Consider the following 139,292-nt stretch of genomic DNA (forward strand, 5'->3'; position numbering starts at 1 on the left):
CTTTGCTCTAGTCAAATAAATTTTGACCTTTAAGAGTATTTTCACACAATTGTACATAAAAACTTATGAAATTCATAATTTACAATTACACCCCTAGTCCTTTGTACAAAGCTTAATATACATACAACACACTAATTATCTAGTGTCCATATCCTAATTACAGGAATGTTACAGCCTTCCCCCCCTTAAAAAGAATCTCGTCCCGAGATTCCGAAGCTGAACAGCAAATGGATAATTAGATTTGGGGATTGGCTTGGAGAAAGTCTGGAAAATTCCGTTGAAGATAAGACTCAGTTTCCCAAGTCGCTTCTTCTTCGGTGTGATGATCCCATAAGATCTTGTACATCTTAACTGCCCTTCTTCTGGTGAACCTTTCCTTAGTATCCAGAATTCGAAGAGGTTGTTCAATGTACGACAAATCAGGTTTTATCTCAAGGGTACTTGTCTCAACGATTTCTGTGGGTATTTTGACACACTTCTTAAGTTGAGAGATGTGAAAGACATCGTGAATAGCTGCCCATTGAGATGGAAGACGAAGTTTGTAAGCCACTGGGCCACAAACATCAAGAATTTCAAAGGGTCCGACATACCGAGGTGCTAACTTTCCTTTTATGCCGAAACGTTGGACGCCTTTGGTAGGTGACACTCGGAGATAGACAAAATCTCCTATCTGGAATTGCAGAGGTTTTCTCCTCTTATCTGCATAACTCTTTTGTCTGGACTGAGCGGTTTTAAGATTAGATTGAATAACCTTAACCTTATCTTCGGCTTCAACAACTAGGTCTGGTCCGAAGATTTTGCGTTCACCGGTCTCTGACCAACTCAAAGGAGTTCGGCATCGGCGACCATATAATGCTTCGAAAGGAGCCATTTGAAGACTAGCTTGGTAACTGTTGTTGTAGGCAAATTCAGCTAGAGCAAGACACTTGTCCCAACTTGTACCATAGTGAATAATACAAGCTCGGAGCATGTCTTCAAGAATTTGATTAACTCGCTCAGTCTGCCCATCAGTCTGGGGGTGATATGCAGAGCTTCGAATCAATTTGGTTCCTAGAGCTGATTGTAGCTGCTCCCAGAACCGTGCGATAAATTGGGGCCCACGATCAGATATGATAGTTTCGGAACCCCATGCAATCGAACGATTTGTTCCAGATAGACTTCGGCATACTTCTTAGCAGAGTAAGTGGTATGCACCGGAAGGAAATGAGCTGTTTTTGTGAGTCTATCGATGATTACCCATATGGAATCATGTTTTGAGAGGTGTTGGGAAGACCGACAATGAAATCCATGCTAATGTCTTCCCATTTCCCATGATGTATGGAACGCTGAGTGTACCAGAGGCCTTGAGATGACTGGCTTTGACTCTCTGGCATGTATCGCACTCAGATACATATTTGGCAATTTCTCTCTTCATTCTGGTCCACCAAAAATGTTGGCCGAAGATCGTGATACATCTTGGTGCTACCAGGATGAATAGAAATTTGGACAAATGTGCTTCGTCGAGGATTTGCTTACGAAGTTGATGATCCTTAGGCACAACAAGTCGATCGTTTGAACCATAGGACTCCTTGACGATCAGTGTGAAAACACCGATATTTAGCTTCTCCCTGGGATAGCTTGGATTTAATAATTTTGACACCCTCATCATGTAGCTGCGACATGACGATCTTTTCTCGCAAAGTAGACTCAATGGAGATCAAGTTTAAACTACCTTGGGGAATAATCTCCAGATTGAGTCTCCGCATTTGATGGCAAAGAGTGTCATTAAAAGTGGATACGGTCAAACAGTGACAAGTGACTTGCGGCTAAGTGCATCCGCAACTACATTAGCTCTGCCCGGATGATAATGTACCTCAAGGTCATAATCCTTGATTAACTCCAACCAACGCCTTTGCCTCATATTTAAATCAGCCTGAGTGAAAATATATTTAAGGCTCTTATGGTCAGTGTAAATGTTACACTTAGCGCCCATAAGATGATGTCTCCATATCTTGAGAGCATGAATAACCGCTGCCAATTCAAGATCATGTGTTGGATAATTTTGCTCATGAGTCCGAAGTGCTCGGGAGGCATAAGCAATAACCCGGTTGTTTTGCATAAGAACACAACCAAGGCCAATTCCAGAAGCGTCACAGTAGACATCAAAAGGCTGGTTACTATCTGGCTGAGCTAGTACTGGAGCAGTCGTCAGAAGTTTTCTTAAAGTGTGAAATGCTTCCTCACACTTCTCGTCCCATCGGAACTTAACTTCTTTCTTGAGTAGCTCAGTCATGGGTTTAGCTATCTTGGAGAAGTCTGGAATGAATCGGCGATAGTATCCTGCCAATCCAAGGAAACTTCGTATTTGATGGACTGAAGTGGGAGGATTCCAGTCTATAACTTCTTGAACTTTGGCTGGATCAACCGATATGCCTTGACTGGAAATAGTATGTCCCAAAAATTTCACACTATCCAGCCAGAATTCACATTTTGAAAATTTGGCATAGAGGCGATGATCCCGTAATCGTTGAAGAACGACACGCAAATGGTTAGCATGGTCTTCTTTGGTTCTGGAGTAGATCAGAATATCATCGATGAAGACCACGACGAATTTATCGAGCTCCGGCATAAATACGGAATTCATGAGATACATGAAATATGCCGGTGCATTTGTAAGTCCAAATGACATGACCAGATATTCATAAAGCCCATATCTGGTTGAGAAGGCCGTTTTTGGAATGTCACTAGGCCTGATCTTGATTTGATGATAACCAGAGCGTAAATCAATCTTAGAAAAGACCTTTGCTCCAGCTAATTGATCGAATAAGATATCAATGCGGGGAAGAGGATACTTATTTTTAATAGTAACCGCATTGAGGGGACGGTAGTCGACACATAGTCTCAGACTATCGTCTTTCTTCTTGACAAAGAGAGCAGAACAACCCCAAGGTGAAGCACTTGGACGTATATATCCCTTATCAAGAAGATCTTGAAGTTGAATTTTCAGTTCTGCTAATTCATTTGGAGGCATGCGATATGGCCTCTTGGAAATTGGAGCAGTACCCGGTTGAAGTTCAATGATGAACTCGATGTCTCGATCCGGTGGCATTCCAGGCAGATCGTCGGGAAAGACATCGGGGTATTCACATACTATCGGAATATCCTTGACTTTGATATCTGTGATAGCATATGCGCAAGGGTGTAGACATTCTGGTGGAGGCAGAACAAGAGTAATGGCTCCACAATATGGTGAGTCAATTTCGATAACCCGGGAAGATATGTCTAACTGGACTCGATGTTCAGTCATCCAGTTTGTCCCAAGTATGACATCGATACCCTCTAAACTGAGTAAAACCAAATCAGTTTTAATCTCTTTACTACCTAACTGAATTGGCACATATCTACTTATTCGGTTGGAAGTAATATTTCCTCCAGGGGTAGTGATCATATATGACCCCTGGATAGGACAAGATTCAAGTCCTAGTCGGGTTCCACAGTTGTTACTAATAAAACTATGTGTTGCTCCAGAGTCAAATAAAGTAACAACTGGTTTGTGATGTATAGAAAATGTACCCGACATAATAGGAGCTCCATCTGGAAGTTCCGCAAGAGTGGTGAAGTTAATCCGTCCTTGACGAACTTGCATCACCGGCTTCTTTCCCTTATTCTGGTTTCCTTGGGTGGAGCTCGGCCCTTGATTAAGCTTCTTAGGCCGCGGGCAATCTCGGATGAAATGGTCCGCACTTCCGCAGTTGTAGCAGCGATAGTTGCTGCCTTTCTGTGGCACTTGCGGAATATTTAGCCGTTGGCCAGATTGTTGTGCTGGTTGCGGGGGCACAGGAGGTCTGAACTTTCCTTGCTGCTGAGGTGGCCTAAAAACCAATCTTCCCGTAGGGGCATTGCGTTGTGGTGCTCTGGGTGGCGTATTAGGAACAACCCGATACCTCGGTGGTTGAGCACTCGAGGGTCCAGCAGGGTTCTTCCGCTTCTTCTCGGCAGAATGCGCCACAATGCAGTCTTCTTGAGTTAAGGCCATATTGACCAACTCACTGAAAGTATTTGCCTTCACAAGGTTCAGGCGTTCCTTGAGTTTGGTGTTCAGGCCCCGACGGAAATGGTCTTGCTTCTTGGCATCATTATCTGCATGATACCCCGCATACTGGCACAGATGATTGAAATTCTGTGCGTATTGCAGAACTGTGTTGGCACCTTGTGTAAGAGCCAGAAACTCATTAAGCTTTCGCTCCAACAATCCTGCGGGAATATAGTGCGCTCTGAAAGCGACCCGGAATTCATCCCATGTGATGACATGCCCTGCAGGTTGCATGGCATAAAAATTGTCCCACCAGATTCTAGCAGCACCACGAAGTTGTTGAGCAGCAAAGGAAGCTTTGCTAGAATCCGCACATGGTATGGTCAGTAGAGCGAACTTTGACTCAATAATATGGAGCCAGGCATCGGCATCCAATGGTTCCTCGGCCTTACTGAAGAAAGGCGGTTGAGTACTGAGGAAATCCTGGTAGCTAGCCACAGGAGGATTACGATCATCCCGGCCTCCTCGGAATTGTTGCTGCTGATTCAGTTGGGCTTGAACCAACATATTAAGTAATTCCGTTTGCCGAGCCATGACTTCGGCAAGGTTGGGAGGAGGTGGTGGTGGTTGCTGAGAACCACTGGCTTGATCAGCCCTGAAACCCTCCGGGGTTCCTCGTGTGGCTCCAACCATCTGAAATAAAGGAGATGTCCATTATTAACCATATATCTTTACTCCCAATTTCAGAAGACATAATCAATGCATATATTCCGCAAATCATCTCATCTCAAAATTTAAAGATAACGAACAAGATGATGAAACCGGAAATTATATTACATTGCTAACTCAGATAGTTCTCATATCGCATGTCGAAAGTTTACTACATAGGCCATCTATGTTACATCAAATGGCGTGAAGTTTGACTACTTAAACTATTACATTCCCTTAGATTACATCTCGAAAGTTGACGATTTTACTAAAAATCGTCGAAATTTCCCACAGAAGACTGACTGCCAGAAAGAGAATGATGGGGACTAAGAACAGGATCCCCATGCTCAGAATCAATCTCTGAGATACCCTCAATCTCTTCTGGGTCTTCTTCTTCTTCTTCTTCAGGTACTATGGGTATAGCGGGAAGTATCGGTTGCTGCTGCATTTCCTCAATGTGAGCTTGGGCATCATCAGCCACAAGTATCAGATCATGAATTTGTGCCTGTAGGAACTCAATAACAGTGTCACGCTGAGTGATAATATGATCACTCTCATTGATCTGATCTTCACGATGGAGGATTGTCTCATCTCTTGCTGCAATAATTTTATCCTTCTGAGTCACCAAAGCTTGCAATTCTTCTATCTGGGTCACTTGGTGATCAGCATTCCGATAGTGGCTTTGAGCCACACCAGTTATCTGACTTACCCCATGACGCAGCAGCTTTTGGTAACGGTATTGCACATCCATAAACCTGGTAACAATACGGACGGTTTCTTCAGCTATATCTCCTAGCAAATGACCAAGATGATTTGTCCGAAAATCCCAGTCCGAATTACTCGGGTCTATGGTAGGGAATAACCCAATAGGATATGAAGCAACTTCAATCGGATGTTGATTGCAGAAGAGTTTGATTCCTTCTAAAGCAGCAGTTTCAAGGGTATCCACTAGACGATATCCAACCACTTCCACTTCTATGGGAGGCCATAAGGAGCGGAAAGGGTGTTGAGGAATCATCATCTTAACCCTGCAGCGGGAAATTCCTTCTTCAAGATATTCTACCCCATCATACAGAGGAGGCTCGGTATAATGAAACATACTCAAGGATTCCCACAAAAGACGAGGAAATCCTTCCCAATGTAAACCATTGGTGTGAAAGTGCCCCTCCTGATCCCAAAAGGTATTAGCAGGAGCAGCCATCTGCGACAACAATGCAAATGGTAAGATATTTTTACCCTGTTGAGAAACTTTACAAGGTAAAATTGGATTAAGATAGCTGATTCTGATAACAGCAAAGGCTGGAAATCAGATGGATGCCTAAGATACCCAACTAAGATTCTTACTTACCCAACTAAGATAAACCAACATGTTGCCCATTTTCTTTAGGAAGCATTAAACAAGCATTCAATTTAGTTGATTAATGGATTATGCATGCACGTACTAATCGATCTCACAACCAAAAGTAACTGCCAAGTACTCTTGGTCTTACGTGGTTAGTTTCGGTGGCACAATATAAATACGTCTCTCCCTATTAACTAGTCGATAAGCCCTATCCGTCCTAGTTTCGGAATCGTGGTTAGTGTACCTGCAGAAAACCACAATGCATATATATATCCAATGAACCTTTCATGCCAGCATGTCATGAAAGCGTCCCCATTCATTACTGTTCACTATAGAAACAGCATCTGTACAATTACCGCCGTACAGACAACGTTAACATACGTTATTGGATAACGTATTCACGGGGGTACCGCAAAATGCGGGGGTATGAACAGCGATCGCCATACCCTGCGCCGAACCATATACTCCCAATGTAGTCAACCGAGGTTGGTACATTGGCAGCATCTCAAGTAGGCCACTGCTTGAGAAACAGCATTCGGTTCGCATCACCGACAGGAAGGCCAAGCTCCCTCAGTTGGCTGAGGATTCTTACCTTCTTACCTCCCGATCGAAGATGTCGTTACAGAAAGTAAGGTTGGGTTGTGCATAAATTTAAGTTTCAACAGAAAAGTAATGCTGGAAGTTAGTCATATATATATATATCACAGCCACCTTTAATTCCCATAATAGTATTACCCTAGGGCTTACGTACTATACATAATCCTTAATGAACTAACGTAGTTCGCAAATACTTGAGCAATGAAATTTTATACTAAAAATTACTTTTTAAGGCTAATTATATCTCCAGGGTACACTTGTTAGCTCTGATACCAGCTGTGGCAGAACCAACCTGAATTATACCGACTCAAGTACGCGAGTCCTCACTGGAGGGCTGCCTCGTACTTCAAACGGTATAATACTATTGGTCTGTCGGGTAACGTCCCGATAAACCACCGAACTCAGGATCAAACAAGGTACCTCACACGAAGGTGAGTCCAGAGATACAATGCCAAAATAATTTACACCACAGGCAGTTGTATTACAAGAATGTACAAAATAACATTTGTTCTCACTGAGGAGAGTTTATTACAACACAAGTTCAAGTTTCTAGTTCAAGCAGCGGAGTTTGAAAAGCGTAAACATTATACACGTCTTTATTACAGATGTCATGCTAGCCCTGGCATGACATCACTCGGCGGAATCAGCGTTGGTCGGGGACGTATCCCATTCAACCGACCAACCATCAGGCAATGGGTAGGGCCAAGGTGTAATGAAAGCTGGTTCATCAGTGGAAGTACCTGAGATAAATTATCAAAAGCAAGGCTGAGTATACTAATACTCAGCAAGACTTACCCGGAGTTGGGTATATCTTAGCCCATAACTAGACTCATGCTGGCTTTTAGCTTTGGGTAGGGTTTTCAGCTGAAAAGCAACAAAGAGTAGATCCTTATTTTCAATTTTTAGCTTTCAGGTTCTAGTTGAATTAACCATTCTAAGTAAGCACCTATAGCTATTCAAACATGGTAGAATCTTTACTCAAACATCATCTTTAATAATCACATAATTACTCTTGTTACTCTATGTGATAAAGGGGATAAGCAGTCTCATTTCATCGTGAGAGGCGGACGATTCTGAATCGAGATTCAACCTTGCAAGGTAAACCTAACACACACGCTTGGAACACCACAGGGTTGTTCCGAAGCAACCGTTTGCCTTTCATTCCGACTCGTGGATCAGTGCCACCACAAGCGACTGCAGGTCATATGCACTACAAAAGTGCAGGACGTACGTCTGTAGCGCGACTACAAAACCCGTACTCCTGGTTGCCCAGCAACACATATGCCTACACGTCGAACTAAGTAACCAAAAGAAGCAAATACATGTGGTGGGTGGTATGTCCACTCCTCGGGCCGATCGGTTACTAGGCTTACCGCTTACCATATTTCACGGCATGTGGCTAGTACTTTCAAACGCTTAACCACCGCTACCACACACTGCGACCTTATCAAATTCATCAAAACAGACGGGGTATCATCTTGACCAGGATACCTCATAAAACTCCCGTCCGTCATCCTTATAGTGATAACAGGAATGTAAACATCACAATTCCTATATCGCGCGAGTGACAGGAAATCACTCGACTTCTACCGGTCCTATAAGCAGAGCAGCTATTCGGACTCAAGTTCTAGTGTTCAATACATCGGTACCTGGATAATGCAACTAAGTTTCCAATCAATTCCTAAGAACTTAATGCATAACAATATAAATATAAATAGTATAAGTTGTAGTGTAATGAAGTAGGGGTTATGTCCGGGGCTTGCCTTCGTTGGTGGAGTTGGGGTAAGTTAAGTTAATATCTCCCGAACTTTGGTTCGGGGCTTCAGAGAAATCCGCTACAATATTTCCGGGGTCTTCAGAATATCCTCCTTCTTGTTCCGGGAGCAGTTGATAATCCCCGTCAGCGAGCGTGGTCGAATCTATATGAGATGCAAAATTACAAGTTATAGGATGTTCTTACTTTTATTTTACTTCCCGATAAAGTTGCAATCCAACTTAAAGAAAATTACATTACGATGATAATCTAACTACCCTGTACTGGGCAGTCATTTATCGAGTACTAATTAAACTAACTAGTCCCGTTAGGCAACCGTGGTGGGTTACCCTAAACATCTAATTTAACTTTACTGGGTAGTGTATCTAATTACCTTAAGCAACACTACACACACTTAGCAATTTTTATTTATTTTATTAGCTAAACATTGTAATTAACCTTTGGTTATTACTTAATTATGGCTAACTTGAATTATTTAACCAAATCTTAAGTTAAGATAAATAATTAATATTTATGAAAATTATCATGGTTAGGTTTTATGATAATTTTACTCTAAAGGTTCTAAGTCACAAAACTAATTAAGATTAACATTGAAATATTAAGATATAATTGGAGTTTTATATTAAGATTAGGGTTTTTATACAACAATTAGGGTTCACAATTTAAGAATATCATAAACTACTTAAGTCTAGTATTCTAGAGAAGTTCCATAAATTTTCATGCATTCCAATTATTATTTATGACTCATCTTGCAATCTAAGTTTTAAAATTTATAACTTAAGTTATATTAGGTTTCTGCTTCTAAAATTTTTATGTTATATCACACTCATAAAGACCAGACTATAGTAAAAATTTCATCCCTAAATATGTATAAATACTTCTGAAATTAAATTGTCAAGCTTTTATTAACTTATAACAAAAGTAATCAAATACTCTAGCTAGAGGGTTGATCTAGACTTCAAAAATTTATACAAGCCTTCTCAATTTAGGTACAATATATGCTCCAAAAATTAACAGCAGTAAAGCTATGAATCATACGATTTGATTAAAACATCCTTTTACTTGTATTTAGAATACAGAACAAACTAAGCACTGTCATAGCATGGTTATGAAATAAAAGTTGTAGAGTTTATCACAAGGATTCTAACCCAACTGATTTCGTATTTTTCTGATTTTTCTACTGTTTTCTACGCATTTTCAAAGTTCACAGCAGAGATCACAAATAAGATTTACAAAACAGCCCCTAGCTTTAGCACAAAACCCCCTGAAACTTTACTGTCTTCTCCAATGGAGTCCCTGGCCGTGGTCCAAGAGGGGCGGCGCCAGTTGACCGGCCAAATCCGTGATGCTCGGGTCGCAATAGTGGGGGAGAAGAGGGGATTAGCGAGAGTAGATCGGGGGCTACCTCGGGAGGGGTTCGGTTGGGCTTCTAGGGCCGTGTACAGGTCTGCCCGCGGAGAGCAGATGGCTGGCGGCGGGGAGGTCCTGGACGGCGGTGTCCCGGCAAGTGGGGCGGCGCTGGCCTGATCCAACAGCTTCAGGGGACCGAGGGACAACTTTTGGTGGTGCTGGTTCGGGCGGAGGAGGGCGGCAGCAGCGGGTCCACGGCGACACCGAGCTCGCCGGAGTTACAGAAGAAGGGCGACGGCGTTCCGGTGTTTAGGGGCGAGGAGCTGGCGAGTGGAGGGCTAGAATAGGTCGAGGAGCTCCCAGGGGTGCTGATGCGCGCGCAACATAGGAGTTGGGCGCCCGGTGTGGAGCTGGCCACGGCAGCAGCTCGGTGGCGACCGCACGGCGGCGGCGTGGGCGTGTCCAGCGCGGAAGAGGCCAGGGAAAAAGAGGAGCCGAGGTGGGAGAGGTAGAGGGCGACGCGTGGGAGGGGAATGTAGCTGGATGTGGCACTCGGGAGGCTGCACCGGCGGTGGGCGGCGGCAGCAGGAGCAGAGCAGAGGGGGCAGCACGCGTGACAGAGGAGGAAGAAGGCATACAGGGTCAGAAGGACTGATTTGCAAATCTAGAGATTTCCAGGGACTCCTCTGTAAAGGAAAAATTCCCGTTGATACAAAAGTCTAGTGTGAAAAGTGTCTAAAGCAAAGTTGTAGAGAATTTCAAATTCTACAAGAACGTTTTAAGGTTCAAGTTCAAAATCCCAAAGAATATAGTTTTATTTTAAACTTTAGAGCACATTTCAAATTATAAACTTTGTCTTGTAATTCAAACAAAATGCTTTAATGTTTAGGGTCTTTTTGCAAGATTTCCTGCAGTAATCATTACTAACTCTTTTTACACATTAATCCCTAAACAACTTTGAATTTGACTTCCATAATTCAATCATTTCATATATAACCCTTGTATTTGTTTTAATTACACATAAGTCCTTGATTTCATACAAAGTTTATTCCTTTTTGGATTTTTAACTTAACATTTGTGCTTTACTTTGCTCTAGTCAAATAAATTTGACCTTTAAGAGTATTTTCACACAATTGTACATAAAAACTTATGAAATTCATAATTTACAATTACACCCCTAGTCCTTTGTACAAAGCTTAATATACATACAACACACTAATTATCTAGTGTCCATATCCTAATTACAGGAATGTTACAGGCTCATTCCTGAAGACATGAGATCTATATTACAAACTACCTTTAGCAGGCAAATACATTCAGTCTTTTGGGCCCTAGAACTTGTCAAGTTAGAGTAAACAAGCCACAGTTCGTTGGCCCCATTTTACTATGAGTCCATGATTTTTATTGGAGTACTAGCAGTACCATTTAACCAAAACCAAAACTAAACCCAGACCACATCCATCTATATATCACACTAATTTGTAACTACAACCCTATGCCAATTAATGTACACAAGGACAGAAACAGCATGAGTTTGATTGCTAGCTGTTCCTTTTATTCATTTTGGATAAAGGAAATACAGCAACCAGACTCATGCGCTGTTTCTTTGAGAAGCATGGGCATTTTTTAATATACATATGTATATGCTGGCAGTACCTGAATTATGACAGTACATACATCACACGGCTTCTTCTGATATCACATCAATCTGCCAGGCCATTATTATTACGTACCGAAGTGCGTGGTGGATGTCGACGACAGCGATCTCTTGCCGTTGGCTTGCCTGTCGAGCGGCACGGCGGCCTGGTGGCCTGCAAAGAGCGCGAGGTGGCCGATGAGCTTGTCCTTGCGGGAGAAGGAGGTGCCGCAGGAGCAGACCCAGCGGTGGTCGCCGCAGTGCTTCTCGTGCGTGCGGAGGTCGGAGAGCATGGAGAAGTGCTTGCGGTTGCAGCGGTTGCAGACGTACATCTTGGGGCAGTAGCTGCGCTTGTAGTGGTTCTTGGCGCAGATCACCGACTTGAGCGGCTGGAACTTGGCGTGCTTCCGGTTCCACCGGCACCCCTCCTGCGGGCACGAGTAGTAGGACCTTCTGGTTCTCGCCGTCGCCGCCGCCGCAGTGGCGTCTCCTCCCCCGCCGGCCTTGGCCGGGTTCGCCAGCGCCGCGCTGCTCTTGTACTCGTCGCCGTGCGCGCGCATGTGCATCCGCAGGTTGGCGTCGCGCTTGAACCCCTTGCCGCACACCTGGCAGTAGTGCGTGTACTTGGCCAGCAGCTCCGCCGCGTCCAGCTCTATGATCGTGCTCGTGCCGGCGGCCTCCTCCTCGGCCATGGCCGCACTCGTCGTGGGCTGCGACGACGATGATGGCACGGCCGCCGCAATGACGACGGCTGATGTCTTGGGTGTCGATACGGTTGTCGTAGCCGTAGCCGCCGCGGTGCTGCTGCCACTGCTGCTGCATGACATGATGGTCCATGGCGAAGGCGGCCTGGTGGTGGTCGCCGCAGGCAGTATCCGCTATGCCGTTCTTGGCATGGCCAACGGCGGCGGCGATACTGCTAACCCCCGTCGCCGCGTTAGCGGTGGTAGAGGATTGTGCACCGTGGCTGCAAAGCTGCTGGAAGGCGTACATCATCGAGGAGGCGGCGGTGATGATCTCCTGGATCACGGCGCCGGCGGGCGCTGGACACGGCGGCGACGGGTCCGCCGGGTCCATCGTGCTCCATCGCGAGGCCGACGAGCGGCTGCAGCTGCTGCACCTTGTCCCTGAGCAAGGACAGGTTGTAGAGCAGCGCGTGGCAGTGCGCGTCGGCCGAATCGGACGCCGGCGGCTCCATGAACCCGCCGCCACCGCCGTCCATGCCATCGAGAGCATGGTGGAACAGCTGGTGGTGGTGGTGGTGGTGGTGGTGGTTCTGAAGGAAGTAGGGGTTGCTGTTCCCCCCTCCTCCGATCCGATCATGCTGGCTAGCTTCCTACTACTTTCTCGATCTGAGGCTTATTAGCTCGCGATTTTGCGCATGCGATATGAAATCTACGGAGCTCTGAGAGAGGAGGAAGAGATCGAATTGGCGGTCAATGGAGATAGAGATGGGATGGGGGAGGGGATGGAGAACTGGAGATCACGGCCGGCCTGGCGGCGGAGGAGGTCAACTGCCCAAGCTAAGGGTAAGGTGTGGGCACTTGACAACATCCCTACTTTGAAGCCTCCCTCAAATGACACCCAGGCCGAAAGGTGACACTCACTGTTTAGGGTCTGTTTGGATCCTTTGGCAAAAGGTCAAATAGTAAAAGAAACAGCAAAAACAGATAGCAAAAAGGAAACAACAAAAACAGATAGCAAAAGAACTTTGGTTTGGACTGTATAAATTTTGGATTGTCAATTTTATGCACTCTGTATGAAATGGCGGGAAAGAGGTGGCGGGAAAGGGGATAGGAGAGGGAGAAAAGAGATTTAAACGAGCTTTTGCCAAAACTTTTGCCATTTGGATCCAAACACCCCTAATGGCAAAACTTTTGCCACTTTTGGCAAATGGCAAAATTTTGCCCTTTTGCCCTTTTGCACTTTGGATCCAAACACTACCTTATATATGCATGACTAGCTAACGTGTCAGAAATAGAATAAACTACTCTCTCTCTCTATATATATATATATGTTCATACTCAATACCTCTCTCTCTCTCTGAACTGTCCTATATATGGTGACCAGTGCAAGAACAGGCAGGAATATATTGCTGGTGTATTTTAGTTCAATCATGTGTTCTTGTCTCAGCTCAAATGTTTGTTTAACTAGGTTGGTACTTTGGAGGAAATACATACATACATACATATATATATATATATGGCTGCTTCTTTATTGGCCCTGTTGGGAGTTGATAAACTATTTGATTGTTTCTCCAAGGCAGCAGCTCAGCAAAGGAAAGCATCTACGATTTATGTATCTTATATTAAAACTGAATAATGCACAGTTTGTCAAAGCAGGGTCACTGACCTGTGGGGCCATCTCCTTCAAGATCTACCGATAGATTAGTGCACTTAGCTTAGCTTGGTGTGCTGGAATAAAGATGCATGGACCGGGAGTGGTTGTGTTCGAAAAATACTATTATTACAGACATGTTGTGCAGGACGATCGAGCCCTCTGCTCTTCTAATTAGTATATATAATTTGCCCTGGCAGTGTTACCAGCGAAATTAATAAGTAACTAAAAACAGTCACAGTGGTGCGCCACACGCCCATATATACAATCTGTGAACAATAACAAGCTAGTGACGCACACACTGCTGCTTATTGCTGGTTACTCTCAAAATAATCGTGCAAACGTAGTTTCCTTTTTTTTTTTGAAAAGTAGTAGTTTCCTTGCCATATCAACCTAATATATTCAGGACGTATCTATTTTTAAAAAATAGGATTCCAAACCCCAGCCATATGAGATGGTCTAAATCTGTGCCCCAACCATATGAGATGGTCTAAATCTGTGCACACGATGATTCGGGACGTGTCTATTTTCCATAGCAAGGATTATTCGGACACTTTGCAAAGCTATGTCTTCTTTTCTTTTCTTTTTCTTACTTTCTAGTTTAATTTTAGACCAGCCGCAAGCTTCATGATTCTCACACTAAACTTGATCGAGTGCTTAGTGGGGGAGTGGAAGTTTAGAGATCTCTAATTTACTTGACGGGAGTCGGAGTTTCATGGGACTGGAACTTGGAGAGTTCATGCATCGACAACTACTACAGAAGAAAACACACATGATATCGCCTAGACCTCCCCTCACCGCCGCCATGAACTTGTAAGCGGGAAGACAAAATCAACATCCTTGTGGTCATACTTTCTACTGGCGGTAAATAATGAATCCACATTAGTCAAAAAGAACACTCTTGGTAGGCTGCTAAGCACCGACGACATGCATGAAGCTGTTTTGTGCAATTGAACGTTTCAAAGCATTCATACATGCATGCATATATACTCCAATTTTTCGGCAAACTTATTGGTGGTGTGCACGCACATTGCATGATGCGCTAGTGATCGAGACTATGACAAAAAAAAAATATATGAACGAGCAGACATGTTCGTGAGGGCATCGTGCTCTACGTTTCAGAAAGAACCGAGGTTCAACAGATGTCAGTAAATGAAATAATTAGTCTGCCAGAAAAAAAAATGGGAAAATCATGTATAGTTCTCATACAGTATGACTGGATAAACTCCAAGGCACGCCTCTTCAACATTCATTCGCCTGAATATATTTCAGCAGACATTTGTGCACTAGCTAAAATTAGGAGTGAACACTGGCCAGGAACACATGGGCCACACAGCCAATCTCTACAAGAAACCTCAACTAAAACAAACACTGGATGTATTGCAGCTTTTTCACCTAGGATTGGTGCTGTGACTGTGAGACTTTTGTTTCGCCTTTGCCTTCTCTATCAGGGGCTTCAGCTGCTTCTTCTCCTCGAGAATCTTGAGGAAATTGAACAAGAATGGCACGTAGTTGTGCTTCCTCCTCATGTTCTCTGTCTTCCACTTCTTCAACTTCTCTTCCTCCATTATGATCTTCTCTGTCACAGCCTCGATCTGAGCAGCCACCTCTGCTAAAGACTGCTCGACAGATGGCACATGCCTGCTGGCAGAAGGATCGCTCATCTGCTGCAAGAGGCTCTCCCTCTTCCTCTGGAGGTCTTTGAGCTCTGCTGTGTACATCTCCTTCCGGTTCTTTAAGATTGCCATCACACTGAATCTTATCTCATTCTGAGAGAACCGGTCAATGTGCTCTTGAATCACAGGCTGCGCCACCCTAAGCCACCCCGCCTCATCAGCACCACCTGGGCATTTCCCCAGGCTTATCGGCCCTTCCTTGAGTCCATCAAGCTCATACAGGACACCATCCACTGGAACATAGCTTATGAAGTGGTAAACATCGTCATCCTTGCTAGATGGTTTCTGCTCCTCAGGGACCTCTGACCTTGCAAATGAGTTGTTTAACATTCGGATGCTTGCGCAATTGACTATGGCCAATCCCTTGAGCTCGGGTGGCAAGTCCTTTGCAAACTCCTTTAGCCTTTTAAGCTCATCACTAAGGGTGATGCCAGGTGAGTTCAAGAGAACAGAAAGGATAGCTTGAGTTGCACATGCATTATTAATTATCTGCAAGTGAAGAACAAGCTTGATTTTAAAAGATGCAGATGAATAAAGGTGGCAGAAGTAGCTTGGCAACTCAATGCTTCTGACCTGATTGGCAAAGAAAAGGTTTGGGATTGCATCCTTGATGACAGGACGCTCATCCTTTTCTGGAGGTCGCCATTTGTACAGCACTATGAGCCCATATATTGGCCTAGCAAATGCCAACAGAAATTAGGTGAATTTAGAAAAAAAAATATTCGCGGTAACGCTAGATGTAGGATAACATACTGAAGATCACTGAGCGCATCCAGGTCAAGTGAGTAGAGTTCATCAACCTGATAAGGAAAAAAATAACATAGCATATCATGCTCTGCTGGCTTTTCTGGATGTAAAACAAATACAAAGTTTCACAAAAGAACGAAGAAAAGGCAGAACCTCACTCTTGTTTCCCAAAACATTAAATTTCTGTTCTATATTGCTGCATAATATATGTAGGTTTAGTATTTACTATTTAGCAAAGGTTAAAAACTTGAAAAAAGTACGACAAAAAGGCTACAGGGATCAATAGGTGAAGGAGAAACAGTTATCACTATGTTACTATCTGTTTATGCTAAGGTGACAGCAATGCTTCAAAAAAGGTCATTGTGGGCTTGTAAAAGGCCGCTTACAAGGTTCAGTTATCCTGAGAGTTACGTTACACTAATGTGATGGCCATTTAAATGTTTTAGGGGACCCTAACATCTTGCAGGGGCTGTTTTATCATACGAATATCTGTTTTCATCACGAATTGTAGCATGCAACGTCTGTCATAAAGTATTAAACAAGCAAAACTTTGTCAGATATTCTCATTGTTAATGCCAGTGTGGATAATTGCTAGTGATTCCATTCTATGAACAGGTGCTCATCTTGGTATGGTGCATACACACCAGAATCACAATCCAACTGTATACATATGAAAAGGTTGGGTGACCGTTTACTAACCATCGATATTTATCACGAAGATAGACTCATAGAGTGAAAGTAGTTGATTACTTACTTGAAGACCCTTCAGTTGCATCTGCTGCAACAGGTCCGTAAGAACACCTGTAGTAAGATAAAAAGCTCATGAGTTTCCAGAAAGGTGGTCAACAAATACAAAGTGCAACAAGAAATGAAGAGTCTGCGGCTGAGGTGGTTGACATATATCATCAAGTGGAGGAAGAGAGTTCTAGGCTCTAGAAATTATTTTATCCCATTCCAACCACAAATGCATAAGATAGGAAATTCTAAATTGAGAATAACCATTCAGTTAGTCTGAGACAATTGAAAATGAAAAGGCAGAAATACTGCAAATTACAAATTGAGAATGGCAATCATGTTACTCCAGATACAATGTCCTAAAACAACTGGGCACTCTCCTATGGTAGCGGACAGATCTAGATAACTAGGCATGCACATCTCAATTTTCCAGCCTTACTAAAGTCAGTTGCAACTCACATGTACTGTTATGAGGTATGTATATTCTTCTAATGTATGTAAATATGAAACACTACTACAGATAGACTGGTCTGAACGTTATAGTATCAGCATCCAATGAAAATAACAGGACATTATGCTGTCACCAATTAGCACAACAATAAAGACCTTGCATACATAATACATTTAGTCTTAATCAGTAGAGTTGGCCAATAAGGCCAATCAGAGCTATGGTGGAACCTTATCGAGAAAAAAGAGAACAACTTTGCAATATATCACTGCTTGGCAACAGACAATAAATTTACCAGGATCATTCTCGATTGCAGACCAAGACATGTTGAGACGGTCGCTCCAATTCTACACATAGAAAACGACAGCAATAAAGATGCATTGCAGAAATTGGCTGTAGCAGATAGGCTATGAGGGTAAATAAAAGTTCATGGAACCCATTGCAAGTTTGGTCCAGCAGCTTCCGAACGCAGATGCAATTCCCGAATCGGATAAATAAATAAAAGGTAGCCGCTGAATTGGGGCTTGGAACCCTAAACCCAGCGTCTGACTGGCTTAGTGTGGTCAATCAGGGGCGGAACCAGTATAAGACATACATGTTTTGCAAAAAATCGAAGTTAGAAGCTAAAATATATGGTCAGATCCGAATATAGGTAGCATATGTTAGGGGTCTGGGTGTTCGATTTCGCAGCTGGAAGGGAAGGGAAGGGAGAGAAGGAAGGGAGAGAAGGAAGGGGATGGGCGGGCATACCCCTGTCGGATGCTCGCCGCCGGACGAAGGACTGGCCAAAGGCGGCGCGGCGCCACTCGCCCTGTCGTCGCCGGGAGGAAAGGAAGGCCGACAGCGAGGAGGACTGGAGTCTGGAGGAGGCGTCGTCGTCTTCGTGGGAGAGGAGGAGAAAGAGCAGCAGGAACGGGAGACTATGGTGTGTTTGTTTTGAGGTCGAACAGGCCCACGGCCCACAAGTCCGTCCTCAGCAGCAAGGAGCAAAAGGGTCCGTCCTGTTTGGCCCACCGCGCGATGCTTACTTTTTTCCCCCTACTTATTCTTTTCTTTAGAAACAATGTCTCCTTGTATAATGATTTAGATTTGAAAAGTGGTGTTTGGAGAGAAGTGAGTTTTATGAGGTGGTCAAGAAAGCCTGGGAGACTCCTTGTACTGCCTCCAAAAGCATTGCTGTGTGGCAATTTAGAATGAGAACCTTTTAGAAGGCTCAACAGGGGTTGGGCTTCAAATGAAGTAGCTGCTATGAAGAGTATAATGCCTTAGACTTAAAAAGCTGAATCTGTCCAGCTGTCTGATAGTGAGAGAGAGAGAGAGAGAGGATGAAGGAGCTGACTGGCAATCTAAATAATGTCTTGGCCTTAGAAGAAATCAAGGCTAGACAAAGATCTAGAGAGAGATTTTAGAAGGAGATAGGAACACAGCATATTTCCATGCTGTGGCTAACCAAAGAAATAGAAAGAAGAGGATAGGACTAGTGGAGGATGACAAAGGCATGCTGGATATTGCTGTCAACTTTTACAAAGACCTTTTTGCTGCTGAGGGTAGAGGGAATGTCTCACTAGGAGAGAATTTCTGGGGTAAGGATGACTTAGTGACTTCAGAAGAAAATACTATGTTAGCTGCCCCCTTCTCTGAAGAACAGATCAAGGAGGCTATAGATAGTCGTTATGCAGGAGGAGCTCCTGGGCCTGATGGGCTCCCTTTTCTTTTCTATCAAAAGTTTTGGGATTTAGTCAAGCAGGGTATAATTAATATGTTCAATGACTTCTTTAGAGGAGAACTGGACCTGGATAGACTAAATTTTGCTCTCTTGACCCTGATCCCAAAAGAGCAAGATGCTAGGAATATGAAAAAGTTTAGGCCTATCAGCCTTTGCAATTGTAGTTTCAAAATTTTCTCAAAAGTTATGACAATTAGATTAGGTAAGATAGCTAATAGGTTGGTTTCCATCCAACAAAGTGCTTTCATTAGGGGTAGATATATTTTAGAGAGTGGTAGTGGCACATGAAGTGGTGCATTCCATACATAGAAGTAGAGAGCCTGGGGTGGTTCTCAAACTTGATTATGAAAAAGCTTATGACAAGGTTAACATAGACTTCCTCTTTGAGGTTCTAAGAACTAGGGGTTTCAGCCCAATTTGGATTAGATGGCTGAATAAGATAGTCAAGGTGGATCTGTAGGTGTGACTCTAAATGGAAATGACAATAGCTTTTTTCAAAACAGGAAAGGGCCTTAGACAGGGTGACTTTGGTTGGAGATATGCTCACTAGAATGCTTACCAAAGCAGCTGCTAGAAATCTCATAAGTGGCCTGATGACTGATGTTAGGGAAGGTGGTGTCATTTCTCTGCAATATGCAGATGACACCATCCTTTTCTCTGATGCTGATGAGGAGCATTTGAGAAACCTTAAAGGGGCCTTAGTCTTGTTTGAGCAAATCTCAGGGATGAGGATCAACTTCCATAAAAGTAAGCTCATTCCCCTAAACTTAGATGTAGAAGAAACTCACAGAATTGTGCACATCTTTGGTTGCCCTATGGGAAACTTTCCTATCAAGTACCTAGGTGTTCCTTTGCATTATGAGAACCTAAGGAGAGAAGACATCCAACCTCTAGTAGACAAAATCCTAAAAAGAATTGCTGAGTGGAGAGGGAAGCTCCTCTCTTATGCAGCTAGGATTGTGCTGGTTAGATCCTGCCTCTCCTCAATTCCAATCTATCTCCTATCCTTTATTAAGTTCCCTAAGTGGGCTATCAAGTTAATCTCTACTCACATGGTTAATTGTCTTTGGAATGACAATGAGGAAAAATATAGGTGGCACCTAGCTAATTGGGAAAGCATTTCCATGTGTAAGGATTTTGGAGGGCTAGGCATCCCAAATCTCAGGGATCTCAACTTTTGTTTGTTAGGCTCATGGCTAAAAAGATATAGGGAGGATGATGGTAAGCTGTGGAAACAACTGATAGATGCGAAGTACCAGACTGAAAATCCTAATATTTTCTGTTGTAATGATTTAGGGACCTCCTAGTTTTTCAAAGGTTTCATATGGGCAGCAAAAGCTGCAAGAATGGGGTTTAGATGGAAAGTAGGTGATGGGAAGAAAATCAAACTCTGGGAGGACAATTGGCTAGGTTCCTCTAGTTTAGCTATACAGTTTTGGGAGCTGTATGTCTGAGAAGAGCAAAACCATTCATGACCTCTGGGATGGTACAGACTTGAAATGTACCTTTAGAAGAACTGCAAATAATGACCTTATGTTGCAGTGGGAGGAAGTTTGTCAACTAGTTACTACTATCACTCTGAGCAACGAGCCTGATGATTACATTTGGACCTTCTGTTCAAATGGCATCTACTCTTCTCAATCACTTTACAAGGTGGTTAACTTTAGAGGGATTTCCCCTGTTTACCTACCAGCTGTTTGGTCCTTAAAAATTCCCCCCAGGGTTCACTTCTTCCAATGGCTACTCTCTCAAAACAAAGTGCTGACTAGAGACAATGTCTTGAAGAGAGTTAGTGTACAAGACAAAACCAGATTGTTCTGCTCTGAAAACGAATCTGCAAATCACTTGTTCTTTGAGTGTGTAGTGGCTAGGCAAATGTGGGCCTTCATTTCTGAAGCCAACTCCACTGAGTGTGGTGCTTCCTATGAATTAATGGCTAATTTTTGGCTTAGTAATAAACGTTTTTGTGTTCTGAATATTTTTACCTCGGCTGCCCTGTGGGGGTTATGGAAACTAAGAAATCATCTATGTTTTCAGAATGGTCGATTGAAAGATGTTCAGAGCTTACTCCAAAGAATCTGTGTTATGGTGGGGGACTGGAAGATCCTCTGCCCTCCTGCACAGATGCAAGAGCTAGAGCACAGGCTAGAAAAGCTGAAGTGCTTAGCAAAACAACCTGGAAGATGGGAGTATTAGCTGGTGAGCTAAAGGATGAGCTTTTCGCCTTTCTGATGAAGACTGGTGGCAACTTCGAAATGAGCCAGGTGCCGAGTCACCTTACCCACCTGGTCGCGACCACAACTGAAGAAGTCTCCCCAATGCAGGCGTGACCTCCCTGGACACAAAAAGGGATGGAGCTGATCACAAAGTCGCCGCTGTGTGGAGAAGAGAACTCTTTCCGTTGAAGTTTTTAAGGCTACGCTAGCCTGCTTCCTGCTGTAATAGTCGTCGTGCTTTTCACCTAGTAGTTTTTGCTGAGAACTTGCTGTGTCCTTTTCCATCCTGTTAGCCTAGTGCTAACTGCGAGACAGTGCTGTAATAACTCTCTTGGTCTGCTTTTAAGTAAGACTGGGGCCGTGGCCCTAAAACTCTAAAAAAAATTACTACTTCTTCTTCTTCTCATTTTTTTATCTTTTACTCCATCTTTCTTTTAGTACTTCCAGTAATTCATCTATTGCATAAACGCATACATTTCGACAATATGAAATGCAACATTATGTGGAAGGAAGCTGTATCAACAATTTCTGCCTACTTCTTTGTGCGGCTACACTACACTCTCCAGTTTGAGGAATAATTTGTAGCCTCTATAATTTTCTTTTTCTATTGCTAATTTGCTTGCGTGCCTGCAGATCCGAATCCGAAATTTTTGTTTGCAGTATAGTGTGAAACTTGAATCTTCCAGCAGCAAATTAAAGGATGGCTTCAGGAACCCAAAATTATATTCGGGGGATACTTTGGCCGTAATCTCATGACTACTTTTTAGAAAGAGGAGACACTGTCTTCTGATAGATAGTACTACTTACCAAGGAAAACGTACTAGAGATGATGAGCAGCTGGCGAACAACAAATAAATAAAGGTGCATGAGAATTGTTTATTCTTGACGATTAATATTCCAGTGGCACGGTACATATAACAACAAGATACATGCAATGCAAGAGTACATTAGCTTGATGATTGGGAGCAGCCAGCAGACAGATCAGAGTCGTACATGCACGGAATGATCGATGACGAAGCAATGCAAGCAACAACGAATAATTAATATAATGATGAAGCAACTAACAGAGTCGTACTTGGCTTGCTTGTAAACCGACGATCTACGAATGCCGCAAATTAATTAAAATCAGGCAGCCGCCTGCTGCAGGAGGAGGAATTCTGCGTCCTTCTGGAGCCTCTGCATCGGCTCCGGCTGCAGCGCCAGCTCGACGTCGATGCCTCCCTCGCCGCCGCGCCCTGGGTAGAGGTACACCATGCCGTCGAACTTGTTGTTGCCGCCGCTGCGCACGCGCTCGGGCCTGCCGAACCCGAAGTCGACGTCGTACACCCTGAAGCGCGGGGAGCTCCCCACGGCGACGCAGTTGGGCCCGGCGTCGCTGTAGTGGAAGAGCTTGGGCGCGGCCTCGTACTCCTCCAGCCTCCGCGCCACGGCGGCGGCGTCGTGCTCGTCGATGGCCTTCTGCAGCAGCCCCGCCGCCAGCTCCGGGGGCCCGCCCAGGAGCATCCCCGCGGGCACGCCCGTGAAGACGGCCTGGATGAGGTTGCCGAAGTAGGCGGGCGGGAGCGGCGGGTCGAGGCGGGCGCGGCAGTCGGCGAAGACGGCGAAGGCGGTGATGTCGGCGGGGCCGAGGCCGCGGGCGCGGGAGACGGCGCGCCAGATGTGCGCGCCCAGGGACTGGAACGTCGACAAAGGCTTGGCGCCCGGCGGGAGCGCCGCGTTGACGCCCGCCTTGATGCGCCCCACGCTCGCCTCCGAGAAGGAGAAGACGCGGGCCACCAGGGCCTTCTTGGGCCCGTTCGGGTCCGTCTTCTCGTGGGCCTCGGCGGACTCGGGAAGGTCCAGGCGCACGCGGACGGAGCGGGCCAGGGAACGGTCGAGGATGGGCTGCAGCAGGGATGGGGGGCTGCGGGTGGTGGTGCTGCTGCGGCAGAGCTGGGCCCAGTAGGACATGAAGTGCCAGGTGGAGGTGCCGTCCAGCACGGCGTGGTTGAAGGCGCAACCAACGGCCAGGCCGTCCCTGAGCTGGGTCAGCTGCATGCACGGAGGGCAGTCAGAAAATTAATTACCATTTGCATTCAAGGCCCATTTACTCCCGGATTTAATGCGGGCCGGCCCACATTTAACTGTACCAGCCGCAAAAGGATGTACTTCTCCGACAATAGCAGTAGTAGGATATACGCTGTTCCCCTTGGAATTATATTATTGACCTTTACAGCAACAGACTTCCCTTTCTTTTTTTTTTCCTCACTTCTTTTCCTCTTACCCTTTCCCTTTCCCTTTCTTTTAAAGTCTTTTCTTTAAAGAAGTGGCATGCCTCATGTCTTTCTTTTTCTTTTTCTTTTCTTTAAAGAAGTGACATGCATCATGAAGCGGCGTGCATATGACCACTTATGCACGTAGCCACTCCATGTATATCATAAAATGTAGAGTGTGGACGTATATAACGTATCTGATCTAGCTAATAAAAAATAAAAAAATAAAAAGAAAGAAAAATACGTGCGTATATATATTATATATAATATAGTCATGCGCGCGCAGATCTGTCTGTCTGTCCATCCATCTTATCTATCTCATGATGCCTGTGATGCACGCGAATCGGCCCAATGCGTATATAGATATAGACAGCGAGATCTCGGCTGATCATCTACCCAATGCATGCATGCATCTCATTGCTGGTATATACTGACCTGGACGGCGAGCAGCGGTCGTCGGAGCCCCTCGAGGTTCATGACGCCGGTGTATGGCACCAGCTGCTGCATGACCCTCTCGGCCTCCTCGCCGCAGTCCCCTCCGGCGAGTTCGTCGACGGCGACGCCCACGGCCTCGGCCTCTAGGACCTCGGCGCCCTCGTCGCCCTCCACGGCGAGCGCGCCGTCGGCGTCCTGGCGGATGCGGCCGGCGAGCGGGTAGAAGACGCGGAGCGCGTCGGAGAGAGCGGCCGCGATGCGCGCCACGGCGTCGGGGAAGTCGAGGGCGGTGCGGTACAGGAGCAACTTCTGGTTGTAGTAGAAGGTGATGTAGGGGAGGTCGAAGGTGGCCAGGGCGCACCGGCTCTTGGCGGGCGACACCGTGCGGCTGCCCGTCACGGTGACGACTACCTGCTCCTTGGTGCTGATGCTGCTGCCGCTGCCATTCTCGGCGGCCATTGTCGCTAGCGGCTTGCTTGCCTGCTTGGTACTAGCTACGAGCTGAGCTAGCTGGTAGTAGTGTGAAGGCAGTGGGAGTGAAGCTAGCGCGCGGAGGTGGGTGAGTGATATAAGGATCCGGGATGGATGGAGCGGCCGGGGCCTCAGCCAGCCAGCAGGATCGGAGGTGGTGGGTCGGGCGGCATTAATGGTGGTGGGGGCGGAGGTGGAACACGAGGGAGATGATGAGATCGGGAGAGGAAAATGGCGGCCGGGGAAGAAGGAAGGAAGGATGACAATGATGATGGGTGGGTGCTCGATCAGTGCTCTGCTAGACTGCTGCTAGCTGCTGAAGAGTAGTGAAGACAGCAGGCAGCCGCTGGATGGAAGCATGCCGCAGTGAATTGAAGGAGGTGGAAGAAAGTGATGGCGATGGTAGATGGTTCGGTTGGGAGGAGGAGGTGCACATTTATGGCCGGCTGCCCGGAGCCGGACTTGATGGTTGGCAGCGGGACGGCCAGAGGCTCTTCTTTTCCTTTCCTTTGATTGCCCGGCCGCTCGCTGCTCATCCATGATCCACCGCCGTATGCCCGCAGCTAGCGCCTCTCGATCATTCTCCAATCAAGGAACCCATCGCAGCATATCTTGTACGTGTCCACGAGAGGAGAGTAGTACTCAACTTCTCGGGATGCGAGTGTCCGCGGTGCTGTTAAATTATATTAGTGCCTGCAACCTGACTGACGACCAAGCAAGTTGAAATCCGTATGGTGGACCAAGTAACCTTAAACGCCCTGCCGCCCATGCACCACAATTGCTTCCGGTCTGGGAGGCGTCATGCTGGGTGCTCTTCGCCCTGAAATGCAGCAGGTTCCTCCTCCGAGGCGGCTATCTCAAATGCTAGCCTAATTCCACGGCCACCGTGCCTCTGCAGAGATCTTCTCATCACCATGAGAGAAATCACCAGCAAAGCTGATTGAAAAGAATTGAGCAAGATCCGACGATACATAGAGGTTAGTGTTTGTCATTCGGAATTCCCTCTCACTCTGTTGGCATGCTGTTTCACGCAGCAATACTTTTCTCACGTACACATCTCTGCTAGCATAGAACGAATACCCCCCAAGACTTGTTGGTCCATCGCTGCCGTAGCCTTGAGCCAACAAAGCTTTCTCCACCTTTTCTTTCTTAGGCTATCTCCAACCATCGTTCTCTATATCTTTCTCTATATCCTTCATTTACAGAATTCTCTACAAGATTCTCTCCTCTATATCTCATTTCTCTCCAACAACGTTCTCTAAATCTCGTTCTCTATACATTAAATCCTATATTAGAAACGTATTTTGTTCTAAATTTTTGTACGTACGTATTTATCATACCTCAAACGCTATGGACATATTTTATTTTTATTTAATTCAGTGTTTGAAACGTAAAGAAAAAATAGAGAAGAGGAGAGAGAATCTCTATATATAGAGGAAACCTGTAGCGTTCTCTATTTTAGAGGATCATTTGAAGAACGCTGCTGGAACAACAGAGAACGGAATCTTCTCTATATATAGAGTACAGAACGTTTTACAGGCTACCGATGGAGACAGCCTTGGGACATTTCCAAGCAAACAGTTTTACAGGCTACCGATGGAGACAGCCTCTGTGACACCCCAGGTGTCAAATTGTACCATGATATATATAAGATGTAATGCATGTGTTAATTTGTAAAAGGTTGAATGTATTTGTAACAAAAAGACCCTATGTGTAATTTTATGAAAATGTGAGTCCTTTTGTGTAAAAAAAAAAAAAAAAGCATGAGTTACAAAAGTAATTTTCAAAAGTTACTAAGGGCCAAATTATAAGAATGCAAGTAATCATGACAGTTCTGAAAACTTGCATTAAGGCCCAAAGTTATGTGGGTAATTATGTAGCAAAGATAAAATCTTATAAAACTTAAAATTTGTCCAAAGTTTCAAAATAAAGATGCATACTTTGAGTTTTTGAAATCAAACCCTAAAGAAAAGTTGTAGAGCTTGAAAAGTTGTACAACTTTCATTTTGGTCATTTCTCCATTAGAGCCCTGTAACAGTGGGTAACTTTGGTTTTACTTTCAGACCCTTGAAGTTTTTGTAAATCACAAATAGGTCCTTGGCGCCCTCCTATTCATCTTCTACCTCTGGCTGTTTCCCCTGCTCCTCTGTTTTACTGTGCCGGCGCTGTAATTCTCGAATTCAAGGCGGCCAGTGCAGCCCCCCCTTTCCCCCCTCTCCAGGCACCGCCCTAGGTCTGCTCCTCTGCCCTAGCCCGCCCTCGTGGCACTCCCCGCACTCCCACGCGCTCACCACTGCCGGCCGAGCTGCCAGCGCCGCACCACTGTGTCGCCGTCGTTTCCCGGCCGTCCGCCCTTCTCCTCCCCTTCTTTCCCTATAAATAGCAGCCCTGAGGTCTCCTGATGCTAACCCCCCACTTCCCTTGCGCCAGTTCCCTCACCGGAGTGCTGCCCCAGTGCTGTTCCGCCGCCGCCCCTACTGCTCACGCCGGCGACCCCTTCCCGGCCTCCCCGAGCCCGGCTAAACCCTCAAATGAGTATGTCTCGGTGTCCTCTTACTCCCCACCCCCTTCCCTTGCCATCCAAGCTCTCCATCGCCGGGATTTGTGATGGAGCAGAGCTTGCTCCGGCCGGCCATGGCAGGAGGGCATATTTGCGAAAGTTCAGTTCTTTCCAAGGGTTCAAATGAAAGTTTCAGCCCTTTCTTCCCTTTCTAATGTGCTGAACTTGGAAAACTTCTAGAAAATCGTAGAAAATTCAAAAAAATGTGAAACCAGTTGCATATGAATCTTCATTTCAAATTCTATCATCTTTGTTTTATGACCATGCTGTGAAAATAGATAGTGTATTGTATTTAGAATAGAAGTGAATGGATGATTGTTATTTCATGTGAGTGCTATTTTTGACTTGTAAATTCAATAGAGAATTGTAGAAAATTCCAAAAATTACAAAACCAGTTTTGTTTGAAACATTAAATGAGTTTGACTTGAAACCAAATAGTTTTGAATCTATATTGAATCTAAGACATAAAAATGTAATGTCTTATCCGTAATTCCAATCTTTACCCTATAAGGTTAACTTTGTGATCATAATTTTTGATATACAAATTTCTATAGGACATATAAAGTGATATAAAATCTTCAAATCTAAACTCATAATATAATATAATTTCTTTTAAGATAACCATCTTGAATTATCTTAAGCAAAAATTTGCTAAGCATACCTTTTAAACTTTAATCAATTAGATCTCTTAATCATGAATTATGAAGTAATCTATTTTTTAAATATTCAAAATCTTATAACATTCTTTACTCAAAAAGTTTAAATTCAAATCTAAATTTGAATTTAATTCTAATTGATGTTTTAATATTTATCTTGGATTAATTCAATTTATTTATAATACAATCAACTAAATCTTTTCAGTAGAGCTTATCTAATTAAATCTTTTGGTCAAAATCTTTAAATATGTAATTGATCTATATTTAAGTTTTCAAAACTTTATAACCCTAATTATCTAGAGTTCACATTCAATTTGAATTAAATTTAAACTTGAATGCTTAATTTTTATCTTCAATTAAACTAATGTTTTAATCATGAGTCAATGCTTATGATTCAAAACTTAGGTTTCTTATACCATAAGTGCTTGAGTGTTAGCTTTTGGATTGCAACTTTACCATGAATTAAGATGAAAGTGTGTGCATCCATTGAACTTCATCTTGCATATCATGTAGACTCATCTCTCCCGCCGACGGAAATTATCAGCTAATCCCGGAACCAGAAGGAGGTTATTCTGAAGATCCTAAGGACTTCGTCAGGGAATTCTTTGAAGGCCCGAACCAAGGTTCGGACGTTATTAACCTGACTAACCCCAGCCCCGCCAGTAAAGGCAAGCCCCGGACATATCCCACTACTTTATTTACACTGCAATCTATGTCTATTCATACTATACCTTGCATTAAGTCTAGGAATTGATGTGAAACCCTAGATGCATGAATTCTAGGAATCCAATGTAATGCTCCTGAGTCCTTAACGGATAGATGCTCCGCTAATAGGGCCGGTAAAAGTCGGGTGATTTCCTGTCACTCGCGCGATATAGGAGTTGTAATGATTACATTCCTGTTATCACTATAAGGATGCCGGACGGGAGTTTTGTGAGGTATCATGGTTGAGGTGATACCCCGTCTGTGTTGTTGAATTGGATAAGGCCGCGGGGTGTGTTAGCGGTGGTTAAGCATTTGAAAGTACTAACCACATACCGCGAAATATGGTAAGCGGTAAGCCTAGTAGCCAATCGGCCCGAGGAGTGGACATACCTCCCACCACTCGATTTGCTTCTTTTGGTTACTTATGTTCGACTGAGGAAATACGTGTTGCAAGGGCAACCAGGAATACGGGTTTTGTAGTCGCGCTACAGACGTATGTCCTGCACACATTGGGTGTGCGTATGTTCCTGCAGTCGCTTGTGGTGGATCTGATCCACGAGTCGGAATGAAAGGCAAACGGTTGCTTCGGAACTATCGTTGGATATTCCAAGCGTGTGGGTTAGGTTTACCTTGCAAGGTTAAATTCGATTCGAATCGTCCGCTTCTCACGAAGACTGAGACTGCTTAATCCCTTTATCACACAGAGTAACAAGAGTAATATTATGGTTATCAAAAATGATGCTTGGCCAAAGATTACACTATGCTTGCTTAGTTATAGGTGCTTACTTAGAATGGATAATGAACTAGAATCTGAAAGCTAAAACTTGAAATTAAGGATCTACTCTTTGTTGCTTTTCAGCTAAAACTAAACCCAGAGCCATTATAAGCTTTCATAAGTCTAGTTATGGGCTAAGTATACCCAATCCCGGGTAAAGCCTTGCTGAGTATTAGTATACTCAGCCTTGCTAGTTATATGTTTTGCAGATGATGTCTTGAAGACCCTACTCTTCCCTTGCCTTGGCCCTGTGCTCTCCCAGAAGTTGTCCGTGGAATGGGACCCGTCCCCGGCCAGCACTGGTGATATCGAGCGATGTCGTGCTCGGGCTTAGCATGACATTCGTCTTAACGTCGTATGGTAATCATCGCGTATGTTTTCCGCTGCTAATAACCATAGTTTTTAACAATTGTAATCTTTCTCTGAATTTAAATTATCGTACCTCTTTTGGAAACCCTTGTATGTAATTCCTGTGATGTAAATGTGATGGTGAATGTATCTCTGGACTCACCTTCATGTGAGGTAGCCTTATTTGATCCTGTGTATCGGTGGTTATCGGGACGTTACCCGACAGGCCAAGGATTATACCGTTTGAAGCACGTGGAGCCCTCAGGATTGGACTCGCGTACTTGAGCCGGTATAATTCAGGTTGGTTCTACCACACTGGTATCAGAGCCAGGTTACCCTGGAGATACATTTTACCTTAAAAATGCTTTCAGTATAAAAATTTGATCAACAAAATTTTGAAAAGTTACGTTGGATTCGTTAAGGATCGGGCTTAGTACGTAAAGCCCTAGGTAATATTTATAAGGGAAATAGAGGTGGCTATATATGTATATAACCCTAACTACCAGCATTACTTTTCCGTCAAAACTAAATTCATGCACAACCAACTTACTTTCTGTAACGACATCTTCGATCGTGAGGTAAGGAGGTAAGGATCCTCAGCCAACTGAGGGAGCTTGGCCTTCCCGTCGGTGATGCGACCGAACGCTGTTTCTCAAGCAGTGGCCTACTTGAGATGCTGCCAATGTACCAACCTCGGTTGACTACATTGGGAGTATATGGTTCGGCGCAGGATATGGCGATCGCTGTTCATATCCCCGCATTTTGCCGGTACCCCCGTGAATACGTATCTTGATAACGTATGCTAACGTTGTCTGTACGGCGGTAATTGTACAGATGCTGTTTCTATAGTGAACAGTAATGATTGGGGACGCTTTCATGATATGCTGGCATGAAGGTTCATTGGTTATATATATTGTGGTTTTCTGCAGGTACGCTAACCACGAATACGAACTAGGACGGATAGGGTTTATCGACTAGTTATAGTGAGAGACGTATGTATTATGCCACCGAAACTAACCACGTAAGTCGAAGATATTCGGCAATTGTTTTTGGTTTGTGAGGACGAGTAGAACGTGCATGCATAATTCATCATCATATAATGTGTGTTTTAGTTCTTCTAAGGATGTGTGGTAGAATGTTGATCTTTTGTGTGGTTAGCGGGATTCTTGTGGTAGTGTTGGTTAAGTCTCTTAAGTATCTTCCTGCTTTCCAGCTCTTGCTATATCAAAATCAGTTATCTTGTCCTATTTACCTTGTAAGTCTTTAGCAGGGTAAATAATTCTATCATCTGAATTCTTGTTTCAGATGGTTGGAGCTACACGTGGAACCCCGGAGGTTTCCGGGCAGATCAATCCAGCAATTCCCAACCACCATCCCCATCACTTTCACATCTAGCTGAGGCTATGGCTCGGCAACTGAACTTCTCAATTGTTGGTTCAAGCACAGCAGAAGCAACAAAACCAGCAGTCACAAAGTCGTGACGAACCTCTGGCAGCAACCTATCAAGATTCCTCAGTACTCAGCCCCCGCTGTTCAGCAAAGCGGAGGAGCCCTTGGATGCCGATGCTTGGCTCCGTACTATTGAATCTAAGTTTGCTCTTCTTACGATTCCATGTGCGGATTCCAACAAGGCTTACTTTGCTGCCCAACAATTGCACGGAGCTGCCCATATTTGGTGGGATAATTATTGTGCTATGCAGACTGATGGCCATGTTATCTCCTGGGAAGAATTTCGGAATGCCTTCAGGGCACATCAATACCTGAAGGGCTGGTGGAGCGGAAACTGAATGAGTTCTTAGCACTTACTCAAGGCACCCGCACCGTACTGCAGTATGCACAGGCTTTTAATCACCTGTGCCAGTATGCGGGCTATCATGCTGATAGTGAGGCCAAGAAGCAAGATCGTTTTCGTCGAGGTTTGGATACTAAGCTCAAAGAGCATCTGAACCTTGTCAAGGCGAATACTTTCAGCGAGTTGGTCAACATGGCACTGACTCAGGAGGATTGCATTACGGCACACCGTGCTGAAAAGAAGCGAAGGATTTCCACTGGATCCACGAGTGTTCAGCCCTCGTGGTATCAAGTTGATCAGAATTATTGCTTGAAGCACCACAGCAAGATGTTCCGATTGGCAGACTGGTTCTTAGGCCGCCTCAACAGCAAGAAGAGTGTCAACCTCCTGTACTTCTACAACAACCACAACAATTTGGCCCGCGGCTGAATATTCAACAAGCTCGAAAAAAGCAACCCTCATTGTTGTTTAAAGTGCGGAAGTGCGGATCATCTCCTTAGAAATTGTCCGCAACTCAAGAGATCTAATCAAGGCAGAGTCCAGTCAGAATGATCAAGACAAGGGTAAGAGGCCGATGATGCAAGTCCGGCAAGGACAAATTAATTTCACTAACCCTTGCAGAACTTCCGGATGGAGCTCCTATTATGTCGGGTACATTTTTATACACCATAAACCAGTTGTTACATTATTCGATTCTGGAGCAACTCATAGTTTCATCAGTAACAACTGCGGTACCCGAATAGGACTTGATCTTTGCTCTACTAAGGGTCATATATGATTTCTACCCCTGGAGGAAAGATTACTTCTAACCAAATGGTTAAAAGTGTGCCAATTCAGTTCGGCAGTAAACTAATCAAGACTGATTTAGTACTGCTAAATCTAGAGGGTATTGATGTGATACTCGGGACAAATTGGATGACAGAACATGGAGTGCTATTAGACATCTCATCCCGAGTTATTGAGATTAACTCACCACATCAAGAAGCCATTATCCTCTATCTGCCTCAGCAAGAGTATTGCACTCTTGCACTTATGCCATCACAGACGTCAAAGTAAAAGATATCCCAATAGTCTGTGAGTATCCCGATGTCTTTCCAGACGACTTGCCGGAATGCCACCTGACAGAGATATTGAGTTTATATTGAACTCCAACCAGGCACAGCTCCTATCTCGAAGAGGCCATATCGCATGCCTCCAAATGAATTGGCCGAGCTAAAGATTCAACTTCAAGATCTTCTTGATAAAGGTTTCATACGCCCAAGTGCGTCACCTGGGGTTGCCCTGCTCTCTTCGTCAAAAAGAAGGACAATAGCCTAAGGCTATGTGTTGATTATCGTCCACTCAATGCGGTCACCATTAAAAATAAGTACCCTCTTCCCCGCATTGACATATTATTTGATCAGTTAGCTGGAGCTAAGGTCTTCTCAAAAATTGACTTACGCTCTGGTTATCATCAGATCAAGATTAGGCCTTGTGATATTCCAAAAACGGCCTTCTCAACCAGATATGGACTTTATGAATATCTGGTTATGTCATTTGGGCTCACCAATGCACCGGCATATTTCATGTATCTTATGAATTCAGTCTTTATGCCGGAACTTGACAAATTCGTCGTGGTCTTCATCGACGATATTCTGATATATTCCAAGACTAAAGAAGACCATGTTAATCATCTACGTGTCGTGCTTCAACGACTACGAGATCATCGCCTTTATGCCAAATTCTCGAAATGTGAATTTTGGCTAGATAGTGTGAAATTTTTGGGACACACTATCTCTAGTGAAGGCATATCGGTTGATCCTACTAAAGTCCAGGAAGTTATGGACTGGAAACCTCCAACTTCAGTCCATCAGATTCGGAGTTTCCTTGGATTGGCAGGATATTATCGCCGATTCATTCCAGATTTCTCCAAGATAGCTAAACCAATGACTGAGCTACTGAAGAAAGAAGTTAAGTTCTGCTGGATACTAAGTGTGAGGAAGCATTCCACACTTTGAGAAGACTTTTGACAACCGCCCCAGTACTAGCTCAGCCGGATAATACTCAGCCTTTTGATGTCTATTGCGATGCCTCTGGAATTGGCCTTGGTTGTGTTCTTATGCAAAACAACCGAGTCATCGCTTACGCATCCAGAGCACTTCGGAGTTATGAGCAAAATTATCCAACTCATGATCTGAATTGGCAGCTGTTATTCATGCTCTCAAGATCTGGAGACATCATCTTATGGGTGCTAAGTGTAACATCTACACTGACCATAAGAGCCTCAAGTATATCTTCACCCAAGCTGACTTGAATATGAGGCAAAGGCGTTGGTTAGAACTGATCAAAGACTACGACCTTGAGGTACATTACCATCCTGGCAAGGCCAATGTGGTTGCAGATGCCCTTAGCCGCAAAGCACGTTGTCACTGTTTGTCCATAGCAACCATCAGTGACACTCTCTGCAATCAGATGAGGAAACTCAATTTAGAAATCATTCCTCAAGGTAGTCTGAATCACTTATCAATTGAGAATACCCTTCGAGATAAAATTATCAAATCTCAACTACATAATGAGGGTATCAAAATTATCAAATCAAAGTTATCTCAGGGAGAAGTTAAATATAAGTGTTTTCACACTGATCACCAAGGAACCTTATGGTTCAACAATCGAATTGTTGTACCTAAAGATCATCAGCTTCGCAAGCAAATCCTTGATGAGGCACATCTATCCAAGTTCTCTATTCATCCTGGTAGTACCAAAATGTATCAAGATCTTCGACAAAATTTTTGGTGGACCAGAATGAAAAGAGAAATTGCCAAATATGTATCCGAATGCGATACGTGCCAGAGAGTTAAAGCCAGTCATCTCAAAGCATCTGGTACACTTCAGCCATTACCCATTCCGTCATGGAAATGGGAAGACATCAGTATGGATTTCATTGTGGGTCTTCCCAATACCCCTCAGAAGCATGACTCCATATGGGTAATTATAGATAGACTTACTAAAACTGCTCATTTTATTCCCGTGCGTACTATCTACACCACCAAGAAGTATGCCGAAGTCTATCTAGATCAAATTGTCCGGTTACATGGTATCCCTAAGACCATTATTTCTGATCGAGGGCCCCAATTCATTGCACGCTTCTGGGAACAGCTGCAGTCAGCGCTTGGAACTAAACTAATTCGAAGCTCTGCATATCATCCCCAAACTGATGGACAGACTGAGCGAGTCAACCAAATTCTTGAAGACATGCTCCGAGCTTGTGTTATACATTATGGTACAAGCTGGGACAAATGTCTTGCCTTGGCCGAGTTTTCTTATAACAATAGCTATCAATCTAGTCTTCAGATGGCTCCATTTGAGGCGTTATACGGTCGCAGGTGCCGAACCCCTTTAAATTGGTCTCAGACCGGTGAACGCCACATCTTCGGACCCGATCTGGTTGTAGAAGCTGAAGATAAGGTCAAGGTTATTCAAGCCAATCTCAAAATAGCTCAGTCCCGACAGAAAAGCTATGCAGATAAAAGAAGGAAACCTTTGCAGTTCCAAGTAGGAGATTTTGTTTATCTCCGAGTCTCTCCTACCAAAGGTGTCCAGCGTTTCGGCATAAAAGGAAAGTTAGCACCACGGTATGTTGGACCCTTTGAGATTCTTAAAGTTTGTGGCCCAGTGGCTTACAAGATTCGCCTTCCATCTCAATTGGCTGCCATTCACGATGTTTTCCATGTCTCTCAACTCAAGAAGTGTATTAAAGTACCTACGGAGATCATTGAAACCACCGCCATTGAGATTGAGCCTGATCTGTCTTACACCGAGCAACCTATTCAAATTTTGGACACCAAGGAAAGGGCCACCAGAAGAAAGACAGTTAGGATGTACAAGATCTTATGGGATCACCACACCGAAGAAGAAGCAACCTGGGAAACAGAATCCTATCTTCAACAAAATTTCCCAAACTTCCTTCAAGCCAATCCCCAAATCTAATCGTCTGATTCTTTCTACCTTCGAATCTCGGGACGAGATTCTTTTTAGGGGGGAGGGCTGTGACACCCCAGGTGTCAAATTGTACCATGATATATATAAGATGTAATGCATGTGTTAATTTGTAAAAGGTTGAATGTATTTGTAACAAAAAGACCCTATGTGTAATTTTATGAAAATGTGAGTCCTTTTGTGTAAAAAAAAAAAAAAAAGCATGAGTTACAAAAGTAATTTTCAAAAGTTACTAAGGGCCAAATTATAAGAATGCAAGTAATCATGACAGTTCTGAAAACTTGCATTAAGGCCCAAAGTTATGTGGGTAATTATGTAGCAAAGATAAAATCTTATAAAACTTAAAATTTGTCCAAAGTTTCAAAATAAAGATGCATACTTTGAGTTTTTGAAATCAAACCCTAAAGAAAAGTTGTAGAGCTTGAAAAGTTGTACAACTTTCATTTTGGTCATTTCTCCATTAGAGCCCTGTAACAGTGGGTAACTTTGGTTTTACTTTCAGACCCTTGAAGTTTTGTAAATCACAAATAGGTCCTTGGCGCCCTCCTATTCATCTTCTACCTCTGGCTGTTTCCCCTGCTCCTCTGTTTTACTGTGCCGGCGCTGTAATTCTCGAATTCAAGGCGGCCAGTGCAGCCCCCCCTTTCCCCCCCTCTCCCAGGCACCGCCCTAGGTCTGCTCCTCTGCCCTAGCCCGCCCTCGTGGCACCTCCCCGCACTCCCACGCGCTCACCACTGCCGGCCGAGCTGCCAGCGCCGCACCACTGTGTCGCCGTCGTTTCCCGGCCGTCCGCCCTTCTCCTCCCCTTCTTTCCCTATAAATAGCAGCCCTGAGGTCTCCTGATGCTAACCCCCCACTTCCCTTGCGCCAGTTCCCTCACCGGAGTGCTGCCCCAGTGCTGTTCCGCCGCCGCCCCTACTGCTCACGCCGGCGACCCCCTTCCCGGCCTCCCCGAGCCCGGCTAAACCCTCAAATGAGTATGTCTCGGTGTCCTCTTACTCCCCACCCCCTTCCCCTTGCCATCCAAGCTCTCCATCGCCGGGATTTGTGATGGAGCAGAGCTTGCTCCGGCCGGCCATGGCAGGAGGGCATATTTGCGAAAGTTCAGTTCTTTCCAAGGGTTCAAATGAAAGTTTCAGCCCTTTCTTCCCTTTCTAATGTGCTGAACTTGGAAAACTTCTAGAAAATCGTAGAAAATTCAAAAAAATGTGAAACCAGTTGCATATGAATCTTCATTTCAAATTCTATCATCTTTGTTTTATGACCATGCTGTGAAAATAGATAGTTTGTATTGTATTTAGAATAGAAGTGAATGGATGATTGTTATTTCATGTGAGTGCTATTTTTGACTTGTAAATTCAATAGAGAATTGTAGAAAATTCCAAAAATTACAAAACCAGTTTTGTTTGAAACTAGGTTTTGAACTCTATAACTTCCATTAAATGAGTTTGACTTGAAACCAAATAGTTTTGAATCTATATTGAATCTAAGACATAAAAATGTAATGTCTTATCCGTAATTCCAATCTTTACCCTATAAGGTTAACTTTGTGATCATAATTTTTGATATACAAATTTCTATAGGACATATAAAGTGATATAAAATCTTCAAATCTAAACTCATAATATAATATAATTTCTTTTAAGATAACCATCTTGAATTATCTTAAGCAAAAATTTGCTAAGCATACCTTTTAAACTTTAATCAATTAGATCTCTTAATCATGAATTATGAAGTAATCTATTTTTAAATATTCAAAATCTTATAACATTCTTTACTCAAAAGTTTAAATTCAAATCTAAATTTGAATTTAATTCTAATTGATGTTTTAATATTTATCTTGGATTAATTCAATTTATTTATAATACAATCAACTAAATCTTTTCAGTAGAGCTTATCTAATTAAATCTTTTGGTCAAAATCTTTAAATATGTAATTGATCTATATTTAAGTTTTCAAAACTTTATAACCCTAATTATCTAGAGTTCACATTCAATTTGAATTAAATTTAAACTTGAATGCTTAATTTTTATCTTCAATTAAACTAATGTTTTAATCATGAGTCAATGCTTATGATTCAAAACTTAGGTTTCTTATACCATAAGTGCTTGAGTGTTAGCTTTTGGATTGCAACTTTACCATGAATTAAGATGAAAGTGTGTGCATCCATTGAACTTCATCTTGCATATCATGTAGACTCATCTCTCCCGCCGACGGAAATTATCAGCTAATCCCGGAACCAGAAGGAGGTTATTCTGAAGATCCTAAGGACTTCGTCAGGGAATTCTTTGAAGGCCCGAACCAAGGTTCGGACGTTATTAACCTGACTAACCCCAGCCCCGCCAGTAAAGGCAAGCCCCGGACATATCCCACTACTTTATTTACACTGCAATCTATGTCTATTCATACTATACCTTGCATTAAGTCTAGGAATTGATGTGAAACCCTAGATGCATGAATTCTAGGAATCCAATGTAATGCTCCTGAGTCCTTAACGGATAGATGCTCCGCTAATAGGGCCGGTAAAAGTCGGGTGATTTCCTGTCACTCGCGCGATATAGGAGTTGTAATGATTACATTCCTGTTATCACTATAAGGATGCCGGACGGGAGTTTTGTGAGGTATCATGGTTGAGGTGATACCCCGTCTGTGTTGTTGAATTGGATAAGGCCGCGGGGTGTGTTAGCGGTGGTTAAGCATTTGAAAGTACTAACCACATACCGCGAAATATGGTAAGCGGTAAGCCTAGTAGCCAATCGGCCCGAGGAGTGGACATACCTCCCACCACTCGATTTGCTTCTTTTGGTTACTTATGTTCGACTGAGGAAATACGTGTTGCAAGGGCAACCAGGAATACGGGTTTTGTAGTCGCGCTACAGACGTATGTCCTGCACACATTGGGTGTGCGTATGTTCCTGCAGTCGCTTGTGGTGGATCTGATCCACGAGTCGGAATGAAAGGCAAACGGTTGCTTCGGAACTATCGTTGGATATTCCAAGCGTGTGGGTTAGGTTTACCTTGCAAGGTTAAATTCGATTCGAATCGTCCGCTTCTCACGAAGACTGAGACTGCTTAATCCCTTTATCACACAGAGTAACAAGAGTAATATTATGGTTATCAAAAATGATGCTTGGCCAAAGATTACACTATGCTTGCTTAGTTATAGGTGCTTACTTAGAATGGATAATGAACTAGAATCTGAAAGCTAAAACTTGGAAATTAAGGATCTACTCTTTGTTGCTTTTCAGCTAAAACTAAACCCAGAGCCATTATAAGCTTTCATAAGTCTAGTTATGGGCTAAGTATACCCAATCCCGGGTAAGCCTTGCTGAGTATTAGTATACTCAGCCTTGCTAGTTATATGTTTTGCAGATGATGTCTTGAAGACCCTACTCTTCCCTTGCCTTGGCCCTGTGCTCTCCCAGAAGGTTGGTCCGTGGAATGGGACCCGTCCCCGGCCAGCACTGGTGATATCGAGCGATGTCGTGCTCGGGCTTAGCATGACATTCGTCTTAACGTCGTATGGTAATCATCGCGTATGTTTTCCGCTGCTAATAACCATAGTTTTTAACAATTTGTAATCTTTTCTCTGAATTTAAATTATCGTACCTCTTTTGGAAACCCTTGTAATGTAATTCCCTGTGATGTAAAATGTGATGGTGAATGTATCTCTGGACTCACCTTCATGTGAGGTAGCCTTATTTGATCCTGTGTATCGGTGGTTTATCGGGACGTTACCCGACAGGCCAAGGGATTATACCGTTTGAAGCACGTTGGAGCCCTCAGGATTGGACTCGCGTACTTGAGCCGGTATAATTCAGGTTGGTTCTACCACAGCCTCGGGACATTTCCAAGCAAACAGTTATAACAGTGATATCGCGGCTGCCTTGTGCATGACCTCGACCTCGCGCCGAGTCCTCTCCTCTTGCCATGAGGAGCTAGGTGCTCTTAAGATTGGACCTCCCGTCCTCCGTGGCCATATTGCTGACGTCGCCGACATATTCTTTTCCCTTTTTGCTTTTGAGAAGCAGGGTTTATATTTTGTTGCGCTGCTGCATGACGTGAATGCTGCCTTCGGGAGAGTTGGAGGGTGTTCCAAAAATAATCCTTCCCGGTGACAATGACATGGACCAAGCAAGGAACGACGGTACGTTTCAGTGGTCGGTGGGTCATCGTACGCCACCACCGACTCGTGTCGTGTCGTGTCGTGTCAACCACCATAAATCAGCTTGAAAATGGAGCCATCGCCACCTTTGCTTGACCACTAGCCCGCTGGTCGATCGTGCCGTGTCTCCGATTACTACTATTTACTGCTAGTAATTCTTTCTTGGCCAGGGAAGGCAAAAGCTAGGTCAGATTGGATACTCCTCCGATCCCCAGTATAATCCAAAGCAAAGCAGCTTGGATTGATCATCTATCGAACCAGTACAACCAAACAACGTAACTGCGGGCCGGGCACTTGTTATTTCACTCTCTCGTCGCAGCTGGATCTTCTTGTAGCTAGCGCTAGTAGTCGTCGTCGTAGCCACCGTCGTCGTCGCCGCCGTACAGGTCCTCCTCCACCTTCTCCGCCACGTGGTCCTCGAACTTGTCCTCCAGGTAGCTTGCCCCCTCCGCCAGCGCAAGCCCGCCAAGCACCCCCGCCGCCGCGCCCACCGCCAGCCCCGCCCCCATCCCCATCTTGCTGCTCTTCGTCGCGGGAGCAGCAGAACCGTACGCCGCCGCAGAAGAATAAGCAGGATTACCACCACCTAGGCCTGCCCCGTACGCCACCGGTGGTGGTGGTGGAGCAGCAGCAGCTGCGGCGGCGGCTCCGTAACCGCAGCCGTAGGCCGCCGGGTGGCCCACCGGCGGCGCGGCGTACGGCTGCTGGCCGCTGCCGTAGGGAGGCTGTGCCGCCGCGTAGTACGGGTCGCGCGAGCCGACTCCGTAGGCCGGCGCCGGGTACGACTCATCGTAGTGTCGCGCGGCCTCGCGGACGGCGACGCGGACCTCGAGGCGGCCCTGCGGCCTGCCCGAGGGGCGCTTCAGCCCGAGGCTGCGCGAGACCTTGCCCCCGACGCCGGCGTCGTCGAGGACGTCGCGGAGCGGGAGGCGCGCGGAGCCGACGAGCGGCTTGACGCCCTCGGCGGCGTTGGCGTGGACGACGTCGATGCAGAGGACGGCGTCCTCGAGGCGGGTCACGGACGGAGGGACGGGGACGAGGAGCTTCTCGTCCCAGACGGGGTCCTCGCCGTTGTCGAGGTCGACGCGGGTGGAGCACTTGGGGCCGTCATCGACCCAGAGCACGGCGTAGGGTTTGAGGTCGCCGTGGCGCCAGTTGACGTTCTTGAGGGTGGTGGCGGAACCCACCGTCACCTCCACCTCGTATTCGTAGCGGGAACCCATGGATGCTATGCTTTGCTTTGCTCTGCTCCTCCGGCCTACTACTAGATGCTTGCTTGATGCTTCTGGATCGATCGATGCCAAGAAATGCAGGACCGGGTGCTGATCAATGGCGATGAGCCCCCGTGGGCTAAATAGTGGGTGGAGGATGGGGCGTGGGGCTCACCTGTCGGTGGCCCAGGTGGCGGTCTCGCCTTGGGATAGATGGACGAACCCGACGGTTGCTGCTGGCTGGCGGCTAGAATAACCAACAAAAAAAGAGCACGGCCTAGGCTGCTCAACATCTATCGGCCCTCCTCGGTTTCTTCTTCCATTCAATTCAATTCAATTGCTTGCGCCGCTGCGTTTGAATCATGGTTTTGAATCACCGGCTAAGGTATTTAGCGGTAGAGCTGCCATTACGCTATTTAGTAGCCTATAGTCAATTTTAACGGGCTAAATACCATAGCAGCTGCCCTTCGTAGCAGCTATAGCCGGCTATATAAAATCTTGGTTTGAATGGAAAAAAAAATGGACGTCAGTTCCTCACTAGTACGCCATCAAAAAAAATTATTTCCTATATAGTCACTAATAAGGTGATGAAGGACTTAATTTTTCAAGCTGAAGATTGCTTGGTGGTAGCATAGCATGCCAATTGCCACCGAAAGCAAGCATATCCCTCCCGTGCTGTCCTGCCCCTGTCTTGTCTCAAAAAGGATCGGATACGTACACTTTACCCCACACCACACACGGTTTGGACGCGCAGACGCAACGCAACGCAACGCCAAACAGTCGAGACCACCCAACCCGTCATACGCAAGCGTAACTAGCCATTTGCTTCTCATATTTCTGATTGATGTGCGTCTGTGCTGCACCTGCATGCACAGATGAATGGGCCCTGCCCTCATATTTATGCATGTCAAGGCTAATTGACTAACTGTTTCTTTTTTTTTTAGATTTCTTTTTTCCAAAATCCTGGTGGCACGCGGTTCACGCAAAACCATCCTGCTGGAGCAAGAGGAGTGAGTATACTAGAACAACGGAAAGGAACCTGGCAAGGCTGGAAATCTCCAAACCTTACCAGAACTCTCGGCAACTATCCAGGTTTCCGGGACCCCCAACCACAAGACGACCCAAGCATCAGCCCGCACAAGTTTTCTGACAGTAATTCCAAGAAGAGCAGTGCATCATACCCCATCAACCCAGGCATCACGATGCCATTTTCCGAGTTTCGTGAAACTTCATTCAAAAGCAGGCATGTTTGTTTATTATTACCAGTACTCCACTTGGAGTCATGCCAATTGACGAAGATATATTCATTTCAGGTTACGCACGCTTTGCAGTAGCTACCCACTGCCGTGTCCAATTCATTTCCTTGACCAAAGCCCCCAAACTAACCTGCCAAGCTCTTGGAAGCTATCTCGTACACATTCTCTGAGAGGCCATTGGCCGACACGATCATCTCCAGCTGGGCCTGCATTACAAAACAAATTAGAAACGCGGTACACCAACTATAATTACCCCACATGGCTATTATTGCCCTATTTCTTATCTATTGACAGAAGAGATGAGAGAGAGAAACAGTGATCATCACCTTGGCAAGAGCTTGTCTGGTCTCGTCGTACCGCCTCCATCGAGAGAATGCTGAAACCATGCGGGAAGCCACCTGATTGCAGATCCATCATTGCAGCACGTCAGCTATAATTCTTCAAACATCAAAAGCGTAACCGAGATAATATGAGAACAAGTGCTCCAAGTTAACCTGAGGGTTTATCTTGTCCAGCTGCAAAACAACTTCACCCAAGAACTTGTACCCGGAGCCATCTTTCGCATGGAAGTTCACGGGTGACCCACAGAATCCCCCGATTAGTGAGTACACCTGATTTTTTTTTTCACCAAGTCTTAGTCGGGTCCTAAAACTCATTCAAAATTTAAGCCAAAAACAGGTCAAATCTGATAGCACCGTGTACCTTGTTGGGATTCCTCAAGTCAAAAGCAGGGTGAGACAGCAGCTTCTGAACATTTACCACGTTTCCAGGAATGTCTGAAGTAGCTTGAAGAGCAAACCACTTGCTGACAACCTATCACAGCATAAAGGCAAATACAGTTACCCACTTAGAACAAGTGCACTAGATTAGTGCATAAAAAATATTGACATTTATTTGTAAGGCATGTATAAATCAGCATGTATGTATATGTATCTCACCAAATAGTCGTTCTGCCACTTGTTATAGAAATCCAAAAGGGCATCTTCGCGAACTTGGCCTGGATTTTGAGATAGTGCTGCTAAGGCAGCAAACTGCTCGGTCATGTTAGTCGCCGTCTTGTACTCATGCAGTGCAAGTTCGGTGACATCTGGCTCATTCAGAGATGCAAGGTATGCTACAAGGAACACCAGGAAATTTGTTCACATTGTCTGCCATGTAATTCTCACGTTTGAACATAAGTTTGGTAAAGAAAAACATACCAAGGCAAGTATTTTTCAATGCACGGCGAGCCATACTATCGTGGTTAAATGTGTAAGCCTCAGAACTTCTGTTGCTAGTCACCTAACAAGAACAAGGGAAAAGGCTGATACGTGGGGGAATAAGGATTACAATACAGACAAGCAGCAACTTGGCCGGTGCCACTTACAGCTGCACGAAGATCATCTTTAAGTTGCAAGGCAAGCTCCTTCTTAATGAAGTTACGGACAGCATGAACTGCATCAGGATCCGCGACTGGCATCATATCCATAATCTCCCCTTGACCAGGCAATGTTATTGCTTTCGCAATGAATTCCTGTAGCAGATTACAATAGCCATATTATAATTCAACTCTGTGCAATAAATCACAATAAGGCCGCAAAAGATTTTACCTTGTCCAAGCTCGTGTTACGCAGAATTGATCTAAGCCCGTCAACAAATTTCGGATTTAGGATCAGTGTTTTCTGTTGCTGGAAGTCAGCTACAAGACTGAGCATCAACTTACGTGCCAAAACTTGGCCAGCTTCCCATCTAGGGAATGGAAAAATCATTAGATTGAACTCTTTAATAGAAAATGCAAATATCATAGCAGTGCAATCCACAACATACCTGTTAAATTCATCCGAGTCATTGGCAAGCAGGAAAAATAGGTCGCTCTCACTCAGATCAGAATCAAGACGGACAGGAGCACTGTATCCCCTCAACAAGGAAGGAACTGGCTTCTCAGGAACATTTTTAAATATGAACTCTTCTTCCTTCTGAATAATAAAAGCATGTTCGCGTATCAGAAAAAAATGTCACACGAGACACTTAAATTTGGTACAAATAAAAAGACTACAACTAGGTGCCTAGGTGCCTGTGCATATAAGCTAATTACTAACTACAAATCTGTCCTCGCACTAAATTTGAGGTTTGGAGATCTATACCTTTTTAAATTGAAGCACAGTGGTGAAGACTGGCTTGCCATCACTAGAGAGTGTTTGGAGAGTTCCATCGCTGCAAACGGAAGTTAGGGGCATATCTTTTCCCGTAGAGTCAACAAGTCCAACAGCAACAGGTATGAACATAGGCTCCTTAACTGGTTGGCCAGGAGTGGGCGGCACTTCTTGGCTGAAATATTAGAGCAGTCGTTTAGTTAGAAAATGCACTATTTTCACCAATTACTACAGAAGGAAGAAAAGCAAGTATCAGGGTATGTAAAATCCACGTTGCACTAGCATGAATGAAAATGAAGGTAATAGAGAATGTGGAAGAATAATTCAACATATATCTAATGGTAAGTGCTAAAGGACAATCAGTAATTCAGAACAGGAGAATGTGGAAGCTTACCTAAGTTTCAAAGAGAAGGTCTGAGAACTAGGATCATATGAAGATGACACCTTGACTGTAGGTGTACCTGCTTGAGAGTACCTATTGGACGGTCCTTTCACAATTAGATTGCGCTCGCAACAAGTAACATGATTGAAAGATAGCTGTCTATTACCATTGTAAAAAGTTTGGCAGTTGTGCATTATTTGCATCACACATGGCTGCATAGAAGTCTTCACAAGTGACAGCTTGTCCATCATGCCTTTGGAAATAAAGATCCATGCCCTGCAGGAGAAGGCCAGGAGGTAAATAAATCAAATGCACATAACACATCACACATTCAAGAACCTAAGGAGACATCCCATGGCAAACATGACGTGCACAAGATTCACAACATAGGTAATGCCTTGGTCTTTTCATATATAAGAAACAAAACCTTATTCTAGAATCATGATTTGCAACAAAATACTTGCAGGCAAACCATACTTTGACCACTGATAAACCCAAAAGTAATTTAGCTTGTCACGAATAGACATGTATGCGTAGATTCTCCCTTTGTCCAAATGAGCAGAGGAAGTACTGCGGATCATCAACATGGTCTTAAACATATAAGGTCAAAGCTCAACTTTTACCTTTCGGAACCCTGATGCTCCAAACATGGTCTTGTACATTCTGACAACTTCAGCACCCTATAACAAGTACAGGTCCAGGTCACATCTCAATGTCATTTTCACTGAAGGCATGCAAATTGAAAAGAAAATTTGTCACATGGACGAACCTTCTCGTATACCTTTGATGAATCCCACAATGGTTGGATGAAGAAAAACAGGAAGCAACAAAATAGAATATCAGAGTTTTAATCATTAGTCATTACACTATCACAGTGTGTGCTTAACAGGAAACATCATGAAAATGCGTACCGTGACTGCCAGGTTGTTCATAATCAAAGTCAACAGGAAGATTCAACAGATGATGTTTCAGTGCAACAGGATGAATTATAATCAGCTGATGGCTTTGTGCATCTCACTGTTTTGCCGCAAACTTTATAGACAAGGAAACTCACCGGTATAGAAGTTGTCCATCTGCCGGTCAAATTAAATAAGTTATACACTATATCTTATGCTGGTTGCAAGCAACAGAGTAATAAATTCAAATGACTGAACAATGTGAGCATTAGTACCTTGATATAGGAATGGGGACGAATAGGATGTGCCATAGGCCCAGCATCCTGGATATCAGGGAAAAAGTCACAGGTGGTCAAAATACCATGCTGCTGCAGTTTATTTCATTTGGCAACAAATTGGAATGCAGTGACAGCGCAGATCAAGAGAACCTGAGGGAATTGGTAGATTCTGAGTTTGGAGACATCAGCGATGCGTTTTACTGTACGACAACCAAGATCTGACGAGAACTCCTGCACAAGTAATTTCATTAGAAGAGTAGCACTAAAAAACATAATTGCAGCAGATAACACATGGCCCACTGCCTGAGTACCTGATCCCTGAACACAGTCAGTCCTTCTTTCAGGGTTAGCTGGAACCAATCACGGCAAGTTACTCTGCAACAGCATAGAGGTAAGGATCCTTTTGCTAGGACAAAAAAGTGGAGATCATTACCATTCAGTTATGCAAAAATAATAACTAATCATGACTGTGATCTCATAAGGAAAAGCACCAATTGATGTTTAAGGGGGAAAACAAATAAAGAAGTAAAAAGGATGAGCACATATCAATCAGTCATGAAAGGATTACATACAAATTTTTATGATAAAATTATAAACAAAAGGAACATCCATTCTGGTGATATCGTGAAGACAGTTACCTATTCCCAGTCCAGTTGTGGAAATACTGCAGAAGTAACAGGTTGCAATGTCAACTCAGTTCACTGAAAAGAAAGATCAAGTAATTCTACAAATGCATGTACCTCATGTCCAACAACACCCAAAATTGCAGCATAATCACCATCAGTGGCAGTCTCAGGTGATGCAAGCACAAGTCTAGATTGAAATATCTGTTTATTCACAAACCAGAGTGTTAATAATGAATTGATGTGCAAATACTATCCAAGCAAAGGTAGAATCTTACGTTCAAGCTCTTATTCTCCATTGCTCCCCTGCAATTATAAAAGTCACCTTTATCAGCAGACTGTTCAAGTTATGCTAGATTACAATTAAGCAATTGGTTTGTTAATATTTAACCAAAGTAGCAAGTTCAACTACATAAGCCCACACTCTACAGAGGACACCAAAATATACTGCAACGTGCTGACGCAAACAAGAAAAAATGAACTTACATATTGAAATCAGGAACAACGACAATGTTGAATAAATCGAGATCATACTCAAGACCAAAAACCTGGCAGGTCGCAAAACCAAAAGGCAGAATTGAATCAGCTATCTGATCAACAACAAAACAAACTATAGACAAATTATAGAGAGAATGAATATGGAACAACCTCCTCATCCCACTGCATTGCTGCTTTAAGAGAATACATAGCATGTGCTGTTTTTGGCAAATCTTGGGCAGGAGTCCAAATTCTGAGTGTTACATTGTGGCCGGAGCATGTAACAAATGAATCCTCCCGGCATCCCAACTGACCAGCAACTAGAGCAAACAGGTAGCTTGGTTTTTTGAAGGGATCCTCCCACAATGCAAAGTGTTTTCCACCCTACAGTGCAAAAAAGAAAATGGCATACAGTGACTATCCCTTTCCTATATCTACTGAGTGGTGATTATGTTAGGAAGCTAGCTTACCTCGAGGTCTCCCTGCTCAATAAGATTCCCATTGGACAACAATACTGGATACAAAGTTTTATCAGCTTCAATGCGGCAAGTATATTTTGCCATAACATCTGGACGATCCTGTGACAGCATTCAACATTTCCAAATACAGATCATGTATTAATGAAACATCGAATCAACAACTAGTAAAAGATAATCTTTTTGAGCCAGCACAATATCGATGCAGATGGTATATATCAGACCACAAGCATACCTGAAAGTAGGTAATCTTCCGGAACCCTTCTGCTTCACATTGAGTGCAAAAGTTACCAGTTGACTTGTACAGCCCCTGTGAATTTACAAGAAATTAGAGTAGAGAACACAACTAGCTGCTAGCCTACATTATATCTGGTGGATTGCAGTCTATAGGGCTGTAGCACTCTAAAAGCAATCAGTACCTCCAAAGATGTGTTTAGCTGAGGATATATTTCTGTAACAATTTCCAAGTTGAATACACCAGCAGGCGGTGTTGAAACCGTCAGATGGCGCGAATCGACTGTATACTCTTCGCCCTACGAGAAGTAATACAGGCAGGTGAGAAACAAAATAGTGGAATAGAATGCAAGAATCAGAGAACTTTTGTAAGAAAAGGAATACATATCAACTGCAGCAGGGTCACTAATCACTGTGACGGGCATTAGGATTGACCCCCACCAGGGCAGTGATCCAGTAATCACTGCATCTATCACTACTGCGACAGGAAAACATAGGATGAAGCACTGATGTTACCCACACGAGACCACTTGGCTATTGCTGAATGGTACCATATAACAAACTATTTCTCTGGAAGTGCTTCTGAAATCGCATCACAGTCCCATCAAAATTCTTAAACATATGGGGGCCCTCTTGTCTTTTGGGTGCAATTCATGTGCAAGCCTTCATCTGATTTCTTTTGTCCGTTGGAAATAACAAAATCACGAGTATAAAACATACAATCGTTCTAAGTTCGAACAAAAAGAGTTTCTTCCCACTGTTTGTTGGACAATCATGTGACATTCCCATCAGCATATTTCCCAAATAGATGCTATAGGTACTGTTTACTGTTCTATAAAAAAGTGTGAGGAGAAGCTAAAGACTTAAAAAAAAGGAGGTGGCTATCAAGGTGCACAGCTGTGTGAACTAAGTATCACCTTTAGCTCGGTGCCATTGACTTTGATAGATAACAGCTTCAGGTCACAGCCATGAAGAACTAGTGGAGCTGAGATGCTTCCTACAACGTTACAATTGAAAATTAGTTATGAAGTCAAGAACCTCGTATAAGACATTCTAAAATTACTTCTCTGGTGTAAATGAGAAAAACACTGCAGAAGAAAAAAGATATGCAAGAGACATCTGGTATACAATAATATTTTTCCAAATGAAAAAAAATACAATACAATAGTCGCAAGGTCAGATTTTGACCTTCAGCACCAGGAGATACAACTATTTTAGATGTAACTATGGTCTTTTCTTCACCAAGTTGAAATTGCAAATCCACCTGCAATTGAATCAGGTGATAGTAAAAGGTTAGAATTTAGAAACATAATACAGGTAAAAGAAATAGCAAGGAGTCAACAGTCAATTTACAGGAAACATTGATCACTGGTGGTGGCCATGTCACACCCATCGAGATAAAAATAACTTATTACAGTCAGTGAGTGTAAGGAACACTATACAGGCTAGCATATCTATGCACTTGGTAGCCTCGTTTCAAAACATGTTTTATCTAGGATGTGCGGCTCTGAACACATGCACACACAAAGAATCTAAGCCAGTCATATCGGGGGAAATTGGTAGGTTTGTCATTAAAACTACATGCTTTCAATATATGACTAGGTGCAACTTGTGTTAATATATTTCTTAAAAGCTATTGTCAAAGGTGTATCTTGGAAACTATGTTGATGTCTAAAACAACAGCTATTCCAACCAAATATGGATTCCAAACTGCTATCCTCACAACATATAAGACATGTCAATTAGAGAATTTGCAACAATAAATGATCAGCTATTGAAAGCAGTGCAGGAAAGCAATTAGAAAAGGTAAACAGTTACCTTGTCAAACAAATAATCAGGTTTCCTGTAATCTTTCAAGAATATCTCCTTGGGAGCGTCCATCTCTGGTTTTTCGGTTGCAGCAGGAGGCGGCTCTGTTGCAACTGAACAGGATGTCCTCTTGCCGACAAACTTTGCACTCTGAGTTATGGGTAAGAGAAACAGTAACGAAAATCAAAACAGAAGAGCCATCAAGGTGCATTATTTGGCAAGAGGTAAAAATTTAAAGAAACACACTGTTGTTTAGTACATTCCCGTTTAGCAGTAATAAAAATACGAGTCCTGGTATTCTTTTTACTTAGAGCAGAGTAAGAGAAATATGTTTCCCAACCCAACAGACCAGTATGTACTCTCTATACACAAATGTATTACTAATGATAAATTGCTGGGCAGGAAAGAAGGAAGATACTGACGTTTACTGACAAGAAAGGCTCAGACCTTATCCAACGTGAACCCTGCAACAGGTAACGCCACAGAAGAATTCATAATTGAACACGGGTAACAGCATGCAACAAACTGTAATAAGAATCTGAAAACAAGAGGGAGCAAGGGATAGCACCTCTTTCCTTAAATCAGCACGGAAGCTAAAGCAATTCCGCACTGATGAACCCTGCTTGGACGAGCAAGCTGGCAAGCTTTGATACTGCCAAAAAAAGGAGAGAAATTACTAGGCAATCACACCATACGTCCTAATACTTAATCACGACACTAAACGACAAAAAACTTATCTGCTTATATCAGAGGCATATACATGGATACATAAATTGTTTAACTGAGACAAATAGAAATAGCATAATAGTACATGGAAGAGGAATCCCAAGTGAGCAAAGCAGGCAATCTAATAGTACGACTTGAAATATATATATATAATGCAAAAAAAAGGGCTGGTGTAGGAAGTATTACTAGATGCTAATAACTTGGTGTAACAAGCAGAATGGCTTCGTAACTAACTAGAATCCAAAAGTTTGGAGGGTTGCGAGGAGAAGATTGAAGAGGAAGAGGAGGGCAGGGACTAAAGGAGGGAGAGTGGAATCACATGGAAGGAGGAGACGGCGCCGAGAAAGCCGGCGTTAACGAAACCGCAGCCTCGGCACGCCGCCGCGGGGCTAATGAGGCGACGAGCCATCCCAACTCAATCAATCTCAAACGTCGAATCCAGTATAGGACATGGGCTAGTAATCCCAATAGTTTTTGCAAAAAGATGGAAGTTAGTATGTGGTCAGATCCGAACACAAAGAGCATACGTTATTAGGGTTTTGGCTGTTCGATTTCGCACAGCAGGAAAGGAAGGGACGGAGGTGGGCGCGCATACCCTTGTCGGCCGGCGAAGTGCCCTACGAGACGAAGAACTGGCAACGGCGGCGCCACTCGACTCGCCTCGCCTGTCGTCGCCGCTAGGAAAGAGGCCCAGAGATGTGCGGTGTGGGGGAGGAGGAAGAGAGCCGCCGGGGCCGGATTGTTTGTTTTGTTTCCACGTCCAACAGGGAGGGCCCACAACTAAACCGTGCAGCCAGGGAGATGAGGATAAGCCTCCATTTACATGTGCATATTAGAAGGGTTTGGTATTGAATTGGATCCAATATCAAATCAGCCTAGCTTTGAAAATGAATCATAACACCAAATTTATTATTTGGATGTAGATAAAATTGATAGAAAGAATTTAACAAAATAGCGATTACCAATTCGTGTTTGGATGTGCATACAATCGAATTGAGAATTGACCCATCTTCTCCACTGCACCCAGCCCATCGCCGCTGCTCCTCTCGTCCGCCGCTCCTCCTCCCCATCGCCAAAACCAAAGACACCAGAATGGCGCGCGGAGGCAGAGAGCTCTCCTTACCCCTCAGCCGTGGGGGTGGCCGCTTTCTCCTCCCACCTTCGGTTCCTTTCCCCTTCTCTCCATCGCGTCTGCCCACCGCTCCCGCCCCCTTCCCCACCTCTGGTCCAACAGACGGTGACTGTGGCCGCCATCCCGCACAGCATGAACTCCAGACCCGGCACGACGTAGAGGCACGTGGTGTTGGGTAGCGTGCTCGGCGCTAGCCCCCGCACGCCGTCGATGGTGGCGAGCTGGCACGAGCGCGACCCCGCCGTGAGCTTGCCCGGGTCGTGGGTGAGGTCGCAGGAGCCCCGAGGAGCGACCGCGAGATGAGGCCATCGGCAACGAGCGTGGAGGCGAAGGTGTCGAAGCACGCGGCCACCAGCAAGGAGCGTGGAGGCAAAGGCGTCGGAGCACGCTGCCTGTGGCGACTGGCGACTGGCGAGGGAGCTTAGGGAGCAAAGGGGAAGAGAGATGCAAAGAGAGGGGAACTGTGAGGAAGAGGGAGCGGGGAGGAAGAGCGATTTCGTGCAATACCGAGGTGGAGGCCTCGGCATCGTGGGAGGGGCTGCGATAGTACCCTAAATACCGCTTGGTATTGCATCAAGTTTCCAATTCTAATTCTAAAACCACCCAAATAGCTGATATTCAGTGCCTCCAATGCTAATTCCAAATTTCGGATTTTAATGTATACATTCAAACAGGGTGTAATGCAAATTCTATCATACTCTACTCCGCGACAGCTGCAAAAAAAAAGAAAGAAATACTCTATCTTACACCAAAGCGAAAGGAAAAATGAAGAAAAAAACCCAGTGGTTGATGGATCCCTCTTTGCCGACTGCAGCTTGTGTGGTTTTGAAATGATGCTTCTGCACCTCAACCTCTTGGATCTGACACGTCCAAGGTGTAATCGGTATGTTCAAACTTTTATTTTCTTAGTTCTATTTGATCTGGACTTGAATGATATCTGACTTTTTTTTGCATTATGGCAAATGCATACAAAGAATGCATCATTGTACTCTTGGCTGCATCAGCTCAACCGCTCCTCCAAGTCACACAATGACACGGAGGCAATTAATAGCTTGACAAGAACCCCTTGTTCCATACTCGCTCTAAGAGTACAATTCTGCTTTTGAAAAATATCCCATAAAAAGTGCAATTTTAAAAATAAGATCTCAACTAGCTGCCTAATTAAATGGTCAGATTTGATTTTCATGCCAAAAATAACTGCATACGTGGTCAACAAATAAGGATATTTTAGTCTTTTCATACCGCCACCGATCTATCTGAACAAGACTAGAATTGTGTTCTTCATAGGACGGAGAGATGGAAAGAGTACACATCTATTTCAGATTTTCAGTCATCATCAGACAGCGTGGTGTTTTAAGAATGTACTTGCTGCGTTCATTTACCCATAGGGAGAGAACTAACAGAGCTGTTCGAGTTCATTCCAAGCCATCAAAGAGAATCCAATTACCCGGAAAAAAGAACAATTTTTTTTTTGTCTTGAGAAGGTATAGCACACCATTTTGCTGATACATCTCTCTTTTCTCTTTACCAACAACACATAGCCTGCCTAGCCATGTCCATACACGCCGTGAACTAAGGAATCATAACCAGGTCCAATCAATTACATTACAGTTATTCAAATACAAGTGACAAAATTAAGAGGGCAAAGTGCCAATTTTTTTTGGCAAGAAAAGGGAAAGGGGAATTTGAGATATATATGGTACGTGCTACACTAATTCTCTTCATTCATTCAAGGAGAGGCTTGATGACTTCTTCATCAGTGCCTTTGCCGCCCCACTTTTGCACACGGCTTGAAGCTTGGGCGGCCTGCAGCAATAGAATTAATATTTCAATCAAGAATATGAGAGAGAGAGAGAGAGAAGAGAGCATGGTGTGGTGTGTATGTTGTTGCTACCTCTGCTTTCCAATCTGTTCTCCAGACGACGGCTAGCAAGATGAGCGTCTGGAGGGCAATACCACAGAGCATGCCGGACCAAATCCCCTGCCATTCATGAGAGAGAGTGATGATTTTTTTTTCTTTTTTGGTAGTCAATAAAACAAAATAAACAAACCCAAATAATTAAAACAAACTAGATGCATACCCCAACTCCATAGTTTAGTTGGTAGCCGAGCAGGTATCCCAGGGGCAGCCCGAAGATGTAGTAGCAGCCGAGGTTGATGTAGGCGACGAGCCCCTGCCATCCTCCCCCGACCGCCACCCCCGAGATCACCGGCTGCACGCTGTTGAGCACCATGGTGAGCCCCAGCAGGCCGGCGATCCTGGACACGGCGTGCCGCAGGTCGTCGTCGCTGGTGAAGATGATGGAGAAGCTGTCCCTGAAGACGAGCACGAGCACCATGCAGAGGACGCCGATGAGCAGCGCCTCCGCGACCACGACCATGACGGCGTTCCACGCGGCCCTGGGGCGGCCGGACCCGAGCTCGTTGGAGACCCGGACGCTGATGGCCGCGTTGAGGCCGATGAAGATCATCGCCTCCCACCCGTTGATGTTCATGCATATGCCCAGGGAGTCGACGGCGATCTGCGCGTCCTGGAGGTCGCCGGTGAGCACGGTGATGAGGCCCACGTACCATAACTCGAGGCAGAGCATGACGGCGGACTCGAGCGAGAGCCTGACGAAGGCCCAGATGTCGTGGAAGGCGGCGGCGGACCAGCCCCTCCACCCGTCCCTGCACCACCCGATGATGTAGGCGATCTGCCCCAGCGCGATGCCCCAGTGGGCGAGGTCGTAGGCGGCGGCGGCGCCGGGGAGGCCCCAGCCGAGGACCACGACGAAGAGGTAGTTGAGGAGGAGGTTGGCGAGCAGGGCGCCGAGGCCGATCCAGGCGGGCACCGTCACCTTGCTCTGCGCCTGGAGGAACTTGCTGGAGGCGAAGTTGACGGCCATGCCGAAGACGGAGGGGAGGATGTAGAGCGCGAACCTGCCGGCCTCGCGCGCGACGTCCGGCTCCTGGCCGATGAGCAGGAGCAGCGGCTCGGCGAAGACGAAGAACGGCGACATGAGCACCGAGGTTGCGAGGAGGATGATCCAGGAGCGCTGGAGATAGACGCCGAGCATGGCGACCTGCCCCGCGCCGAAGGCCTGCCCGCAGAGCGTCTCGAGCGCGCTGCCCATGCCGAGGAGGAAGCCGAGCGCGAAGGTGGCGAAGACGGAGAGGCCGATGGAGGCGGCGGCGAGGGGGAGGTTGCCAAGGTGGCCGATGAACATCTGGGTGATGGAGCTGATGGCGTACATGCTGACCATGCCCACGGCGATTGGGAGGCCGATGCCCCAGAGGCGCTTGGACTCGTCCCACACCATGCGCGCGGCGTCCGCGACGGACCGCAGCGCCGGCGTGTCGCCGTCCACCTCCGGCTGCATCGTCGTCCCGCGCGCGTCAGGCTGCTGGTGCCTCCTGCTGCTGCTGCTGCTGGTGGTGGTGGTGGTGGTGGTGCATTTATTGGGCAGCAAGCAAGTTGTCTGGCTGCTGGCTTTATCCCGGTCCCGGGTGGGTATGTGGCAACTACCGGAACCACCCGCCCGTCGGGGGTGGTGCAGCTGCCACGTGGCCGACGACGACGAGGACGATCGATATAAACGTAACCCCAGCCGCTAGCTGCTGCGGTAACAGTCATGCAATAATTAAGTGAAAGCTGCATCGTGGCTTGCTTGTATTCTACTCAGCTCCGTAAAACAAAAATTGCAACTCTCGCTTTCCGGAGTTCAAATAGTTTCAAATTTAACCAAAATTATATATTATAATATTAAAAATTATGTTACAAAATAATTATAATTATATTAATCATGTAATATAGTTTTATACTAAATCTAGTAATTTTTTTATAATTTTGATCAAAGTTAAAATTGTTTGACTTCTCGACAAGCCAAAGTTGCATTCTTTTTTGATAGAGGGAGTACTACGGTACTAACTACTGGATGATGATGGCGATGGTAAAGACCGACGGGCAGCTAACTAGGCTGCATTATTGGTCCTATTTATTTCTGCTTATGGCCGATTTTGAAGGCTTGATTTGAGGAATTATTTTTCAAAATCGAGCCTTTAGAATTGGGCAGAAGCTAAAATAAACGGGACCAGACGTGCATATTCATTCCACTCAATATATCATGCATGCTCGAGCTAGCTAGCAGAGATTAACTTGATCATTAATTTTGAGTCGTAACAAAATGAACACGTCGATCAGGCTGTACAATGGGAGCTCCCTATATACTACGTACGTACCAAGGCAACGTAACGGTCGGTCGAATCCCCCTGCCTACAAAGAAGAGACATGCACCTTCTCCTGTTGTACGTATTTGTCATCTAAAGGCTAAATAATTTTGTAGCTAAACATCTAACTCCAAAATTCTATGGAGCTGTAGTTCAAATAAATTTGGAGTTTTGAAGCACCTCTTTTGCAGCTCCAGAAAACTCGAACATAGATCTAGATGTGGAGTTGTGAGATAATACCCACCATTACAACTGGTTAAAAATTGATTCGCTTTCTTTTTTTCCCAAGTCCCCGCCGCCCCCCTCGGTGCGGCACCCTTCCCTCGCGACGGCCTTCCTCCCGCGCGCGCCGGGCAGCCGCGGCTCCCCCTCCTCCGCCCTGCTGATGTGAGCACCATCCCCTCCCCTGCCACCGCCACCCCAGCTCCTCTCCTGCTACCGCCGCCGCCGCCTTGCTCCTCCCCATCGGCTCGCCGCCCCTACTCCTCCCCTACCCGCCGCCGCCCCTACTCCGCCCCATCCGTTCGCCACCGCTGCCTGCTCCTCCCTAGCCCGCCACTGCTCCTCCCCTACCGCCACCGCCTCTGTTCCTCCCCGGCCCGCCGCCACTGCTCCTCCCCTACCGCCACCGCCTCTGCTCCTCCCCAGCCCGCCTTCTGCAGGCCGCCCTCATCGGAATCCGCCCCATCGGCCCGCGGCTGTCGCTTGCAGGCCACCTCTCCCCACTGGCGCCACCCCCGCGTATGTGAGCGGGAGCGTGATGGATTGCGCGTGGAGGTACACACGCAGCGGGTGGAGGAAGGACTGCACGACAAGGTCCAAGAGCGAGCATTGGATAAAGTCATACGTGGCGGCGGCAATGTCGGGTTCCTGGTCGGCGGCGACGAGCATGTGGCACATGGCAAGCCAGAGCAAGGGGATGGGCATGGACGCGGCCAAGAGCAGCGCCACGGTGTGGCGGAGCACGGCGGTGAGGACGGAGGTGCGACCGACGCCGAACGCCTAGCCGCACACGGGTCCATCCCGGTGGCGAGGCCCATGAGCAAGGGAGCCACCAACGAGGGGTAGGTGGTCGAGCCTGCCTAGGGATGGCAATTTAACCCGCGGGTTTGGGTTACCCGCGGGTACCCGACCCGACGGGCACGGGTCTAGGTACGTATTTTGACCCGTGGGTCTTACCCGAACCCGACCCACGAAAAAATCGGGTCGGGCGCGGGTCTTAATTCCCGCCCGCGGGTACCCGACGGGTTACCGAATTCAGCCCATATTTAGATTTGGCCCAGCCCAGTAAAAAACCTAACTCTCAAATCCACCAGACCACCACAGCACCACTCCACCTCCACCACCCACCCCGCTACCAGACCAGCCGCCACCCTCCCGGGCTCCCCGTGACCCCGTCCCAGGGCCCAGGCCGCCGCCCGCCGCCCCGGCCGCTAGGCGCCGGCGCCGCTCAGGCCGCCGCCCGCTGCGCCCTCCACCGGGCGATGGCGCCGCCCCGGCCGCCTCCCGCCGCGCCCGCCGCGCTCGCCGCCGGGCGCCGGCGCCGCCGCACCGCCTAGGCCGCCGCCCCCTACCCCGGCCGCTGAGCGCAGGCGCCGCCCCGGCTGCCCGGCGCTTAGGCCGCTGGGCGCGCCCGCCGCCCCGGCCACTCAGCCAGTTGCCCAGTTAGCCCCCTGCACCAGCGCCGTTCAGGTTCAGCCCCCTGCGCCCGTCGTCATGGATCCGGTTAAGTATCCTTGGTTTCTTTTGGCATCTCAAGGTGACTCTGCTCAACATCTTCGGTCATCCTCATCTATGGCATCAACAAGTGGATCTGGCTCGCGAGCTCCTCGTCCTCCTCGTGCTGCTGCTGCTGGTGGTAATCCATCCTCAAGCATTGGCGCCGGCAGCGCTGCAACCCCAACATCAAGTGCTATCCCTACTACTACTCCGAGTGGTACGCCATCGTCAAGTGCTGAAGCTCAACCTGCGGCAGCACAACCACAACAAGGTATAGATCGTGTGGTTATAGATGATGAAGATGATGTTCCTTTTGTGAAGAAAAGGAAGCTCAAATCTGATGTTTGGCTAGATTTTGAACAAGTAACTGTTAGTGGCAGAACTAGAGCTGAGTGCAAATGGTGTAAAAAAATATTAGCTGGGGATGGTAGAGCAGGCACGACTCACTTGCGTAATCACATTGCAAGTTGTCAATCGAGACAAGTTAGGAAAGGTTTAAAGCAATCAACCTTGAAGTTGGGTAAACATGAGAATGGGGCAGTATTACTGGACAAGTATGTCTTTGATAAGCAAGTTGCTAGGAAAGAACTCGCACTAATGATATGTCTTCATGAGTATCCACTTTCTATGGTTGATCATGCTGGTTTTAGGAGGTTTTGTGCAGCAATGCAACCTCTTTTTAAAGTAATGTCTAGGAACACTATTAAAAAAGACATATTGGATATGTACGAGGTGCAAAGGCGTTCTATGGTGAATTTCTTCCAACAATGTCAATCTCGAATTGCTGTAACAACTGATATGTGGACAGCAAATCATCAAAAAAAGGGATATATATCAGTTACAGTGCATTTTATTGATAATGATTGGAAGTTGAAATCTTTTCTTTTGAGGTAAATGATGTATTTTCTATTTTTATACTATCCTATTAGCTGAAAATCATACTATCCTATGTTGATGCATGCTGTTTGTAGGTTTATACATGTGCCCGCTCCACACACCGGTGAAGTCATAAGTGATGTACTTTATGAAGTCCTACAAGATTGGCTAATTCAAAAGAAGATCTCGACAGTTACTCTTGATAACTGCAGCAGCAACGATACTTTGATGAATACTATGCAAGATAAGCTACCTCTTTCCTCTCTCATGTTACATGGTAAACTGTTACATATGCGTTGTGCGGCACATATTATAAATCTTATTGTCAAAGATGGAATGGCTGTGATGGATGAGGGCATTGAAAGGGTGTGTGATAGTGTTGGATTTTGGTGTGCCACTCCTAAAAGACATGAGCGTTTTGAGCGCACAGCAGCCCAAATGAATGTTAGATATGATAGAAGGATAGCTCTAGATTGTAAAACTAGATGGAATTCTACTTATATTATGCTTAGCACTGCATTAGAGTATCAATCAGTTTTTGATCGCCTAGCAAGTAAAGAAAAACTCTGTGCTCCTTTTAAGCCAACGGAGGATGATTGGATATTTACTAGGGAGCTATGTGGTAGGCTGAAAATGTTCTTTGATGCAACAGAGTTAGAGTTATTGTTAGGTTCCAATTATGTGACAACAAATCTTTTTTTCCCCAAAATATGTGGTATCTATTTAGCTATTGAGAAATGGAAAACTAGTGGTATCCCAAAGATAGAAGAGATGTCAGCCTTGATGAAAGATAAATTTAGAAAGTATTGGACAGATGCGCATGGCCTTATGGAGATAGCCACTGTTTTAGATCCTAGGTATAAATTGATATTCATGAAAGCATTTTATAGAACTATTTATGGGGAAGAAGCTACAGATATTGAAGTGTCTAGAGTTAAAAGTTTATTGTATGAATTGGTATTGGAATACCAAGATTCCATGGAGGGTAGGGCAACAATTTGATGCTCTAGGTGCAGCTAATAGAAACGTTGCCCTAAATGAAGGAGATGATCTTATGTTTGGTATATTTGATAAGTTCTTGTCGGAAGAACCCGAAGAATCCTCAACTTATTTGCGCATTTGGAGGAGCCAACATTGCCTAGAACTCAAGAACTTGACATCATTAGCTGGTGGCAGTATGCAGGAATTAAGTATCCAATTCTTAGAAGAATTGCTCGAGATATAATGGCAATTCCTGTTACGACAGTGGCATCAGAATCTGTGTTTAGTACTGGTGGAAGGGTAATTAGCCCGCATCGAAGTAGACTTGCTCCTAAAACAGTTGAAGGGTTGATGTGCATGCAAGTTTGGTCTCGTGCTGGTATGTTAGGTGATCAATCTGGTTTCATGAATGCACTAATGACTTGTTTGGAGGATGAAGAGGAGGAAATGGTAATATTAAAGTTAAACCCATTAGCATTTATATTATTTTTGTTTGTTTATTGAACCAACTCTTAACATTATCATTGTTATTAGGATGATCCTGATTCTACCATCATTGATTGAAATATAGGAAGATTGCAACACAATCCATGCTGCTTTTTCATGTCAAGTGATTAGGTGAGGTGTTTCCTCATGCTGTCAAGTGATTCTACCATCATATTTTCATGTTGTTTTCTCATATGAGGTGTTTTCTCATATTGCTAGGCCTACTTGCTGCTTACTGCTGCCTGCTGGATTGTTGGTAGGCCTAACTGCTGGTGGTTCTTCATATGTGCTAGCTGCTGCTTGCTGCCATGCTGCTGATTGTATGAACTGTAATTTGTGGTTGGAATTGTACTCAATAATGCGTGTATGATTGTAATTTCCGGTTGTATCAACTGAAATTTGTGGTTTTACTTGATCAATTGACTTTCATATTCATATTTTCATGTTATTCAATGCGGTTCTCCTTAATATTGCTGTTGGAATGCTGTTGCATTAGAGATTTGTTAGCTGGTCAGTGGTTATGCTGTTGTATTTAACTGTATATCGCCGTTTTTGAAAACCCGACGGGTACCCGAAACCCGCCCGAAACTCGACGGGTTCGGGCATGGGTACGAGATTTTACCCGCGGGTACGCTCGCGGGCGGGTATTTGCTCTACCCGACCCGAACCCGACCCGTTGCCATCCCTAAGCCTACCGAGGAAGATCAACGGCAAGGACAAGACAAGGCAGAAAAAGAAAAATCAGAAAAAAGAGTATGATATGTGGGTCCCACGAATCAAGGGTAACGATAGTAATATATTTTGAAAATCATATTCTTTAAGTTGAGAACGTCCTCGTAGCCAAACACCGTACCCATACAGCACCAACTCCACTTAGACCTACCTCCACTGAAGTTTGGAAGTAGAGATACTCCAAACTCTGTTTGGAGTCATAGCAAACAGACTGTAAGAATCCAACCATCGATCCACGAATCTCTCCGCTGTTTTAACTTGGACAAAAGATGCAAGAACTATGAATAAGGCGATGCAATAAGGATTGGTGTGCTCGATCGATATGATATGATTACGTGTCGCTCTGTCATCCTCACAGGCTAGCTACCACAGCGGACCAACTATAGTAGTAAAGCCAAAGGCGACGACCGTACCGTACCTCGGATCGGAGATGATACATGTCACTGTCACGACGACCAGGCAACGCCCAATCCCATGCGCCGGTGGGGCCCACCTCCCGTCAGGTTTTTGGTTCCGTCCAACGACTAGCCGGCCGTGGGGTTTGGAGTAGCTTATAAGTCTGTTTAGTTCACAGCGCAAAAACGCAAAAAAGCTGTAAATCCAAAATTTTCGAAGAAATCTTACTAATTTGAAGTACTAAACAAAGTCTATTTACAAAACTTTTTGCATGGATGGGCTGTAAATCGCGATACGAATCTAATGAGCCTACTTAATCCATATTTGCAACAGTGATGCTACAGTAACCATCCGCTAATTATTGCTTAATCATGGATTAATTATCATCATTAGATTCGTCTCGCGATTTACAACCCATCTGTGCAAAAAGTTTTGTAAATAGACTTCATTTAGTACTTCAAATTAACAAGATTCTTTTGCAAAAAACTTTTTTGCGTTTATGCGCCCTGATCTAAACAGGCCCTAACGGTATAAAAGCTCCTCTATAGCCCTCTCATACGAAAGAATTTAGATAACGTCCGACACATTGCGCAGAATTTATTATAAATATAAAGTGATGTTTTGTTGCAGTGGCTTATAAAAAGTTTTTTTAGTGCGTAATGATTTTTCTACCCCTCATTAATGCTCTGTAGATGAGGGAAACAAAGGTAGTGGGAGAAAAAAGATAAGATATTTTGGTAGGGTTTACAGAAAATAAGCCTTATAAATATTTTTCGGAGGGGTTTATGAGCTTATGGGTTTAAATCTCACCTATAAAAGTCGATCGATCGGAGCCGTCCATGGAGGCTGTTCTGGTGCCGTGGTCGCCCCAGATTGATGAGACACCATTTATTTTGTGAGCTTGAAATCGATGTGAGTTGCTTGGACTTATGTCCTTGAGCATTACGGAACTTGCTTGGAATAATGAATGAATGAAGCACCAAACATCAAGTGCTCGCTTTATTAGTGCAAAACTCTAGTATATACCAAAAATATCATCTTTTTAGAAAGTTGGGCTGGGCTGGGCTTCACTTCCAGATAAACCTCAAAAGCTCCATCAAAACCTGTTGCACGCTGCTTAATCACTTGTTCGCTTGTTCCTGTACTGTCGTCCATGTACTGCTGATCATCATCATCAGGATACCATACCTACATACATACTTTTAATAAAGCGTTTTGGTAAGCAAAACCGGCGTTGTTTCGACTCCCTGATCATCCTTATCACCATCCGGTCCATTTGGAACGAGCGGCGGAACAGGAGGATTTTCGAGGAGCATCCAGTTGTCAGCCTAATTGTCGAGGACATCGGAGCACTTGTTTGTAAACTCTTTGTTTATACCCTTTTAATGAAAAGAAAAAGAATACTTTAATAAAGCTTCATTCTTTTTTTAACCCCATTAATAAATTTGAGCATTTCTCCGTATGGTAGGACTGTACAGTATGGATTATTGCTGCTAAATTTGAGCAGGTACGTGTTCAGAAACATATACATGAGGACTGATGTCGGGCTATATGGTATCTGATCCGCTATACATCTCCCTGTATGTGTTTAGGCATGCATACAGTACCTGTGCAATCGTTCAAGCATGGCTAATTAAAACTACTCTATGCATGTCTCATGCCTGTATATCTATATATTTCTGTTGGTAGCTAGTTTCTCCTCCGTTTGACTCAACCAAGAAAAGCCCGCACTTAGCCGTTTTGGTACATGCTAACATAGATGCATGTATTTATGCATGCAGTCTCAGTAACCCAATGGACACAAATTAAACTATAATATATACAACAACAGGCTTATATATGATGCATGCATGAATTTTTCATCAAACAAGAAGCTAAGGCCACATGATGAGGCATATATACATACATACATATATATATATATATACACTAATTCTAAGATACTTCAAAGGGATATGTACCAAAAATTTCAAAAACATCCCTACTTTTTAAATATATCATGATTATATATTAGTACTAGAATATAAAAATGAGCATGTTCATATACTCCATGTATGGTTACATAATTAAAGTATATACCATCACAGATGGTCTAGTATGATCATATACACCTCATACATATCTTTCGTTAGGTCAGATACCTCCTACATCATAAGCGTGTGTAGAATGAATTTTTTCTATATATATATATATATATCCGATCATATAGGAAATAGTTAATAAGCTAACATCACATATATAATAATGCACAAACCCCAACTCGATCGACTTCAAAAGGGAGAGAAATCAAAACATTTATATCAATACATGAAATCAAAACTTCCATAAGACAGAATATATACATGCATAAACAACAGCAAAGCACCACTAGATCAAAACTTACAGAAGAGAGAATACATAAACAACAGCAGAGCACCACACGATCAAAACAATATGCAGCCCCATATGCATCAAAAGAGAGCATTAGAAGCGCAAAACTTTGATTGCGCGTATATCTTTATCTCTATCTCTATCTCTACTTATTACTAAAGTAAGCAATGATTTCTTGGTCCGTCAATCGGAATCCTAATCGGATCCCGGATAAATCAATTATAATCCTAATCGGAACCCGAGCAAATTAATCGGAATCCCAATCGAAACCCGGTACCTCGTGCGGTCACGGCACAGCCTGTTCCGTGAAAGAGCATACATTTGGTGGTCTAATGCAAGTCCGGGTAAAATTTATATTACCGTAACAATGTATGGGCACCATGCCAGTATATCTGTAAGTATTAATAATCCCAATAGTCGAGAGTTACTGTAATTAGGGATGAAGCATATATATTGTGGTGAGCATACACAGATAACATATACATCTGGAACGAGTAAGCGAGCTATAGATTCATGAACTTCTTTCTTTCATCATCCTTAGAAATAGGCTTCACTTTGTACTTCCCCAATGTTAGTATTGCCATGACACCACAACTGGAGGTAGAGAAATGAACAACTAAACAAAATCCCACATGATGAGTGCATTTTTAGAGATGAGCCAGCTGATTCTAGCTAGTAGTGGCAGGGATATATGAACATATGAGAGATCAAATTAAGAGTCATATATAGTAGTAAGCATCCAGCTGCTGCTATTTATCATGCATGCATCTAATAATTGATCAAATCAAACATACATCACAATGGCAACAAGTTCGATCGATATATATGATGGTACCTTGAGCTAGCTGACATTTGGCACAGCCACGCAACTAACAGTCACATGCAGTGCCGTACTATATATAAATAGCAACAATATTTTACCTTCTTCTTCTAAGTAGAATCGATCGAAGAGCCTTAATTTTTTTAGCTCTGATCCAGACGTGATGCTTAATTCTTCACTTAGCTTTAATTTGTATGGGATAACGATATGATGATATATAATTAATCCTCACATTCTACTTACTCGATCGATCGATATGATTGACCATGGCCATGGATCATCCACTGACGACACTAGCAGCTAGCTAGCTAAGCTAGTAGGGCGGGGGCCGCGCATGAGCCCATGCAAGCCCCTCGTGCCCGAGCTGCAGGCCCGCGCCGGAGGCGCCGCCGCCGCCCCCTGGCATCAGGTTTGGCGGCACGCCGCCGAACATTGGCATCGCCGAGGGATCGGCGGCCATCCCGCCCATCAGAGGCGGCCCTGCGCCGGCCCCGGGCGGAGGCAGCTGCGCCTGCCCGCCGGACTCCTCCTCGGCCTCGTCCAGCGGCAGCCTCTCGTAGGTGGCGTTCGCGAACGTGGACGCGATCACCATCACCGGCCCCGCCGCCGTCAGCGTGCCGACCACGCTGCCGCCCACGACCTGCCCCTGCCCGCCCGCGAGGTACACGGTCAGCCCCGTGGAGCCGGGCGGCGCCGGCCCCGGCAGTAACGTGCCGGTCAGGGACAGGATCTCGAAGCGCCCGCGGAGCGCCACCACGGCGCCCGGCGCCGCAGGCTGCCGGAGGGCGACGTCGGTGACCGTGCCCGCGCCGCTCAGCACGCACACGCCGCGCTGCCTGCGGCGCGCGAAGTTGGCGATGGACTCCGCCACGTCGGCGCCGCCGGCCACCTCCATCACGTGGCTGCGCAGCGCGTTGGGGCTGTCCCGCGTCACGAAGATGGGCGGCTTCGGCTTGTTCTTGGACCCCGGTGGCCGCCCGCGGGGGCGCCGGTTGCCGGTCACCACGGCGCCTTCCTTGGGCTCACCGCTGCCGTTCTCGCGGTCGTCGCCACTACCGCCGCTCGTCGGCTGCTCAGTGGCGCCGCCGTCCTTGGAAGAAGGCGCCATGCTGTCTTCCTGATTCTTGCCAAGGGAGGATGGCTCCGGCAGGCCGAGCCGCCCCTCGTCCCACCACCTGCTCGCCAGCTTCTCGATCTCTTCTACCTAGCTAGCTAGGGTTTCTAGCTGCTAGCTTCTTGGCACTCCACGGATCGATTCCTTCCAGCTCCCTGGCTCGATTATATTCTGAAATTGATACAGCACGCAGCGGCTCAGTCACATGTACAACTGGCCTGTGCGTGCTCTTAATCGATCTCTTGCTCCCCGCGCTCTACGCCTTTTGCAGATGTAGACCAAAATAAGAGAAAATTTGTCAAGATCCAGCATGTTTTGCTCAAAGATAGAAGCATATATATGATCGAATTGAAGCAAGAAGGAACCGAGCTGAAGAGTGCTAGTGTTTTATTGGACTGAAGAATTATATTGGGGGAATTCAGCAACAAATTAAGAGCGAGAAGCTTTTACCATGTGCTTGTTGAATCCAAGAGCTGACCTTGAGAGGGGCAAGAAATCGAAGGAGAGTTTGTTGCTCCGTCCCTCCCCTCCTCCTCTTGTAGATTTGCTGCTACTTTTCCTTGTGGTTTGGTGTTTTCCCTGTGCTATATATGGGGGCGAAGACTTGCAGGGGGAGGGAGGGAGAGGGAGAGAGGCTGATGTAAGAGGAGGATTATATCTATTTCACTTGCTCTATTCCAAGTTGGTAGACATGATGGAATATGTATGCATGTGTACACAAGCATGAAGCATTTGGAAGAAAAGTAGCAGGACAAGATTGTGGAATTGGCTACGGCCACCCTTGCGGTCTACACATAAGCCTATTGGTACAGTAACATGATTGGTGAACCCATGGGAAAAATATATGGTTGCATACGCACAAGGACCACAATGTAAGCTCAACAGTTGTTCTCGATCTTAGCTCCACGTACACCACTTCATGGCGTGTGTTACACTAATAAGATAGATCCAGAAGTCTTTTTACCCGTCGACTCTCTGCTGTCGTCGTATGCAGATGGGTTGAATTTTATTTTGCTGTGTCATGATTTCGTATGTACAGTAACGTACCACCTAACCATATATGAGAGATATACTTTATTTTTATAACTTGTTGTCACCTATTAAGGATGCAATGCAATTCTCGAGTGACATACTTCCAAATTAAAGGAAGAAGATTCACTATTTTGTGACATTTCTTCAGACCACACAACCTAACTGTTAATGAATGACCAAAGAAAAATATTAATGCAGTCTTGTTGAAAATCTAAAACAAACCAAACTGTTCCCGTTTAACTTTGGTGCATCATGCATCTTTTGGCAGCATAAAAGAATTGCAGCATGATCAGTAGGTAGTTGTGTAGGAGTCATGGATCTCCGCTTCAGATTATTATCATAACATAAGATGCTTTGGTGTGTTGTTGGTGAGGCATACTTTTATCTGGCACAGCTGCTTTAGGTAGGACTTAGGACTTGGGAGGTTAGTATGTGGGAGACCAAGGCTCCTTTTGCTAGCTAGCGTAGTATGTGTTGCGTAGGGGCTGGTGGCGTGGGCAGGTGAGCATGTAATTCCTCTCCCAATAAAAATTCAATACGACAGGGTATCTCAATGTACATGGAAGAGTATAAAAATCGTATGAACACCTACCTGTACAAATATAATATGCATTGTACATGTATTTACTCCAACTTTCAATATCCAACCTCTGTCACCCCGGCCCATCTGAAGATCATTATTATTGGATTTTTTCCACCATGAAGTTTGAGGTACTTTCTATGCTGGAAGGAAAATTAGAGAGAGAGAGAGAGAGAGAGAGAGAGAGAGAGAGTAATTGTATGCATGTTTACAGGTGGATTAAAAAGTACAATACACATGCGACAATAAAAATGAGAAAAAAAACCAAAGAAATATGCACACATATAAGCGTTGAGGTTTGAAAAATGGTATCTATCTATCTATCTATCTATCTATCTATCTATCTATCTATCTATCTATCTTTGAAATCATGCTGCATATTCAACTTGCTTAACAGCAGAAGGAAGAGTTCATTCATCGTTTACTTCGGCCGGTACGGTTTCGTGTAGAACTGTGCATGTAATCAACACATTCAAATTGAGAAAGTGAGGAATTAATTTATTCTCGACACCTTGTCGATTGTCATGGAGCGTGAATGGCCTTTTCCTTGGGACGCTTAATTTGCGTTTGAAAAAACCAACCAATAAATTAATTAGTGCTCCAAGAAAAGTTAAGATCCAATCATCCGTACTACTTGATCAGATGTCAAACCCAACATAAAATGGGCGGAAACATTACATATTTTGCTTCAACTGGTGTGGTCGGATCATATTATGAAATATACTTGCATACATCCAAATTAAGCATCCGTTAGCATCCAATCACTTGCAAGAATCTTGATTTCTTTAGCTGAAAAGGTTTTCTAATCAACCTCTGACGGCTAATAAACTGGATTATTTTTCTATTCTGGACACAAGTTAAGGAAAAGGGCAAATTTTGAGTTGAAGATCCACCGTGTAAACTAAAAATTAAAGGGTTTATGCATGAATAATGAGGGTTTTTTACGGGTCTATGGGCACCAAAAATTCTACTTACCCAGTGATATATGGCACCTCTTACCTCGTTGGGAGGTACCAGAAAATTTCCTGATATACTTTCCGGTACAGTACACACCTGCAAGTTAAGCAGTGTACTTAATTAGGTAATAAGTTGGGGAGGACCCCACCGGCCGGGCAATGTACACGAGCTAGGTGAATGATTAGTTTAGTGGCAGAGGCCCATATAAAGCTCCTAAGTCCTAATGATGCGTGAAAGGAGATCAAAGATGTCTTAGTGATCTTTAGTGACAGACAGCTGCATGCTAATACTATAATCTAGAGATGGGCACAGATTCCTGTTGCTAGGCTAATGGTGGTCCATGCACAAGTTGCACAACAGTACAAGGCAGGGCACAACTGATTAAGGATGGAGCCTCTCCCTTTGTTTAATTTAATCGCCTCATACGAGATTAAGATAAGCACTAAGCACAGCTAGCACGACACGCGTACGTCAAAAGAAGCACAACCGAGAACCAAGTAATAGTAGCTGGCATTGGATAGTTATTAGGCGAGATATACAGTGGTACCTTTAACCACCGGGGATCAAACTGTCTATAGTATTTCTTCAGTCGTAGAAACGACGTGCCCATTGACAACAAGATGTCTACGGTACAAACTAATCGATCAATTTGAGCTAGCGAGCAAGCTAGCCATTTTGAACTTCGATGAGAAATTACTTTACATGTGTTTGAATATTTGAAAATGGTATGAGTAACATATCTTACTTTTGAATTTAGCTAGACTCATGCATGTTTTTTTTTTTGCAAGAATAATGAACATAGCATGTAAATCATTAATAAGGAGAAAGTAGCAAGTACAGGAGTAACAAGGCACTAGAGTCAGGAAAGAAGAGGGGGAGAGCCAGGGAATGGCTATTGCAGGGCAGCACATTACACATTCATAGTTACTCCATGATGCTACTGTTGAGTCAGTGGAGTTGCTATCTGGTTGTGCAGCATGACGCCATTTGCTGTCTTCTTTGGCGGCATCGCATTAAGGCTTTTGGATTGGGGTTGGAAAGAAGTACTAATTAAGAGACATATATAGGAATAACATCGGATAGACTTATCATCGATCCAAGCTAATTTAATTATTGTGACTTGTCAGAACCCTCTCCCAGCTTTTTGTTTGATACAGTCATCAACCATGTACATACGGGCCTAACACACAGCAAAACTTGGCCTTGGAGTCGTCAGGTTAGGCGCAAGTTACAGTAACATGAACGTCGAGTCGCCATCCCAGAAAACTCGATCAAAGCGACACGGCATCCATCACCCGAATGCTTGATGCGTCAGATGAAGCGATCGCCATCGCCAAAACCATGTTCAGGTTCGATTCAGGATTCACTCACCACAACAGACAAAAGTCACATTTGACATTTGCGCCCCTTCCACTTGCGCCATCTAGCAGACAGCACTAGCATCCCTGGCAGATGCCCCCATACATCCGAATTCCCAGAAAGCTAAGGGCACATATTATGAACAAAAATATCCAAACAATTTGGTACAAAAATGCAGCACCAACAGCATATCCTCCCTCCAGGGTCACCCATCCATGTAATAACAAACACTGTGAGATGAGATGGTGCAATGATTCTTTTCTTTTGAGAACCAATGCTCTGGTCATTAAGTGTGGAAAATGGGGGCATACAATCAGGCAATATACACCATCACATGCAGCGACACGCAGCTGCTTGCTGACAAGCCGATGCCAGAATGGCCGTGCTCCTACTTGGTAAGGTAGTATATGAGCAAGAAGACGGCAATGAAGGATGCCACCATGGTAGCCATCCTGCGGCTTGATTTCGTCTCGAAGACCTGCCAAAGTAAGGGTTAGTTGCTGTGGGAGTACAAAGATTACCAATGGGAAAGCATAGCTGATGTGCAAATATCAGAATCTTTACCATCTTGAACCTGTCCACCGTTCCAGAAAGAAATCCTCTTGAAGCATCCATGTCATTACCCTGAACAGAGAGTTATGTATCAGGGTTTTATTGACAACATCATAGCATGTTGCATGAAGGAAACTAGTACCATTCTGTCCAGCATTCGGTTATGATTCTCCACTTCTTCGTGTATATCACCAGTTAGCTGAAATTACAACAGATTCAGAGAAAGCAAAGTAAAGATCAAAAAAGCTGAACTATGTAGACAGCATCAATAAAATGTGTAAACCAGAATAGAACACACAATTTCAATCTGCTGATCTGTATGCATGATCCCAGATGGCATTTTACGGAGGAATTCGTGTACTCTGTAAACATGTAACACTAAACTTGGAAAGCAATTTTACTGATGCAAGTTCATATACTCGAGGCTGGCCTGGGCCAAATTGTTCGTGTGGCGGACTGCCGAGAAGGCCCCCGCGTCCCCCCCCCCCACCCCCCCACCCGCGCGCACGCGCGCTCGGGCGACTCGGGCAGCAACCAAACCCCGCCCTCCTCTTACTCTTGCCGTCGCCGGAGGGGCCCGCCGGAAGTCCGCGCGGCTCCCTAGGATGGCGGCGGCGGGGCCTTCGCTTAGTTGGCTGGCTGCATGCACCGGATCTGGGCGGGAGCGGTGCAGGGCAGCGACCCTATGGCGGCCTAGCGCCTGCGCGCGGGTGGTGGCGCCCCGGTAGCCCGACCAGCGGAGGAGGTGGCACCGCTCGGGGGCTGCCCAGTCAAGCCACTGCCGGACTCCATCCCTCCGGGCTCCTCCTCACCGCCGCCTAAGAGGGGTCCTGGATGTCCAGCACTTGCAGGGACGGCGGCGGGCCTCAGGGACCCCCGGATCTGGCCGTCGTTAACGCAGGCGGGGCGGCCGCGTCCCCATCATGCAGCCATCTTATGGCGGAGGTGGACGCCGGCGGTTTCGTCCACCGCCGGATCTGGTGGGCCCTGCAGCTCCGGGACGTCTCCGAGACGCTATCCTCGCCGAGCTGGTCAAACGCCGTCGAACCCTAGCTGGCTGTCGCCGCGCGCTGGTTGTTTTCGTGTTCGAAAAAGTGCTGGCTCTTATGGTCTCCTCTCCTGTCTGAAGCCGGGTTAGCGAGGGCAGGGGGCTCGTTCTCTTCAAGTTGATCCCCCCCACCTCAACTCTCACCTTTCTCCTCGGAGGGCGTCTGCGGGCATCGAGAAGAGTGGCAACCAGACGGCCAGGGCGGGTTCTTCCCCTGCCTTGGTTAGATGACGACCGGGGTAGAAACTCATAAATGGTCAGTACGGCTTCGGCAAGTAAGTCGCTTGGAAATTGGGCAATCCGGTGATCGGCAGTTACTCTCAGGGTGTTACTTGGAGGGTGCTCGACCTTTTTTCTTTCTTTGCTGTTTGTAATTCTCTCTCTTTCGGCCTTGCTGACCTCATGTTGTTCTCCTCGGTCTCCTGACATGATCTGTGTAAGTTCTTGTAACTGCCCCTGCTTAGGGTCTTTCGATCAATGAAAAAGTAGGTGGGGATCTCTCCCCACCGAATTGTTCGGAATTTTTTTTTCATATATTCTATAAACACTGTAACACCCAGATCAGAAGATGACATTTACTCATTAGGTTAACTGATCTGTATGCATGAACCCCAGATGGAAAGTAATTTCATTTCAATCTCCATGACAGAAACACTGCAAATGGTATCTGTAACCGAGTCATATACCAGCTGGTTGGTCTAGAATCCTAGTATTAGTCTAGTACTAGCATGTTTACACAAAAATTCCAATTATGAAATTAATGCTTCAGTAGTCATCTTTAATATTTTCGTACAGAATCGCAAATCTCTAAGCAATTGTTAATTCAGTTCAACATCTGTGTATCAACTTGACAAAAGAATTTCAGTTTTACTTGTGGATATAGCAAAACTATTTATTATCAACCTTAAAGAAAGCTGTTTCAAACAGTTCCAATTGTTATCATACTCAACAATGTGCCCCTTTGAAAACTTAGAAGGATATTAATGTTCTACCAGGTCTGCTGAACGCAACAAAGTGTAAAAGTGTTGAAATGTTCTGCAAATATATGAAGTAAAGGGTACATACTCTTTTGAGAATGCTGACCCTATCATGCAAACTGTCCATAGCTTGGTCATTCTCCTGCTCATGAATTTCACGAGAAGAGTAAGCTGGAGCTCTTATCCCACCATCTTCAATGCCATCAAATAAAGCAGCTCTGTGGCTGCGGAAGTCCCTGCTAAGAACAAAAATGGATAAATAGACATCATTACTGTACTGCTAACAACCAAAGTAGTAGAATTGTCTACTAGTTGGGTTGGATCAGAAATTACTTCCAACACTGCATAAGTAATACAGAACAAAGGAGTAGTTTTTCAGTGTATCTGTCTCTTCTTTTCCCACTTTGTACAGATAAGACATTTTATAGACGCCTAGTCTCATATTTTGTGGATCTTGTTAAATTTTATGCAGATGAAATGTAACCACACATGGCAAAAGGGAATTTTTGATAAATGAGATTAAGAGGAAGAGAAGTTATGGTAATTTCGGAGAAGATGGATGAGGAGCAGTGTGAGCCACTCTATGAGGAAGCTGGAATGCTGTATGTATGCACTTGCCAGCTGTTACTCTGCTGATTTTCTTGAATTAGGTTTGGACCCTAATTTACAATTAAACTGAAGGAGACCACAACAATTTCAGTAGGGAAGTTAAACTGCCAGTAGACTAAGATCAGGGACAGTGACAGTCTGAATGAGTATGCCTGTGCAATTAATTGGCATCAGTGTTGCCATGAAAAGTGAATAATATTGGGAAAATTGCGAGAGACTAATGAAAACATTTATAAACAATGACAAATCTCAGCCAGATTTCGGATTGAACCCATCTGTTTCTAAAGGTAAAAAAAGACACCAGGAGCAAAAAAAAGATAGTAAGGGGATGGAACCGATGACTATTCATACCCAATATACTACTGCCTACGCTCTTCCAGGAGTAGAAAACAAAAAACATAGCACTCAGTTTTCAGTTAGTTCAATGAAAACGAGTCATGCAGCCCAACTGACCGCCATGGATAAGGGGAATGGATGATGCAAAAAGAAGCCATGGATATGGCAATTTACTGATTTAAGTAACACGTCTACTAACGGATGTATTGGGGAATGAAAAGGCACAAATAATTCCGGCACAACAAACACTAGTATTCAGGATTTATTTGATGCCACACAAAAACAATGAGGAGATCTAACTGCCCCGGACACATAGAGAAAGGAGAAGCAGGAAAGACAGTAGAAGGGTCCGCACAGATTTGCGCGAAGAGAATTACTCGGCACCGATACTGGGAAAAACAGTCCTAAGCATGCAGGTCGACATAATTACATCAATCAAGCGCATCGCAACTGTACTGTAAAATGAAAATGCAGAATGGTTTGTACCAACTACGAACAGTCGATCGGGAAAACACACAAGCAGAGAGAGACTGAGAGAGATGGCCTGGGGATCGCTAGCTAGGGTTGTCGAGATCCTGACCTCCTCGAGTTCATGGGACGCGACCTTCGCGGTGCGTGTGGGCGGCGAGATCTGACGAAAGCTTTGCGCCTCCGTCCTTCCCTTGCGGCAAGACGAAGCAAGCTAAGGGGCCGAGCCAGTAACTGGGCCAACAAATGTTGTTGGGCGGGCCTGGCAAGTAACTGGGCCACTCGCCTGTCGGTTACATTCCGGCCCATTCCATCCAGTGCGGGAAGAACTCTCCGGCGTCCGCACTCCGGCCGGTGATCGACGGCGCCGGGGAGCCTTTGCCTCCATGTCCCGGGGCCACGAAATGGCAGCCTTTGCCTCGAAGCCCAAACGAGACCTGCTCTCCATCAGGTAACACCAACCTCACAAGTCACTCCCACGGCGACGCTGCTATCCTACGATGCTGCATTGGCTGTATCGGTTACCCATGCCTAACACCTGCTCGACGGTATGCTTCAGACCCATAGAATAGTGTGCCAGACCGACAGACACCCTATGATATGAACGTCGGTGCCTGGTTAGCGAGGACCAGTGTTTAATTCCCTGTCCAACATTTGACCTGTGAAATGAGACCCCCAAGTGTTCTGTGTACTGTTACCGTTATTAGAGGGCTTATTAGGGTTCCTTTTTTCCCCATCAACCTCTAAAGAGGAGAACCAGAAGACCTACCTCTGTTGTTTCTTTATTATTTTTTTCCTCAAATTTCAGTAATTGACTCTGGTGACTTTTCTGTAAACAAAAACAAACTACCCTGGGTAATTTACATGACTTTCATGCTGATAAAGGGTCTAAATATCCTGGCAAAAGACGCGACATTAATACAGAATTGTTACTGTAGGTAAAACCCTGAATGAGAACTGAGGTTAACATGTAAGCACGAATTTTCAGTGATCCTATCAAGCATTATGACTAGCGCACATGGTGTTATAGTAGCTTTCATGTGAAGCCTTTATTCAGAAAAAAACTGAGTCCACCTTCAGTTCCCCTTTCTTCCGGTAGAGGTAATGTTCTTGATTCTTCAGTCCATCTAACCATAATTTATTACAAGCACTGTTATCTTCGAAAAAAAGGATAAGAAATGGCTAAAAATACTTGCTTCCAGAGTCCAAGAAATATTCAGTTTAGCGGGTTTTACAAGAACCAAAATTGCATTTCTTCACTGAAGAACCATCTGATTTACACATAACAAACCAAAATGCAGCACCGTTATTGTCTTTTTTTTTCCTTCAATGCTGTATTTAGCTTGCAATAAATGATGATTTTTAATTAAAAAACCAACTTCAATTTAATTTGAACATCAGCATTGTGGAAACTATGAAGTCTAAACTACAATAGTGCTGCCTGACATTTTAGGTACTTTATGACTATATCATCACACAGTTTGCTTCAGTAACTCAATGCCATGCTAGAAAACTTGATCGACATCTGTAAAATGTTACCAAAACTGTTCGAACTTGTACAATAGCTACCAAATGCGTCGTATTGTCATGCTTCATTTAAATAGGTAGAGGCTACTGACTGTGACTGAAGGTCGTTCATGTCATGATACCGAATCCCTTTCATGTTGCAAGAAGGATTGCTGTGGTTGTAGTCGGGCATGCATAAATCTGGCTCATAACCTTCAGAATATTGAGCTGACTCTGAATTGAAACAGTCATTTGCAAAGTATAGCTGACTCTCACTCTTTACTGAAGAATTGCTTGCCATTGTTTGGTGGAAAAAGAGTTGCCCATCTTGCATACAAGGTGTTAATCTTTCGCAACTTTCTTTTTGAGGGTTTGATGTTAAAGATCCATCTTTATACCCTTGTGCTTGAGCTTTGAAAGACTCTAGTTCTGCTTGCAGACTGACCACCTATGAAAATTCACGAGGAATACGCTCTGTCAGTCTTGATTTCCTTGCAGTGTGAGTTGTTTTGATAGAGAGAGCTTTTTCAAGAACTGAGAAGACTATTGCAATCTAAGAAGTAATGAAAAAGTCGCATACGATAGCAAGATAGGTCTATCATAGTATCACAATTAATGGTTAGCTGCATTTATGTAATTATCACATTTTTTTTTAGGCTGCAGCTAGAGTGTCATTTCCACTTTCTGCAGTGAATGGGAACTGAACACCTCATTTACATATTTTTTTCTTGTGAAATGGGGACTCATGTAGAATCTGCTTACCTGTTGTTGCAGAGAAAAGATATGAGCAACACAGCCATATATTGGATCTTGAAGCCTGGCCTGCGCCTCATATGACATAGTAACTGCAGCCTCGCAGCGGTCACTTATCGGGAGATGCATTAGGAGCTTTGAGGCATTGCTAGCCCCAAAGACCTTATGGATTGCGGCAAAGTGTGCAGCACCTTGCTCATGACAGAAGTATGGGGCGAAGACACACCCCTTCACACACTTCCTGCGCAGGAACTTGCACGCGCCACATGGTGAGCCAAGGCCTGTCATCTTGGGTCTTCTTGTAGATGCTCTTATTATTCTTACTACTTGATGTGTATGCTATGAGCCATGGAGTCATCATTCTCTGCTATTTATAGAGACTAGTGAATGCTGTGATTAGCTTAGTATGTTGAATAATTAATTCATCTTGGCCTCCATATTGGACTACAGGTTTCATTATTTTAAGCATGGTTGTTCCACTCCTTTCATGTCCATTTCCAACTCTATATGCACCTTAAGATTCCTTCCAAAGTAGTTAAATGACAAACGAAGTAACAGTGAACCAAAATATTTATAATTTTATTGTTGATGTTTAGAAGCTTTGCATTTTGCTTCTGGGATGTAACACATTATTAGATTAGATAATTACTTTCCATCAACTTTCTGTGCCACCTATGTGACTAAACAGGTGTACGGGTCTGCTGACATTCATTCTACTCTACTAGGCTGCCTACTTCTTAAACCCTATCACACATGCTAGCTTTAAGACCTTGTCACTGTTATTGTTTTTGGAAATATCATAGTACTAACAGTAGTTACTGTATTTAATGTTCTTCTCGTGGAGGCTATACTGCTGATTATGTAAATTGAGGCTCTTCAACATCGATGCAGTTCTTCCAAACTTGTAGTACTTTAATATCGGAAAATTTAGAGAAATAACTATAAGCTTGCCCACACCAAGTTTGCCACTTTCCAGACTAATGAAAGTATGTAAAGGAAATGAAATGATCAGTGGTCACTACCTGCCACAACAGTGGCATGTATTTAGCCTTTACTATCATTCTCATCTTCCCAACTAAATTGTGCTGTAGACCCAACAAAACATAATTAATGATGCTTCTCCCCTAATACTAGTCTCTTCCTTAGCTGGTTCATATTAATTTAATTTTGATGAGAAAGCTGGTTCCTATTATCATGTTACTTTACTGGTTACTGTAGTTGCCTATGTATTTTCGCTTACATTGACTAGGTTAGTAATCGTTCATAAACAAAACTTTCTTTTCTTCTCCTATAAGGGAGCATAATAAATATGCTCAGTTTATTGGACTTTTTGGATCTGTAATCACGAGAAAGACTTTACTATTTTGCTCTTTTCTGCATACTTTGAAAGCTCAATGTACAGCTCATAGACCAGCATCTTTTGTTGATGGTTGATCTGACACCTACTTGTTTGTGGATTGGCCTGCAGTGTCCATAAGCATAACTTTCTTTTGGGTTGGTTTGATTAGAGTACACCTTCCTGCTTCCTATTTATTTATAGTTTTGAACTCATTATCCTGTACGTCAGTATGTGCCAGACCTGCAAGATCAAAAAATTAAGGACAACATGCAATCAAATAAATAATTACAACGTATCATTGAAAACAGTAATTTGTTACTCCAATTGATTGTCGTAGCAAGCTACAGTACGTATGGTAACATATTATCACAACCCTACTTGTCTATATATATACGGGCAAGCAAACCGCCTAGGGGGAATGATGCATGGAGAAACAGTCATGAGTTTGAGTTCTGTTTTTACTCTGCAAATTTTGCATTCGAACTCATGTTCTTTAGTGAAAGACCCACGTGCAGTTGTAAATTAGTAATGCAAGCATTATTATCTAATCTTTGGAGTCTAGAGAAGGGCCACCCTGTAATGGAACCAGTTGAAGTGGTTGGTGAGTTTGGGGGATTAAAGGATGGAACCATCGATCCTAAAGAATATTGTTCTCAGAGCTTTATGATTGCCTGCCATTAGTACCATTCGTGCATACTTTGCTAATGCATGACTAGTATTAATATGCTTTAGTACCATCATATATATATGCATTTTTTTTCTTCTCAGACTGTAAAGGGATTACAACTTCGATGGACTGTTCATTTGCCCGCCTGTTTCCTTTAGCTGTTAGTCAGCAGCGGAGGCGATTAGGCTGATATGATGCATTTAGTCTGAGATGAGCTGGCTGGTACGCACCTAGCTTGGTGGCAATCAGGCTGACCGGATAGCTTGTGTATGCTTGCAGCAGGTTAAATTGTTGAAATGAGAACATCACAATCAGATGCAGCTGATTGCATACATGGGGCTGTTGACTGGGCGGTCAAATTTGTCAGTATTAGGACGATGCTCTATCAGTATCACTAGCTAGGGATACAACGAATTCATATCTATCTAAGCTAGAGTTAGCTGCAAGCATACACCAAACTAACTAGCATCCAGTCAAGAGTCAGGATGGTGGACAGTAAGTAGATTAATTAGAGTTCCAACAATGGGTTTGCACGTGTGCCGCATGATTAGCGGGTGGACATCTGATAGCTAGCTAGTATCTCAGGGGCCGGGGAGGGCCGGCCTTCTCTTTGTCTTGATCGATCATCATTAATTAATTGTCCACTCGAGTGAGCGGAGCATACATACTAAGGCTGTTTACAATGGTGGTTTCATGGCGAGTTTCATGGCATTAATTATCATAACACATCAGCATTTTTGATGACGTGGCACTAATTTAATAAGGGAAGAAAAATAACCAGTTTCATCCCCACGATACTCTGCTAACTCGTTTCCAAGATGTTGGAAATGGCGTGAAACGACCACTGTAACCGCCGTTGTTTCATGGGGGATCCTATGCCACACTAGATCAACTAGCATTTAATTACACTGGTTAGTTTTGAAAACAGTGAAATGAAACTCTCCATTGAGGCATAGTGTTTCATTCATCCCCCCAAGCTGATGTGGCATTCTTGGAAACAGGAATACGAAATCCTCTACTGTGATTAGCCTAAGCATCATATCTATCTGGGTAGTACTACTGCTGAATATTGCTTGCTTGCTTGCTTAATAAATATATGCTGTATTTAGTAGTAGTCTATTAAAATCAATTAAGGCTTCATTATTGGTATGCATGCATGCAGGGAGAAGATGAGAGACTCCACTCCACTCCAGTACTCCACCGGCTCTTCCGCGGAAGCCGACTGAAATCCAGGAAGCAGTTGTGCAGCTATCTAGCTACTCCCCTTGGGAACATGTGAGGGCCCCAGCCCCCAGCAGTGGCATTATTGCCGGAGGTACGCAGGTCGCGGCGAGGTGATCGGGTCGTTTTCTTGCTTACTTCTTGTTGCCATTCCATTAGTAACTCTTGTTGCCTGGATGCATATATGTAACCCATCGCTGCACCGGAAGAGCAGGTGGCTGCTTATCTTTGACTGACTGTTGTGTTGGTTTGGTTTTGGTTAGCGAGATTCGATAACAACAGTCTGTCTTGCTTGGGTGTACTGTACGTATGGGCACAGCGGCTGGTTCTGACCTGACTCGCCTCCGTTGCGTTGCGTAGGCCGGCGGTGTGTCCCGTCAGGTCACCGTTGCTTGAGGAGTGAATATGGACGGTGTCCAAGTACTGCTGCGTCGTTGACTCAACAACACTGCACTGCTGGTATCTTTTCTTTTCTTTTTTAATTGCTGCTGCGCTGGGTCTGCGTGAATAATGCAATGCTGTCCGGCGGGCGCGGCACCAATCATGGGCTCAATAGGTTTGGGCCCATCTCATCTCAGTATGTCCGCTGGGCTCTGTTTGGACCTGGGCCCTACTACTGTAACTGGAGAATCAGCCCGCCGCTAGTTGGCTGTGTTTCCGCGTACCCACCGCACCGCACCGTGTTTTTCTCTCTTTTTTTTTGCAATGGCTTTTCCGCTACATATCATCTATATCGGAGTATTATTATTAGCTAATTGTTTTTGGCTTTTGTCTGTCTTACCGAGGAAAGACGTCTTCTTCTTTCTCTTTCACAAGACCTACAAGAAGACCAGAGGTGATGCATTGAGTTTTCCAATTGTACCTACGTAGCTAGCCTCAGATCAGATGTTTGCACAAACCTTCTTGAAGCAGCAGACCCAATGCAACGCCGGTGGACAGACAATAATAAGAACAGGCACCGACCAAATTTCTACATCCATATAGGAGCAGTAGCAGTAGGTAATAACTTAGGTTGATTTGGTCCCGGAGGGCTAGAGTTTAGCCCTGTCACGTCGAAGAGAATCTTAACATTTAAAATTATTAAATAAAATCTATTTACAAATTCCCTTTGCACACATGGATGCTAATTCAGCCTAATTAATCTATGCATGATTTGCTACAGTGGTGCTACAGTACCCATTCGCTAACCATGGATTAATGATTCGTCTCGCGAATTAGCGTAGGAATTCTACAATTAGTTTTGTAATTAGAATTTATTTAATTTAATGCTTCGAGATGATAAAATTCTCATTCTCTTTGGTGTGATAGAGTTGGCCCTCAAAAGCAAACATCGCTTAGGCATACTCGCTAGGAATCCAAGTTGCTGGATGGACATCATAGTTTACATACTACACTTCTGTTCAGTCCAACTTTGACCAAGCGACCAAGAAGGGGGAACAATGGTTTTTAATCAGTATGTATAGTATAGGACATTCATATACTATGTAGTAGTATCTAGCCACACGTGAAAGAAGAAGGAAAGAAAAAAAGCTCAAGAATCGCCCGGTGGAATGCCAATTGAGTCAGCGGTCGGTCGGTCAGAGTGGGAGGATGGCACTCCCACTCCGGGATCCCCTGCTCTGGCTGAAGGAGAAGAAGGAGCGCCGCAGCCTCCTCGACGATCGGCCATCAGTGTCAGCGCCGGCGCTGTCTCCTTTGCCGTCCTCTTCTTCTCTGGCGGCCGGCGGCGAGCCCGAATGCTGCTGCAGGATCCTCTGGAGAGCGAGGTAGAAGCGCTTGTCGGTGGAGTCCATGGACAGGGACCGCCGCATTGGCAAGAAGCGGCTGCTGCTGCGTGCTGGTTGCTGTGCCTCGGCGTCGGCTGGTGAGGAGAGAGAAGTAATGTCGTCGGTGGTGGCGCGCGGGATGTGGAGGAGATGGTAGTTGTGGGAGGTTGGGTGAAGCTGAAGGGCGGGTGCCCTGCATATGGGGCAGCTTGCTGCGTCCTGTAGCCATGCGTCGATGCAGTCGATGTGGAAGGCGTGCTGGCAGTGCGGCAGCAGGCGGAGGCGCTCGCCGTGGCGGAAGTCGGCCAGGCACACGGCGCACTCGCTGCTGCTGGCCGCCTCCACCTCCTCCGGCAGCACTACTAGTGGGTACCGGAAGGTGGGGATCCGGCGTATGGCCGCCTCCTCCAGGCCGCGGCGGCTCCGGCGGGGCGGTTCATGGTCTTGCACGTTGACCAGGGAGACGGAGATGCGGTGGTGGTCGTGCAGGTCGTCGGGTCTCCGGAAGAAGAGGAGGCCGCAACGGGTGAGGAAAAGGTAGTAGGCTAGGAGGAGGAGGGCGATGGAGAGCATGCCGGCGATGGAGACGGAGAGAATGACGAAGCTGCTGGTGCTGCCTGGGAAGGAAGAGGAGGCGTCCATGGCGGTCATGGGAGTGAAGACGACGGCAGCCGATCGAGCAGGAGGAATGGAATCGTGATTTGAAGCGTTTGCATGCATGTGTGGTTGGTTGAACTCGAACGCGGTAGGCATGGCAATGGCAAGGCGCGTGCGAGCGTGTGAACGGCTGCTGCCGCGCATTGACCGGCCAACATGTCGGAGGCCAGAGCCCAGAGGGGTTGTCGGTCAGAGCTCTCGACGGTCGGCGACGACCAGGAAAGGAAAAGGAAGCCCGGCCGGAGTATCGTAACAATAATGTGGGGCCCGGCCGGCCCAACCCACCAGCCGTGTCCGTCAGTCCGCGTGCTTTCCGGTCCATTTCAGACGGCCCGCCGGTGGCCCAGTCTCCAGCCAAGCTGCTGCTAACCCGCACAAGCACATGGGCTTTTAAATAACAAAGCTTATTATTAAAGCAAAGCAACAAATCCAAATTAATTGTTCAGTCTAGCAATCCAATCCATCACAAGGGATTCTCTTGTTAACTAGTATAAGGGAAGGCAGAAATCTTTATTGAGTCTATGAATTGAAGAAAGCACAGTTGAGATGGAGGACATGCTAAGAAATTAAATAAAGACCCTACTACGATGACCGTCCACATTTACTAATAAACAATCCAACTAATAAACATTCTCTAGCCATTTTATTGTTCTTATACTATATATAATTGCAGAGACAAAATACATAGGTGCTCCAACGAGAGGGCCCCGTCTTCCACAATGTCTCCTCTCCATCACCGCGAGAATCCGCATCTTCTTCCTTCCTTCCTTTGTCATCTATCACGTCCACTAGCTACCTAGCTAGGGCTTCTCACCACCAGCGACCTATAGAGCCGCTACTACTAACCTTAAATACGGCGCCACCATCGCCATCACCTCACCAACACAATTAAGCAAGCAGCAGCAGCAGCCGCCACACGAACTAACCGGTCTCATAAGTGTGCGTGCTATAGTAGCTGCTAGCTAGTTATACCTTGTTATCTCTTATTATTAGCTTGCTTCATCGGTCGATCACTTGTGTATTACTGTGGTTGCATCAGTAGCAGTTAGGGTTGTCAACAGATCCATCAAGAGCCAGCGAGCTGGTCGATCGACGATCATTAAGCGAGCAAGCAAGCAAGCAGCTAGGCGGCTCATCTGATCGATGGAGGGCGGCGGTGGATGGGATGATTTTCAGGGGAAGGACGACGGCGGCGAGCCCACCAAGTACCGCGGCGTGCGGCGCCGCCCGTCGGGCAAGTTCGCCGCCGAGATCCGCGACTCCAGCCGGCAGAGCACGCGCGTCTGGCTCGGCACCTTTGACACGGCGGAGGAGGCCGCGAGGGCGTACGACCGCAAGGCCTACGCCATGCGCGGCCACCTCGCCGTGCTCAACTTCCCCGCCGAGGCGCGCAACTGCGTGCGCGACGGGTTGTCGTCGTCTTCCCGCCACCAGCAGCAGCAGCAGCAGCAGCAGGGAGGAACAAGCGGCGGGCGGCAGGTGATCGAGCTGGAGTACCTGGACGACCAGGTGCTGCAGGAGATGCTCAAGGGCAGTGACGGGAAAAACAATTGACAGCATGCATGCCGCAGGTGCATCAAGGCCTGCCCAGCCAGCATCTGATCGACCTATCTATATATGCTTCTCGATCCATGGCCATGCATGCATGCATACCAAGCTTGGATCGATCTGTTGTACCAAGCTTGGATTGGATTGATATATACTCTAGCGGTGCTCAATTAATTAAGTAATAATAAAGCTAAATATATACATATATATATATGATCCGTTTGCTCAATAAAAAACAGTAGTGATCTGATGACCGGGGCCTGATGGTCCAATCAGTGACCCATATATATGTATCAATCTTAACTACTGCATGCATAATAGTAGCACGTGCTTGCTTTGCTTAAATATATAACCCATGCATATATAGCTACCCTTTAATTTGTTTGTACTGTAAAGCTAGCTAGCTAGATCACACTCTCAGCCGCTCCTATATATATGTTTCATCATCATCATCATCATCATCATCATCATCATCATCATCATCATCATCATCAACATCCAGACGGATAGAAGAACATAAAATGCTCAGGATAACATACATCCAATTAACTGTTACTGCTTGCATCCTAATCCTGTATGTCCGCAGATTGCGTATATGTGTTCTGGTGCCATTTATGGTGACGACCAGAGCGACCGTGCAAAATTTAGCACTTTCAAGTTGCAAGTCATTACAATTTTCTCCAACAATAAGTCGCTAAACTGCTATGTGGTTTGGAGATCTGGTGGCAATTCTAAGCATTCTATTGCTGCAATCATATGCATCCATATATGCTAGCATTTTTCTTCTTCCTTAATCACTAATTAAAATACATGGAGTATTTGTATTCAATTTGTTGCAGTAAAACAAAAAAAACATCCAAATAATAAAGAATTCACGTTGTATAAACAATAAACTTGTTGAACCTGAACATATATATGAAAGGAAAGAATGTGTTTAGGAGGGTTGTGGTGAAATGGGTGACACAACATGAATAGGAATAGATTAGATAAATATTGAATATACACAGCTAAGCCTGGAGCTGCATCAGTCAACACAAGCAAGGGGGTTATGAACATGGTAAGTTCATGCATTATATATTATTAGGGAAATATGAACTTCTAATTGTTCTACCCTTATATATATATATATATATATACTCCCTTCGTCCTGAAATGTAAGGCACTAGAGAGGGTTCAAAAATTTGTACCTAAAAGTAAGGCATCCTAAGGTGTTTTGGAAACTAATTATTGCCAATCAATCATGAAATCAGCAAAATGACAACCTAACAAGGCATTAAGTAGGAGTACATGCGTTATTTCTTCATCTCCTTAATCTGTCATAAAAATGCTAGGATGCCCTATATTATAGGACAGAGGGAGTATAGATAGGTGACTCACATTAACTCCCATAAAAAATATTTTTTTAAGATAATGGCAAATATCACATCATCTTCATTTTCTATAAGTTGATAGATAATTCTTGTTTTAGCCTGGGCACACTTTTGAAATAGTATCTAAATTTATTCCTAGTTCGTGTATCACTCTTTTCAAGTAATATACATAGCTAAGCCTAGAGCTGCATCAGTCACACAAGGGGATTATGAACAAGGTAAGTTCATTCATTATTTGGGAAACATGAACTTCTAATCGTTCTACCCTATATATAGACCATCATTGTGGGTGACTCGCCTTAATAATTTTTAAGATAATAGCAAATATCACATCATCTTCATTTTCTATAAGTTGATAGATAATTCTTGTTTTAGCCCGAGCACACTTGTGAAATAGTATCTAAATTTATTCCTACTTCGTGTATCACTCTTCTCAAGTAATTAACGATGTCGCTTTTGCAAACCTTCTTGTGCATTTTCACATCCATACACTATTTCTTTAGCCCGGCCCTGTAATTTGGGTTCCCTCTGCTTATGTTCTCTTCTCCCATTCACAATCTTATAATTGGGAGCTAGCTAGTACCCTCTGCACCAGCTTCGGCTTGTGCAGACAAACCAGGTTATAAGAGATGACGGAGGCACCGTTGGAGAAACCTGCTGCTTCACTGTCACAAGTGCCCATGGAGCTAAAACCCGACATAATCTTGTATTAGTATTGGAGTTTACCTTCATATTATTTTCACACCATGTGTATTTATGTAAGCACACCTTGATTTTTAGACGAACCAATCAGGTCGACCAGATGATTATTATAGACTTTTTCCGTCTATCAGGCCCAGTGCATGCATGCAGATAAGCTTCATCAGTCTGTCAATCATTTGGATAGCTTAGTTGTATTTTCCATTGTTTTAATTTATTTATTAATTTGGAAGTCGAGTACTAATGTATCTTTTACAAGATGAGACAAATGATACATCCGTCACATGCATAACTTATCATCACTTAAGTATTACATAATTACGTTGCACGGTTTGGAAGATTTAACTAGCTAGCTGTGAAAAATCGTATCATGAGCTTCACTCAACAAATTAGCACGCAGCTCACCTTTAATTTAAACCTGGAAGAAGACTGACCTTTCAAATGCTTGGTCGTCCTCAATTCTTCCCAAATAATGTTAAGGCTGTCCCATAACAGTTTCTTTATTTACATCTTGTGTAGCCGCGTAGGGACAGTAACGATCGAAAAGGTGCTGTTGTTTGAGTTCAATGGAGATGCATGCAGTGGTTCTAGCTAGCTGCTTTGCTATAGCTAGTATGGCCAAATTATACTAAACGGTTGCTGAAGATATAGTTAGTAATAGGTAATGAGCAAGTGGTGCATCTGCAGACTAGAGGTTGAAATCATGCTGCTTATTATTTGTTGGATGCTGATGCTGTAAAGGAGTGATATGCATACGTAACCGAAATTGCGTAAGATGAGGCCTAGGTGTTTAAATAAGGGTATAAACTGTAGGTAAAGGCTTGATTCAGAGATCATTAAGTTGGAAACAGTACTATAATGTCTATACATGACCTACCAAGAAGAACAAATAATTAAACCTTAATCACATATGGCTAGCTGCTAGCAGAGACTTTTCTTGCTCTGAATAGCTCAGCAGCAGCAATAGGAGGCATGGTTTCAGATTGATTTGTGTTGGGTGGCAGGCATAGATACAAAACTACACGCACACACATATATATAATGATCAGTAACCAGTACTCTAGAATCAGATGCATTTTCAGCGCTAGCTCAGCTGGTCCTTTATTTGCATGGTCTGAGTAAAGGTAAACTTTTTGTGCCTTTGTTAGATTTGCGGATCAATCTTTTTCTAATCAGCTGGGAGCGCGCTGAGAGTGAGCATGCTATGCCTGCTTCTAGAAGGAATATATATCTATAGAATGAGCTGCCCGGCTGGGAGATAGATAGATCCTCTCCTGACATCAAATTTTTTTGACGACACATAAGCACAAAAAGAAGCTAAGCTCGCTCGTCAGTGCAGGTGCATGCGGGCACAAATAATTACAAAGCCAGTTAAGTTATCTGAAAACAAACAAACAAACAAATGTATACATACTAATTAAGTAGCAGGAGTATTGCGTTCTCTACGATTATATATACTTGGCGAGAATTTGATGCTCTCGACCAGTCAAAGTTGAAGCATGCAGTCAATAGTGCATGCATAGTATCCTATATGGCTGCTTCGGATTGTGGAGCATCAATCTGACAAAAGAAGAATGGTTCTGCTGTCCTCTCCTCCTCTGAATTAGAACCAAAACAGACACAAGCCCACTACTGTACAGCAATTCCATCTCTCGGTTAACCTGCACGTTGATTCACACTTAGTGTTGCCACAATAATTTAAAGAATTATCATGAATAATAAAAACACGTACTATTGGTAATACGGTGCATAGACTTGCGTACGTACCATATATGTATGAAGACTTACAATATTTCTTTAATTTTGGGGTGTACTGCTCCTTATTCTTCTGTACAAGTAGAACAGCTAACAATATATATACACTACTGTATATGAATATGAATATAGGATCATAATTTGTTATTTCTGTTGTTTGGCGGGATAGTTGAGAGTAGGTCTGGCTTTGTTCCATTTTCTAGTCAAGTGGGCCATTCTTTTATTCAAGCGGACTCTAGCCTGGTTGGCTAGCTTGTTGTAGAGTAGAGCTAGCAACCACGGTTCCAATCTCCGTATGCCATCTCATATAGCTTGGGTTTGGAACCCTAGTTTATATATACTATACCTTTTTTCTCGATGGGCCAGTTAGCTTCAGTTGATTTTTTCTTTTCCTTTTCTCTTTCGACCTTGAGTCAGTCCATATACTGTTTGTACATAATCTTCTATAAATAGAACTCATGTATTTAGCCCTCAAATATTGTTCCAGAGCTGTTGGAGATATCCACGGCTATCTCTGCTCTAGAAAATTTTTGACCCATAGGGTAAGCTCATGTTTTTCTACCACCCGTGTATCGTCGTGGCAGGTCTGTTGGACGTGTGTGGATTTTTGTGTGCCGGTGTTTTTAGCCCAATGTAAGCCTTATTGCTCAGGTGTTTTAGTCTTCCTATATATTCGCTCTAGATTTACTGGAGTCAGAGCATTTTCAAAAGCTTGTGCATTTTCGAATCTCTTGGCAATTTGATGTTATAGATAACTGTGCATTTTCTATACACTCTATCAAAGTTAGGATGTTGGACTTAAGCCTCTTACATTGTGGAACGGCGGTGTCCTATACTGCTCTTTGATGTGACCACACACTACTGGGAGGTCATTCTGCCTTTTATTTTTCAGCTTCACACATTAAAACATAATAAGGTACCATAGTAGTAACAGAAAATAAATCAGATGTTATTGTTGGATCAGACGCCCATTGATCTAAAAATATCAGTCTCGTCGATGGTAGAATACCTTGATCTCGACAGAGAAAAACTGTAACTTCTGTATGGTTTTGTAAACTCCCTGCTCGCTCTATCAATGAAATAGATACGATATTGTATTTGTTCAGTTTTAACAGAAGAAAAGATCGAGAATAAATGTGGCAACAACACACATATATAATACTTGTTTCGTTTATTCATTGATGATACACAAACCTAGCATAGCATATATATGCCGATGCATGCTTATGATGGAAATATAGGGGAAAACGTTAGTACATACAATCCATAGAAACAGTGATGCTACACACTAATAGCTCACTCTTACACAAACGTTATTGCCTTGCTTGGTCATAGCCAAGAGCTAGATAGTGCACATTGGTCAGGTACATTCTCCTCTTAGTTCCCTTCCATGGTGCCCGTGCCAATGCGTGATGAGAAGGGTGGCGGCTCCGGCTTAATTTGATGGTTCTGGTTTAGGTGTTTGTTTGGGGCTTGGCTGGGGCTCTGGCTTGGACGGTTCAGGTTGGGGTTTTGGCTCTGGCATAGGTTTTGGGCTTGGCTCGGGCTCTGGTTTGGATGGTTCAGGTTCGGGTTTAGGCTCTGGCTCAGGTGTAGGTTTCGGGTTGGGTTCTGGCTTGGGCTTGGGCTCTAGGGTGGGTTTAGTGCTTGGATGGGGAACATGCACCGATGGCGCTGGCTTTGCTTTTTCCTCAAGCGAAGTACTGGGGCTTAGCTCAGGTTCAAGCCTTGCGGGTTCTGGTTGGGGTTCCGGTTTTAGGCCAGGTTGTGGAGCGGGGTTATTTGGATCAGGTTGTGGCTCGGGCTTTGGGTCAGGTTCCGGCTTTGGGTCAGGTTGTGGTGCGGGGTTTGGATCGGGCTGCGGTTCCGGCTTTGGGTTAGGTTGTGGTGCTGGTTTGGGTTCAGACTTTGGATCAGGTTGTGGTCCGGGGTTTGGATCGAGTTGCGGTTCCGGCTTTAGGCCAGGCTGTGGTGTTGGTTCGGGTTCCGGCTTTGGGTCAGGTAATGGTACCGGTTTTGGTTCGGGCTGCGGTTCCGGCTTTAGATCAGGCTGTGGTGTTGGTGTGGGTTCTGGCTTTGGGTCAGGTACCGGTTTTGGTTCGGGCTGCGGTTCCGGCTTTGGATCAGGCTGTGGTGTTGGTGTGGGTTCTGGCTTTGGGTCAGGTACCGGTTGTGGTTCGGGCTGCGGTTCCGGCTTTGGATCAGGCTGTGGTGTTGGTGTGGGTTCTGGCTTTGGGTCAGGTACCGGTTGTGGTTCGGGCTGCGGTTCCGGCTTTGGATCAGGCTGTGGTGTTGGTCTGGGTTCTGGCTTAGGATCAGGTTTTGGTCCGGGCTGTGGTGTTGGTTGGGGTCTTGGTTTCGGGTCGATCACCCTACCACAAGCAAAGCCAGGAACACTTGCAGTCAGTGTGACTGCTAGGGCCAAGTGAAAACATAGTGAGAGAAGAGCAGACCTCATCTCACTCGTTGCCACTACAAGCTGTGGATCGTATCTATCTTCTCCACTACAAGCTGTGGTTGCTTGTGCACAGATGGTAGGGAGAAGGCATGGCTGCTAATTTATAGGCATGGAAGTCCAACCGGCGGTGGACGCGTGTCCATCTATCTCCTTGTGCGTGACTTTGCCAAGGCACTAGCCACGGTTGCAGCTTTAAATTTGGATGTGCAACTTTAGCGAGCACCAGACAAATCACTGTGCGATCGGGAAAAGAGAGGAGCATCATTTTCATGCATGTTCCATCATTGGTACTTGTTTCTTCACTCGGCCTGTTTCTTAGTTGGCGATGACAACATATATATACAGTGTATGTATAGAAGCTTTCGCCAGTAGCTAGTACACGGTTTCTTGCTTTTAGGATTATTAATTTTTAACAGCTATCTAGTGTAGTGTATATCTTTACTGTCACCTACAGGTACTCTTGGCGATCGATCTTTCTACCGGCGGCGATCAGACCTAACTTTGACATATATATATGACCCACGATATATACACACACATAAATATATATACATATATATATACACACACACATGCATGCATGCATACATACATACATACATACATAGACGTGTTCGAGGTCATCAGCTATTATATTCTTCTCTAGGCCATTAATTGAATATTAAAATGGAGAGTTTCCTTTTTGCCTAAATGTCTCGAATCCACCTTCAATTCATTTATCTCAAAACATAGCAAATACCCATCCAATCCGTTTTCTAAATATTTGACATTTAGGATAGGCAAATTAATTAATTTTTGAATTAACTAGAACTTGTTATAAACATCATATATTTATAAGAATGCTATAAGGGGAGAACATGCCTATAATTAATCAGATCACGTCTTAATTAAGATGTGTTGGCTCGGTGTGTCATCATAGTCGATACAATGCATATATTGGCTTTAGTTTGATGATGGACGATAGAGGGTCGACACGATGACAGCCGCACTCACGGGCAAATTAAAGCAATATAAAGAAAGAATGAGTGAAACGAGACTAGAGTGATGTGAGAGTGAACGTGTAGTGGCGCATACGCGTTGGGAGCGCGTGCAGGGCTGCGCGTGCGTGCATGCTCTGTACTATTTACTACGAGTAAATTGTCCCCAGTCTCCAAACTTATCCTACAGTTTCCACCTGCGTCTCTCAACTCTCAAATCATCCATCTGAGTTTCTAAATCTGTTAAGTGTTCCATCCGAAATCCCAAATACGCCACGCGAGCATCCGACACCCACATGGCGCTACGGTGGCAAACATTTACAAAAAAGATCCCCTGGTTACTCTCTCCTTTTCTCCTACGTTGATGAACATATACAAATGACCCCCCAAATTCTATCATATTTTACTTTTTAGTCCACTCCTCCCCTCCCTCCCTCTCCCCTCGCTGCCTGGCCTCCGTCACCTTTACACCTGCTGCTCCAACCTCTCCGACGGCCTCCACTCCACCTAGCTCCCCCGGCCGCACATGTCGGCCACCTCGTCCATCTCGACGAGCTTGGGGACATCGTCTGCTCTCCCATCGCTCACGAGGCCACAGCCTAGGGCGGTGCGCCCTTGCCCGAGGCCATGGAGGGAGAGGGATTGAAAAGGGGGTAAGGAGCAGGCCGCAGGAAAAGGAGAGGAGCAAGGGCGGCGGGTGCTGGGTGCGGTGCTCGTGAGCAGTTGCTGTTGTTCTTGTGCGTGGAGGGACCGTCAACGGCCGCACAGAGCGGCGAGAGTGACCTCACGCGCCTGGGCATGGCGGCGTTGTACCTGTTGAAAGCATCTAGGCCCCTAATTCGAGTTTTGGTAATTAATGACAACCTTAGTGGACTAACAATTTTCTTGAGAAGAAATGAGTATAGGTTGGTCCAAGAGAGATGAGTATAAATTGATGTCATGAGATGTTGAATGGATATAAGGCAAATGTATATGATAGAGCTTTTCTATTTTTGCCAGTCATAAGGTGTTTAGCGGATGTGAAATGATCGGATTAATAGGATAGATAGCCGTACTATGAAGAGGGGTCAATAAGCATTTGCTTGGCGGTTCTATAGTACCATTTTGCTCAAACACTTTCATTGCATGCATGAGGGCTAACTTAGTTTGAGAATGGCAGCTTGATTCCAAAACATGCTGACTTGTTGTGGCGGACAGTCCACATGTCTCTTTGAAATCAAGGACAAAAAACTTGTGTTTCTGGGTGGATCAAAAAAACAAAGGCGGACGGTCTGCCTAGGGGAGCGGATAGTCCACCACCTAACAAAAGTTCATCCAGGACCACCGACTGGTTCGGTGGTGGTCCTCGTGGTCTGATCGAATGGTTCGGTTGGTCTTCGGTGCGCAAAAGTTTCGGCGGACGGTCCGGCCTCAGGAGGCGGACGATCCACCTGTTTAACTCAAAGTTGAGACAGAACAAGGTGTGTTCTAGTGGGAATTCTTTTTGAGTGACGGACGGTCCGACCTCAGGGGGCGGACGGTCCGCATGCTAACTTTTGAAACCGGACAGAACATGGGATGTTCTGTGTGCTCGGTTGATTTGTACTGCGGACGGTCCGCTCCTTGTGAGGCGGACGGTCCGCCAGGGCTATAACTATCGGTTTTGGAAATGGCCAGCACCTAAACCTACTCAAAGTGTGTATCGCGCGTCGTATCAGATATGGCCTAGCACACAATAACTCAAGATCTATACTAGTTCAGGCAATCGTGCCCTACGTCCAGTCGGTGGTCAGTTGAATGTATTACTTGAGCCCAGGTGCTCGTGAGAGTTGGAGAGTTACAAGCTTTCGAGTGGAAACTATGGTTTAGGTCTATCGAGAGATCGGATTTGATGAGTTGTCTCTCCTCTTTCCTAGGTAGAAGACCCTCCCTTTTATAGTCCAAGGGAGGCTCCATTACAGGGGAGCTAAGGGTGTGAAGATAGAAAGAAAAGACTCCCAACCCCGCCGGTTGGGGTCGTCAGCTTTGTCAGTCGGGCCTTCCCATCCATCAGTCGGAGTCTTCCAGTGACCGCCATCCAAGTCCTGTGTCGTAGGGCAAGCATTTTGTATTGTCCATGCGCGTCATGCTCCGTTAGTTAGTGGTTGTGGGGGCGTCGATAGGTACAGTACGGTTATCACACCCCATCCCTGGCACCTTACCCGCCCACTCCGTCGTGACTGGGGGCGTTCCGGCCGTATCATGATGATGTTTCGCCTCATCCTTTCGCGAGGACGGGCAGGTAGAATAGTGGCGCCCTGCTGCCACAGCAGAGGGGACTGTAACCCCCATGGAGGAAGTGGTTGGCCGTGTACGACAGGTTGATCCCGAGACTCATCCTTATCCTTCGTACCTACTCCTAAAGCCCGCTGGTAAGCCGGGCCTAGCCTCCCGACCAGCCTGTCAGTCAGGGAGGCAGGCACGTGTAAGGCAGAGCCCGATCGGACTCCCCGATCGGCGCCTTGTTACGGACCCAGCCTTCGTCCGTTCCCACGGTCGAGTTGTCAGTTGGGGTTGTGAGCCGAGACGGCCCAAATGAAGTTGTTGCCCTATACGGATGGGTGCTTGTTCCGGGCACGACTTTGGACTGGTCGACAGGTCCCTAGACCCGTCATTAACGGTCGACTCTGACACAATTGATTACGCTTCTAGCCGTTGGGTTTGAATGGCGGACATTCCGGTCTTTGTAAGGCGGACGGTCCGCGAAAACTCTACCTTCACGGGTTTTGAGTGTAACATTTGGATTTTGAGGGGCTGGCTATATATACCCCATCGCTCGGCCGTGGGGGGTTCTCTTGGCACATTTGAAAGCTTCCTTGACATTCTTGAGCCAGCCACCTCCTTTCTCTCACTCACTTTGCTTTGAAGTTGCATTCTTGAGAGTGTGAGAGCACCCTAGTGCATTGCATCAAGTGTTTAAGCTCTGTGGCACTAGGGAGTCTTTAAGCAAGCGTCATCGACTAGTTACTCTTGGAGGTTGCCCCCTCCTAGACTACTTGGAGAAGGTGAAACCTTTGAGTCCTTCGATTCTTATAAATAGATCCATATGTTCTAAATGGATAAGAGAGGTATGGGCTTTCCGCCCAGCTCAAATTGTATCCTTTTCCTTCTGTTTGGACAAGGAGAGATTTGACTAAGATTGGATTTCATTCCACTTTCCTATTTCTCAACAACAACTTCTCTCATCAGCTATTTCGCGTTTTCAAAGTCATTAATTGTCCCATACCCTATTTTCTATTTCGATTGTATGGCGTAGAAATCTTCCATTCTTTTTCTCTTTGGAGAAAAACCAAACTCCTTAATAAGATTGTGGAGGATCCCCGGTTTGATTTGTGAGAGGTTCTTGTGCTCACCTCGTCTAAAGCGTTCCCTCATCAGAGGTGACTAAATGTGATACAAATATCAGTCCCAGAAGGGTGATAACATATTTATTACATCAGATGGTTCATTACCGTACAAACCGTCGAGGTAGCGGGCACTGAAGCGCCACTATCAAGAGGGACAACATAAGGACTAAAAACTAAACTAAAGTACCAACAAAATCTAAGATAACATCAAAGTCTTGCGCCATGGTAAGCTTACTGTGGAGACCCTGAACCACAGGCAGGGTTGTGTGCAGGACGGCGACCTACTCGACGTCTTCAGGAACGAAGTTCGGATCCTCCTCTGTAAAAACTAGGCAAGAATGAGTACATACGTACTCAACAAGTCCAACCTCACCCACGGAGAGGGATAATAAAGATCATTCACAGGATATATCAAGGATAAGGCTAGGGTTCGTTTGCGATAAAGCAATATTTTACACATGCAAGGGTTCATTTAATAAAAGAGTTTTCTCAAAATATTTCTGCAGTAATCGAATAATAAGTGAGGTTGATCCTACACAAAGGATCCAAGTTTTGATGCTTCCGGACTCCACATCCATAGTAGCTCACGGCACAACTGCTGGACACTTTCAAAACAACTCACGCCACAAAACCAACCATCCCAAAATGTCTATTGAAGTGACGATGCCGTAACTCGTCCAATACCTTGGACATGGCTATCCGAATAGATTTTACACTTTGCAGAGGTTGTACACTTTACCCACATGTAGGGTACCGCACTACGAACACCTTAGTGTCGCTGCGGATCCTAACAAAGCCATTACCCACCTTAGCTGAATCTAACTAGCCAACACGGAAGCAACCATGGGGTTAATGACCTATCAACAAAGTCATAACCGGGACATAGCTCACACAGATCGTATTCCTTCTCCATGATCTCCCGTTGCTCACCAGCTCTCCTTTTGGCTAGCAGAACAACTAGTGGGGTTTATGCTAAGCCGTTGCCCACGCAACGGTCGAGTGGTTGTACGATAAGTGGGTTAGGCAAGATGACACCTCAGTTCATCCTTACATTGATAAGACGGACATCTCCCAACCATGCTCAACCACAAAGATACAAGCTCACCAGTAGCATTTCACACAGGAAACACCATCCATCTCATCAGGTTATATCTTTCTTTTATTTTCCTGAAATCCCATTTTATCTTTTAAAACACTCGCATCTTTATTTTCGATAAAGCGCGTTGTAGTCATGATTAAAATATAATAAAAGGAATAAAAGGTCCTAAGTATCTCTAGCAGTAGTTAACGTCCAACAGAGTAAATCCTATATAGACATTAATCTAGATCATCAAGAAATAGTCATAGCAATCAAGGGGTGGCTATCCAACCATGTATTGCAATAGAACAATGCATTTTATAAAACAGGCCAATAGGTTGTGTTTATAAAATTTGGATAAATATGCATCAAAAGATGGGATTGGACTTGCCGTCCTCAAAGCCTTCCGGAAGCTCCTTCTCGAGGTACGGATCTTCGGGCTCTGGCTCGCGGTACTGCCCCTCCTCGATCACACCGTCGGCTACGACACACAAACAATCATACAATAAAAATAAAGTTCGCCGACGAGCTTAAAAAAAGAGAGCAAAATAGAGAGCTTCGATTAAAAAAAATAGAGAAGACTATTATATTTGTCGGATGTGGATTCTGAGACTTGGAGAAAATATTTGGAGACGATGCGTGGTGGAGTTTGGAGTCGATTCGGAATAAAATGGCGCATGAACTGATGAGTTAAAATTCATTTAGGGAGTAGTTTGAAAGGACGAGGACCTATTTGTAATAAAATAAAGAGATAGAAGGAGCTCTGATTAAATATTTGAGAGAGGGAGGTGGAGGGCTGCGGACTGCATAAGAAGGAAAAGTGGAGGGGGTTATGCACAAGTTTGCCTTTCTTCTTCCTCGAGACAGAACAGGAGGGGGGCACGGTAGGATGGGGGGTGGCTAGGCCATGGGTGTCGGTGTTTAACCGGCTGCCCACCGAGGGATATGCCCAAGGTGGTAAGTTTTGGGTGAGGAGACGCCGAGATCAGGAACTCGAAGGTGCAAGGAACACGAAACTTAGACAGGTTCGGGCCGCACGGAGCATAACATCCTACGTCCTGTATGGTTTGTATTGCCTTTGATATAGAATGACCTAATGATCTTCTGTTTTTAGGGAGGGTTCCTGACCTCCCTTATATATCCGAGAGGTCAGAGTTACTGTAAGCATCTAGGCCCTCAAGGTATGTTTCGGTGATTAATGACAACCATTATTGTGACTAATGAGTTTGTGCAGCTTTACAGATCATTATCGCTCATTTGGTTATATGTCAAAAGAGGCCCCTAATTTTCATTATTCAAAAAGGCGATCTCGGCATTCAACTTAATAATATGTCAAGACTAAGGATCTTTCTAGTCCTAAGTGTCATAAGGCTGAGAAGGACACTTAGGTTAGCATAGGTTTTATAGTTTTGTAGTGATCGCACTATTAAGAGGGGTTTAGGCTTAGTAACTTGAGCATGGACATGGTCATTTGAAAATGGATGCACACAATGGTCACTCAGGTTTCTAGAAGCTCAAATAAGTGGTTCTCAACTTATATCTCAAGAATATTTGGATTTCATTCAAGACTCAAGTCAGAAAAGGCAAAATCAGAAAAATCCTTAACACCGGTTTAACCGACGCCTAAAGTTTTCTATACGTCGGTTAAACGAGGTCAGCAGGTCTGGACAAGTCCATACACCGGTTAAACCGACGTTATTTGAAATTGGACGTCGGTGCAGTTGTCCAGAGACTCGGTTTTCAGTTGATCAGTGGACAACTACACTCACCGGTTAAACCGATGCTATTTGAAATTTGACGTCGGTGCAGTTGTCCAGGGACTTGGTTTTCAGCTGTTCAATGGACGATTACATTCACCGGTTAAACCGATGCAACGACCGTTAATCTTTCCAAACAGTAACGGCTAGTTTTCAAAAAGGGGAGTTTACATTCACCGGTTAAACCGACGATGACTATTGGAGGGACGTCGGATTAACCGGCGCTACGCAGTTTTCTGGCTGCTTTTTCTCCAACGGCTCTATTCGTGTGAGCTGCCCATATATACCCCTCCAATGGGTCATTCTACTACTCTTGACACCAGGCAACATCCAAACACACATACTATAGTCAAGAGCCACCTTGAGCTTCAACATTTCATACACTTGTTCATTCAATCATTCAAGAAGCAAGATTAAGGATTTGAGTAGAGAGAAGCTTGTGTGCATCCATTCTTGGTGATTGGTTCTTGCTCAAGTGAAGGCCTTAGCTTGTTACTCTTGGTGATTGGCATCACCTAGGCGATCTTGGTGATCGAGGTGATTCTCGCGGAGCTTGCCAAGGATTGTGGAAGCCCGGAGAAGAGATTTGTACGTGGCTTGATCTCCACCACACCGGGATGGTGAACGGAGACTCTTAGTGAGCGCCCTCGTCTTGGTGACTTGGGAGGTGACAATACTCTTTGTGAGTGTCACAACGTGGATTAGGGGTGTGTGCCAACACATCGATACCACGGGAAAAAATCCGGTTGTCCCTTGTCCACTTTACTTTTTCAAGCATTATCTTTCATGCAATTCATTCATGTGCTTGATTTAGGAATCACTAGTTAGCTCTACCTTGCTAGGCTTTATCTCTTTTCATCTTAACTAGCTTGTGTAGGTTGTTTAGTTATCCGGTTGGTGAATTGGAGCCTTTCTAGTTCTTGCATAGGTTAAGGTTGTTTTATCTTGTTTTAGAAATTGAAAAAGGCCCAATTCACCCCCCCTCTTGGTCCATCGATCCTTTCAATTGGTATCAGAGCCACGTTGCTCATTTGGATCATTAGGCTTCACCGCTAGAGCTATGGCCAAGATGGGTGGTTCGCCGCCTCACTTCGAGGGCAAGAACTTTGCCTATTGGAAAGTTCGCATGGCCGCATACCTTGATGCGATTGCCCCTGAAGTTTGGTTGGCAACTAAAGTCGGGTTCACCGGAGATCCCACCCCCGACCAATTAAAATGGAATGCTAGAGCTAGAAATGCAATTTTCGAAGCTATTAGTGAGGAGGTCTTTGCTAGAGTTAATGGCATGGACCTAGCAAGTGATATTTGGAAGGAGCTCATTGAGATTCATGAAGGTTCCACCAAAGTTCGTGAACAAAAATATCACTTGTTTAGAGCTAAGTATGATTCCTTCAAAATGCTAGCTCATGAAAATTGCAATGATATGTATTCTCGCTTGAATGTCATTGTCAAGGACATTAATGCACTTGAAATATCCAAAATTGACAGTGCATCCATCAATCGCAAGATCCTCATGCTACTCCCGAAGCCCAAGTATAACATTATCAATGCTATGCTTCAAAAGGAGGATCTCGCCACAATGGAAGTTGGAGAACTTGTGGGCGAAATTCGCGCTCATGAAATGAGCATTCTTGGTATGACCGAAGAGCCAACATCAAGCAAGTCGATTGCTCTAAAGACCAAGACAAACAAATCCCGCAAGTTCAAGATGGTCAAACAAGACTCAAGCTCAAGCAATGAAGAAGATGATCATCATGAGAGCTCATCCGATGTTGAAGATGATGGAGAACTTGCTCTCAAGATGAGAAAGTTCACACGCTTGAATGAGAAGATCAATAAGAAGGGCTTCAACTTTGACTCCAAGAAGGGAATGTTCCGGCCAATGGATGTCAAGAACAAGATTTGCTACAACTGTGGCGAAAAAGGACACATCCGTCCAAATTGCCCCAAGCCGGACAAAAGAAGCAAGGACAACAAGAGTAAGCATCGCCATGATTCAAGCGATGATGAAGAAGAGGAGAGGAAGAACAAAAACAAGAGATTTGGGAAGAAGAAGACCCATGACAAGAAGACCAAGCTCTTCCCAAAGAAGAAAGGGCATACCAAGAAAAGTTTCTTGGTGGAGAAACAAGAGTGGGTGACCGATGTCTCATCAAGCGAAGACTCAAGTGATGAAGAAGACATTGTCACCATCGCCCTCACTAATGAAGAACCTTCTCTACCTCCGCCTCCTATGTGCCTCATGGCAAAAGGTAACACCAAGGTATGTGAGGTAGATAGTGAAGATGATAGTGATGAAGAGCTTGATCCTAATGAATTTACTAACCTCATCAATGAGTATACATCCGTCATCAAGAGGGAAAAGGGCAAAGTCAAAACTCTTGAGAGCACTCATGCCAAGTTAGAGCTTGCCCACTCCGACTTACTTAGTAAGTACAATGACTTGCTCAAACGGCACAATGAGTCACTTGTACTTGCTAAGCAAGTTGAAGAGAGCCACAAAAAGCTCAAACAAGAGCATAGGGAGTTGGCTCACAAGTATCAAGAACTTGAATTTGCTTATGAAGTAATTGACCCAAATCTTGAGAAAGATGTTCATGAAAGGGTCAATGCTTCTACTTCATGTGATGACCTACTCATTGATGCATATGCCACTAATGTTGTGCCCAAGCTTGACTCTTCTAGGGAAAAGGAATTGATGGATCAAGTGGCAAGCCTCAAGAGTAGTGTGGAGAAACTCTCAAGGGGAGAATACATCCACAAGGAGATTCTCTTTAACAATGCCCGTAACTATGGTAAGAGAGGTCTTGGTTCTTTTCCGGAGCCAAACATGGCCACAACTCCTTCTCCGGAGATCAAGACAAGCTTCATCAAGGAAGTTGGCTCATATTGCCAACATTGCCAAGTCACCGGGCACCACACTAGGGAGTGCACTTTACCATCACGTCCTCTTCCTAAATTACCCAAGAATTACTCATCAATGTTCCAAAATAATCATTTTCTCTTGAGTAAAGTGAAGGGCAAGGTGAAGGCCAAGTTCATTGGCAAAATTGCTAAGGAGTCGAAGAAGAAGCTCCCCAAGCAACTTTGGGTCCCAAAAGCTCTTGTCACACATGTGCAAGGCCCAAAGCTTGTTTGGGTTCCGAAAACTCAAAAATAAATTCTCATGTGTGTAGGTGAACTACAAAGCCGGTGGAAAACATTGGGTACTTGATAGCGGTTGCTCTCAACATATGACCGGCAATGATAGCATGTTCACCTCACTTGAAGACCCCGGCGATCATGAACATGTCACCTATGGTGATAACTCAAAAGGGAAAGTCTTAGGTTTGGGTAGAATTGCAATTTCAAAAGATTTATCCATTTCAAATGTTTTGTTTGTAGAAGCACTTAGTTTTAACCTCATTTCTATTGCACAATTGTGTGATCTTGGACTAACGTGTGCCTTTGATAAGAATGGTGTTGTAGTGACTCATGAAAAAGACAAGTCATTGGTATTCACGGGGTTTAGGCATGGCAATATCTATTTGGTGGACTTCTCTTCAAAGCAAACAAGCACCATGACTTGCCTCTTCACCAAATCGTCTCTTGGGTGGCTTTGGCATAGAAGAATTGCTCATATTGGCAGGAGCAACCTCAAGAAAGCCCACAAGAGAGGGATGATCACCGGCATAAAGGACGTCATTTTTGACAAGAACAAGCTATGCAAAGCATGTCAAGCCGGGAAGCAAGTTGCAACTCATCATCCTATCAAGACGATGTTGTCTACCTCCAAGCCGCTCGAGCTACTACACATGGATCTCTTTGGTCCAACTTCATACAAAAGCATTGGTGGTAACCTCTATTGCCTAGTAATCGTTGATGATTTTTCACGTTACACTTGGGTCATGTTTCTAGGCGATAAGGGTGAAACTCCGGAAATCTTCAAGTCATTTGCAAGAAAAGCTCAAAGGGAATACAATTCCCCAATCGTGAAGATCCGGAGTGACAACGGTACCGAGTTCAAAAATATGAAAATTGAAGAATGGTGCGATGAAGAAGGAGTCAAACATGAGTTTTCCGCCACCTACACGCCTCAACAAAATGGCGTGGTGGAAAGAAAGAACAAGACACTCATCACCCTAGCAAGAGCAATGTTGGATGATTATGGCACGTCCGAGAAGTTTTGGGCGGAAGCAATCAACACGGCGTGTCATGCATCCAACCGTGTGTATCCTCACCGACTCCTCAAGAAAACTCCATATGAGCTCATCACCGGGAAGAAACCAAATATATCATACTTTCGGGTCTTTGGTTGCAAATGCTTCATTTATAAGAAGAAAAGGCTCGGTAAGTTTGAAAGTAGATGTGATGAAGGTTTCTTTCTTGGTTATGCATCAAACTCCAAAGCATATAGAGTATTCAACCAAACCTCCGGGTTAGTTGAAGAAACATGTGATGTGGAGTTTGATGAATCTAATGGCTCCCAAGAGGAGGTTGTTGGCTATGAAAATGTAGGGGATGAAGAGATTGAAGAAGCCTTAAAGAAGATGTCCATTGGGGATATCAAGCCGGAAGAGGTGCATGAAGACAATGATCAAGGGGGAGGAACTTCCTCATCTTTGCCAAACACCTCCACGGCACCCCAAGTAAATGAAGATCAAGATAAAGTTGATCCACTACCCCAAGAAAATGTGTCAACGCCAACACCCCAAGTTCAAGAACAAGAAGAGCAAAATGTTCCACCACAAGCACAAGTCACTCATGATCCACCCCAACAAGCATCTACGCAAATACCGCTAGTGAAGCATGGTCGCATCTCCAAGCATCATCCAATTGGTCAAATCATTGGTAGTCCTTCCAAAGGAGTAAGAACTCGCTCTAAGTATGCTTCATTTTGCGAACATCACTCGTTTGTTTCTTGTATTGAACCCACTAGCATAGAGGAAGCACTTGAGGACTCGGATTGGGTGATGGCCATGCAAGAAGAGTTGAACAATTTCACCCGCAATGAAGTATGGGTCCTCGAAGCTCCTCCGAAAGATAAGAACATCATCGGCACAAAGTGGGTCTTTCGAAACAAGCAAGATGAACATGGGGTGGTGGTACGCAATAAAGCAAGACTTGTAGCAAAAGGGTTTTCTCAAGTCGAAGGTTTGGATTTTGGTAAAACTTTTGCTCCGGTCGCAAGACTTGAAGCTATCCGCATTCTTCTTGCTTACTCTTCACATCATAATATCAAGTTATATCAAATGGATGTGAAAAGTGCTTTCTTAAATGGCTTTATTAACGAACTTGTTTATGTTGAGCAACCTCCCGGGTTTGTAGACCCGAGGAATCCTAACCATGTTTATAGGTTGCACAAGGCACTCTATGGACTCAAACAAGCACCAAGGGCTTGGTATGAGAGGCTTCGTGACTTCCTAATCATGCAAGGTTTCAAGATCGGGAGGGTGGACACCACCTTTTTCACAAAAGACGTCAACGGGGATCTTTTCATTTGTCAAATTTATGTTGACGATATTATCTTTGGCTCAACTAATGATTTACTAAGCCATGAGTTTGCTACCATGATGTCTAGGGAATTCGAGATGTCCATGATTGGTGAATTGACTTTCTTCCTTGGTTTTCAAGTCAAACAAATGAAGGAAGGGACATTCATCTATCAAGAAAAATATACTAGAGATATCCTAAAGAAGTTCAAGATGGATGAATGTAAGCCAATTAAGACTCCTATGGCTACAAATGGGCATCTCGACTTGGATGTGGACGGTAAACCTGTTGATCAATCCCTCTATCGTTCAATGATAGGGTCTTTGCTTTACCTTACCGCATCTAGGCCCGATATAATGTTTAGCGTGTGCTTATGTGCCCGTTTTCAAGCTAACCCTAAGGAATCACATCTTTCGGCTGTGAATAGGATCCTTCGGTATCTCAAGCACACCCCTAGCATAGGCTTGTGGTACCCCAAAAGCGCTGGCTTAGATCTCTTGGGATACTCGGATTCGGATTTTGCCGGAAGCCGTGTCGATCGTAAGAGTACCTCCGGGGGTTGCCACTTGCTTGGGCGTTCTCTAGTTTCTTGGTCGAGTAAGAAGCAAAATTCCGTGGCTTTGTCCACCGCGGAAGCGGAATATATAGCTGCCGGTGCATGTTGTGCCCAAATTCTATATATGAAGCAAACCCTTTTGGACTTTGGTGTGAAACTAGGAAGAATACCACTCCTTTGTGACAATGAAAGTGCCGTAAAAATTGCCAAGAATCCAGTTCAACACTCTCGCACAAAGCACATTGATATTCGCCATCACTTCTTGCGTGATCACGAAGCCAAGGGGGACATTTCCCTTCAAGGTGTGAGATCCGAGTAGCAATTGGCGGATATTTTCACAAAACCTTTAGACGAGAGTACCTTTGTTAGGCTAAGAAATGAGCTAAATGTGTTAGATGCGGCAAACGTCATGTAAGTTGCCATGTCATATAGAAAAATGCACACATATAAAATACTTGTCTAACCATGGTAAGATAGTGATGAGCAAGGGTTTAGCTAGAGGTGGTGGTCCACTTGTTTTCCTCTAGGCTTGTAGAAAGGCTCATCATGATGAAGCTTTCCGTGGGATCAAACTTGACAAGTAGATCTTAAAATTCTCGCTATGCATTACTTGTCATATAGTTGTGCATCTCATGTTTACCTTTCTTTCGCATGTGTTTGTAATTTGCATTATCACTGCATGCGTAAAGGTCACAAAGGAGATCACTTGATGAAAATGAGACTTGTTTTACGTGCAAGATCTTAATTCATGAGAAGTGAAAAGAGTAAAGTGTTAGGTGCGTTATTGCCTAGTGAGCAATGTCATGGTGAGTTTGAAGCTTTCCTCCTTCAATATTCCTATGACATGGCTCATACATTTTAATTTGGCGTTTTGTGTCTCTTGCGACTTATCCTTGATTTTGAAAAGAAAAAAAAATATTTAAGTTATTAAGCTATCCTATTTTGAGGGGTAAGGTCGCCTATGCAAATCTATTAACTTGAGTTTAGTTGAATCTTATAAGTTCATTGGACTTAGCATAGAAAAGTGAGCTGAGAGAGGGTTTTTGGGTTCACCAGTTAAACCGACGTTCAATGGATCTATACCCATCGGTTTAACCGGCGTTACTAAGTGTCAGCCACAGCTCAGTCATTTCAGGCGTTCAACCGGCGTATACAAACTTTGCAGCATCGGATCAACCGATGAACAGAGCACAATTTTGACCTGAAAATCAACTGTTATTTGCATCGTTCAACCGACGAGTTCATTTTTCAGATCATCGGTTCAACCGGCGTACAGATACAGATTTGGCAGTGTTTCTGGTAAACTACACCGACGCAATCAACCGGTGCTCAAAACCTAAGCGTCGGATCAACCGGCGATAAGAAATTCTGCGGGGTCCACATGTCATATTTCTCTCTTGCCGGCTCACGACCCATTTGCTCTCGATTCGTTTCCAGCTCGACTCTTCGCCTCCGCTCTCACCACCGTCGCCTCCGCCGCCGACGTGCGCCGCCATTCGCCGCCGTCCGCCGCCCGCTCGCCGAGTCCTCGCCTTGCGCCGCCCGCATTGCGCCGCCGCCACACCGCTGCCCTCGCGCCGCCGCCGCTTGCACCCGCGCCGCTGTCTGCAGCCCGCGTGCGCCCACGCCGCCGCTGTCCGCCCGCGCGACGCAGCATCCGTGCCCGTGCCTTCACGCGTGCCCCCGCGCCGCCGCCATCACCGTTCCGCGTCATCGCCGCTCGCGCCATCCCAGCCACGCCCGTGTGCCGCCTGCATTGCAACCACACCGCCGTGCCCGCGCGTCATCGTGCCCGCACCTGCATTTCCTGATTCGCACGCCTCACACCTCCACCGTGCCGCAGCCCACGTGCCTTGCACCGCATCCACTCTTTCACGCCGCGCACGCCACGTGTTCTGCATTTTATCCGAGCTTGCAGCGCCGCTTTCTTGTTTCCTTCTGTTGTGGAGATGGGTCGTGACAAGAGAAAGGGAAAGGAGGTAGTGGTCGAGGAGCCCGCTCGCAAGCGGACTCGCGCAGCCAGAGAGGCCGAGAGGGCCGAGATGGTGGCTAAGGCCGCCGAGGAGCAGGCGTCAGGCCGCGCTCGTCCGTTCGCTATCAGGGACACGCCAGCCAGGGGCAGAGGCAGAGGCAGAGGGATGGGCAGAGTCAGAGGAGCCAGGGCCACTAGAGCCGCAGCAGCAGCAGCAGAGTCAGCGCAGTCACTCTCAGCGGCAGAGTCCGATTCAGTTTCAGAGTCAAAGCAGTCAGAGCAGTCTCAGGGGCAGGGCACACAGCAGTCACCAGCTCTACGACGTTCTGGTCGCACTCGGCAGACGTCCCCCGCAGAGGAGACTTCACCTGCGACCGAGCGTCGCACCGGACCTAGGACGCGAGGAGGACACCAGCCACAGGAGCCTCGCAGGTCCACCGCAGCAGCAGCAGCAGCTCGACGAGCCGAGGCCCTAGCGGCCGAGCGCGCAGTGTTCCGCATGGACACTGTCGTGCGTCTGGAGCCAGGTGTGCTGCTCCAGAACTTGACTAAGGCCAATGCGGCGAAGGTCAAGAGGCTCAGGTGGAGTGTGCAGGAGGAGGAGTGGTTCCCGGTGACACGAGACAGCAGGGTCGATCGCAGATTCTGGACGCTTCTTCAGGCCAGTTTCTACGAGACCTATCAGAGGCGGGGCCACAGGATCTTTCCTCACAGAGTTCTTGATTGGGTTTCTTTGAGGACAGCTGCAGGGGGAGCCGATGTCAGGGAACATTTTGATCACTTCAGGGGTCTGCCCAGGTTGCTCTCGATTGAGAGGAACAGGTATATTGAGGACTGGGTCAGAGTCTTTTACGCCACAGCATGGATTGCCCCAGAGCGCAGAGCTGTTCACTTCATGTTTGGGGGGCAGGTGTTTGGTTTGTCCAGAGCGACACTCGCAGGGATTCTAGGAGTTGACTTGGTTGACGTCTCCCTGCACGAGATGGTATATGGTGATGCAGATCCACCGCGCAGAGCCATGATTGGCGGAATAGCACCTTCTCACGAGGCTATCTCACAGTGCTTCCGCCAGCCCTTCCCGGCTTCCTACGCCAGAGTACCGAGCTTGCTGACCCCCGAGGCCTACGCTGTTCACATGGCACTCCGGAGGACGTTGCTCCCGAGGAGTGGCTACCCTGAGGGGTTCACAGGTCTGCAGCAGCTGCTACTGCTTCACATTCTCACTCACGAGCCGTTCGATATTGTTGATTTTATTCTGGCAGAGATTGAGGATGTCATCACTGATGGGATGGGAGTCGTGCGTCAGTTCCCATATGCTCACTGGATCAGTTTTATCTGCTCTATGATTGTGCCAGCTGAGTCACCAGTCAGTGCTGTATACCGGCAGGACGAGGTCCCCTGGTTTCCAGTCTACCGACCGACTGCACCCTCAGACAGGAGGAGAGGGAGACAGGCAGATCGTGCTGCCATGGCACGGCTGTCACCGGAGGTTCAGGCCCGTGTTGCCCAGGAGGACGAGGCACTACTAGCCGCAGAGGCACAGCTTCCTGGAGGAGATGATGAGATTCATTGGTCAGACCTAGAGTCAGACTCCTCCGAGGATGATGAGTACTTCCCTGCACCTGCTCCAGCGAGTCATGATCATGAGGCAGGAGGTTCCGGAGAGCCAGCTCCAGTGTCAGCTGCTGCAGCTACCACAGTTTCCGAGTCTCAGGTGTCTCAGCCGTCTGAGCTCACCGCTCTTTTGCAGCAGCTGGTCACACAGCAGAGGGAGGATCGCCGTGCTCAGGAGGAGGCCAGGAGAGCTCATGAGGCCCAGCTTGCTGAGATTCAGAGGGAGGCCGCCCGAGAGCGAGCCGCTACAGAGGAGCGTTTTGTCGGCCTCATTGACCGAGTATCTCAGAGGACAGACGCTTAGTTTCAGCAGATGCAGCAGGGCATGATGGCGATGTTCGGGATGATTTCACAGTTATATTCTCACACCGGACTCGCCCCTCAGCAGCCAGCACAGTCAGGCCTTCAGGGCGCCGGAGCACCACCACTTGCAGTTACACCTGCTCCGGCCTCCACTGCTCCAGCTTCTTCTGCGACCCCGGAGATCATGTTCTCACTGTCAGCATTACTTGGGTCTGCGAGTCGTCCCCTCTTCTCTCCGCTGCCTGCGACCTCACTCTTCCAGGAGTCACCCTCAGCAGTGCAGTCTGCCGGCCTCCCCGTCGTTCCACAGACACTACCTTCAGGGGGAGGAGGAGAGGTCTCTTTGGTTCAGCAGTCGTCACAGCCGGCAGCATCAGCACTCACTACTTCAGATGTTGACACATCCTCTGCTGAGCCGGCTACTACTTCGACGGACCTTCCTCCAGGCAGCGCCAGCACACGAGCCTCCACGACAGCTACTCCTCCGGTCAGCTCAGCACCTGCCGGCAGCTCAGATCAGCAGCTTCCTTCTGTCACCGAGGATCCTCCGTCTGACGACGACGATGATGATGACCCGGATCGCTTCCTCGCCGTCCCTCGTCACCCGGATCAGTAGCTTTCCTTTTTGTGCTTTGATGCCAAAGGGGGAGAGGGAGTGAGAGTCAGGGGGAGGGTAGCAGTAGAGAGAGCTCGATCAGGACTTTGTTGTTTCTTATTGTATTATATATTGTATCATATTTGGTTTTAGTTCATGGATATGTACATTTGTCATTTGAGCATGCTGAGCTTTTAAGACATATCTATGGATTTCGTTTGAGTCTTTGAGCTCTTTGGTTCTTTTCTTTCGAGTTTGCTTGTGTTTATTCGTGCCACATCTTTCTTGCTCTCTTGTTATCTATGTCTGTGTTGTCATCAATCACCAAAAAGGGGGAGATTGTAAGCATCTAGGCCCTCAAGGTATGTTTCGGTGATTAATGACAACCATTATTGTGACTAATGAGTTTGTGCAGCTTTACAGATCATTATCGCTCATTTGGTTATATGTCAAAAGAGGCCCCTAATTTTCATTATTCAAAAAGGCGATCTCGGCATTCAACTTAATAATATGTCAAGACTAAGGATCTTTCTAGTCCTAAGTGTCATAAGGCTGAGAAGGACACTTAGGTTAGCATAGGTTTTATAGTTTTGTAGTGATCGCACTATTAAGAGGGGTTTAGGCTTAGTAACTTGAGCATGGACATGGTCATTTGAAAATGGATGCACACAATGGTCACTCAGGTTTCTAGAAGCTCAAATAAGTGGTTCTCAACTTATATCTCAAGAATATTTGGATTTCATTCAAGACTCAAGTCAGAAAAGGCAAAATCAGAAAAATCCTTAACACCGGTTTAACCGACGCCTAAAGTTTTCTATACGTCGGTTAAACGAGGTCAGCAGGTCTGGACAAGTCCATACACCGGTTAAACCGACGTTATTTGAAATTGGACGTCGGTGCAGTTGTCCAGAGACTCGGTTTTCAGTTGATCAGTGGACAACTACACTCACCGGTTAAACCGATGCTATTTGAAATTTGACGTCGGTGCAGTTGTCCAGGGACTTGGTTTTCAGCTGTTCAATGGACGATTACATTCACCGGTTAAACCGATGCAACGACCGTTAATCTTTCCAAACAGTAACGGCTAGTTTTCAAAAAGGGGAGTTTACATTCACCGGTTAAACCGACGATGACTATTGGAGGGACGTCGGATTAACCGGCGCTACGCAGTTTTCTGGCTGCTTTTTCTCCAACGGCTCTATTCGTGTGAGCTGCCCATATATACCCCTCCAATGGGTCATTCTACTACTCTTGACACCAGGCAACATCCAAACACACATACTATAGTCAAGAGCCACCTTGAGCTTCAACATTTCATACACTTGTTCATTCAATCATTCAAGAAGCAAGATTAAGGATTTGAGTAGAGAGAAGCTTGTGTGCATCCATTCTTGGTGATTGGTTCTTGCTCAAGTGAAGGCCTTAGCTTGTTACTCTTGGTGATTGGCATCACCTAGGCGATCTTGGTGATCGAGGTGATTCTCGCGGAGCTTGCCAAGGATTGTGGAAGCCCGGAGAAGAGATTTGTACGTGGCTTGATCTCCACCACACCGGGATGGTGAACGGAGACTCTTAGTGAGCGCCCTCGTCTTGGTGACTTGGGAGGTGACAATACTCTTTGTGAGTGTCACAACGTGGATTAGGGGTGTGTGCCAACACATCGATACCACGGGAAAAAATCCGGTTGTCCCTTGTCCACTTTACTTTTTCAAGCATTATCTTTCATGCAATTCATTCATGTGCTTGATTTAGGAATCACTAGTTAGCTCTACCTTGCTAGGCTTTATCTCTTTTCATCTTAACTAGCTTGTGTAGGTTGTTTAGTTATTCGGTTGGTGAATTGGAGCCTTTCTAGTTCTTGCATAGGTTAAGGTTGTTTTATCTTGTTTTAGAAATTGAAAAAGGCCCAATTCACCCCCCCTCTTGGTCCATATGGAGTAGCCCCCGACCCTTAGGTTGAATCGGAGAATCAGGCTGAGGGTCCCATTTGTCTGTAATCCTCCTTACCTACTCTTCGAATAAATTCAAAAAATAAGTAGTCGATGCCACGTACCCCGCAGCCCCCGAGCCTTGAACCCAAATCTCCCAGGTTTGGGAAAAAGGATCCAAGAATCGTGGCATTGGTGTTACTCTGAAATCCCGAGAAGAACTCTTCGCTTTCTGCATAATGAAAGTAAGCCTCCCGCTGGTTTATTTAACCGCGCGGTGACTTAAAGTTTCTTCTGCACTCTCAGTCTTCATATGAGTCTTCTTCGAGTAGTTTTGCGGCGTCCAGCCCCCGAGCTTACGAGCTAGGAGAGCCGAAGGAGCCATGTCGAGTAGTGCGCATCGCCCAGCCCCCAAGCCTGGGAACTAGCAGAACTGTGATGGCACGCCGTGCTGCCTGGAGGGTTGTTGCCGAAGCTTGATCTGAAAAAAGACAATGCATACATTATGTAGCATAGTGCGAAGATACCGAGTAGTACTCAGTAATAATATGAAGGAACCAAAATTTATTCGGTGTAAAAATTTCGCGTCTTGCTCTTGCTAGGCCATGTAATTTCCCCGGCCAGTTAGCCTGTTACGTTTAAGCACCTGATCCCTGATGGCCATAGACCATAGCGTAGGGAGCTCAACCGCATGCACGCGTAGGAGCATAGGCTTACAGAAGAGTCGAGGTTTCACGGATTAAGGCGTGTGCTACCCGAGTACTTTAGCAACCATTAAGAGAAGGCAAAGAAGTCGTCATGCGACAAAGAGGATGCGCGGTGCGCATAAAGTAGTCGGCGATGTGTAGCTCTGGAGGGTTTTGTACCCATCGAGAGATATACACGCATAAGTAGTCGGCAAGGGCGTGTGTGGCAACACGCAAAGATCTATACTTCCATAGGGCGTAGTCCCATGAAGCCTCCAGCACTCAGAACACAACCTTGTGGCGTAGCCTCCGTAGTCAGTGTCATAAGGCCGTGGCAAAGCCGCCAGCACTCGGTGCATCAAGTCTGTGGCAGAGCCTCCAGTACTCAGTGCACCAAAGCTGTGGCTGTCGGTCTAGCATCCCAGGAGCAGTCGATCAGGGCGTAGCCCCCGAGGATTTCATGCCCAACGAGAGGCGTACCCGAAAAGGTAGCCGATCCTATGAAGAACAAGTCGGAAAAGGTATAAATCACTTAGCTTGATTCGTGGACGAATATTGACGAAGCCGTGGAGCTCGTTGATGGAGCTGCGATGGTTTGTTGACGAAGCTCGACTAGTCGGAGTCGATTCCGACTAGTTTTCAAGTCGAGACGAGTAGTTGAAGTAGTCGTCGGCGGGCTGCCGATCGTCCTCGCGAAGTCAAAGTAGTCGAACTCGTCGCTGCTGCGCGTGGATATTGCAGCACAAGCCGAAGTTGAACCGGGTCGTCGAGGTCGACTGCGGCGGTGCATCGACGTTGCAGCGCGAGGTGAAGTTGAGCTGAGTAGTCGAGATCGATGTAGCCGTTCGCTGAAGGATCCGATCTCGAACTCGATGAATCGACTCGTCGATGCACATGCATGAAGGTAGCAATCCGCCACCTGGTGAACTAGAAAGATGCCGCCGAGTTCGCCGGTGGATCTTCGATGCGCTCCCCTACCTGGCGCGCCAGCTGTCGGTGTTTAACCGGCTGCCCACCGAGGGATATGCCCAAGGTGGTAAGTTTTGGGTGAGGAGACGCCGAGATCAGGAACTCGAAGGTGCAAGGAACACGAAACTTAGACAGGTTCGGGCCGCACGGAGCGTAACACCCTACGTCCTGTATGGTTTGTATTGCCTTTGATGTAGAATGACCTAATGATCTTCTGTTTTTAGGGGGGGTCCCTGACCTCCCTTATATATCCGAGAGGTCAGAGTTACAAAGATGCTAACCAACCCCCGTCGAGGGATCATACCAGAGCATATCTCGAGTAGATCCTCTCCGTGTTGGTTAGCTCTATCTCCTATTTAAACGGGATAAACAAGAGATAAACAAAATGAATAAGAGATAAGACGGGCTTAATCTCTTAAACTTCGTAACGTGCCCAGCCCGGTGGCCCCGGGTCTGACAATGGGTGCTGGCCCCCTGGTGCATGGCGACGCCCAGGGAGGAGGGGAAAACGGAGAGGAGGTCGAGGGGGTCCGATTCCGGCCCTCACCTCATGCGGAGACGGTCTACGAAGGACTGTCCACGGAGATGGGTGGTGGCCGGCAATGGTGAGCGGCGGCGACGAGCTGCAGCGTGAGATAGAGGAGGGGAGGTGATGGGGCGTGTGGGCGGAGTGAGGGGCGGCTCGGGGGCTGATTTATAGGCCAAGAGGGAGAGGCCGGCATGGGAGGGTCACGGGTAGTATAGGAACCTCGCCACTAATGGCGGCCGGGATGCTCGGGGATAAGGCGCAAGCTACGAGGGCGAGGGGATGGAGACGGAGACGGACCGGCGCAGCAGCGGGTCACACGCCGGCTTGGCGTGCACGGGCAGCAAGCACGCAGTGGCACAGCGAGCAGCGGCGGCCGCGGCGGCCATGGCGTGACGCGGGCGGCGCGATGCGAGCGCGCGTGCACAGCCAGCAACGGGAGCAGCGGCGAGTCGTGCGCTGGCCCGCGCGCGCGCAATGAGCGGGCTACAGCTCGAGCAGGCAGCACGCATGTGCTCATTTAAATAATAAAAAAATTATTTTTATTTATTTTTTAAAATTTTCACACAGTAGCTCAACAATTTAAATAAGCAAAGATATAAAATTTAAATTGTTGCGTTACACAGTCTCTTCGATTTTCCGGGCGTTACACAAAAAAATTGTTGCGTTACTCAACAATTTAAATAAGCAGGCGGGAGAATTACAAGAGAGAAATAAAATGGATTTGAACAAAATATGAGAAAAGAAAAGAGGGGACACGCGCGCGGCATCGACGATCGCGGCCGGGCAGGCGCACGCGGCCGACCGCGACACAATGGTGATGCGACAGGATGGCGGGGCCGGTGGAAAAGGAAAAGGAACGGGCGGTTCCGCGGAAAAAGAGGAAGAGACTGCGCAATGTCGGGATGACGGAAAATCGGGAGGTGGGCTTCGGGAGCTCGAGCGGCGGAAAAGGTCTAAAAGAATTTTAAGCAAGTGATTAGTAATACAATTTAAATAAGATAAATACGCGGGCGTTACATCGTCGGAGTGGTGAAGAGCAACTCTAGTAGAATCGAGGTTTGGAGAGGCTTATTTATTCAAGCCGGCTCAAGATCAAGTGTGGTTCTTGATAAAGGAACGGTTGAAGCTTTGAGTCCACCTCAACATGGATTAAGGGTGGCAGGTAAGTCATCGAGTGCCCGGTTACTTCTTTGCTCAATTTATTCTTACATTTTACTTTGAGCACTTTACCTTACTAGAGATTGAATTCCTACTTGTCACCCTATGTTGCAAAACCCCAATAGTGATAGGTTTTAGTAGGAATAGAAGCTCACTTGTGTTACTATTTAAATTTACTTAGTGTATGTGATTTTAGTTAATACTGCCTATTCGCCCCCCTCCAGTCAGTATGCTTGATCCTACACCTATGCACCTTATTGAGCGCTGCGACGAAGGGGTCGAAGCCCTGGTACTTCCTGCTGACCCTAACACTGGCGTGTGCCACGGGCGACGACGATGAGGTGGGCGACGTCACGGCTGAGGCGCCCGCTGAGTAGGCCGGCCGGCACCACGCCGCCCCCGCTTCCCGCCTTCGCCCGCCGCCATCTACCACTGCCTCGCCATGGAGCTCAAGCAGCTCCAATAGCGGTCGGTGGTGGTGCGCCAATTTCCAGCCGGGGACCAAGCGAAACTAGTGGGAAGGGGGCTGGGACGGTGATGGAGTAAGTAGGAAGGATGCTTGCTAGACGAATCGGGCGGGGAAGGCCGGTGGACGCCGGATTTGGCTCGGCGTTGTTCGAGCGGAAGAGGAGGAAGGGAGGGGATCAGAGTGAGGGAGGTGCTTGGGGTGGAATGAACTCAAAAGTTAAAGATGAATAAAATTGCGGGGTTTTTTAAATTTTTGCCACCGTAGCGCCACATGGCATGCCACGTCGTCGTTGGATGCTTGCGTGGCGTGTTTGGGATCTCGGATGGAACACTTAACATGGTTTAGGGATCCGGATGGATGATTTTATAGTTTAGGGATCTAGGTGAAACTGCGGACGAGTTTGGGGACTTGGGGTGCAATTTACTCATTTACTACTACTATTTGTATGTGTTTGATTATGAGGCAAAGTGGGACAAGGAGAGATCCATCCTATTTTTTAGATGTTTGGATGAGAGTCATATGGGATAGCTAGAGTCATCCCCTAATAAGAATATTCCACCGATATACAAGATGAGCTCATCCCTCCGCATCGAGGGGCTGGGCTCGTCCCACTTCAACGCCGTCATTTGCCGTCTCGCGCGCGTGAAGGACGAGCAGGAGCCAGCTGGAATTAATTAAGGCGGCGGTGGCAGCCAAGCTCAGGAAAGGCCGGCGCTGTCAAGGCCTGTGCAAGTGCCACAGCTAGCAGGGGCGAGCTCAAGCTCTACCTTGACCGCGACTGCCAGCCGAGGCGGGAGCGAGGGTGAGCTTGAGCTCCACCTCGGTCACGATGGCTAGCGGGGGTGAGCTCGAGCTCTGCCTTGGCCACGCTTCATGGCTAGACATGGAGCGGGAAGGAAAGGGAGGAGAAGATGACGGGGCATGGTCATATGAAGGAGGAGGAGGAGGAGGAGGAGGAGGAGGATGGTTGTGTAGAGGATAAGGTGCTCCGGGGGAAAAAAAATAAAGAAACATGACACGCTATTTAGAGTGGGTAATAGTGTTACTACTATCGTCGTTCATCCTATCCTCTTAATCCCTCCAACCAAATAAAAAATAGAGTCATCCCTGATCTTAACGAAACACTAACCGTAACGATTTCATTTAAAGAAATAAGGATGGGATCATATCCCTCCCACTCCAACTCAGGACCAAACACACACTCACTTTCCTGTACTACTGCGTCTGCCAATCTATATCGGTGATATGATGAAGCAAGGCGGAGCTACACATATTTATTGATGTCAGCTGACATCGATGATTTCGTGCAAAATCAGTGAGGAATCACTATTTTGCACTGTTCATATGTGGAGCTGACAACTTTGTACAGAGCTGACATCGGTAGTTTGGTCTGCTAGCTCCGCCCCTGTGATGAAGGTAGGTCAGGGCGCTGCGCGCGTGCATAAAGCAAAGCAAAGCTGCTACCTCCCTCCGATCCCTTTGCAATTGCTTTCCTCCTTCCATTCCATCCCATCCATCCATCAGCATCTCGATCGCTATCTAGCAATCTAGACCTAACTAGCTCCTCCATCCATCACCATGCTGGTGCATGTCACAAATTAATTAAGTTGCCCGGCCCGGCCTGGCCTCCTCTTAAAGCAATTCCACAAATGAAGTAGCTAGGCTAGGCCCATAACAGAAATGAGCCCATCTGTACGTATATCCTTCCTAGCTTAATTATCTGAAAACACGCACGCACTACAGGCTGGGGTGATTCCTATATAATATAATCGATCGATCGATCGAAGCGAAATTTACACTGCTAGCTGCAGGACGCTGACAGCCCCCAGCACACAGCTATATTATTAGCTCGTCAATTATTATGCCTCAAAAAACTAAATAATCACGCATGCAGGTCGTCCACGATGATTTCATTTAGTGGTACTCCCTCTCGTGTGGGTCTGCTGGGCACCTATGCGTATGCGCATGCTGGTGGAGCTGGCAGGGATCGCGGGTCACCGTGCATTGGCACGCTCCTGACCGCCAGTAATAACGGTGCTACGGGCATCAATTTTCTTCTTGAAGATGTTACCGTGAGAACATCAATCTAGAGAACAGATCCAGGTGGAAACCAATGAACCGCGTCGTCTTGGAGTCCTTGATGGTGATCTAAACCTGATCTGTTTGCGTAACAGAGATCGACTCAATGCGGTTTCTAGATCGCAGGATGACCGGACATCATAGGACCATCGAGAATCCTTACATCAAGAATTTCTAAGAAGGCCGCTGATGTAAGCTATTTGTTACTGCATGAGAACCAAAGCAAGGTTGAAGGAAGGACGGAGAAGTACTCGTGTAAAGCTTCTGGCTTTGTGGCCAGATGCGTTCATTTGTGATCGTAGACATTTATTTTTGAATGTTCAAGATCAGATTTTTTTCCTTAATCTAAAAGTAGTACTCCATCTGTCTCAAATTATAATTTGTTTTGGTTTTTTAGATACATAATTTTTCTAAATATACTGTACATCTGGATGCATATAACAAAATATATATATTTAGTTAGAAAAATTAAAATGAATTGTAATTTGGAACAGATGGAGTAGAATCTTAGTTCACAAATGAAGCTTATATATATTCTAAACGTCATACATTTAAGGCATAGCATGGATATATATTTCTCGCGAATCGTCATACATTTAACATTGCACACGTACAATCAAATCAAACAGAACACGCTTTTCTATAGATATATCATTATAGATAATTGGGACACACAATACACCAAGTACACGGTCGAGGTAGTAGGCATACATGCATATGCACGCGGATCGAGGTGCCGCTGAATGCTTGCTTGCCTATTTATTTATTTATAATCCCCTGCAGCTTGCTTGCTTATAGATAATACTTCAGTTGCCGTCGTCAGGTGTGCCCGTCGAGTATGCCGGTGGCTTGGGCTTGGGCTTGGGGCCTCCTGGCTGAGGCTCCGGCTTCGGCTTCGGGTAGGGCTGCGGCATGGGCTTTGGTTTGGTGGGTTGTTCTGGAGTTGGTTTTGGATGCGGTGTGGGCTTTGTTGGGTGGTCTGGTTCTGGCTGTGGCTTGGGTTGGTAGGGCTGATGAGGCATGGGTTTCTTGGGCTGGTCGCCGGGTTGTGGCTTAGTATTAGGAGGCTTTGGAGCAACCACCACCGGCTTGTCATCAGCAGAAGCAGAGGCCACCGCGGCCTCATCGGCGGCGGCCACCACCGCCATCACGAGGAGGACGAAGCACAACAGCGTCGTCTTCATCACTAGCTCTCTGGCCTTGTGTGTGTACTGCTTGCTGCTGCTTGTTGTTGCACAGATAGAAATGCAGGACGATCGAGACTATTATTTATAGGCGGATTCAGCTAACCATTGTGGGACGCGTAGGTACGTGCACGCCAGCAGCAGGATCGGATCGGATCGGAACGGATCAAAAGGAAAGCAAGAAAAAGAGGCCGCCCAGCATGCTGGCCGGTAAATAAAGGATCGGACACCTGGCTGGCTCGCTCCATCCATGATCACATAATAAAAAGAATGAACGACTGACTAATTACTAGCTATGGTGTTACATCGCTGTCAATGCATTTACCAGAATGGCGTGGGCCAAGTTACTAAAAAATTATGATCAACCTATTAGAATCTTATATACTTGAGTTATGATAATGCCTCTTGAACTAGGACTTACATGACAGTTTACTATATAATACTATAATTGGGAAAGATGGTTTGAATATATCTCTGGTATCTTGGCAGAATATGTATGCATTTCCACAATGGATAATACATATGGTGGATTACCATAATACACTAATCTAGAAAGATGGATTAACTATATACATTAATCTTATTTTAGCGGCACATATACAATAACTTAGAAACATCACACACTAATGGACATTAGCTTTTTTTAGCCGAATAGAAACATTAACTATATACACTTACATCCGGAATTTGATAGAATCATTCAGAGCTTCTCTCATTCAGTTGCAGCTGGTTGGCTAGATATATATGGAACTCAGATCAATGCACAGTTCCCGTTGGCTGCTCTTAGGTGAGCTCATCTTGCGCAGAACTTGACACAAAGGCCTCATCACCCGAAAACTTCATAGTAACAAGGAGAATACTAAACAATACATTGATTTCAAATTTCTAATATTTACAGGAATCACATTACATGTGGCTATCTAAAATTGTTTAGAAGTTACTAAATGATGGGTAGATATGCATCACTGTGCATACTTTTGTCCGAACTATAGTAACATAGCATTGTGTCGTAATTTTCTAACTATGACTTACTATAAACATAATTCAGATAAGCAATTAGCATGAATTTGCTATAACATTGACCAAGTTCCGACACAATTCAAATTTTAGTTCCGTGATACATAAGGGCCAGATCTAGATATGGTGAAATCGGCTTACTTCAAAAGTAGTAGTAAATTATATGGTGAATTTGCTAGAAATTATGAAAAATTACTAGAATTATCTACTGCCAAATTACTAGAATTTGCTAGAAGGACAATGAAGGTCTACTGGTCTAGTAAAATTACTAGAATTATCTACTGTCAAGTTATGAAAATTTAGGAAAAGTTAGTAAACGGTAATCTCTATATACGATTCATGCACCAGCCAAAAGAGAGCCCCAGAATCAGATCGACCAACAAAGCATTCAGCAAGCAAGCCGGCAATGGCTGCCGGCGACCTGCAGGTGCTCACGGCGGTCGACGCCGCCAAGATGCAATCACTACCGGAAAAAAGATCTTTGCCGAGTGTCAAGTGTTTTGCCGAGTGTTTTTTTCGACACTCGGCAAAAAGCCTCTTTGCCGAGTGCTTTTTTTGACACTCAGCAAAGAAGCTTTTTGCCGAGTGACTTTTTTCGACACTCGGCAAAAAATCCCTTTGCCGAGTGTTTTTTTAGAACACTAGATAAAGATAATTTTCAAATCATATTTTGAAGTAGTAAATTAATTCAAATAAAAATATTTTCAACTATAAAGTTGTATAACTCATCAAGATGCACAATTTTTGTTTTGGACATTTCTTCATTTGATAAAATAAATATAAATTTATTCACAAAACATATATATCTCTCTCGTAATTTATGAAACTATAAGTGAGATATACAAGATTTGTGAACAATATTAGAATTATCATGTCAGATGAAGAAATGATAAAATAACTAAAATAAACTTTGTAGATCTTGAGAAGTTATAAGATTTTACAGTTGGCAACATTTTAATTTGAAGTCATCTTGTCAACAAAAACTACATCTGAATTTACAAAATTTAAAATTCGAATTTTGCAAATGACCTCGAATGGAAAAACCATCAAAATTAAAGTTGTAGATCTCAAAAAGTTATGAAAGTTTGTAGTTTACAACCTTTTGATTTGAAATCATTGTGTCATATTAAAATACGTTTGAAGTTTTCAAATTTGAAATTCAAATTTTGTAAACGATCTCGGATGAAGAAACTACCAAAATAAAAGTTGTAGATTTTGAAAAGTTATGCCACTTTATAGTTAACAACCTTTTCATTTGAATTTATTTACTATCTCAAACAAACAATTTACACTCGGTTAATTATAATATGTGGAGAATAAAAACGTAATGTTGACACATTTGGTCCAATGGTGCAGTGGTAGAAGGAGTTGTTTGTGTGCAGGAGGTCGTGAGTTCAAAACCTATTATTGATAACTTATGGGTTAATAGCTGGCTGTGCATGCCCCCCAATAATTTTTTTTCCTATTTCTTTTTTTGAATTTTTTCCGATTTATATTTTGCCGAGTGCTTCTCTTTGCTGAGACCGACGAAATCGCTGCCGAGTGCCCTTTGCCGAGTGTAATCGGGGCTTTGCCGAGTGTCCCACGGCAAAGGGGCTGAATCCGGTAGTGAATGGTAGCACTCCACGGCATGGTTTTAAATCGTCGGCTAAGGCGTTTAGCAGTAGGGCTGCTGTTACGACGTTTAGCATGTTATAGCCAGTTTTAACGGACTAAATATCGTAGCGGCTGCTCTTCCCGGCACTTATAGCCGTCTGAAGCGGCACCTATACCCAGCTATTTTTAAAACCTCTTCACGGCCGTCGTCGTCGCCGGCATGGGCTTCTTCACCGACGCCTACGACCTCTTCTGCATCTCCCTCGTCACCAAGCTCCTCGGACGCATCTACCACCGCGTCGACGGCTCCGCGGCACCCGGCACCCTCCCGCCCCACGTCTCCGCCGCCGTCAACGGCGTCGCTTTCGTGGGGTGGGCAGTGGGCACGCTCTCAGGGCAGCTCTTCTTCGGCTGGCTGGGCGACAAGCTCGGCCGTAAGAAGGTCTATGGCATGACGCTCATGCTCATGGTCCTCTGCTCCCTCGCCTCGGGCCTCTCCCTGGGCCACACCCCGGCCTCCGTCATGGCCACGCTCTGCTTCTTCCGCTTCTGGCTCGGCTTCGGCATCGGCGGCGACTACCCGCTCTCCGCCACCATCATGTCCGAGTACGCCAACAAGAGGACGCGAGGGGCCTTCATCGCCGCCGTCTTCGCCATGCAGGGCTTCGGCATCATGGCCGGCGGCCTCGTTGCCATCGTGGTGTCCGCCGCGTTCAAGGCCCGCTTCCCGGCCCCCGCGTACGACGCCGACCCCGCCGGCTCCACGCGGCCGCAGGCCGACTTGGTGTGGAGGATCATCGTCCTGATGCTGGGCGCGATGCCGGCGGCGCTGACCTACTACTGGCGCACCAGGATGCCCGAGACAGCGCGGTACGCGGCGCTGGTGGCCAAGAACACCAAGCAGGCCTGCTCCCGCGAAGAACCAACAGCAGCAGCAGCAAGAGTTCGGAACCTCAAACGAAGAAACAGCAGCAGCAGCAGCAGCAGCAAGAGTTCGGGCTCTTCTCCCGCGAGTTCCTCCGGCGCCATGGCGTCCACCTGCTGGGCACGTCGGCGACGTGGTTCCTGCTGGACATCGCCTTCTACTCGCATGCAGAACCTGTTCCAGAAGGACATGTTCAGCGCGGTGGGGTGGATCCCCAAGGCGGCGAGGATGAGCGCGCTGGAGGCGCTGATCGCGCTGTGTGGCACGGTGCCGGGCTATGTTAGGAATAAACCCGCCATGGTTTGTCCATGGTGGTGTGTGCACTATAACACGTATGCTATTAGGTGGCATTTTAAAATGCCTCAGAAGGCCTGAAAGACGCCCTGGAAAAGTAGGCGCTTGTAAAAACGCTAAGATTATTGATGAAGGGGAAGTCATTGGAGGCGTATTCCAAAAACGCCTCAAAAGATGCATGTAGAGGCATTCCCAAAACACCTCAAAGCATGATAGCAGGCGTTTTCAAAAAACGCCTCAAAGCTTCTTTCAAGGCTATCCAGAGACGCCTAAAAGAATTCTTAAGGCATTTTTTTAATACATGATGTTCGTAACGAAATTGTCATGAATCACAAAATTGCACAATTATCCAATCTTGTTGTTCTCAACATAAAAGGACAACAAAAGCAACACTGCTAGAGGATATCATCATAAATTTTGCACATAGCAACTGTGTGTACTTATAATAGCAAAATACATAATTACACCAATATTTCCGATGCCTCGTTGATGTCCATCACACAACAATATCCATATATGTCCTAACAGATAAAAACTCAATGTTTGATCATCGTCATCCATCTGCTCCAAGCAAACAGAGATAACAGGCCAATGCTTGATCAAATCGTCCTCCATCTGCTGCAAGCAAAAAAAAGATAACAGCTCAATGCTTGATCAACTCGTCATTCATCTGCAGCAAGCAAAAAAAAAGAAGAATGAATAGTACCATGTAGCTCAAAATAGTAAGTACAGTTATCAAGTGACTGACAACCCTAACAAGAGGGAAAACAGCTTGCTAATTTTGTTTCAGATCATAGAAGCTTTAAGTGCAGCTTTCAGTGACTAAATTTTAAGTGCATAATCATCTCAACACGAAAGGCACACAAGCTCAATTTTAGCTCGATCACTGACTGCAAACTTAGTTAAGATCAAATGGCAGGAAAATGCACTAATAAGTTGAAAGGAAGTAGGATGGTTAATTTAAGTCAAAATCAAGTACAGTAAAAACCTAGCATTGACAGAAACAAGTAGGGTGGTTAATTTAATGGCAACGGTGAAACAGTGAAAGTGAAAGTCTCAAACAGTGAATACCACAAACTTGTGTGCATCATTTGGTGCAGCAATGTTAATCCACCTGGTGATCAAATGGCTCGCACACCAAATTACTTTGGAGACAGATTGGCTCACAGCGTGCATGGCTTTCAATTCAAATGCTGAGAATTGGTCCTGCCTAGCCCTGCTGTTAAAAGATGTAAAAGTAAAAGTGCAGTCCAGTAAAAATTATATTTGATCGCTCGAAGGATTAACAAGCACTAAACACCCGCAGTCCAGTAAAAATCAGATTGCCTTAAAAGGCAGCCAGCTACCAGCATCTAGTTGCTCAAACTGCAATCTGGTCAGGAAAAGCATGCACTTCCACCAGGTGACGATGATATGCCTACAGAATATGTATGATTAATAGAAGAAAGACACAGATAGGAGATAAAGATCACTCTCCTGGAAGAGATGTAAACCACAATCGCTCAGTCAGGCTGATCTCTACAAATATTTGCTTTTTGTTAACCATGGTAGCAGCATTAATTTCTTGACAAATTGTGTTTAAGGACTCAATGCTTATGCAATACCATTCATTTTTGTGACTCATACATCGACCCTTACTTCATCTACTGTAAGTAAAATGCATGTTTGATAAATTCTTCAGGAGTGTAATTTGTGTTCATCGATTGATCACAGATCTATATTTCCAGGAAAAAAGGGTGAGTTAAAAGCTAAAAACCCCTAAGGATATACTGCCTACTGACTGCAGGCTACCTGTGGTGTTGCCATCAACCATCAGATTATACCAGATACTACGTTTCTGAGCTATGGCACAAGACTACAACTACGACCTGATGGCAACATCCTGATATGATCAAACAGCTTCTGTAGAGTTAACTTTGTAGTACTAACAGTGACAAATCATTTACAACCTGAAGTAATTTTCCTGAACATATTATCCATTCAATCACATATACCCATCAATTGTGCAGATTTAGTACCAATTTCAAATAGTACTTCCAGGGGCAGTCGCGAAATATCAGGCGCTTTCCCGTACGGGAGGAGGCTCAGGTGTTTTACAATACCGCATACGTAAGGGTGTTTTATGCATATATTACATAGTTTCAAAGGCGTTCTCGTCAAATCGCCTCATAACCTATCTGGACTGGATGCTTTTGAGGCGTTTTCGTCAAAGCGCCTCAAAATTTTTGCTAACAAGGCGTTTATGAATCAGTACTGTGTGTGCTGTAGTGGTGTCTGTGTTCGTGCAGGGAGGAGATGTCCGGGCGTGCAGCTAGCTGCATGCGTGCATGTGCATGCATACAAGCCTGCTGTCACTGTTAGCTGCTTTCGTTCTCAGTTAGCTGATGGATGGAGCTAGCGAGCTTGTCGTCAAAGCATTTCGATTACAGCACGTAGTATGTACGTGCTCCTAGCTACCTCCTATATACAATTAGATAATAATTAAAGCTCCTAACCGAACCTCAGCTCGATCGAGATTCAGGTTTTGCGACCCAATGCAAATCTGTTTGAAAGCATTTCTTATACATGCAGTGGATGCGACTGTACCTCCGGTAGGTCAGTTAGGGCATCAGCCCGATCTTAAGATGGGTCCCACGGACCCTAAGGCCGGCTCCTCCTCTTTTGTGTTTAGGAGTCAGATAGACAGACAGACAGATAAAGTGGAATATACTGTTTGAGTGAATAAAATGGAATTGATTTTGTTTTTCTCTTCATCTAAGTAACATGCATGCAGTAGCTTAATTTTGCTCGGAAAAGTACATTTTTGCACCAATTTAGGGATGAAAACGGACAATCGGTCGACTCCGCGAATTCTAGGAAATCACGCGATCGACTGAAACTTGTTGTAGCACATCATTTTTCTATAAAGAAAAATAACTGGATCGTCGTAATAACTGCATAATCCATCTGTTATACATACTAGATAGGAGTACATCGTAACTGGATAATCCATCATGTAGTATGTAGTAATCATGCTCTTCGGATAATCTCCTGCTTGCAATTAATAAATTATTAATCAGACAGCAGATAGACCAGGAGCCTTCCCACCTTGTCACCGCCTGCTTCTAACACACCCAGATCTCAAGAGCAACCTGGTTTATCAGCCTGAAGTCATGGCTCACCAGGACCACACCGCCGTCCCACTCGTTCAGCGCCTCCGCTAGGGAGTCGATAGTCTCGATGTCCAGATGGTTCGTCGGCTCGTCCAGCAGCAGCAGTTGCGGCTGCCTGCATGCCAGCCACGCAAAGATGACACGGCTCCTCTGCCCATCGGACAGATTCCTCATCGGCATCACCTGAGCCTTCCCCGGCAGCCCAAACTTACCAACCGCAGCTCTCATCCTCTCTTCTCCGTTCCCAGGGTATTCCTTCACCATGTACTCCAGGGCCGACATGTCCAGGTCCAGCTTCTCCGCCAGATGCTGATGGAACTGCGCGATGCGCAGGTGATTGTGCCGCCTCACCATACCATCCAATGGAGACAGCTCACCTGTCATCAGCTTCAGAAGGGTGCTCTTCCCTGCTCCATTGGGACAACCAGCGCAATTCTAGAGTCCAGATCAACACCAAAGTCGAGCTTCTTGTATAGCAGATTTGTCCCTAATAACAACCTTCTCGGTGAGCCCACCACGCTCCATCTTCGCGAGAGTCTTCTCCTTGCTCTGAGCCTGACGTGCAAGCTTTCCAGACCCGTGGCCGAACCGTGCAATGTACTCCTCCATCGAAGCAATCTGCTCCTGCTCCCATCTGTACTGCTTCATCTGATTCTCTTCAAGCTCGCACCGGGTCTGGACGTACTGGTCATAATTCCCAGTGTATAACTTGAGCTTCTTGTTCTGCATATGGATGATGTTCGTGCAAACTCCATTTAGAAAGTCCTGGGAGTGCGATATGACCACAAGTATGCGATCAAATTTCTTTAGCGTCTCTTCCAACCAGACACATCCCTCAAGATCTGCAAGCAAGCGCAGCGAATTAGTCCAAATGATGCGCACGGAAGCTGCAAGTCATTGTGTAAAGGAGATTTGGACTACATAAGTAGATTTCTAGTTCACAACAGTTGCAAGATAAGGACTACATTTCTATCCACATAAAACCTAGTTTTCTTATGGAGTTTCCATTCATTTAAAAATTAAAGAATCTTACCAAGATGGTTTGTGGGCTCATCAAGCAAAAGGATTGTTCGATTCATGAATAGTGCTCTAGCCAAAGCAATCCTCATACGCCGACCTCCAGAAAAATCGCGAGTTTTCTTTGCCTGCATTTGCTTGTTAAAACCTAAACCAAATAACATCTCAGCAGCACGCTTTTCAGCAGTAGATGCATCAATCGCTTCTAGACGCTCATACACACGATCCAACGCACCACCACCACCATCATCCTAAAAATGTGAGCCAAAGAAAAAAAATACGTGTTACTATGTAAGGGCGTTCTCCAGCATCAAGCAATAATTTGCAACAGCAGCGAGGCAGGATATAGAGGAGAAAAGGGTGTGTGAAGATAACATTTGTGTGAGAGAGTTCAAGAGCTGACCTGTGCAGCCAAAATTTCAGCCTCCTTCTCCAACTTCACTCTTTCTTCATCGCAACTAACAACAGCTTGCAGTGCAGACATGTCTGAGGCCTCAATCTCACGGGTGAGATGGTATATGTCCATGTGTTCAGGGATAGGGAGTTCTCTGCAACCTACTGCTGTGAGAAGAGTAGATTTTCCACATCCATTTAGTCCAAGTAAACCGTAACGCCTGAGGCCAATTAAAACCGTCAATGGTGTGCTCGAGCTGCACACTTGGTCATAACTGAATGGGTATAGGTGATGGTGTTGAGCTCTAACTCAGAATCCACAATAAGGTCATGGCCATGAAACGTCAACGAAAGAGACTCTATCTGCAACATTCAGACGATTGTATTAGGTTTCATTAGGTGATCAGTTGCTGAAGCGTTAAATGAAACGACCAGAACGGAAGGCAGCATGTAAATATTCCCTCATGAGTGTTTCACTTAATAAAGGGGGATGCCTCCTAAGTGGTGGCATGTAGGTTGTACCCAAAAGGCATGGGTACAACCATGAACTTGAATTACCTATTGACCTAAATGAACTTGAATTTGTATGCCTTATGCGCTGATCTGAATAAACTCGTATATCCTTGATAAAGGGAAGAGAAGAATACAAAACTGAAAGAAATGCTTGCGTGCACCCTTTTTTTCTCTTTCTACAACCAAAGAGATATCTCAAGGTTGAGCATATCAGATCTACTTCAAAATGGAAATGTAACGATGCAGACATGAATAACATGTATGGATATGGGGGTTGAAGTTGTTCAGAATTTGAGGCGGCAGCAAACGAGTAAGACAGAGATGGGGATGCTCACGTGGATGTCTCTGGAGAGCGGGTGGGAGGCGAGGACACCGGTGCAGGTGCGATCGGAGAGGTTGAGCGCGGCGACGGCATCGATGGACTTGGGCGGTGCTGCAGCTGCTCCCTTGGAGGAGGAGGAAGGGGCGACGGGTGCCTTGGCTCCCCTCTTGGCTGCGGCGGCGGCCTTCTTCTTGCTGGCGTCGGAGACCATGATGATGCTGGCCTTGAGCAGTTGGGCGGGAGGGAGGTGGAGGGCGGAGGAAGAATGGTGGAGAAGAATCGGGAGGGCTGGCCAGGCGGGGGAAGGAAGCAGACGGGAAGGCACAGGCAGGGGAGAACTCTGCTACTCAAACCTCCACCGTGCTGACACTTGTTGGAGCCTTGGAGGACGAGGAAGCACAGCAGGCCGCTGCTGCCTCTCCTTTCGTCTTTGTGGGCCTTCTCCGTACTCTAGGTAGATGATGGGGGCCTAGTACTCCTACGCAGCAAATCGAATGGGCCTTTCGTTGCCAGTTCATTTATATAATCTGCTTGGTGAACGAAACTTGTTGGCAATGGCAATGGCAATGGCATGCCCTGAGATGCATACTATGGTACTGGCAAAAGGCCAATTAATGATGCTTTTGCAGCTAGCTCTGGTCGATCAGCTAGGTAGGTAGGTGTAAGTCTGAATTGAAGTTACAAGAAAGGGAAGGCAACATGCATGGTGTGAATTGAAGTGAAGGATGGTGGCCAAATGACAGTAATTTTTAGTCTGGATCATATCGGACGATATATTTGATGCTAATTAGATAGACTAAATATAAGCTAACTATAAAATAAATTGCATAAATAGAGACTAATTCAAAAGATAAATCTAATTAATCCATTATTAACATATGTTTACTGTAGCACAACATTACCCAATCATGGACTAATTAGGTTTAATAGATCCATCTCGTGAATTAATCTCCATTTATACAATTGATTTTGTAATTAGTATATATTTAATACTTCTAATTAGTGTCCAAACATCCTGTGATGGAACTAAAAATTTCAAACAGCCCTAAGTAACCTGAAAATAAAAAAAAGCAAATTAATCACCGAGCGAGCAATTAACAAGTGTGCAGTACATGGAAAGTGCAGTGCAGTTGAGAGCTTTATTTTTAATTTACTACCCTACGTGCTATACTTAGGGTGTGTTCGTTTCCTACCCTCTAAATTTTAGACCCATCATATCAAAGAGAATCTTGTCATTTAGAAGTATTAAATAAAGTCTAATTATAAAATTTTTTGCACAGATGGATGCTAATTCACGAGACAAATTTAATGAGCCTAATTAATCCATAATTTGCCACAGTGATGCTACAGTAATCATCTGCTAATCATGGACTAATATACCTCATTAGATTCGTCTCGCGAATTAGACCTGGGGTTCTGCAATTAGTTTTATAATTAGACTTTATTTAATACTTCTAAATGATAAGATTCTTTTTGATGTGATCTCTCTAAACTTTAGACCCCAGAAAACGAACACACCCTTCCTTGATCCAAGGATGCACGAGAAAGACAAATAAAGGCAGGCAGATCAGAGGCAGCTGCTGAAAAATGCATGGGCAACAAATAAATAAATAAAAGCAAGGGAGTGAGGCTCACATGCATATGCAGTGCAGGCCATTAGGGCCAACCAAATGCAAGCATGCATGCAAAAGTGAGTGGGCTCTTCTCTTAGTGCCCATCGTCTCGATCATCAATCAGGCAGGCGGCCTATTTTATTTTATTTTATTTGTACGACCTATCTCATCAGTCATCAGAGATCGATGGTACAGTTTGATTAGTTGTTAACAAGAAAGTTTCAGTTAGTGCTGCTGTCATGTGACAAGCAGACAAACCAAGCTTGCTTTGTGGATCGTACATATATATACAGTAGTTGTTCCCGGCCGTAACTATACGATGAATGAAGCTGCTAGGGTTTGGATTTGCTTTGGATCGGAGATGACAACAACGCGTACATACATGACCTAGATAGATAGCTTGTTAATAAGCAGCTACTAGCAGGTTGCTGCAGGTCAACACCATATGTATGCATGCTTTGAATCATCAGTCCAGAATAATCAATGCAAGCGTAATATTACTGATTGTATATACTTCCTCCGTTTCCAAATTACAATTTATTTCGACTTTTCTATACATAGTTTTTCTATGTATCTATCTAGCGGATGTTTGGATCCAAATGTTAATATTCAAAAGGACTAAACTTTAGCACTAGCAGCCCCAAACAGAAGTGCTAATGGGGTGAGCTAAACTTTAGCCAAGATTTAAAAAAGTTTAGTACGCGGATACGAATGTTAAAAGGTGCTAAAGTTTAGCGTCCAATTTTAACTCATCTAAACGGATGGCTAGAAAGGTGAAAACGAATTGTAATTTCAGAGGAAGCTAGTATACAGTAATTAATAATTTACATTAGCACCGGAATTGAAAATCAATCCGTGGTTGCGTGATTTATGGACCTGCGTGCTCTCATGGATCGATCACCGGCTTGATCGAGAAGATAGATTGATTGATTGATTGATTCCTAATTAATAACTATACTTGATATAGTATAGTTATTTCTTTCTTCTGGTCAAAATTAAAGTCGCCCACTGCACTGCACATATACCACCAGAGTACGTTGCTTGCTTTTTGTGCAGCTGGTTCATCGTCCATAGTGCCAGCAAGACTGCAAGAGAGTATTGGCCCCAGGCAGGCAGGCAGGCAGGCATGTCTTGGCGTCCAAGCCTCGGTTGGATCGATGTGCGCAGCGCAGCGCAGCACCGTGATCGATGAGGGAGAATAATCAGGCGCGTCCACATTGCGTTGCGTTGACCAGTAACCAAGACCAACTGCATGCATGCCTGCACTGCCACTGCATGTGATGTGTGAAGGCGATCGACGACTCATTTTTCTAATCCCTAGCCTCTTCAGGTCTGCACTCTCTACAGTCTGCACTGCTGCAGCCTGTCCTGCTTCGTTCAGGTCAAACAGGCAAACCCTATGTGCTGCTTGGCTTTGTTCATACTCATCCCCACTCCCTTCCTAACAGTAGGTTTCTTGCACGATGCATGCACGGCAATGGCGATTATTACAATTTGCATCCAGCATCCGTGCATGGCTTCCTCTGGCTTGGAGGAGAAGGATCCTACCTCCAATCGATCCGAGTGCTAGCTCTGCCCTGTCTTTGTGTCGGGAGAAGAGCCTCCATACCAGCCAGCCGCACCTTCCTTCACTCCTCCTCATTCCTGCCCTGTACGTGTTTGGTTCGAGCGTTGAAGTGGATTAGGATGGATCGAACCTAGATGAACCTGCATTTGGTTCTAGCTCCACGTTGGTTAGGTTCATCCATTAAGGAAATATTTCGTGTAGATGCGGGTTCATTAGATCCCCTTGGACAAGGTCGCCCCACTTTGATCCCGTCCGCGTCCGTCTTGCTCCGTCTCGCGGGCGTGGGGCGACAGGCTGGTAGGTGAGCGGTGGGCCCGCGTGGAGGCAATGAGCGGCGGCCGGCGTGGGACGTGGCAGCCGTGACCGGTGTGAGGGCGGACGACAGAAAAGTAGCGGCCGGCGCTGGGCAAGGAGGCCGACGCGTCGCTGGGCGGGGCGGGCGGCCGGCGCGCCGTAGCCGATGTCGAGGTAGGCGGCCGGCGCGAGCAGCGCTGCAAAGAAGCAGCGGCCGTGCGCGGCGAGGGGTGAGGGCGAGGGAGAAGCGGGCAGCGCCTGGACCACGGTGAGGGACGAGGGAGCAGCGGGAAGCGGCAGGGGCGGTGGGAAGCTGGGTGGCGGCGGCCGGTGCAGGGGCGGCGACAGGCTTGAGCAGCGGCCGGTGCAGGGGCCGCGCGAATCGGGCAGCGGGGGACCGCGCGGAGCCTACGCGCCCGCTGGGGCTGGGCGCGGCGCCGCAGAGCTAGCGCGACAGCCGATGTTGGGGTGGAGCAGGTGTAGCAGCTCGGGTTTGGGGTGGCGCTAGCTCCGGTGGGAAGAAGGGTGAAGGAGAGGGAGAAGAAGGTGAGCTGAGAGGTTGAAATGTGGGCCCCGCAAAAGGCTATCTCGACCCATAACCCATATATGCAGACTTCCAATCAAATAGAAAATTCGGACGAACCCAACCTCTTAACCAAATAGTAGGTGGGTTGAACGCAACCCAGAAAGCAGGAATGGACCCAATCACCCAACCCATGGTCAAACCAAACACACCGAGTTCAGATGTTCTAGTCGAAGGAAGCCTACCACAAATCTTACTATAGAGTAGTAGTAGTACTTATTACCAATGTTTTCCTAAAGAAAATCATTGACACATGGGACCATGATTTCTAGGAGAAAATCAGAATCCATTACAAGCAAGTTGATGATCTGTATAGAATGAGTGAATACAGAAAGGAATGGAAGCTGCCAAGACGAAGGGAACAACAACATGGAATGGAGGTACAACAGGTACGGGTACTAGTCTATACTACACTAGTCGAGTACATACCCGGAAGCATACGCAGCAACGCAGCTGAGGTGAGGTGTCCAATCCCAGGCGGCCATCCAAGCAGGCCGGCGGCCATTATAAGAAGAGGACAAAGAGTGGAGAGGGAGAGAGGCAGGCAAGGCTTTGCTCTCCCTCTCCCATCCCCTCCCCTCTCCAAGTCCCCATTGGCGTCAACACTCCTCTGCTCTGCCCCTGCTGCCGAGGTGGATTCCCCATGTCCAGCGCCGCTGCCGACCCGGAGGAGATCAGGGCGCGCGTCGTCGTCCTCGGCGCCCACCATGCCGACGCCGCCGACGAGTGGGCGCGGCCGGAGCTCGAGGCCTTCCACCTGCCCTCCCCATCCCACCAGCCCTCCTCCGACGGCTTCCTAGCACAAGACGGAGAAGCAGAGCAATCCACACCCCCTGCTGCTGCTGGTACCCCTGCTCCACCTCCTCCTCCGCCTCCGCCTCCTCTGGAGACCGCCGAGCAGCCTGCTTCCAATGCCAGGCCATCCAGTAATAACGACGCCAAGAAGCCCACCCCGCCGGCCGCCCTGCGCGACCTCTTCCGCTTCGCCGACGGCCTCGACTGCGTGCTCATGCTCGTCGGCACCCTCGGCGCCCTCGTCCACGGCTGCTCGCTCCCCGTCTTCCTCCGCTTCTTCGCAGACCTCGTCGACTCCTTCGGCTCCCACGCCGACGACCCGGACACCATGGTCCGCCTCGTCGTCAAGTACGCCTTCTACTTCCTCGTCGTCGGGGCAGCAATCTGGGCATCCTCATGGGCAGGTAACTGCTAGCTAGCTAGCTAGCTGCTTGGGGATCAATTCAATTCAATCAATCACCATAAAAATAAAAATGAGATCTTGGGGATCAGATCAATCACCAAACCAAAGCAAACCAACCCAACCCAACCCAACCAATTGCGTGCTTCTTCGGCAGAGATCTCTTGCTGGATGTGGACCGGCGAGCGCCAGTCCACCCGGATGCGGATCCGCTACCTCGACGCCGCCCTCCGCCAGGACGTCTCCTTCTTCGACACCGACGTCCGCACCTCCGACGTCATCTACGCCATCAACGCCGACGCCGTCATCGTGCAGGACGCCATCAGCGAGAAGCTCGGCAACCTCATCCACTACATTGCAACCTTCGTCGCAGGCTTCGTCGTCGGATTCACTGCCGCCTGGCAGCTCGCGCTCGTCACGCTCGCCGTCGTGCCGCTCATCGCCGTCATCGGGGGCCTCAGCGCCGCTGCGCTCGCCAAGCTCTCCTCCAGGAGCCAGGACGCGCTCTCCAACGCCAGCAACATCGCCGAGCAGGCGCTGGCGCAGATACGGATCGTGCAGGCATTCGTCGGCGAGGAACGCGCAATGCGGGCCTACTCGGCGGCGCTCGCCGTGGCGCAGAAGATCGGCTACCGCAGCGGCTTCGCCAAGGGGATCGGCCTCGGCGGCACCTACTTCACCGTCTTCTGCTGCTACGGCCTGCTGCTCTGGTACGGCGGCCACCTGGTGCGCGCCCACCACACCAACGGGGGCCTCGCCATCGCCACCATGTTCTCCGTCATGATCGGAGGCCTGGCCCTCGGGCAGTCGGCGCCGAGCATGGCCGCCTTCGCCAAGGCGCGCGTGGCGGCCGCCAAGATCTTCCGCATCATTGACCACAAGCCGGGGATCTCACGGGACGGCGGCGGCGTGGAGCTGGAGTCGGTGACGGGGCGGGTGGAGATGCGGAGCGTGGACTTCGCGTACCCGTCGCGGCCGGACGTGCCCATCCTGCGCGGCTTCTCGCTGAGCGTGCCGGCCGGGAAGACCATCGCGCTGGTGGGGAGCTCCGGCTCCGGGAAGAGCACGGTGGTGTCGCTCATCGAGAGGTTCTACGACCCCAGCGCAGGTAAAATTCATCGATTCATGGATTATTATTCATGTTGTTAGACATTGCCTCCTTCACAGTATTTCAGCATTTGCCAAATCAATTGCCCCATTGCTGGGTGGAATGGAAGAGGAAGAAGCTTCCACTGTGCAACTGCAATGCAACGCAACAAACAAGAAAGTGAAGTGAATGCTTGAAGCAGAGCTTGCCGGCCTCATGGGCTGCTGCTGCCTGCTACTGCTAGTCATAGTCAAGCAAGCATCTTGTTTCTTTCCTGGGTGCCCTTGTTCAGTCATAGTCATAGCATAGCTACAGCTATGGGTGCCTAGGCAAAAAGTCTAGAAAACTAGTACTATTGCCCGGCAAGATGCTACTGTGTGTGGCCTCGCATCGCACATGCCATTCTTGACTGAAATTCTGAATTCTGATGCCATTCTGAATGAAATGCTAGCAACTTGGTTTTGCAGGGCAGATCTTGCTGGACGGGCATGATCTGAAGAGCCTGAAGCTCCGGTGGCTCCGGCAGCAGATGGGCCTGGTGGCGCAGGAGCCGACGCTGTTCGCGACGAGCATCAAGGAGAACCTGCTGCTGGGGCGGGAGAGCGAGAGCGCGACGCAGGCGGAGATGGAGGAGGCGGCCAGGGTGGCCAACGCCCACTCATTCATCATCAAGCTCCCCGACGGATACGACACGCAGGTGAGCAACTGTTGTTGCTTGTTTCTTACTTTCTTTCTTCCTTCTCCAATGGATCTCCAACAATCCACTCCACTCCATTACAGAGAGTTTACAGAGAGAGAGAGAGAGAGAGAGAGAGAGAGAGAGAGAGAGAGAGTGGCTGACTGTGAGCCAGTGGACATGGTTGCTTTCAGCTGCAGCTTTTCTTTCTCCATGTCATCATGCATGCATATGAGCATATCGTTTGTTGTTCATTCATGCGTCGCGCTCGTGCCTCAGCCCTCAGATGCTGGGATTGGATCACTGTTTGTGCTCGTTTCGTTAGGCCGCGGCAGCAGCTGCACATGAGCAGGCAGCATGGGCCATGGGGTCGGGTCCATCACAGCGCAGCGCAGCACTCACGACACTAGCTAGGGAGGGCAGTTGTTAGGAGGCTGTTGCTATCAGATTTGCTGTTGCTGTTGCGGGTTACAGGCAAGTAACATGCCAAGATTCTCTCTTTGCTATATATCACAATTTTTTCTCCACTAGCTGCTGATTGCAGGGGCAGATAAATTGATGGGGTTCTCTGCAGCCTTTAACATCCTGTGCTGCCTCTGGGGTAGAAAAGAAAAAAGTAGAGCTCCTAGGATAGATAGCAGGAATCCAAGTTGGCATTTTGTCAGGAATGTCAAGTTGAATGATTAGTTTGATTTGATCCCAAGAACGAAGAATCAATCACCCTATCTGTCTGTCCTGCTCCTACTCCTCTCCTTGAGTAGGCAAAGGCAAGAGGCATCTTCCTCCTCTCCTTGTCATGAGGAGAAAGAAAGAGAGTGTCAGGCCCAGGCCCATGCTGACATGCTGCTTAGTACAAGTAGTATTTTACTGTCAATGGCAGGCAGTCTCGTTGTTAGTTAATCACATCTCATATGGGAAAGGGGGTTAATCCAAACAAAGCTCATATATATATATATATATAGTACTGTGACAGTACCCTCTCCGCTGACTCCACATGCATGCCATTGCTTTCATGCTTTGATTCCACACTAAGCAAGTAAGCAAGGCTTGTTTGTATGCCCATCATGCATGCATGCATGCATGGTTAAACAACACTCCAGTCCGGTCAATCAGTAGTTAGTATAAACAAGAATTCACTGAGATGGTGACAGTCAATGTCAACCTGCAGTTTGTTTGATGCATGATGGTGGCAGGTCGGCGATCGCGGGCTCCAGCTCTCCGGCGGTCAGAAGCAGCGCATCGCCATCGCCCGCGCCATGCTCAAGAACCCGGCCATCCTGCTGCTGGACGAGGCCACCAGCGCGCTGGACTCGGAGTCGGAGAAGCTGGTGCAGGAGGCGCTGGACCGCTTCATGATCGGGCGCACCACCCTGGTGATCGCCCACCGTCTCTCCACCATCCGCAAGGCCGACCTGGTGGCCGTGCTCCAGGGCGGCGCCGTCTCCGAGATGGGCACCCACGACGAGCTCATGGCCAAGGGGGAGCACGGCACCTACGCCAAGCTCATCCGCATGCAGGAGCAGGCGCACGAGGCCGCGCTCGTCAACGCCCGCCGGAGCAGCGCCAGGCCCTCCAGCGCCCGCAACTCCGTCAGCTCCCCCATCATGACGCGCAACTCCTCCTACGGCCGCTCCCCCTACTCGCGCCGCCTCTCCGACTTCTCCACCGCCGACTTCACCCTCTCCATCCACGACCACCACCACCACCAAAATCAACCCGTGGCCTTCCGCGCCGGCGCCAGCTCCTTCCTCCGCCTCGCCAGGATGAACTCGCCCGAGTGGGGCTACGCGCTGCTCGGCTCCCTGGGCTCCATGGTCTGCGGCTCCTTCAGCGCCATCTTCGCCTACGTCCTCAGCGCCGTGCTCAGCGTCTACTACGCGCCGGACCCGCGCTACATGGAGCGCCAGATCGCCAAGTACTGCTACCTCCTCATCGGCATGTCGTCGGCGGCGCTGGTGTTCAACACGGTGCAGCACATGTTCTGGGACGCCGTCGGCGAGAACCTCACCAAGCGCGTGCGCGAGAAGATGTTCGCAGCCGTGCTCCGCAACGAGATCGCCTGGTTCGACGCCGACGAGAATGCCAGCGCGCGCGTCGCCGCCAGGCTCGCGCTCGACGCCCAGAACGTGCGCTCCGCCATCGGGGACCGCATCTCCGTCATCGTCCAGAACTCGGCGCTGATGCTCGTGGCCTGCACCGCGGGCTTCGTCCTCCAGTGGCGCCTCGCGCTGGTGCTCCTGGCCGTGTTCCCGCTGGTAGTCGGCGCCACCGTGCTGCAGAAGATGTTCATGAAGGGTTTCTCGGGGGACCTGGAGGCCGCGCACGCCAGGGCCACGCAGATCGCCGGCGAGGCCGTCGCCAACCTGCGCACCGTGGCGGCCTTCAACGCGGAGCGCAAGATCACGGGGCTGTTCGAGGCCAACCTGCGCGGCCCGCTGCGGCGGTGCATGTGGAAGGGGCAGATCGCCGGCAGCGGCTACGGCGTGGCGCAGTTCCTGCTGTACGCGTCGTACGCGCTGGGGCTCTGGTACGCGGCCTGGCTGGTGAAGCACGGCGTCTCCGACTTCTCGCGCACCATCCGCGTCTTCATGGTGCTCATGGTGTCCGCCAACGGCGCCGCCGAGACGCTGACGCTGGCCCCCGACTTCGTCAAGGGCGGCCGCGCCATGCGCTCCGTGTTCGAGACCATCGACCGCAAGACGGAGGTGGAGCCGGACGACGTGGACGCGGCGCCCGTGCCGGAGCGGCCGCGCGGCGAGGTGGAGCTCAAGCACGTGGACTTCGCCTACCCGTCGCGGCCGGACGTGCAGGTGTTCCGGGACCTCAGCCTCCGGGCGCGCGCCGGCAAGACGCTGGCGCTGGTGGGGCCGAGCGGGTGCGGCAAGAGCTCCGTGCTGGCGCTGGTGCAGCGCTTCTACGAGCCCAGCTCCGGGCGCGTGCTCCTCGACGGCAAGGACGTGCGCAAGTACAACCTGCGGGCGCTGCGGCGCGTCATCGCGGTGGTGCCGCAGGAGCCCTTCCTGTTCGCGGCGAGCATCCACGACAACATCGCCTACGGGCGCGAGGGCGCGACGGAGGCGGAGGTGGTGGAGGCGGCGGCGCAGGCCAACGCCCACAAGTTCATCTCGGCGCTGCCGGAAGGGTACCGGACGCAGGTCGGGGAGCGCGGGGTGCAGCTGTCCGGCGGGCAGCGGCAGCGGATCGCCGTGGCGCGCGCGCTGGTGAAGCAGGCGCCCATCCTGCTGCTGGACGAGGCCACCAGCGCGCTGGACGCGGAGTCGGAGCGATGCGTGCAGGAGGCGCTGGAGCGCGCGGGGGCCGGGCGCACCACCACCACCATCGTGGTGGCGCACCGCCTCGCCACGGTGCGCAACGCCCACACCATCGCCGTGATCGACGACGGCAAGGTGGTGGAGCAGGGATCGCACTCGCACCTGCTCAAGCACCACCCGGACGGCTGCTACGCGCGGATGCTGCAGCTGCAGAGGCTCACTGGTGCTGGTGCTGGACCTGGACCCTCGTCGTCGTTGGCGTCGCCGTCCATCGGGACCTAGGACTAGGAGGCTGCCTTGCCTGCCTGCTAGTTTGATTGATTGAGGCTGCCTGCCTAGGAGACGGCAGGAAACAAAGAGAACGCCTTCACTTCAACTGTACAATTTGATGATTTGAGGTTTTATTTAGGATGATGATATATACTAGTACGTATCAGTTTTCTTTCTTTCTTTTTTTTTATGATCGATTGGCACTGCTTGCTGGGACTCAGATAGTGAGATACTACTATGCAACAGAAGCAGCAGCAGCAGGACCCTACTATATATACAGTACTTACTAAGTAGTATATGCCATTCCATGTAATAAGAGATGGGAAATTAAGAGATGTTCTGTAACCAAGTACTAGATACTAGAGACAACAAGCTAGGTAATGTGCTTCCAAATTACTACGTACTATATTAGGATAGCAGTATGTACTTATAGCTTCATGCTCCAAAAAGAAAAGGAACCTGAATTTCCGTTGAGCACTCGCTCCTACTCATCAGTAGGCAGCAGCTGAACTTGTACTCCTCCTAGCAGTATCCTTTTCTCAGGGAGACAGGATCTAGTGCTGAGCACGCGACCCAACAGGCTGCTTATGACCTGGGGGGAGGCATCCTATGGACAGATCGCCGGAAACAATGGAGCTCGCCTGCCTGACCGAATGTGAACAAGAAGAGAAGGGCAGGCAGGGTTGCAGGAAATCAGGGCCGAGAGCCGCAGAGTTTGACGACTTGATGGCTGTGTCACATGTGCAAGGAAATTGCCGAATGGGATTAGGAGGAGGAACAGTAGGAACATGGCAGGCCTTTAGTCCTTCCCATCCAGTTCTAGTACCAGTTGAAGATAGAGATTGGGTTTCCCTACTACAGTACTGCTACTTGTTACAGCTGCCAATTCCACCTTGGCAGCATCACCAGCATGATTGTGTGCCCCAACAGCAACGCAGACACCAGCAAGCTTATGACTGACTCGGTGACTGAGAATGAAATCTACAGTAAAGGAACAAGGAAGTGCCAAATCTGAGACACCCAGCCAGCCAGCCTGTCCAGACTCGACAAGAGCTGAGCCATCTGGCATTCCAACAATTTCTGGGCCATGTACCACGTGTCAAAGAAACCCAAGCAACCTTTTACATTGGCACAGCAACTAGCAGTAGTAGCTTTCAGGGAATAGCAAGTTGCATTGGTGTGCAGAGCACAGATGTGAAACAACAGCCAAATGGAATGGATCTATCCTTAGTACACTAAGCATCCGTGCGCGTGCGTTGCTACGGGTAATATAAATTTACCTAGATCTATGTGTTGCTATGGGTAATATAAATTTACCTAGATCTATATAAGACCACCAATTTTATGTTCTTTCACTCCGTACATAGGTTGTTAATTTTGTGTTCTTTCACTCCGTATATAGGTTGTGCTGTGACCGCGTGAGGCAACCACCAATTTTATGTTCTTTCACTCCGTATACACGTATACAGGTCGTGCCGTGATCGCGCGAGGCATTGATCGTTCAGGTGCGATTGGAATTCCGATTGATTTGTTTGAGTTCCGATTGGAATTCCGATTGATTTGTCTGGGGTCCGATTAGAATTCCGATTGATTCTCCGGATTTTGATTAGGATTCTAGTTGACGAACCAAATAATCATTACTTTGCTTTAGAAATAAGAAAAAGTAGACATACACATAGGATGCTGATAGCCTGACTGCCCAGCCATTGCTTGAGATCAAAGCAAGATTTCCATTCCTCCCGGGCATGCTCCTGCTGCTAATATCATCATTTCATTTGGACCACGCTTGTGATCCATCATCTCTTCCAGAGCACAAGAGAGGAGAGAGAGGCATGCTCTTCCTCTGGTCCCGTCCAATTGGAGCAACAAACATCATTCACACCGGTAGCAATTAGCAAGCTCAAATCCAACCAACATGAAAATGAGCACAAACTTGCCAATGGATCTAGGAAATCATCACAGGGAATGGAAGCTGACAATCCATCTCATCCAATGGTAAAGGCATCAGAAGCCAAAACCCCCCGTCACGGGGAGAATCAAATGGATCTAGGTAGGAAATCTTCACAGGGAATGGTAGCTGACAAGTGCTGCTGTTCATGGAAGCCCACCTCTAGCTCTAGCGTCTGTCTGTCTGTCTCATGGTACCATTCATTACACACATGGAACAGCCAAGGTTACCTAACTAGTAACCCTACCAGTGTGCTAGCTAGGGTACCAAGACATCATGTAAAGTTTGTCCATCAAACCAAATAGCCTGTAAAGCCAACTTCTATTTCATAGACAACACACGATCGATCTGCAGCCAAATGATAAAGACCATTATCGTTGATCGGTAACTGATTTCATGATACAGGCATTGACCCCTGACCCTCCCAAAATCCCTCTCATCCTGATGAAGCCTCTCTTAGAACAAGTCTTGGACATTAAACACCATCTACTAACTCCATTAGCTACTGAGCAAAGCAACTTCTTCAGATGTATGACAGCAAGAAACTAACAAGAGGTTCCTTGTTCCTTCACATGGACATGAGCTTCAGGCCATTGTCAGGCATTCCCATTCCAGCAGCAAGTTCCGCGTCAAGTTGCGTGTGTGGAGCTGGTCCAGACATTACCTTCACCCTGCAATCATCCAAAGGTCATGATTAGATACAGAAGACACCACAGTTCATCAAATTATGCTACCCACGGAATCCTTCCTACATCAGATATTTCACATGTTCGGCCAATGGAAAGATCAGACTGGTAACATCTAAGTATACCTGCTTTCAATGTTAGGTCACTATCATAGGACCCCAATACTTATTTAGTTACAGTCTATGTGATATGTACACCCACACACAGAAAGGTCACTCAAGTCTCAAACTTATCCACCTCTAAATAACTGGTTACATGCAGCTTGAATGCTTGATGTATTAGAGTGTTCTAACTGATTGCATTGTTCTGTCTAGCTATACAAACTAAGTGGTCCTTGGACATCTTATAAATTGGCAGCACGCTTTTTCTTCCGCTGAGAATAATCATGCAATAGGGCATATCTAACCAGCACAAATCACAAGTTTGTCCATCACACTGAAGGCATAAATCAAATGTTTTCCCTCAACTGGGTAGCCTCTGCAAAGCTAGCATGTGTTCAATCCAGATTTTCATTCTATCTATCTCTGAGTAATGGTTACAAAATTACTACGTAGACTTAGAACAAGGGGATGAACCACCTTTTCTTGTGGCGCTTTGAGCGGTAGTGCTCATCCTTCACGCTCTCGCTTGCAAAGTAACGGCTGCAGCCAAAAATAACAAGTGTTATATGATCAGAACGAGATTAGACGCGTGATTGCACTTTTGCAAGAGAACCGCAGTTTATCACAAGCATAGTGACACCGATAATCAAACTTATTAAATTCCTTGCAACAGTTGCTAGTCTATCTAAATTTAGTCTATACTGAACTCAAAGTCGCTGTTTTATTCGTCTGCATAAACAAAAAAAGGGGAGCTTCTAGTCTGGGTGGAAATCAGCAGCAGCATATAATTGCACACATAAAACTAATTTCATCAAAGGAAGGAATACTAGCAAACTGAAATCGCCCTACTTTTGGTGTTGATATAACAAGTCAAGTGGATTCATCACGAACAGTTATGAGAGAGGGAACAACAGACGGTAGATCGGCTGAAGGGGGGAGATCATACTCGCAGTGGAGGCAGTAGAACTGTCCCATGCCGGGAAGGTCCTCGTCTACGGGGAGCTCCTTGGCTTCGGCATCCTTCCCCTGGTCGGCCAGCTTGACGAGCTCCTCGTAGACGGCATCGTCGGCCTTGAGGAGGAACTTGCCACGACGCGCCGTCTTGTGCGAGAGGCGGCGCTTCTTGACCTTGCGGTGCGGGCACTTGCCTCCCATCTCAAGATGATCTGCGGCGGCGGCGGCGGCTAGGGTTTTCGTGTGGCAGCGGAACAGACGGAGGAGGAAGATGCAGGGAGGAAGCCAGAAAGAAGAGGGCGACGGGCGGGCCAAGCCAGCAGAAAATGGGCCTTGCAGAGCCCATTGGGCCAAATAGAGCCCAGCAGCAAAATAAGTCCAAAGGTGCATTTTTGCGTGTACAATCAATCGGATAGGATATACTCCTCCACTCTCATTACAGGCAAATCTCCTTGTCATCCCGACATCAACTCCGACCTGTGCAGGCATATTCCTAATGCAAATGTTCAGATTTGTATTCACTATATAAATAAAAAGCAGGAGGTGTGAGGCCATCATCACATTACAACCCCACTCGTTCGTGCAAAGGATCCAACCAACAAGAACATTTGCATCAACTTGTGTAATACACAACAGAACATATTCTTATTCTTGTACATACGGCTGGCAGTAGCCAGGGCAGGTATCGAAAACATA

The 139,292-nt window shown here is 46.2% G+C and overlaps 17 protein-coding genes, 1 long non-coding RNA gene and 1 pseudogene across 23 annotated transcripts in view; 4 read left to right on the forward strand and 15 right to left on the reverse strand.

Annotated features, from left to right (window-relative positions):
• Positions 1-11,508: 11,508 nt before the first annotated feature.
• Positions 11,509-12,641, reverse strand: LOC112898401 (protein SENSITIVE TO PROTON RHIZOTOXICITY 2-like). Its single transcript, XM_025966724.1, is given in 3 exon segments — positions 11,509-12,177; positions 12,245-12,463; positions 12,465-12,641. Coding segments are annotated over 3 exon segments (1,065 nt in total).
• Positions 12,642-14,899: 2,258 nt separating this feature from the next.
• Positions 14,900-18,244, reverse strand: LOC112897881 (ubiquitin carboxyl-terminal hydrolase 2-like). Its single transcript, XM_025966277.1, has 6 exons — positions 18,113-18,244; positions 17,658-17,709; positions 16,934-16,980; positions 16,186-16,232; positions 16,006-16,108; positions 14,900-15,921 (listed from the first exon to the last, which is right to left on the reverse strand). The coding sequence occupies exons 2-6, from the start codon at positions 17,686-17,688 to the stop codon at positions 15,148-15,150; spliced, it is 1,002 nt and encodes a 333-aa protein (XP_025822062.1). The 5' UTR covers positions 17,689-17,709; positions 18,113-18,244; the 3' UTR covers positions 14,900-15,147.
• Positions 18,245-22,156: 3,912 nt separating this feature from the next.
• LOC112897305 (BAHD acyltransferase DCR) lies at positions 22,157-24,980 on the reverse strand. Its single transcript, XM_025965581.1, has 2 exons — positions 23,992-24,980; positions 22,157-23,335 (listed from the first exon to the last, which is right to left on the reverse strand). Exons 1-2 carry the CDS (start codon positions 24,448-24,450, stop codon positions 22,430-22,432), a joined length of 1,365 nt encoding a protein of 454 aa, XP_025821366.1. The 5' UTR covers positions 24,451-24,980; the 3' UTR covers positions 22,157-22,429.
• Positions 24,981-39,579: 14,599 nt separating this feature from the next.
• LOC112897102 (protein SRC2 homolog) lies at positions 39,580-40,999 on the reverse strand. Its single transcript, XM_025965301.1, has one exon. It carries the CDS (start codon positions 40,659-40,661, stop codon positions 39,780-39,782), a length of 882 nt encoding a protein of 293 aa, XP_025821086.1. The 5' UTR covers positions 40,662-40,999; the 3' UTR covers positions 39,580-39,779.
• Positions 41,000-41,827: 828 nt separating this feature from the next.
• LOC112896714 (puromycin-sensitive aminopeptidase) lies at positions 41,828-50,685 on the reverse strand. Its single transcript, XM_025964820.1, has 34 exons — positions 50,534-50,685; positions 50,258-50,393; positions 49,781-49,864; positions 49,635-49,676; positions 49,222-49,362; positions 48,592-48,667; positions 48,321-48,400; positions 47,589-47,702; positions 47,405-47,479; positions 47,164-47,271; positions 46,865-47,077; positions 46,703-46,764; positions 46,495-46,522; positions 46,334-46,420; positions 46,232-46,257; positions 45,905-45,968; positions 45,744-45,824; positions 45,591-45,638; positions 45,474-45,492; positions 45,331-45,335; positions 45,189-45,200; positions 45,043-45,099; positions 44,586-44,695; positions 44,432-44,512; positions 44,029-44,212; positions 43,712-43,860; positions 43,495-43,633; positions 43,272-43,418; positions 43,105-43,186; positions 42,844-43,019; positions 42,608-42,718; positions 42,400-42,516; positions 42,232-42,303; positions 41,828-42,111 (listed from the first exon to the last, which is right to left on the reverse strand). Exons 2-34 carry the CDS (start codon positions 50,345-50,347, stop codon positions 42,031-42,033), a joined length of 2,961 nt encoding a protein of 986 aa, XP_025820605.1. The 5' UTR covers positions 50,348-50,393; positions 50,534-50,685; the 3' UTR covers positions 41,828-42,030.
• Positions 50,686-52,513: 1,828 nt separating this feature from the next.
• Positions 52,514-54,507, reverse strand: LOC112897354 (protein DETOXIFICATION 35-like). The gene is made up of 3 exons (XM_025965637.1): positions 53,152-54,507; positions 52,965-53,051; positions 52,514-52,876 (listed from the first exon to the last, which is right to left on the reverse strand). Exons 1-3 carry the CDS (start codon positions 54,430-54,432, stop codon positions 52,796-52,798), a joined length of 1,449 nt encoding a protein of 482 aa, XP_025821422.1. The 5' UTR covers positions 54,433-54,507; the 3' UTR covers positions 52,514-52,795.
• Positions 54,508-59,238: 4,731 nt separating this feature from the next.
• LOC112897356 lies at positions 59,239-59,573 on the forward strand. Its single transcript, XR_003229647.1, has 3 exons — positions 59,239-59,305; positions 59,390-59,473; positions 59,561-59,573. It is a non-coding gene; the product is annotated as an uncharacterized LOC112897356 (long non-coding RNA).
• Positions 59,574-63,349: 3,776 nt separating this feature from the next.
• Positions 63,350-65,395, reverse strand: LOC112897355 (AT-hook motif nuclear-localized protein 20-like). 4 transcript variants are annotated; one of them, XM_025965640.1, is made up of 2 exons: positions 65,224-65,395; positions 63,350-64,944 (listed from the first exon to the last, which is right to left on the reverse strand). In XM_025965640.1, the coding sequence occupies exon 2, from the start codon at positions 64,765-64,767 to the stop codon at positions 63,973-63,975; it is 795 nt and encodes a 264-aa protein (XP_025821425.1). In that variant the 5' UTR covers positions 64,768-64,944; positions 65,224-65,395; the 3' UTR covers positions 63,350-63,972. The 4 variants fall into 4 exon arrangements, with proteins under 4 accessions (XP_025821425.1, XP_025821424.1, XP_025821426.1 ...); XM_025965639.1 differs by having other exon boundaries at positions 63,350-65,035; positions 65,252-65,394; XM_025965641.1 differs by having other exon boundaries at positions 65,252-65,392.
• Positions 65,396-68,788: 3,393 nt separating this feature from the next.
• On the reverse strand, positions 68,789-72,893 carry LOC112896415 (bet1-like SNARE 1-1). Of its 2 annotated transcripts, none has more exons than XM_025964374.1 (5): positions 72,804-72,893; positions 71,367-71,514; positions 69,396-69,452; positions 69,266-69,325; positions 68,789-69,179 (listed from the first exon to the last, which is right to left on the reverse strand). In XM_025964374.1, exons 1-5 carry the CDS (start codon positions 72,815-72,817, stop codon positions 69,090-69,092), a joined length of 369 nt encoding a protein of 122 aa, XP_025820159.1. In that variant the 5' UTR covers positions 72,818-72,893; the 3' UTR covers positions 68,789-69,089. The 2 variants fall into 2 exon arrangements, with proteins under 2 accessions (XP_025820159.1, XP_025820158.1); XM_025964373.1 differs by having other exon boundaries at positions 71,367-71,517; positions 72,804-72,865.
• Positions 72,894-73,672: 779 nt separating this feature from the next.
• Positions 73,673-75,267, reverse strand: LOC112896414 (LOB domain-containing protein 29-like). The gene is made up of 2 exons (XM_025964372.1): positions 74,960-75,267; positions 73,673-74,645 (listed from the first exon to the last, which is right to left on the reverse strand). Exons 1-2 carry the CDS (start codon positions 75,236-75,238, stop codon positions 74,277-74,279), a joined length of 648 nt encoding a protein of 215 aa, XP_025820157.1. The 5' UTR covers positions 75,239-75,267; the 3' UTR covers positions 73,673-74,276.
• A 4,359-nt stretch (positions 75,268-79,626) lies between these two features.
• Positions 79,627-80,603, reverse strand: LOC112897900 (RING-H2 finger protein ATL40-like). The gene has a single exon (XM_025966295.1). It carries the CDS (start codon positions 80,592-80,594, stop codon positions 79,755-79,757), a length of 840 nt encoding a protein of 279 aa, XP_025822080.1. The 5' UTR covers positions 80,595-80,603; the 3' UTR covers positions 79,627-79,754.
• A 1,140-nt stretch (positions 80,604-81,743) lies between these two features.
• On the forward strand, positions 81,744-82,154 carry LOC112898403 (ethylene-responsive transcription factor ERF096-like). The gene has a single exon (XM_025966725.1). It carries the CDS (start codon positions 81,744-81,746, stop codon positions 82,152-82,154), a length of 411 nt encoding a protein of 136 aa, XP_025822510.1.
• A 4,953-nt stretch (positions 82,155-87,107) lies between these two features.
• Positions 87,108-88,495, reverse strand: LOC112896594 (vegetative cell wall protein gp1-like). Its single transcript, XM_025964615.1, has one exon. It carries the CDS (start codon positions 88,428-88,430, stop codon positions 87,408-87,410), a length of 1,023 nt encoding a protein of 340 aa, XP_025820400.1. The 5' UTR covers positions 88,431-88,495; the 3' UTR covers positions 87,108-87,407.
• Positions 88,496-114,743: 26,248 nt separating this feature from the next.
• On the reverse strand, positions 114,744-115,121 carry LOC112898404 (alpha carbonic anhydrase 8-like). The gene has a single exon (XM_025966726.1). It carries the CDS (start codon positions 115,119-115,121, stop codon positions 114,744-114,746), a length of 378 nt encoding a protein of 125 aa, XP_025822511.1.
• Positions 115,122-116,541: 1,420 nt separating this feature from the next.
• LOC112898405 (inorganic phosphate transporter 1-6-like) lies at positions 116,542-121,268 on the forward strand. Its single transcript, XM_025966727.1, is given in 5 exon segments — positions 116,542-116,602; positions 117,926-118,677; positions 118,710-118,823; positions 118,825-118,959; positions 121,242-121,268. Coding segments are annotated over 5 exon segments (1,086 nt in total). The 5' UTR covers positions 116,542-116,544.
• A 555-nt stretch (positions 121,269-121,823) lies between these two features.
• Positions 121,824-124,686, reverse strand: LOC112896595 (annotated as a pseudogene).
• Positions 124,687-128,737: 4,051 nt separating this feature from the next.
• LOC112897822 (ABC transporter B family member 1) lies at positions 128,738-135,381 on the forward strand. The gene is made up of 4 exons (XM_025966212.1): positions 128,738-129,606; positions 129,760-130,710; positions 131,157-131,386; positions 132,559-135,381. The coding sequence occupies exons 1-4, from the start codon at positions 129,051-129,053 to the stop codon at positions 134,917-134,919; spliced, it is 4,098 nt and encodes a 1,365-aa protein (XP_025821997.1). The 5' UTR covers positions 128,738-129,050; the 3' UTR covers positions 134,920-135,381.
• A 1,753-nt stretch (positions 135,382-137,134) lies between these two features.
• On the reverse strand, positions 137,135-138,875 carry LOC112897375 (zinc finger protein 593 homolog). Its single transcript, XM_025965661.1, has 3 exons — positions 138,589-138,875; positions 138,120-138,182; positions 137,135-137,526 (listed from the first exon to the last, which is right to left on the reverse strand). Exons 1-3 carry the CDS (start codon positions 138,795-138,797, stop codon positions 137,424-137,426), a joined length of 375 nt encoding a protein of 124 aa, XP_025821446.1. The 5' UTR covers positions 138,798-138,875; the 3' UTR covers positions 137,135-137,423.
• A 215-nt stretch (positions 138,876-139,090) lies between these two features.
• Positions 139,091-139,292, reverse strand: part of LOC112897376 — a 1,358-nt gene continuing 1,156 nt past the window's right edge. For both annotated transcript variants that reach the window (XM_025965663.1, XM_025965662.1), the window contains exon 2: positions 139,091-139,292. This exon is cut by the window's right edge and continues 114 nt beyond it. The gene's annotated coding sequence lies outside the window, so the exon portion shown is untranslated.

The sequence above is a fragment of the Panicum hallii genome, chromosome 6 (genome assembly GCF_002211085.1).
Source record: "Panicum hallii strain FIL2 chromosome 6, PHallii_v3.1, whole genome shotgun sequence".
Classification (NCBI taxonomy): Eukaryota; Viridiplantae; Streptophyta; class Magnoliopsida; order Poales; family Poaceae; genus Panicum; species Panicum hallii.

Bases quoted from the DNA above. Each gene is read 5' to 3' on its own strand.
- LOC112897881 (XM_025966277.1), bottom strand. From the start codon at position 17,688: ATGTCTTGGTCTGCAATCGAGAATGATCCTG. The intron at 16,233-16,933 runs GTAAGTAATCAA...TTTCCTTATCAG, and splicing joins TGCAACTGAAGGGTCTTCAA to GTTGATGAACTCTACTCACT. The intron at 16,109-16,185 runs GTATGTTATCCT...GGCATTTGCTAG, and splicing joins GATGCGCTCAGTGATCTTCA to GCCAATATATGGGCTCATAG.
- LOC112897305 (XM_025965581.1), bottom strand. From the start codon at position 24,450: ATGGCCGCCGAGAATGGCAGCGGCAGCAGCATCAGCACCAAGGAGCAG. The intron at 23,336-23,991 runs GTCAGTATATAC...CCGTGCATGCAG, and splicing joins GACCGCTGCTCGCCGTCCAG to CTGACCCAGCTCAGGGACGG.
- LOC112897102 (XM_025965301.1), bottom strand. From the start codon at position 40,661: ATGGGTTCCCGCTACGAATACGAGGTGGAGGTGACGGTGGGTTCCGCC.
- LOC112896714 (XM_025964820.1), bottom strand. From the start codon at position 50,347: ATGGCTCGTCGCCTCATTAGCCCCGCGGCGGCGTGCCGAGGCTGCGGT. The intron at 44,696-45,042 runs GTAAAAGTTGAG...CTTCTCCTGCAG, and splicing joins GAGCATCAGGGTTCCGAAAG to GGCATGGATCTTTATTTCCA. The intron at 42,112-42,231 runs GTGATGATCACT...TTTGTAATGCAG, and splicing joins CCAGACAAGCTCTTGCCAAG to GCCCAGCTGGAGATGATCGT.
- LOC112897354 (XM_025965637.1), bottom strand. From the start codon at position 54,432: ATGCAGCCGGAGGTGGACGGCGACACGCCGGCGCTGCGGTCCGTCGCG. The intron at 53,052-53,151 runs GTATGCATCTAG...CATGAATGGCAG, and splicing joins AACTAAACTATGGAGTTGGG to GGGATTTGGTCCGGCATGCT. The intron at 52,877-52,964 runs GTAGCAACAACA...CTATTGCTGCAG, and splicing joins GAACAGATTGGAAAGCAGAG to GCCGCCCAAGCTTCAAGCCG.
- LOC112897355 (XM_025965640.1), bottom strand. From the start codon at position 64,767: ATGGCGCCTTCTTCCAAGGACGGCGGCGCCACTGAGCAGCCGACGAGC.
- LOC112896415 (XM_025964373.1), bottom strand. The intron at 69,453-71,366 runs GTATGTACCCTT...TTGTAATTTCAG, and splicing joins GGGTCAGCATTCTCAAAAGA to CTAACTGGTGATATACACGA. The intron at 69,326-69,395 runs GTACTAGTTTCC...CTCTCTGTTCAG, and splicing joins ACCGAATGCTGGACAGAATG to GGTAATGACATGGATGCTTC.
- LOC112896414 (XM_025964372.1), bottom strand. From the start codon at position 75,238: ATGACAGGCCTTGGCTCACCATGTGGCGCGTGCAAGTTCCTGCGCAGG. The intron at 74,646-74,959 runs GTAAGCAGATTC...GAATTTTCATAG, and splicing joins TCTTTTCTCTGCAACAACAG to GTGGTCAGTCTGCAAGCAGA.
- LOC112897900 (XM_025966295.1), bottom strand. From the start codon at position 80,594: ATGACCGCCATGGACGCCTCCTCTTCCTTCCCAGGCAGCACCAGCAGC.
- LOC112898403 (XM_025966725.1), top strand. From the start codon at position 81,744: ATGGAGGGCGGCGGTGGATGGGATGATTTTCAGGGGAAGGACGACGGC.
- LOC112896594 (XM_025964615.1), bottom strand. From the start codon at position 88,430: ATGAGGTCTGCTCTTCTCTCACTATGTTTTCACTTGGCCCTAGCAGTC.
- LOC112898404 (XM_025966726.1), bottom strand. From the start codon at position 115,121: ATGAAGACGACGCTGTTGTGCTTCGTCCTCCTCGTGATGGCGGTGGTG.
- LOC112897822 (XM_025966212.1), top strand. From the start codon at position 129,051: ATGTCCAGCGCCGCTGCCGACCCGGAGGAGATCAGGGCGCGCGTCGTC. The intron at 129,607-129,759 runs GTAACTGCTAGC...CTTCTTCGGCAG, and splicing joins CTGGGCATCCTCATGGGCAG to AGATCTCTTGCTGGATGTGG. The intron at 131,387-132,558 runs GTGAGCAACTGT...TGATGGTGGCAG, and splicing joins CCGACGGATACGACACGCAG to GTCGGCGATCGCGGGCTCCA.
- LOC112897375 (XM_025965661.1), bottom strand. From the start codon at position 138,797: ATGGGAGGCAAGTGCCCGCACCGCAAGGTCAAGAAGCGCCGCCTCTCG. The intron at 138,183-138,588 runs GTATGATCTCCC...TTTTGGCTGCAG, and splicing joins TTCTACTGCCTCCACTGCGA to CCGTTACTTTGCAAGCGAGA. The intron at 137,527-138,119 runs GTGGTTCATCCC...GGATGATTGCAG, and splicing joins TCAAAGCGCCACAAGAAAAG to GGTGAAGGTAATGTCTGGAC.